Source organism: Mustela erminea, chromosome 3 (genome assembly GCF_009829155.1).
Source record: "Mustela erminea isolate mMusErm1 chromosome 3, mMusErm1.Pri, whole genome shotgun sequence".
Classification (NCBI taxonomy): Eukaryota; Metazoa; Chordata; class Mammalia; order Carnivora; family Mustelidae; genus Mustela; species Mustela erminea.
In genome coordinates this window covers 102,048,404-102,166,511 of record NC_045616.1, presented here as the reverse complement: position 1 = coordinate 102,166,511, position 118,108 = coordinate 102,048,404, and the positions used below count along the sequence as shown (strand labels likewise).

The 118,108-nt window shown below is 49.7% G+C and overlaps 1 long non-coding RNA gene across 1 annotated transcript; it reads left to right on the top strand.

Annotated features, from left to right (window-relative positions):
* The first annotated feature begins 23,463 nt into the window (after positions 1-23,463).
* On the top strand, positions 23,464-107,137 carry LOC116585510. Its single transcript, XR_004283673.1, has 3 exons — positions 23,464-23,741; positions 103,653-103,881; positions 104,675-107,137. It is a non-coding gene; the product is annotated as an uncharacterized LOC116585510 (long non-coding RNA).
* The last annotated feature ends 10,971 nt before the right edge of the window (positions 107,138-118,108 follow it).

Below are 118,108 nucleotides of genomic sequence, written 5' to 3'. Positions count from 1 at the left end.
ATCCCAAAAGCACCTCTGCAGACTACAAGTTCTAATTCCATTTGTTTTCTGCTTTTATTGCTGGGTTTAGGCTACAGTAGGAAGCCTATGGAATTGCTGAGACAGTAATTTAATTTGCAATTAAGTTTAAGAAATGTTAGGTGTCAAACCTGGGGCAGCTGTAGGCTATTTTTAAAGACAGGCCATTTAAGAATAGAGCAAAGGTGGGTCACTTACCACCCAGGCCCTCCTCTGCCCGGCTCAGAAAGATGCCTCCTCAAGGAGGGCAAACGCTGATTGCTCTCCCCTTCCTCAAAGGCAGACAAGGTAGGGAAGCAGTGACCCTTCCCTGACACCCCGTAATCCAATCCCCCCCACCCCCTGCCCCGGCTGATCCCTGTGGGCCTGAAAGGGAGCATCTTCCCAGGCCATCCTGTGTGCTGTCTTTCATTAGAGCTGAGGCCATGATACACTTCAGGAAACAGTAATGGGGCCTAGGAACAAAGATAATTAGCTAATGCATGAAAACATGTAAATAAAGAAACCCAACCACCTCCACGGCTTTCAGGGCTTGTGGAGGTTGAGGTTACGCTGGGTCTTTAGTACCACCAAGAGCCTTGGTGAAGGTCCGACGGACTGGGGCTCCTTCCGCTTGGGTCTTGACTGGGGAGGGACTGCTGGGAAGACGGGCTGGTTGCAGCTTTGGTTGGGAGCAGATGCCCCTGTAGAGTATCTTAGGTTGAGTTTCCCAGGATAAGACTCAGATGGATGACATTTTGGGGGGTCAGGCTCAGGAGCACAGCTGTGAGGGAGCGTGGGGAGCAGGCCTGGCAGGAGAAGTTGGTCTGTGGTGCAACCACGACAAGAGGTCTCGGCTGACCTGCAGGGAGCCCGAAGCTGGGGTGGCCCCAGCAGTGGTCCTGAAGTGGTGTAAGAGGTCTTTGTTTTGTTCCCCTACAGTGGTCTGTCCCCAGTTGCCAGCTGTGCTCCATACCAACCAGAGTGGGACAGCGGAGCTTAAGGCCATGTTGCAGTTCCCAGACAAGGACTCAGCTAAAGCCACCTGCAGTTTGGAAGCCAGGGGAACATGTGGCTGAGTCCAGATGGGTGACCTGGTCAGTGCATCATGGCATAGCCCACAGAGGCAGCAGGAAGCCATTTGAGGATGCTGGGAGTGAAGGATGTAAACTAAAGTGTGGGCAGAGGGCACCTGGGTGGCTCAGTGGGTTAAAGCCTCTGCCTTCGGCTCAGGTCATGATCCGGGGTTCTGGGATCGAGCCCCACATTGGGCTCTCTGCTTGGCAGGGAGCCTGCTTCCTCCTCTTTCTCTGCCTGCCTCTCTGTCTACTTGTGATCTCTGTCTGTCAAATAAATAAAATCTTTAATAAATAAAGAAATAAAGAAATAAAGAAAGAAAGAAAGAAAGAAAGAAAGAAAGTGTGGGCAGAGCCGGAAACAGTGTTGTAGACTTTGAGTACAAATAAGTACTGCTTCAAATGAAAGGGAAGGAAACAAAAAAGATACTCAGTGCATGTCTGCTGAGCGACTGGATGAAAGAATGGAGAAAGTAATGAGATTCTGTATGGGAATCTAATATATAAATGGAATGAATTTGCTCTTGGGCAGGTGTTTAATCTTTCTGTGCCTCAGTTTTCTCATCTGTAAAATGGGAATAGAACAGTGGTACCATCGTCATTGATGTTTTTGTGAGGATTAAATAATATGTTTAAATGCTTAGGAAATGGTCTGGTATACAATAAGAACTATGTAAGTGTTTGCTCTGATGGTGACTGTTGCTCTTGTAGGGGTCATGGTTGTTACTGTCATGCAAAGTGCTCTTCTACCATGACAGCCCCTGGGTCCAGCCATGGAGTCCACTGTTTCCCAAGAGCACCACCGATCTGCAGGAAACTATGGAGGCACACACGTTAAGTTAGGGGCTGGCTCGGGATTTGGCTGGGATAGGGTTTCTTAAAGTGTGGGGACCCTAGTATCTAGGGTTTCTTTAGTGGGGGACACACAAAGCATTAAAGCAAATATCTCTCTTGTTTCCACCTTATCTCAATCCTGATTATCTCAAGGGGAAAATATCAGGCTGGTGCTGAGTATCCCCAATGCCTCTCTAATACTCTGTTCTCTCTTTTTAATGATGAGAGCGCGGGCTACAGACTCGACACCTCCCGATTCTGCTGGGTGGCAAAACCGGGGCTGGATTTCATAGCATTATCTTGTTTTCAGTGTTCTTATTTTTCTAGCGATCAACAATTTATAGGTGAAATTTATTTTTTAATTCCTATTATAGGAGAAAGATTCTTCTTAATGTAAGTTTTAACCGGTATGCCGACATAAAGAAAAACATGAAATTAACGCACGAGGGGGTTATATGGATGACTAGTTTGAGATGTGCCGTGGGTAAGGGGACAGGAAGTATTCAGGAGGCAGGGTGGGCAGGGCTGGCAGGGTCGGCAGGACTGGAACCTGCCTGCATTCCTTGGCATATGGTTTATGCCACAGAGAACGCCCCTGCCCTCTCCTTTCCATGTGGCTGATCCAACACACCTTTCCCAGCCTCCCTTTATGGCCACTTCATTCACAGACTTTTCCCTGATTCCTCCCCAGGTGAGTCACCTCTCTCTGTCTCGGCTCCATTCCCATAATGCATCGGGGGCAATAAGACACTTCAGTTCTGTTAGCTCAATACAGACCAAATTCCAGTTGTCTATGCCCTGCACAACACAGAACAAGCACACGGTAGGCACTCAGATGTTTGCTGGGAGTCTGCACATCCCTGAACTGCGGCCAGATGATAGGTGTGTGCACTGATCTAGGCAAATCGGGCCAGAGAAGGAAACTGCGGCAAAGTGTCGTGGGACCCCCAGCTACAGCGGGCACGGGCTTGTGATTTAAGACTTCGCCATGATCCTATTTCACTCAAGCTACGCCTGGTGGGAGGAGTGTGTGAGGGCTGGGTGGGGAAGGACAGCAGCGGGTGGCTGCCATCCCCATGTCTGTAAGGCATCTATTAGAGCTGATATCTGGAGAAGCCTTGTTTTGTCCCCAGGAGCCATCTACTCCCACCAAAGCCACACACTGTCTTCGTCCCCTCCTTGTGACCCTGTCATGCCCTTCTCCCCATCATAAAGTAATCAGCCCTTTGTGCTCCTTACACGATCAGGAAGATCAGACAATGCTAATCAGGAAGAAAGAGGGACGCTGAACCAAAAGTCATCTTTCAACATGACGATGACCTTCTGTATGTTTCTACCTGGGGGGAGAGGGTTTGGCCTGGTGGAAGGCTCTTCAGGGTGCTCTGACGTACAGACTGGAATTTGATCCCCTGACTCTGTGACCTCGGGCAAGTGACCATCCCTCTGGAAGCTTCAGGCTTCTCATTATCGTCTCTGCCTACACGTTGTAGCAGTGGAGCTGGCACAGTGATGGACAGGTGGCAGGAGCTCCTGTTCCAGCAAGTTCTGGCACCACCGCCTGCTCTGCTCCAAGGTTGCCTTGGGGTGAGGGGTTGGCTTGCCTGCAGAGAGAATGTGAAAGGGAAGGTGCTCCCACCCCCACCCATTGTAATGGACTTTGATGAAAGGTGAGACCCCATTAAAACGGAAAACCCAAGATTTAGTTCTCAGCTTTTAGTAAGCATAGCACCTAAGGACACTTGGTAAGATGTAGATTCCTGGGTCCTGGCTCCAGAGATTCTAGACGGAGCCAGAAAATGCATTTTAAATAACCTTCTCAGGTATCTTGTGCATGTGGTTCCCAGAATCTGGGTGGTAACTAGGTTGCAGGACCGGACAATCTAGTCTAGAGGTCACAAACAGGGCACAACTACTCAAAATTGAGAGTTTTCCATTCATACCGAGATTTCTTGTTCTTTGGGAAAATCAGAAACATGGGCAATACTGGGTCTGCCTTTCTACCTGACAAGGGGCCAAAGCTAAGTTGCTCTTGCTGCCTTCAGACGAGGCTGTGGTCTTTATTTAAAGTGCTGGCCCAGACTCTTATGTCCTTGGAGTTGCAGCTGGTGGTGACTGATGCAGTCCCCTTGCCCAGCATATTGTGAAACTGAAGCCCAGAGCCAAAATGGCTTAAATGCCGAGAATCGGCTTTGGACGCCAAGGTCAGAGGTGACCTTTGAAGAGTTGCTGTGTCCGCTGTGATCAGAGCGGGTAAATGGAGGCAGCGGGTGGAAGAGGAGAAAGTCGTGCAGGGCACTCCCAGGGAGGGGAAGAGCGTGTGGGAAGACCCCCCTGGGCTGAGGGCCCAGCCTGTTGGTGGGGCCAAGAGGGACCTGAAGGAGGAGGCCGTGAGAGGGGCAGATCCGAAGCTGCTGAGCCCTGACAGGTGGCACAGTTTAGGACAGGGAAGGGCTAACCACAGTGGGGTAGACAAGAGGTATGGGGCCAGCATGGACACAGGATGGGTGAAAGGAAAGAAGGAAGGAGGGAGGGTCCTCTGCATTAACCAGTCCTCCTTGCGGCTGCAGAAAGCAAAGCCCGGAGATGGGAGCAGAAGGAGAGAAAGAGAGAATCCTCACGGGGTTACTTGAACTCCCAGATCCAGCTTGTTTCTTGAGTTAGTTATACCCACCCCACCTAGGGCTGCTGGATAAGATGCAGGTTGGCAGTTAAATTTGAGTTTTTGATGCACTGTGTGTGTGTGTGTGTGTTAGCATAAGTATGCCCCGTGCAATATTTGAGAACGACCTGTATAGAAATTTAGTAGTTGTTTATCGAAATTCACATGAAACTGGGCGTCCTCTAATGTTTATTAGCTAAACCTTCAACCCTAACCTCAACTGTCCTTTGGGCTTAAGCCAGCCTGGTTGGATTTCTGAGTCTTGCAACTAAAGGGATCTCAAGGGGAGCAGACGGGTTGAGAAGTGACTCAACTTGCCCGGGGTCACAAGGCCAGTGAGCAGCTGGATTAGAACACAGGTCTGTGACTCAGAAACCTGTGATTATCCTTCTGAGAGTCTGGGGGATGGCAAAGAACAGATGATCTGAAGCTCATGAGACAGAATTGGGTCTGAACAGAGTGTGGATCAGGAAGGGGAGAGAAAAGGGAACTGGGAGTCACAGTTTTGTTGACTGACAGAGATGACATTCATTTTTTATCTTATGTGCAAATTCCCTCTCCAGATAATTGTCAATTGCCTGCCAGGTGCAGGGCACTGTGCTTGTTTTTCTCACACCTGCAGTGAGCTGATGGGATCATGGTTTAGCTTTCCCATTTTGCAGATGGGAGAGTGAGGCTCGGAGAGACCGTAGGTCCAGGAGCCCCAAGGATCTGGGGTTTCCCAGGCCCGCCCTGAGCTCCATGCCCCACCCTGCCAGCCCACACAGAGGCCCGTCTGCCCCAGTGCTTTGCTGCCTGTTGAAACCCAACTCCCCACCATGTCTGAGCAAAGCACTAAAACCGAACTTGCGAGTAAGTGTTTGGTCTGTGTATACGCTTGGCAGGTAGGCCCGTGGTGACACACCTGATGTTTAATTCTGTCACCTTGGGCCCTGCATCTGGCCAGAGCCCTCCTTGCATGTCCTCAGGGTGGTGCCCAGCCACGTCTCCTTTCTGAGTTGTGGGATGGAGGCTGCTGCAGAGGGGGACAGGAGCTCAGGGCCTCAGTGGTGCCGGAAGTTGGATCCAGGCCTCTGGTGCCATGGTGACGGTTACTATAGAGACGCAAGGTCTGCGCTCAGCAGGACGACGGGAATCTGTGCAGTTTTCGTAGACTGAAACCGGCAGAGGGGGGACCTTGGTAGTGGTGAGAGACCCCCCCCCCTCCACCAACAAACACACTCCAGAGTGAGGGCCCAGTCTTGTCTTGGGGCTGCCCCGCCTGTGTCTCCATCTTCCTCTCCTGCCACTTCTGTCTTATCCCCTTTCCTCATGCCATGCAGCCTACGGTTTCCGTGGCTTTGGCTGCTGTTGGCTCCGCCAGGAACTCACGTTCTGGCTTCTTCACTTGGTGAATCCTACTTACCTTCCAGACCTCATCCTGATGCTTTCTTTTGTTCAACAAATATGTATTTGGCGTCTCCTAAGTACAGTACACTGCGGTGGCCACTGGAGACCGAGGCAGACAAGGGCTCTGCTTTCACCAAGCCTCCAGTCTAGCTAGGGAGACCCAGGCGTGAGGGAAGCGTGCAGGTAAATGAAGAATATGTTCAGATGGTGCCGTGGAGAGAGCAAAGGAGGATCACGAGGCAGATGGTCCTGGCTTGTGGGGACTGGAGGCCAGGGAAGATGTCTAAGGAGCACTGCTTGTCCTCGAGCCTTCTGGTTCTCCTCTTCTGCATAGTCTGTCCCTGAATCACAGCACTGAGACAATGTCACTGTCTGTCTCCCACCCTAAAGTACTTTTTCCTTGAAGGCAGGAGCAAAGCCTCATTTGTCCCTGTGTCCCCAGGGTCTGGTACACATCAGGGACTTGAGAAGGCTCACACATTTACTGAGTGTGACCCATGGGTCAGGCACTGTCACAGTCTCATTTCCCCTTTATTTTGATTCCATGACATGAATGTGATTTGACCAAGGGCTCTGCTTTCACCAAGCCTCCAGTCTAGCTAGGGAGACTTCCTCACTTCAGAGCTTCAGGAACCGAGCTCAGGCCGGTGCAGGAATCCCCTTCCAGTCCGCCTGCTCGTACATAGTAGGGCTGAGATCCAAACCCAGCCTGTCCCTGCGTGCTCCTTTTGTGCAACGTGGTAACAACTTTATGGAGATAGAATTCACATGCCATGCGATCTGCCTTTTTTGAAGGGTGCAAGTTAATGGTTTTTAGTTTATTCAGAACTGTGCCAGCATCAAAACGGCTGAGGTTAGAACAGCCCAGAACACAACTGGATTCCTTCAAGCAAGGCCCTCCCCCTCGGCATCGTAGGAGGACCTGAAGTTCAGAAGTTGGCTGCAGCCGTAAATTGAGAGCTGAGGAGTTCTGTGTGGGCTGGCTGCCTTTCTCTTGGCATATCAATAATGAGCTTTTGCTTATTGGCATTTTAAATGTCTATGCTTGGCCTCTCTGAATTAAGACCCCGATTCTCCGCTGGAAATCTCCAAACCACCTACAGACAAATAAGTTGAATTCCAGAAGGCCCTCCCGAGGGCTTTCCTAGCTGAAACACAGGGCGTGTGGTCCATGCAGCTACTCAGAATGTCCGGAATTCACCAGGCCCTGAGCTTGTAAAGCCCGAGGCTTTAGGGAAGCCTGACTTTGTGGCATGTGATGGCCCAGAAGCTTCAGCCAGGGGGAACCGGGACTTCTGAACCCCAGGACCACTCTGCCCTCTCCTTCCTGCAGAGCCCGTAGCGGTCAGTTTAACCTGTATGCGCACTCCATTGAGCCCCCGAATCAGTGGCTGGAGTAGGTGACCAGTTTATCCTTTTCCCAGTGGGATGGGCTCCATTGTCCCACATTTTCCCATCCTTCCATCACCTGCCCTTTAGCTAACCACAAGTGCCTGAATTTCACCTCTGAAGATGGAGTTAATCAAGTATTGAAGGGCAACGGGTATCACCTTTTCCCCCCAGCCGGGTGTGCCAAAGAGGTCCCTTGTCCTTCTGTCATGCACATCAAAGCTCCAGTCACCCAACGTAGCAGAATGTTCAGACACTTCTTGGCCCATCTCTCCCTTTGAACTCAGCTTCTTCATCCGTCTCCGGAGGTCAGGCTGCAGTCCAGGATGGGTGAAGTACACTCTGGAGAACCTCAGCATTTTTCCATCCTCTTTTTCATGGTCGGCTCTCGATTTCTATCCGTACTCCAAGACAGGAACCGAACTGGGCAAGCTGAAGCAGAAAAGTATTTTGTAAAGGTTGCTTGAGAGTCACTGGGAGGGCTGGACACTCAGGCTTGGAGATCACTTGGCTAGGAACAGCTTCCCGCATAGACATGGCCCCGGCAACACACCCACCGGCACCCTGGATCCGAGGGGCTGACGCTGCCTCTGGAAACCTGATTCAGCTCCTGGGTGCAGTCCTTGCTGCCAGGATTCCCTGCAGTCCCTGGTGCTCAGTAGTGGTCATGTTCCTATCCTGAGAGGGCATGTGAGAAGGAAAAGCCAAGTTTATGGGCTGTCGTGCTATCTACAAAAGAGCCTGGAAAGTGAATTTTGACATGTGTAGTGGGAGGTGGGCTCTGCCTACCAGGGAGACTCCTGAGCTGGAGAATTCTTCCCAAAATGAGCAACCCAAACAAATAAGCAGTTACCAGTGGATCCTAGGAAGCAAATTTGCCCATCTCTGTCCTGGACCTGTATACCGTGGGATTTAAAGAGGGACAGCCATCGGCCCCCAAATAAATCTTCCCCCTCCCTCCAAGACATTGGGTGTCCGTTTGCCTGGCATTTCTATAATGAAGATGAGCCACACAATAAAAAAGTCTGCTCCAAGAAGACCATAAATTCCCATGGACCCAAGTGGGAAGAGCTGTTCCCCAAAGGAAATCAGGGTGCTCTTTCCAACAGAAGGGATTCTAGGCAAAAATCCAAACCAAAACAAAACAAAAAAACCCCAAAAAACTCACATTCACTGCAGCTGGGAAATTGCAAAGGATTTTATTTTATCTTATAATTTAAACTTAAACTGAATTATATCTTAATCGATTGAGACCTAAGTTAAGTCCCAAAGTGGAATTTCTGGATCGGAGGTCATGTGTATTTTCAATTTGAACAGACATTACCAGTATTTCCATAAAGCCTTCATAGTAATTCTCATCCCTTCCAGTAATGTATGAGAGTGTCTTTTTCTTGTTCTTCTCAGCCCTTAAGGATTTCTTGTTGCCAAGCTAAGAAAAGTGACGTAGGCTTGCTATATTCTGCTCCAGCGAGAGCATCTGTGTGTCTCTGCACTTTTGTATTTGTTATCTACCTCATTTCCCCACCTGGATGTCCTTTTTCTTCTTCCCAAACTGGTGAGCTCCTACTTGGCTTTCAGAATCCAGCCACAAGGCCCTGTACTTGGGAGGCTTCCCTACTTCTCCAGAGTTAGCTTGCCTTCCTCCCTACCACCTGCTCTCTCTGTGCTCCCTGCCCCTCCCCTGTGCCCCTGCCAGCCCCATCATGGGGCACAAACAGGATTTGGGTGTCTGGAAGCCTTTCCCAGAGGACTGTAAGCTGTTAGAAGGGAAGGAACACGTCACAGTCTCCTCTGGGTCCCCTCTGCCTGAACTGTGCCTGGTGCAGAGCAGTGGCCCAGGAAATGTTTGTTTATTAAATGCCGTTATAACAAAGCTTGTCTGCAAATGTTGGCAGAATGAGGGAAGGGATTTTGTGAGAGGGAACTGGTGCTTGTAGCTGTCTAGGCAGGGTGAGCTGGAAAGAATGTGCAAGGACAGAATCTGTGGGCAGAGCGTGTTGGGGCCAGAGGGACATGGACGGCACCATGTAGGCCTTGATCAGTTTAGAATTCCTACAATTCTGACATTCTCTGTTCTTCCTGGATGCAGCCTTCCAAGGTCACCTCATTATGGCTCCGTGTGAAGGCAGTACCCCAAAGGGGCCATCGATTTGGAACATCTGATCAGCTTTCTGAGTCAGATCCACTAGCTCGTAAAATCCAATAAATGTCAAAGATCTGTCAGGCCCATTAACCTCTGGAGGTCTATTAAAAGACTGCTTTCGCTAAGGAGATTCTGTTTCTGTCACACAGATGCCAGGGCAGCCAATTTGAAAACCCCCTGAATTTTGGAAGTTAGGAAAGGGGAAGATTTAAAATGGGATGACCAGATCTCTATTAGTTTTTGTCCTAAGACCCTGCCATTTCTTTCACACTGGTCCATATGGAGAGCGTCTGCTAATTTGCCCAGCCCTGTGGTAAGTATATGCGTGGGGGCCTGATCCAGAAAACATTCCAGAACTTCTTTACAAGCTTCAAGAGAATGACCCCAATCCCTCCCTACATAATATCCTGTGTGTATCTTTTTTTTTTTTTATCCCTTATACCACGGAAACAATTATTTGCTGCATATGGGCCCCTCCCAATAGACTGTAAGTGCCTCAGGAACAGAGTTTGTAGGGATTCCCTTTGATAGGAGGCGAGGGAAAACCTGAACCCAAATCACTTTAACAAAAAAGGAAATTTGGTTGTCACACCTATCACAAGCCCTTTCCATATGTGGCAGGAGGTCCACTGGCAGATTCTGTGTGATGGCCACCCTGCCTCCGGCAGCCCCAGGCATCCTGCTTCCAACTTAACAGCACTGTGAAAAAGTGCCTTTCTCCCCCAGGGAGAACTTTGCTCCTGGGCTGATTCCCACTAGTCCACTGCGGGTCCACTTGACCATCCCAGGGCTTTCTTCTAGCAAAGCAGTTACCACGTTGTGCTGTTGTTACTACTTTACTTGACTGTTTCCCATTCAGAACTAGGAATTCCTTGGTGGGTGGAACCAACTCCATTTTCCAGTGCCTAGTTTAAGGCCTGGCCCACAGTAAGTATTTACTGAATGTGTGTAGGATGAATGGATGGATGGATGATTGAATGAATGAATGACTGGATGAATGAATGAAACTAACATCATTAAAGGGCTTCAGTGTATTAGGCTTTGTGGAAGTCCATCAGTTGGACATTGTGTTTCCAAAGTGGCTACAAAAATATCCCCTATCTCCCATGCTTTTTTGTGAGGAGGACTTCTGTGTCCACATAAGAGGCAGTCTATTGGCCTTTGTTCAGTCCTTGGGGCTGGCACTGTTAAGAGCACTAGAATGTGAGGGAGGTGACGCTGGCTACCTTCTGGACCTTTAGAGAGCTCTGGCTTCCGTCTTTGCCTCTTGGAACAGCCCTTGCTGCCATTCTGTGAGGAAGCACAGGCAGCTACGTGGAGGGGTGCACGGGGGAGAACCAGAATTCCCACCCAGTGACTCCACAGAGCTAGCTGGTGCTCAGAGCTAACTGCCAGTCACGTGAGCGAGGCCACATTGGAACTTTGAGCCATCCCTGGGCCTCAGCTGGCACCATATTGAGCAAAAGAACCACCCAAGCAACCTAGAGAATCAGGAAACATAGATCATCATCATCATCATCATTATATTTTATCCTTGCATCATTCCCAAGGAAGTTGAGGTTCAGAGGCTCAGAGCCCTTAAATAAATAGTTTTCCTAAAATCACATGTTCCTTAGATGGCAGAGCAGCAGACCTGTGGCCAGGAAGTGCTCAGGGAGACTGATCTAGCCAGCATTTCATGATGGAAATCAGGAATAGGAAGGCAAAGCATTTGGCGAAATCACAGAAATGCATTTCAGAGCCAGGCACTGGTCTGGTTAGACTCTCTTTGAGGGCTTTGGCAGAGTAGCGAGGCGTGAGGACACAAGGTGGGGGCGACAACAGCGGCTACAGTGTGAGGGATGTAGGCTGCTGTGATTTGCAGGAAATAGGTGGTGTGGACTGTGGCGGGCAGAAGGGCGCATGCCCAACACAACGGGACAGCACGCCCATTGCTGCTAGGGGTGTATGTTGGCTCACGACCACCAGATCCTTCAGTCCAGCAAAATCACTAAGGATTCAAATACCTTAGTTTTGTGGAGTCGGGAGGAAGGGGGATGGAGAAGACGTTTGAATGCCAGATCTGACCCACAGAACCCCAAATTCCAACTTTTTTTCAAAAGAACCATCCCAGTTTAAGCTCTGGAAAGGGAAACATACCACTGCCTTTCTTCCAGCAGAAAAAAAGCGATTTCTTTTTCACTGTAAGCTCTATAAAGCATTTCAAGATGTTGCAGGATTTTTTTTTTCATACTGAAGGTAATTCACTGGGGACTCCTGTTCCATCTTCCATCTCCCAACTGGCTTTTGCTTCTTCGAACTGTTGTCATCCTGTGAAATGCTGCCGCTTCCCAGGGTGGGTTTGGGGGGCAGCCAGGTAAGTTTCATACTGCACGGAAGGCAGCTCCTGATTTCATAGGCTTGGCCAGCCACGGGTCCATATCCCACCTGGAGCTTGGCCCCTGACAGGTGCAGGGTCCCGGGCAGTCTGGCAGGAGGTCACACTCTCTGCATATGGGTGGCCCCGTGGCACCACCCTGGGGGGAAAGCATCTCACTGAATGACCTCACTCACTGGATCCAGGACTGAAGGTGAGGCTTCCCCAAGGAGGCTGAGCCAGGCCTGTGGGGGCCACAGAGGCCCTGAGAGAGGCCAGGGAGGCACGCTGCCTTGTCCCTGACCTTGTCTTATGGCCAGCCGCAAGCCCACAGCCTTTTTTTCTCTGTTTTCTTCTGTTCTTTAGTAGAATGGTGAGACCTTCCCTTGCTTTTCTCTCTCATGCTGCCTCATGTTTCACACCCCTGAACTCATTTACCAATTACTGCAGCCACCCCCCCCCCCACTGGACCACACACCCCTCTCATTTTGTAGTGGTGCCTGACCAGGGCTCAAAGAAGCAGGGGACTTGTTCAAGATCATACAGTCGGTGGACATAGTCGACCTGGATATTCTACAGTTATTTATACTTTTATGGTTATTTCTATTTTTCACACAGCAGATTTTAAAAATAATTCCTTTGTTAACAATTGTAAAGTCCCCTTTCTTACCCTGTTTCTCCCATGCCCCATCTTCTCCCCACAGGAGGCTACTCGTACCACTTCTTTGTATGTACTGAAGGTAATAAAGGAGAATATGAAGTTGGATGGGTTGGGATCAGCCAAGTGGCCACTTGACCTCTGATCATTACTTCTTGCTGAGAGTCCAGCGTGTGCTTGTGGGGCAGGGGGGAGGTAGGCAGCAGTGGCAATGTGACATTCATCTCCAGAGTGCTGCAGAGGATCCAGCACTTGCCCTGGTCACCGGAGCCCCCAGAGACCCTGCTGTCTCAGGTGCCTGGGCTTTCTTAGCCTTGAGCTCAGAGCCACTCCAGTCAAGTATACGGGCAGTGATGTAGCCAAGAGGTAAAGGCTCCTCATGGTCCCCGAGTTCAGGCAGACTGGGTGTATGACCCTGGCAAGGGCCTGAGGCTCCTCAAGCCTCACTTTCCCCATCTGTGCTGCAGGAACATAGCTGCTTGGGTTGTGTCTACAAAGAGGCATGTACTTGCACCAAGTTTGGCACAGGATAGGTTTTGCCAATTTACTACCAATCGACCTTTCACTCATCCCACGCTATATACCTCTAGCACCTTGAATAGCTTCTGGTACATCGTGGGCATTCAATAAATATTTGTCACCTAAATGAATGAATGAACCATTGACCCACAGGCCGGGGCTACTGCTGACAAACTAGGTGACTTTAGACCGGTTCCCTTCCCCTCTCCTAGTCTCAGTTTCCCCATCTCTGATGAGATGGGTCCCTTCCTCCAAGTCATAACCCACGCAGCCCACTTCTCATCTAAACCAGCTTTCAGGGCCCTGTGAGCAGCCCAGGAAAGTTGTCCTTCTGTTTCCCTGAATATTAATCTTCAAATTAAATCCATGTTGGAGTACTAAGCGTTGCCATGGTATCACAACTGTTCTTCCTCTCTCTTTTTTGTTTCTCTCTCACTTGCCGTCTCCCCCACACCTCCCTCCCCACCCCAGTAGACAGCCCAAGGGCCTGCAAGGGCCAGCTCTGTAGTCCCCAGAGAAAGATGCTTTCTGAAGTCACAGGAAGGTTGTTGCTTCCTGGCAAGGTATTCATTTGATTTAATCCTTTGGGGAGGCAAATTGTAGCTAGGAGCTGTGGAGTCAAGGCCCCCCAAGGAAGGGGAGGCCCTCTCCAGGCTTTAAGGGGTGATTAGGTCTGAAAGGTGAGAACCTCATGCTACCCATCTGATTTTCCTACCAGTATGGTCCCAGAAACAAGCTAAGGTAGAAATGGGAGAGCTGTCTAGTCAGGCTCGTGGAATAGAAGAACCTGGTTCTTCCAAAGGTTGGAGCACAGCAGGCATTAGGCCACTTGTGGGACAGAAATCAATGTCTAAAATGCGAGACCTCCATTTAGTCATGGTTGCCCACAAAGGCCACTGCCATGACTTTGAGAATGAAAATTCTTTCTTTTCCCCCAGCTTTACTGAGATGTAATCGACATGTGATATTGTTTGAGTTTAAGATGTACAATGTGATGGTTTGATTCGTACATATACTGCAAAACATTGACCATGATAAGATTAGTTAATCCATCCCTCACCTCGCATAATTACCATGCTCTTGTTATGGCGAGAACATGTAAGATTTACTCTCATAACAACTTGCAAGCATACAGTACGGTATTACTAACTGTGGTTACTTAGATGCCCCCAAACTTACTCACCTTCTAACTGGCACTTTGTGTGCTTAGACCAACATCTCCCCATTTCCCTCACCTCCTTGCCCCCGGTAAACATCAGTCTACCCTCTATTCCCTAGGAGTTCACTGTTTTTAGATTTCACGTATAAGCAAGATCATACAGCATTTGTCTTTCTCTGTCTGACTTACTAGGGTTGGAAATTCTTAAAGGCACAGCCATGGTAAGAGGGAAGGGCCAAAGGTTCCATTAAGTAACTAAGATTCTGGCAATGGTTAGTAAATAACAATCAGTAATAATTGTTATATAATTGAGAATTGTAATAAATAATCGTGTGCCTGTGGGGGCCCCATTTCCCTGTTGAGGAAACGGTTGCTCAAAGGGGCAACCTGGCTGTGGTGGTTTGTGCTGTGTTGACATGGTCAGGCTGGAACCGTGTTGTCCAGAATGCCCTTCCCTGCGTGGTTTTGGGTGTGAGCTGACCAAAAGGGGCATGTGTACAAAAATCTGGAGGTGGAGGTGAGCAGTGCCACACACTCTGAGGTGTGCGACCTTGATGGGTGTGGGGGTGGTGAGATGCAGACTTGCCAGTGACACCTGTAGGCCTTTATATTTTTAGGCTCCATGTCCAGCCCTTCTCCTCCAGACCCTTGCAGCAGACCCCTGGAGGCAACAGCTCCCCTTCCTAGTCCCACTCAACTTCCAGATCAACTGGCCAGTGAGCCCTCCCATCCCCCCACTGCCCCATCCAGACCTTCCTTCACCCGCACTATATAAGGCCAAACTCCAATAATGAAGTCCTTGATTCATGCACCCCAGTGGCCTTCTCTCTGCTTGAACCCTAATACCTTGATCAAGGCATAGCTACTGAGAGAGGGAAGGAACTTCAGTTTAAACTCAGCTCTGTCTGGGAAGTCTGTATTCTTCTCCATGACATTCTGTAAGATGTCAAGAACTAGTTAAGGGGACCCAAGGGCCTAGCACTATGGTAGACCATGGGTGACACCAAAGAAAAAGAAGCCAGACTTGCTCTCAGGGAGCTTTTAGAGATAGAAAAGAACAGACATGGTAGGATCTTTCCGGCAGAGAGCATGTCAATCACTGTAGTTTAATTCCATAAGCTTTGGTGTAAGATGGAAGGGCGTGTCCTAACGGGCCTGCAAAGGTGAGGGGCACAGACGCTGGCGCAGTCGCGTGGGGAGTTACCGAGATGTCTGCCTGAAGACGTGCACACTGACTCACATCTGCTATACGTGCTTGGCCAGTGTCCAAGCGTTCTACCAGAACCTTATTCCTCTGGGGAAAGATGTCTTCTCTAGTCTCATCCCATGTGGTCTGGGCTGGGCCGATCCTTCTCCTTGGCTACAGTGAGTGGTTCTGGGTTGAGAACATGGCCCAGGTCAGCCTGTTGAGGGTCCATTGAACGACCTTTGCTGGAACCATGGGAAAGAGGCCCTTGTGACTCATTCCTCACCCAGGTGGCTTGGGTTCCAGAACAACAGAGTCAGAAGTTTCTCTGCCTCAGAGGACGGGGTTGGGCAGCCAAGAGGAGGTTCCCCTGTGCTCTGCAGAGGGAGGGAGCCCAACCCCATCAGGCCAGGAGCTCAGGAACTTTTTCTGATTCCAGGGCTCTCTGTGCTTTTCTCCTGCACTCTGCGTCACAGACATGATTGCCCCATTGGAGGATTATTTGATAACTGTCTGTCCCTCTCAGATGCTGCGGGAGACTATAGGGACCAGGCGCTAAATGAAATGAAGGTCCGTCCATAGGGAGTGATGGACACTCTGAGGGGCTGCAGAGTTCATGCCCATGCAAACAGGGCAGCAGCGCCCACTGGAGGCAGCTGATGCCAAGTAATAATGGAATCTTCTCATTTTTCAAGAAGCAGCCAGAAACCTAGACTTTGATGTAAAATTGCCCGACTTTCAATGTTGGAAGCCATTTTCTTTTAAGATAAAATAAAACACGCCTAGGAACCTGGTTCTGCTAGCACTCTGCCTGTGTGTCCTGCACCAGCTCTAAGTACTTTAAGAACAGGACCAGCACCAGGCCTGGATATGGAAGGGATGCCGGGAGTATTTGCTGAATGAATGAAGGAGTGGACAAATGTTTTTCACAGTATGATTCTGGCTGGGCCATGGTTGTGAGGATCCCTCTTTTCTGACTGCAGTACTAGAACTTGGAGGGATCTCTGGTTGGCCTGGTGGCCTGGAGTCATCATGAGTAAGAGCTCCTGTCCCTTGGCTTTCGGGCAGTGGCAGACATGCTGTGAGCATCGCACAGCTCCGCTTACTCTCCCCTGACTCCCTCCTTCAAGAAGGAGCCCGTCCCCCCATGACTTCCCTAGCTGCCTGGCCAGGATTTCTGGAGTCCAAGGAAGGTGAGGGCCTTCTTCTAGGGCCAGCTGCTAGGGCCTCAATGAGCCCTAGGCAGCTCTAGGCAGCAAAGCATGTTTGAGAGACAGAGGTGCCACCCAGCGCGTGGCAGGCTTTCGGTGTTAGGCGTCGGCACCTCCCGAACAAGTGACCTTCCCTCAGCCTTCTTTCCCCAGCAGCTCAAACCTGCTGGTAGAGAGAGGAGCCCTGTGGTGAGCCCATGGCCAGCTGGCCATTTTCCAAAGCCTGCCTACACTGGGGAAAGAAGCGAGCCACAGCCCCCTGCCCGTCCCCGGGAGACTGCCAGTGCCACCCCTTGCATCCCTCCGTGTGGTGACTGAGACTCTCCCAGGACCCATCCCTCCCACTCACCCACATACCCCACCTCTGCCCCACCTCTGAGCATTGTAGCCTCTCCCCAGGTGTTCTGCAAAGCTTTCATGCAGGCCTGCGACACGCAGGGACTCGGGAGGAATGGTGATAGTACCTACCCTCCTGTAGCTCCAGGTGTCAGATCCAGTAGCCACAGACAGCTGTGCGGCAGTGCCCCCTTCGCTGAGTGTCAGGGAGGGAGAGAACAGTGTGGCGGGAAGCATTAAACAGGGCGTCTGATTTAGTCTGGGGGTGGGCGTCTCTGTCAGGGGACAGTGAGTCCCGAAGAGCAGTTTCCAGCAGGGAGTCCAATTCACAGAAGGAAGGTCATGAGGGCTGCTCCGGGAGAACAGGGTGGTGGGTGGTGGGTGCACCCCCGTGGGCGCGGGGGAACTGTCAGGAGGCTGTGACAGTAGTCCAGGAGGAGATGGGGGGTGCTGGAAGGAGGGTGGCGGTGGCAAAGATGGGGCGGAGAAGTGGGCAGATTCAGGCTATATTTAGGCAGCTTTGGTGACAGTTTGGACGAGTGAGTGGGTAGGTGCCAGAGTGCTGCTTGTATTTGTGGCTCGAGCACCTGGGGGGCTGGCAGTGCCTTGGCTGGGATGGGGAATCCTGGGGGGAGGGGCCCTGCGGAGAGCGGGGGACATCTGAGCTGGCCCAGAGACGTCACTCGCTTTTCCTAAATGTGACCTGCTTACCAAACCGCCATCCTTTTCCACATACAGCTTCCCCTGCCTGGAAAGCTAAGTTTCTTTCTGCTTTCTGGGCCATACACCTGGTCGTGCTCCAAGGTCCAGGTCCAGGTCAGGTCCAGGTCAACGGCCGCCTTCTCTGTGCCGCTCAGCTGCAGCCTTGTGGGAGCTTAGCGCCTCACGTCACCCCAGCCTCAGTCACACACGGGACCTGAAGGGACCTTAACTGGGGAGAAGGGAGGTGGTGAGGTTGAGAGTTGGTCATCTCGGCTCCTGAGAACAGTAGGGTGGGATACGTGTGTGTACGTGTGGGAATATCCAAACAGAGGAGGGAGTGTGTGTGGGTGCATATGGACGGCATGGGAGCGTGGCCAGGAGAGAGACCGTGTGCGCTGCACACGCTGGCCTGAGGGAGGCGGAGGGGAAGGCCAGGCTCGCCTGTCTCTACCATGTCTGAGAAGACTCTGTGCTTGCCATCTTGAGCTCTGGGGCCAGGCCCAACTGGATTCGAGTCTGGGCTTTTCATGTAATGGACTCTGTGGCCTTGGGCAAACACTGCCTCTCTAGGCCTGAGGATACTCGGCTACACTAGGGATCTGACAGCGTCTGCCCCCTGGGCTGGTGTGAGGAATGAACACGCCTGTAAAAACACTCAACCGGGGCCAGGCCTGTGAAAGGCACTTGTACCCCCAGTCCCCAGGGTCGACATCTTGACCCACCACACGGGTCTTATCTCCTCGTTTCTGCACACAGGAGCCTGTACCCTTGCGCTCCTGGTAGCAGCCAACAAAGGGACAACCTCGCATTTATTTGTGTGTCTATGGGGTTCTCTGTGAGCTCCAAGAGATCTGGAGTGGCATCTTGCCTTGTTTGCCATTGTCTCCCTGGAACCCAGTATGAGCTGGAACATATGGGGTGCGACATGCATTGATTAAAGCAATGAACAAATGCAGAATGGTAGTGTCCTCCTTCCTTTTCTCCTCCCCCACTCTTTCTGGTTTGTCTGGACCCCACCCCCACCCCTACTGACAGAGTTGCACACGCTGCCCTTCCTGGGTGGCATGAAGCTGGTAGCCAGAACCAAGAAGGGAAGTAAAATGGCCAGGACAGATCTGACACTGCATGGCGTGGTCAGCCTCTGTCAAAGACCTGGCGCATGTTTATTTAACTGATGGCTGCTGTCACCTTTCACACCCCTGAGGGCACAGGAGAGATTATACTTTCTTTTCTTCTTCTTCTTCTTTTTTAGTCCCCAAAGCTCATTATTATTTTTATTATTTTAAGATTTCAGCCCTTGTTTTAAGCATCCTAAATGAAGGTTGTAATTTATAGTCAGCCTTATGGTGAATTTTCTAATTTGCTAATCGTTGTTACACTTTCACCTGTTACGAGATTTTACCAGAAGGTGTCCTGTTGCTTGGAGAACCCTTCAAATTGTCTATGGATTTGTCCCTTCTTCTGAGTCTCACTGATTAAAACAAGTGCAGGAAAATACCCCACTGCCATCTGAAAGACTGGTACTTGTCCTCCGTTTCTCTCACATTATCTTTAGGAGCTGAGACTAAAGACGTTTATATGGAAAACAAGCAGCAGCAAGCAGTTTGATTCCCCCCCCCCTTTTTTTTTTCCTTCAGGAAATTGCTCTCTTATGCAAGAGAAATGCAAGTTCACCCACAGCAGAGCAGTCATATGATAAGAAATCTGTTTGCGAGAGAGGGAAGCTCATTTCCCCCTTTGAGAAGCCGCATTTGTTTGAGGGAGACAAGGAAAGAGAAAGGAGTTTTGCTGGGGGACAGGGAAGGGATTAAGGCATCATGACAAGCACATGGTTCAGAAATGAGCCCAATTAAAAAAACATGAACCCATCTGACCCTCATATGAAAATCTGGGGCTGTCACTGTCCACTCCTTGATTTGAGAGACCAGCACAATTATTCTGGAGATCATTAAGATTCTGGTGGAATGAATTTTCTGGTCTTGCTTGCGATTTCCATTTTCTCATTACTGACAGAAGCTGCATTTATGGATCTTCCTCTTTTAAACAGGAGCTTCTCAGACTAATTTTTTAAAAAATTGGCCTCCCCGAAAGGTATAATACCAAAGCTTAAATGTGTTCATCTCAGCCGGTTCCATGAGAACTGTACCCCTTCCCCACCCTCCACTACCATCTAGATTTTTTTTTTCCCCTTTGGAGAAGGGACTCACAGCCATGGCAGGCAATTAGATTTCAAAGCTGGAGAACTCTGTTACCCTTTGCCAGGAACTGCTGAAGCAAGCAAGACAGCCCATGGGTTTTGAATGGCTGGCCCGGAAGCAGGCTCTCCTGATGCAGCTCTCCCAGGATGGGCTGGAGGAGCGTGTTTGTCTTTGTTCTGCAAAGGGAAATCTAATTTCATCCCCCGAGCCCTATCTGCGTGGTAATTCCGTAGCTAGGCGACACTGGCGTTCAAAAGGCTGGGAGATTGTCTAGTTTGTGAAATGCGGAGAATTGGCACGGTCCAGGAGCGGGTCAGCTTCCAGGGAGCGGGTCAGCCCCTGGGCTTGATCCTCAGCCTTCCTCTGGGGCTCCACTCCTTGGAGGGCTGCTCTGTATCTGGAGACTGAGGGTACCCCTGGGTCTCCAGCCCAGCCTTCTCTCTTGCGGCTGGCTGAGTCACACGGTTTAGGAATGAGACCCAATTTCCAAAGCTGCTGAGAAAATACCCACACTTGTTCAAGAAGGAGGCTGATGCTGTGGCTGGAACTGGACTGGGAGCTGCCTGGAGACAGACCAGGAATAGGTGGGTCATGTCTGTGAGCCCAGACAGTGCTGCTTCTCTCATGGAGCTTATCTTCTCCATGGGGGAGGAAGGAAAGTACATAACTAAATAACTAGAAAGATACTGGCTAGTGATAAGCGCTGTGATCAAAGTGAAACTAAGCAATAAGAAGGAGCAAGACTGGAGGGCTTCTCTGTGGAGGTGACATTCAAGGTGAGACCTGATGAGAGAAGGAGCCAGCTATCCAGACATCTGGAGGGAACAGCATCCTGGGTAGCAGGAAGAGCAAGTACAAAGCACCTGAGCAGGGAGTGATCTTGGCACATCCGAGAAGCAGTGAGAAAGCTAGTCTGGCCAGAGACTGGTGAGTGACGATGAGTTGGCTGGAGATGAAGTCAGAGAGGTAGGCACAATGATAGGAAGGAGGTTGGGAGGGATGCTGAATATTTTGTGGTAGAGAGATAGACAATCTGATTCGTGTTTTAAGAGCATCACTCTGCCTCTGTATTGAGAATGGGTTGGAGGGGCACAAGGCAGGAAGCAGGGCTGCAGGTCTGAAAGCTACTGTTGGGCTCCCCGTGGGAGAGTGGAATGGGTGTGTCTTCCAGTGACAAAAGGCACCTTCCACAAAACAAATAGTCTACCCTTCTTTAAGAAGATGCTTCTAGGGCTTTTGCTTATTCTGGATGTTGAGAGCCTCAACCCAGCAGAGAGCTGGATGGATGCCATGAGTGTTCTCTGTAGTATGTCTTACTAACTGGGCCTCCAAAACTCACCTGTGTGCACAGGTCTGCTCTCATGAACACCAGCAGCCCTGCAACAACAGGCCGGTGAGAATGGACGTGAACATTCCACATAGTCAAAGCAAGCCCCATTGGAATGCCAAAAAGGCCCCAGGGGGCACCTGTGATGGTATGCATTCTAGAACAGTGAGCAAGGCAACATAATATACTCCACTCTGATTCTCACGGGCCTGATAGCTAGTGGTCTATGGAAATCAGCACACACAGGGATCATGTAACATATGCTGTGTACTTATGCCCTACATATTCCCAGTATTCTGCAGTGGTTATCAGGTACACCATACAAAAAGGAGCAAATCGTGCCCATTTTATTGTGTGTGATGTATACCACTCAGACTTCTTAAATTCTTTGTACCTTAGGGAGTCACTCACATAGCTGTCATCATCTAACGAGAAGAAGAACTGCCCGGGCAAGTTGAGCTCAAACTGTAGAATTATCTGCAAGTAAATGAGGACCGTTTCACATGGCTGGGTCTGGGGTGATTCGTTACAGAGCAATGGATAACTGATACAACTAACAATAGGGAAAAGTATTACCATCCCCAGGTCTGAAGGGATGTACAACTTGGGAGACATGTGCTTTAGGGAAGTGGGGGCAGGGGGAGAAACACCCCAGTCCCTTTCTGTCCTTCCCTCCTGGTTTCTTTTCAGAGCTTCCCCTTGGGCAAATACAACCAGAAACCAGAGGTGGAGAGAGACTGGCTGGTACAGGGCTGAGAATCCCCCCGGGGGTGGGGTTGCAGGGCACAAATGGAAAGCAGCCGGCATCCAGGGATAACTGTTGAGTCCTCACACGTATTCCCAAGGAATGCCCAGCCCCTGTGGTCCTGCGGAGCCCTCCATCGTCAGAAAACCCAAACGTACACAGGGCTGGCTTTTCCAGACATCACTTGATTTCCAGAAGAAGGGAAAACAATTTGAGACCACTCCATTTGTTAGTGTTTTCTCCAAGCTTTATGTGGGTGATTTTCTCCACATTCTGTGCTGCGCTGACCCTGGCTCGAAGCACCCCCCACCCCCACCCCTGCCATTGCCACTGAAGTATGAGGAATGAGACTACAGTGATCTCCAACAGGATCAGGGACGTCTCCCGAGCCATGTTTCCCGCAGGAGAGCCTTTCAGTCCTCCGTCAGGGTTTGAAAGCACCCCGGGTCCCTGTGGCCAGCGCCCCTCCCTGTCCCGGTGCCATCCTTTCTCCGGGATTCTGGTCGCCAAAGGATCACAAAGTCAGCGACCTGCGGAAAAGAAAGGGTCTTGGCGTGGCCGGTGGACACCAAAGTTCTGCCCTGGGGCTCGGAAGGAAACAGGCTTTTCTTCCAGCGGGAGCCCTTGCAGCAGGAAAAATGAAACCACGTTTCCAGCACTGCCCTTTCCCAGTCGGCTTTCGAGGGTGGTGATAATTTAAACTTCGTTCTGGAAATGTGTAAGAGATCATCATGTTCTTGCTGTTTTACCCTGAGATGATGTCAGTGGGTGAGAGAGTTGCCTCGCTTCTGAGAGTAGCCGGGCAAGGCTCTTGGCAGGGCAGGGGTAGAGGAAAAAACCTGCAGGATCCAAGCAGGCAGATGGATTGAGGACCAGGAGAGTTTGCAGAAAAACCTGGAAGACAAATCAAGGCGAGAGCTCAAAAGAGGGCCCGCTGAAGGGAGGCTGCCTGAAGTCGATGGGGCAGAAACACAGCCGGCTCTATCAGGGGTAGAGCTCCCGGGAGGGGCCGGAACCTCATCTCTGCTATTAGCCCCCTGCATTGGAAAAGCAATAGAAGGAATTCGAAAAACAGCTGCTCTCCGGGGAGGCAAGCCTAATAGGCCCATTTCATCTTGGGCCTTATGAGGCTGGGGTCCTGTTTCAGGTAGTGACTCCTTAATGAGGCCCAGCGTGGAGCGGCTGCACAGCTGAGCTATCTGTCACGCAGGGAGAAACAGGGCGCCTCTGTTTCTTTTTCTGCTACAGAATCCAGTCCCATCCATCCTCCTAAGTGACGAGCCGTGGTCAACACCCCGTTTTCCCCATGTACGGCTGGAGGATAATGATGCCGGTTCTCATTGTGCCTCTAGACCTTGGGACCCGAGGGACAAGGCTTTCTTTCCTGCCAGAGATAGGGAAAGGCCGGGCCACTGTTTCGAACAAATACCCTTCCAGTTGAATCGATGTGGAGAGGGATGTGAAAAGGGGGAACGGCAGCCTCGAAGGCCCCGCAACCAGGCCAGTCCCATTCAATCAGGCACCTGACATTTGCCTATTGCCTTCTTATCGGAGATGCTAAGTCACTGGGGCCTTTGTGCTGCAGAATCGGGAAGGAAGGAATGGCCCAGCCCAGCCAATCCTACACTGGGCTCTCGGCCATTAGCATTTCCCTGACATCTGACTGATCTCTTCATTTCACTTCAGTAAACAGGCCACCTCAAGGCCAAGGTGACGGTGACCTCTGGCGCTGCAAGCAGCCTAGGATTGTCCCTGGAGGCCCCGGAAAGCACTCTCTCAGAGGCCAGGCCTCTTACTTCCCACCGCCACCGCTCTGATGAGGGATAGACAGCAGGTGCACCGGGCAGAGAAAGCGAGGTGAGGAAGGGCACCAGGGAGGGTTTGGGGCGAGGCAGAGGGGGCGGTGTCACTGAAGAGGCTGCCTCTGCGTCTCTGCCCTGAAGAGCAATGCAGCTGCCCAGGAAGCAAGGGGAGAGGCCAGCCAGCTATTAATAGGCTGCAGCAAGGGGAGGGCTGTGGGGCGTGGGGAGCAAGCTGCCGCATTTCTGATGTTTAAATCTCCAGCGTGAAGTGGCTTACAGACTCCGATTCTGCAAAGACAATTAAATATAGATTTGCCGGGGTGAGGGTTGAGAAGGGTGTGGGTGGAATGGAAGCCCGCACCACCGTGCAATTGAATCCTGCATATTTCAGTGGATCTGTTCACACGCTCCGCAGACATCCTGGAGCACGTGTGGTATGCCATGCGCCAGGTACACCCCGCTGAGCGCCCCTGGCTCTGGAGAACCCGTGGGGAGGCTTGCAATCACTGCTTCGTGCAGGGGTCAGGCAAACAGCAGACTGGAATGAGGCAGACAGGGTGTAGGCACTGGGGAGCGACTCAGCCCCGTAAACTATTCCTGCGTAGGGATGACTGCCCAGTATTGCTAGGCCTCGTGATTTTTAAAGGAAAGATATGTATTTGGAATTTCGTGTTGTTGTTTTTTTTTTTTTTTCTCCTGGGTTTAAAAAAATACTACGAAGACCAAACACACCACATCTGCAGGCCTGCTGGGCCCAGGCAAGATCTTAAAATAGCAAATGATAAGGGTTGAAACAGAAGGAATCCCAGAAGCGTCGGAGAGCCTGCAGGTGGGGCATTTCACCCAACCAGGGCGGGTTGCAGAAGTGGGGGAGGTCTTCCCAGTGAAGGGGAGCGGAGTCTTGTCTGGTAGTCATGATGGCATAAATCACGGCACAAAGTTTTTGGGAAGCCATTCCAGACAGAGAATATTGTGCTGGGTACGTTGCACCTGCCAGCGAAAGACTATTCCTCAGCCTTCTTTGTGACCAAGGGTGGCCATCTGACTAACGGCGTCTCTGTCCTGACCGTAACGCGTGGGCAGGAGTGGGCCAGCCTGCGCTCCTCCCGCCCTCTTGGCTTTCATCTTGCGGACGGTCATGGCCGTCGAGAGCGCAGGTTGCGGAGCTGGTGATTAAACCTCTTTGGCTTTGGTTTCTGTAAAACTGAGATAATACTATCTACCCCACTGGGAGATAGGTTGAAGGATCACTATCTACGAAGTACTTAGAACAGTGCCTGGCACGTATGTGTGCTGCTAAGGCGAGATGCCATCATTATGGTTCTGCTGGCGAGATGATCGTGCAGTGCTCTGGGGGCGGGGGCAGAGCCATGAGAGAGCAGGGGGCCTGGGCCCCAGCCCCGGCCTTGCACCTGCGCTCAGACGCAGAGAGGAGACAACTGCTCTCTTGTTTCGGCCGCTGTGTTTTGTACCTCAGAAGCAGCAGCCGAGCTTACAGCCTTCAAATATGGCAACTCAGAATGGAGCCCTGAGGATGGAGCCCCACAAAGGGCTCCTTGCTCAGCAGGGAGCCTGCTTCTCCCTCCCTCTGAGACCGCACCCTCCCTGCGTTTAAGCTCTCGCTTTCTCTCTCAAATAAATAAATAAAATCCATTTATTTAATAAATTAACAAAATAAATATAAATAAAGATTTTATTTATTTGTTTGACACAGAGAGAGAGAGTGCACAAACAGGGGGAGCAGCAGGCAGATGGAGAGGGAGAAGCAGGCTCTCTGCTGGGCAGGGAGCTCAATGCGGGGCTTGATCCCAGGACCCTGAAATCATGACCTGAGCCGAAGGCAGACGCTTCACCAACTGAGCTACCCAGGTGCCCCTAAATAAAATCTTTAAAAATAAAATCTGGAGGAATGCTAATACCTAGTCACTTGTGGCTCCTGGGAAGTTGTGAGCCTGGATTTCTCTTGTACCACACTGTCCCATGCCACATCATGGCCTGGAGTTCCCACATCAGTCTCAACAACCAGGTGCCACCGGAAGCTTGGGTGGGCTGAGTTGGCTTCCCTGAAAGAGGGGACCGAGTGCCTGGGCGGAGCAGAGCACATGACCATCATGAACACTTTGATCTCCCTGCTGGACCCCCATATCTCCCTCTCCCCCACCCCAGGAGCCCAGTTTTTCCCGTTTGCCTGTGAAAACCAATTCTGACACAGAACTCTGTGTCACGTTCTGAATGCTCTCTGAATCTTGGCATTTCTCTTAATACAACCCCTGCATGTTTGTTTCCATCTTGGCATCTGTCTTCTGGTAAGAATACACTGCCTTAGTTTCTTGGAAGAAGAAAGAGATATGATTAGTTCTTTTACACTTACGGAATTTGTTCCATCCCAGGACCATTTGCATATCTAATGAGAACACCCGAGAGTGGTATTTCAGGTATGAGGAATATATTTCAGTATTGGAGGAGCCCTCCCAGGTGCACTTATATATAAAGGTCTGCTCTGTTTTTACGCAACTGGGAGAGTGGGAGTGCCAGGTCTGGGAGTTGGGAAAGACCTGGAGCTTTGACTACACCTGTTTTAGTCTCTAGGAGGAAGTGGGAACTGATCTCATATACCAGTTAGGATGCTTTGGATAGAAGGTAACAGAGACCCCTACTCAAAATGGCTTAGGCATTAAGGAAGATCTATGACCCAGGGAAGATAGCTCCAGGGCTGGTTAATTCCATGGTTCTCCATATTAACATCATCCAATTTCCTTCTGTTCCACCGCTCTGGCATCCTAGCCTGTCAGCCCTGCCCCAGGCCTCTTCCCTCATGGTGCCAAGATGGCTGCCACAGCCCAGTCATCACATATCACACTGCATGCAACAGCTTTTGCCAGAGGCCAAAAGAGACTGGCTTTTTTTATGTTTCTCCTTTTAAGAGTGAGCAAACTTCCAGAGTCCTGCAGCATGACTGTGGTCAGAATTGTATCACATGCAATTTTGTATTCATCCTTGTCATGGGGAGTTTTCCCTTGGACAACTGGGATTTAGTGACATCTGCCAAGGGTAAAGGAGGGGAGAGTGGTAGGATAATTTTTGTTGACTCTGGGCTGGAAGATCATGAAGAGCCTTCTAGCTCTAACATTCTCTGGCTCTTATTTTCCCCTTCCTTATAGTTTATGCTGAGATTTTTTTTATAAAAAGCAATCTAGTACAGTTAGGAAATTGGCCTCTGATGGACCTGGGTAGCTGTGTGAGCTTAGGCCTATGCTTCCCCAGACACAATATTGCTTTGCCACTAGGGTTCCTCCATGGATACAGAGCCAGAAAGAAAATCTTGGTCTGTATCCCTTTATAGATTAGTGTGTCCTGCTTTGGGTTTTATAGATCAATATAAATATAGATACGGATACAGATGTAGGGGTATGAGTAGCATACGCGTGTGTATGCATCTACATTTAGCATATATACATACGTACATCCTTATATGGCTAGAAAGCATACCTTGCAAATACGTACCGATTCACTCACTCAGCCATTCATACGTATGAGGTATTTGGATAGGCACACTCAGAGAGAGAGAAAGTGGAATGTGGTTTCCAGGACCTGGGGGAAGGGAAATAGGGAGTTAGTGTTTAATGGGGACAGAGTTTCAGTTTTACCAGACAAAAGAGTTCTAGAGCTGGATGTGGTGATGGTGGCACAAGAGAATGAATATGTTTGATGGCCCTGAACTGTACACTTGGGAACGGGGAAGATGATAAATATTGTGATGTATATTTTACTACCCACAAAAAATTCAAACGTCTGTTTAGGATACATGTGTTCCCTCTTCCTGCCTCACTGCTTGTATGCAGTAGGTGCTCTGTGAATGAATAAACACTGTCACTGATGTAAACTACGTGTCTGGTGATTCTTCCTTCATATGTACCGACTCAGGCTCAGCCTGGACTCAGAATCTGGCCCTCTTGCTGGTACTCGCACATATAAAAACCCATTTGCATAGATTTTACTGATGATTTATGTGATCAGGGTCGGGGGGAGGGCAGAGTCTCATCCCATAACAGTTCACAGCAAAACCTTGAAGATTTTGAGCACTACTTTGTTTCCCCTCTTTGCCCTGTCTTCCTTCTGGCACTCAGAGGACTATTGCTCCCTTCGCGGTATCAGAATCAGTAAATTCTTGGGTCTCCATAAACAAAGTGCCTCCAGGAAACCCACCTTTGCCAGGAGGTTGTTTAGGGACATTTGTTACCAGAGTATTCCCCACTCAGGGGGGTCTCTCCGGTACCTCTATAGAGCAAAACTCCAGGGGGCAGCACTCACAGTGTATTATGGAGCCATGTTCCAGGAAATGGCCTCTGGAATTCTATAATTGCTACACCCGTCACACGCTGTCCCTCCCTCAGACATTTGTCCTGACTCCTCTCTCTTTCCTTGAAGGCAGTTCTAGTGGATTTCATCAGTTTGTTCCAGCCGTGGACATGCATCTTTATTCTTTGTCATGGGTTTTTATACTGAATGGCATCTGATATCCTTCTAGCAGGAGGTGAATCGCTGATAGCTAGATACTTGCTAAGTAGATGAAGCGTGAAAAGCACTTCGTGATAAAGTGGATCTAAATTCTCACGAAGAGTTAGATTTCACCATGGATTTGGTAATGTTCAGAGAGCATCCTGTCTCCAGGTAACTGGGTCCAGCCAGCCAGGACACAGCTTTCCTCAACACCAACCAGGGTGGATTCAGTAATGCCACATGTGGTTTAAAAAAAAAAAGAATTATATATTTATATATATATAATATATACTATTATATATTATATGTAACGTATAAATAATATATCATATATAATAATAAATATAATAATATGTATATTATAATATATAATATATAATAATAAATAATGCGTATGTATCTCCAAAAGTTACAGCATTATCACTAAGTCAAGTCCTGAAACGCTAGCAGATGTTAAAGTCAGGCAAGACTCAGCCTACCTTTAATGGAGCCACAGCGGATCTGACATGATCCAAGTCCAAGTCTGAGGATCCCAGACTACCCCTCTAAACCTCTTTGTGACAGGATAGTCTGTTTTTAAAGCCACAGTATATCAGTGGTTTTCAAAGTGCACTTGTCACACACTCTGCCTTTGTGTCTCAAACCTCTGAGGCCTCTACGCCCATGTTTCACAGCTCAGGGGGATGTCGCAAACCTGGCCACACCCCTGCTCCCGGTAACTTAACCTACATCTGCTCACCTTTCCATATCAGCACTTCCCACTCCCAGAGTAAAGATTGCTTAAAGCCTGTCTGTCTTCTCGCTTCTGTAGGGAGAAAGCCTTAGCTTCTTTCACTACAACCAATTCTGCCAATCTGACGTGAGGATTAGATGGGGTTGGGGGTAAAAGCTTTGCTGCTCAGTGTATGGGCGAGAGGGGTTAGGAATGCAGATTCCCGGGGCCCCAAAGCTACTGAGTCCGGCTCTGTTTCTGGCAAGCTCTCCAGGTGCTTTGTTCACCCATCAGCCTTTTTTTAAAAAATTGAGATAGAATTGACATACAATATAATGTTGGGTAAGTTTAAAATGTACACGCATGTTGATTTGATACATTTATTATATTTATTAACGTATGATTACACCCATAGTGTGTTAGTTAACACCTCCCTCACATCGCCTAGCTTAATTATCATTTCTTTTTTGTAGGAAGGACCCTGAAGATCTAGTTTCTTAGCAACTTTAAAGTATGTAATATAGTAAGCATTGACTCTAGTCATGATATTGTATGTTAGATCTCCAGAACTTACCCATCTGTTCACTGCTCGTTTGTGCCCTTTGACCAGCATCTCCCAGTTTCCCCAACTCCAGTCCCTGGTTACACAATTCTACCATGTTTCTGTGAGTTCCGCTTGTCTAGATTCCACGCATAAGGGATGTCATACAGTATTTGTCTTTCTCTCTAAATGATCTCACTTAGCATTGTGATTACCCTCAAGGTCCATGCATGTCGCAGATGGCAGGATTTTCTTCTTTCTCTTGACGGAGTAGCGTTCCAGTGTGTGTGTGTGTGTGTGTGAGAGAGAGAGACAGATCTCTCATCTTTATCTGTTCATCTGTTGACAAATGCTCAGGTTGTTTCCATATCTTGGTCATTGTGAATAATGCTGCAGGGAACATGGGGGGTGCAGATATCTTTCTGAGACCCTGTTTTTAACCGCCTTTGGATAAATATCCAGAGATCAGATTGCTGGACCACCAAACAGCAATAAGTGGGACTCCATAGAACCAAAAAGCTTCTGCACAACCGAAGAAGTAATCAACAAGATGAAAAGGCAGAATGGGAGAAAATATCTGCAAGCCATCTATCTGATAAGGGGTTAATAGCCAAAATACACGAAGAACTCATACAGCTCAATCACAGACAAAAAACATAGATTAAACACAGGATTGCAAATAAAACGGCCGCACGTCAGCCTTGGAGCAGCCCTGGTGTAAGTCGTGGGCGCAGATCCAGGCACCCTGCATAGGACTCCGTGAAATGTTAGTTAATGATTGTGGGAGGTTGGACCTATTATTTTTATGAAGAAAGAATCTCAATTTCTCTGGTGATGTAAATAGTCTTAAAGGCCCTTTAAAGTCACTGTCTTATCTAAATCAAAGGGAGAAAGAACCCAAGAAATGAACAAATGAGAGACACTCAAGTTCTTTGGAACCTTCCCCCACCAAAAAAAAAAAAAAAAAAGCAGGGAAAGGGGGAAGAAAAAAACAGAAAAATATATTGAGTGTTTCCTCAGCCATCTGTGTGAAGAAATAACAAAACCAGCCTTGAAATACCAGCAGGAGAGAACACTGGAGTGCTTTACTTGACAGAATTATTGGAAATGCCTCTTCCTGGTTCAGGGAAAAAATATTTCAAATATATTTGTCATTCTTTTTCCTAGCATACTTAGAACTCCCGGTAAAGCCAACAACCAGTTTTCTACTCTTTTTGATTCTACTTATCCTGTGGTTAATAATTTCCAGTTTACCCAGCAGGCTATGTAACCTCCCCTTTCCTGGGAAAGAATTTCTGTGCTCTGGCTGGCAGTGAACCTGACTTCTTAGCAGCTCTGCAGCTCGCCCAGCCCTCCCCTCCTGCTCTCCAACAGGGTCCCTCCCGGTGGGTGTCAGGAACAGTGACTTAGTGTTCCGTGCAGGGGAGCAGGGAGAAGAAGGGGCTGTCTCCCAGAACGGTGAGGCTCTTCCTTTATAATCTAGCCCTGAGAAGAATTTTCTCCCTGTTTCCTGGGTAATAGCTGATAAAGGACAGTTTGTCTGCTGCTGTTTATGTATACCTAGGCTGAACAAATCCCTAGACCCTTCTCCCCCAGCCCCCTCCAGAGCAGGCACTTGGAAAACACGGGACAATAATGAAAGCCGAGAGCGGGCACCACAGCATCTCCCCTTCCTCCTCTTGCCTGCTGCAAAAAAGCTATGCCAGCTGCAGCCACCTTCCAGGAGTTGGCTTCTAGAAATGCTTCCTTTGGGGGGCGGGGGTGCACAAGGGGGTTTTTAAGAAAGGGAGCGAGAGTAATCAGAGGGCACATCCCTGCCGCCTGTGGGCACCACCCAGCTGCCTGTCCCCTCCCTGGGTGCAAATCTTGGCCCCACAGCTTTGCTATCTCGGAGCACTGCCGGCATGGGGTTGGTGGGGGCGCTGCAAACAGACTCAGGGACTTTCTGATAATCCTCTCCCCAGTTTATCTGAATGAGCCGAATGGCTGCAAAACAAACCAGCCAACTCCAGGGTGTCCTGCAGAGTGTACCTGCAACTTCCTGTTTACAGGCTCAGTGCGAGAAGCCCCTGGGACCCGATCTGCGTGTGTCAGTTTTCTTTCTGCTTCCTCTGAGATCCCTGACGTGCTAGGGCAAAGGCCTTCCCTTCTGCCGACAGGAAAAATAATACTCTGGGAACAGGAGCTTGAATGTGAAGCCTGTTCAAAAAAAAGAACTTGTAAGTTGGGGTTTGGGCTTAAGGTTGACTTGGCCTCAATTTTTTGGTCCCCCTGGGAGCATCCAGCATCACAGATGGGCTCACGGTCTGAGACCCCATGAGTTAACCCACTGGGGGACTGAAGGGGGTCAGCCCTGAGGAGTGGGGAAGGTAGCTGCAAAGCCATAGACATCTGATCCCCGACACCCCCCACCCCACCCCCATGTGTCCCTTGCTTGTCCTTGTTTTCCTTTCCTGGACTAAAACAAAATAGGCATTCTGGAAGGGCTTCCTACCTTTATTGTGGTGACACCTGGCAAGTGGTCCTCCCAGGAACACCCGAATGACCTGGAATATGTTCTTTCCAGCTGGCCAGGCAGCAGGGGTGGTGGAACCTGAGCTGTAGGGGGTCTCTTGCCTGTTGTGGGGATGTCAGAGGCTACTAGAGGAACAGTGTGCAGGGACCAGCAGCAGCATCTTCCCCCGGGGACCTGTTAGAATGCAGAGTCTGGGGCCCTGCCTGCACCCTCTGATCTAAATCTGCATTTTAACAGCCCCCCCACCCACCATCCCAGAGGCTTCCTGCATGCATTACAACTGGAGAAGGATTGCCCTAGAGGACCCAGCCCTGTGGCTTCGTTATGAGGAGGCCTGTGCTACCTTTGGACAACCCGTGACTTTGAAAAGCTCACCGGCCTTTTGACTCTTGCAACTGATCTTACTTCTCTCTCTGCTGAGAAAAGCAGGTTTAATTTAACTGAAGTGTTGGCTTACTTGCCCTCGTGGGTAGGGCATGCCACATATCAGAGAGCTGATAAGGACACGTGGGAGAGGAGAGCTTTTCAGATGAGTATGACACGTCTGGAGACCAGAAAATTCAGTTGCCAGAGGGGCCAGGCAGGTGACAAAGATGCGTGAAGTGGGCCCGCTGTGCCCATGGGGACTGGAGAGCCTGGGTCCTGCCTGAATGAGCAGCTGCTGCTCAATGCTGGCCATGGAGGGACTCAGGCCAATGGAGCCAGATCATGATATTTTTCAGGAAAAGTCTGAATTTGAATTATTTTGGAAATGCCTGATGCTGAAATATTAGCAGTTAATTAAACATTTTTTTTAAAACAAGAAAGAAAATGTGGGGTAAACCTAACCAACCATGTCATGGAGCATCTTGGTGTCCTGGGTATGTAACCTCAGACTGAACCTCTGCCACCTGGACGGGCTTACAGGCTAGTGGGGCAGATGGAGAATTTTAATATAATACATCAAGGGAATAGATACTCCTGGAGCCCAGGAAAGGGGTACTGAGTTCGACCTAAGTGCTTCTTCAAATTGTCTGTTTTTTATTTAAAAGTGTTTACTGATTGCCTGTTATGAGCCAGGCTTTATCCTGAGACCAGGGATCAAACAGTGAATCAGATAGACACAGTCGTCCTTGCCCTCAAAGAGTATGCTGGACGGAGAGTAAGACAGAGAGGCTAGAAAAAGGGGATGATGTTCCAGGCAGGGAGACTTGCATATGCAAAAGCCCTGAGGTGGAAACAACATGTTGTAGGTGGGGAGCTACAGGTAGATCAGTGCTGGGGGAGCTCAAAATGAGATTGAGGTGAGGCCAGAAAAGAAGGTGCCAGAAGACAGGGGAGTGTACTGTACATACAATTAAGGAGATTGAATTTGGACCCATGGGTTCTGAAGGGTCATAAGTAGGGAAATGATATGGCTGGAATTCAGTTTTCCTAGATTCACATTAATTGTTGAGGGATGGGTTTAATGAGCAGGGAGCTGGGAAAATACTAGAACTCCAAAGAGCAGTGAAGGATACTTGGGCTGTGATCCGAGAGCAAGGTGATGAAGGCCTGAACTGGGGCATCACGCTGGGATAGAGAGGTGGGCGTAGACTTGAGGACTCTTGCAGGAATTAAAGTCAGCAGAACAATGCTAATTTGATGACGACCTTGGAGAAGGAGGAACCTGCATTTCTGGCCTGCGTACTTGGTGGATGCAGATATCCTTGTTAGACTCATAATCTGCCCGAGTTGAAATCCCTATCTTTTCCCCCACCCCTGCACCTTATGCTATGAGTGACCTGGGGGCCAAGTACTTCAACCCTCTGAGCCTCAGGTTTCCCATCTGGGGAAAGGGGGCCACTGTGCTTGGCTTAGTTGCTCTTGGGCTAAAATAAAAGAGATTGTGGAAAGCAGCTTGTTGCCTGACAACAATAGGTGCTCAGGGATGGCATGCTCTAATTTTCCAGGCTACCGTCACCAGCCCACCAGGTTGGCATGAGCTGTGAAATCTGTTATCCACCCCCCAGCAATAGTTCTTAGTTCAGAATACTCTACAGGGGTTAACCAGATACCTGTAATGGGCTGGATGGCGGCCCTTCCCAAATGATAGGCTCACATCCTGATCCCTGGAACCTTTGAATGTGACCTTACTTGGAAAAAGGGTCTTTGCAGATGTACTTCAGTGAAGGATTTTGAGATGAGGAGATTGTCCTGGATTATTTATGTGACCTCTTCATTCAATGACAGCTGTCCCTATAAGGGACACCTAGAGATGACCAAAGAGAACGCAATAACTCTAGGTAGGGGCTGCAGTGGTGCAGACACAAACCAAGGGATGCCACGGCCACCAGAAGCTTGAAGAGGAAACAAGTGTTCTCTCCTGGACCCTTCCAAGAGAGCATGGCCACGCCAACACCTTGATTTCAAAGTGAGAGAATAAAAGCTGTTTTCAGCCGCCCAGTTTGTGGTTATTGGTTACAGCAGCTGCAGGAAATGCACACGGTGCCCTTGCACAGCTTCTCACCTTGAAACCGCATGAAAAGTAGGTAAAGTAGGCAGGTGGCTCGGGCCACCCCCATGTTAAAAGGGTGGGACACTAAGGCTCAGGGTTGTCGGGGGAGAAGGAGATGCTCATAGCCACACAACTAGTGAGCTTCATGAGTTTTGAGCCTGGAATCCAGTTCTCCCGAGTCGTCCTCCAACCACTGGCCCATCTGGGACTTCCTCCCTTCCCCTTCCCCTTCCTCCCCTCCCGTGCCCGTCCTTCCTTCCTTCCTTCCTTCCTTCCTCCCTTCCTTCCTTCCTTCCTTCCTTCCTTCCTTCCTTCTGTGGATTTTGAGCTGCCGCTCACTCTCTAGCCAGGCACATTGACAGGGGTCAAGAAGCAGCTTCTTTCAAAGACCAGGCAAAGAGCCCATGGGGGGCGAGGGCCCTTCTGAGAATGTGGGAGGGAGCAGCTAGCTGTCAAAGGGTGTTTGCCCTGTGTGACTTCATTTGCGGGGAGCCCCACAGAGGGCCTCGCCCAGGTACCCTCCTAGAAACACAGCACTGAAGAACCTAGCCAGTAAAGCATTCCTGTTGGCTGTGAAGGGTGCTACTTTGAATAACTTAACAACATTTGTCAGGCAGATGGACCTAGCAGTCTTCATCTTTCCTAAAACAAGGTGGGGTTTAACTAACACCCAATAAGCAAATAAAAAGAAAGCCATACAGATTCTTGTCCTGAATGTTTGTAGTTGACTTTGCCTTCACCTAATGTGTTGTGAATACAAATGTGTCAGGAGGAAGGACCAGGTACGGCAGCCCCCTCTCATTTTTGGAGGACTTGGTAAATGCTGGGCCCTGTGCTTTTTACCTGTCATCTCAGGGAGTCTCCGTTTCATCCTTGGGAGGATAGAGAATTACTGCCCATTTTTTTTGCAAAATGGAAAGTCCTGCACCTTGCAGGGCTATACTTGCAAGGAACAGAGCTGGGACTTGCCCAGGTGTCTGACCCCGACACTTGGGCTTTGGATGTAAGCCCCTGGTTCTCAACCCTCGCTCCACACTGGAAGGCTCTAGGGAGATTTAAATAGTCCTCTCCACTCCCACACTGGGTTGCCATCCCCCAGTGAGTCTGAAGGTCTTGGTCTGGGGTATGGCCCTGCATTGGAGTTTTCAGACCTCCCCAGGCCCCAGGAGATTTGAATGTGCTGTCGAGGTGGAGAACCCCTGCTTGAACCCCTTTCACACGCTGTGGGACTGCCTCTGACTTTGAAAATCCAAGGAGCCCGACTTCAAGGGCCAACATTCCCTTGCCACCCAACAAGGGCGGCCTGAAGGGACATACACTGCTATCTTTTAAAAACACAACACAACACGGCAGCTGGGATCGACAGAGCATGGACCGTGAGCTAGAACCAGTTACCGCTAATCAGGGTCCCGGCGTGACATAATGTCATCCTCACGACCCTGCCCTTATTTTACAGAGGTGGAGACTGAGGTGGCGCAGGGGGTGGGGTCGTTTGCACAGGGCACAGATTTGGTGGGTGGTGGCCCTCGGATTCAGACTCAGGGTCCCCTGGCCTGTCTAGCACTCGTCACCACTGTGCTCTGTGCTCACAGACACACTCGTCTGCCTACATGGCCTCTCTTTCTGCTCATTAAGATTGTGATGTGGGCCTCAGAGGGGCTGGAGGAGGGGTGAGTAGTGGGTGGGGGTCTCCACAACGGCCTCCAGAGCGGGGCTGAGAAGGGTCAGGAGGTGCCCAGGGCCACCACCACCTGGAGGGCTGGCCGCCTCTCTCACCTCTGTTCTCCCTCTGGGCCCGTCAGGTTTGGCCACATTAGGTGTGGGGAGAGAAGGGGCTGAAGGAGAGAGCACCCCCAAATCCTGTGGCTGCACTGGAGGTTCTTTCTGCCTAGGGACCTTCACCTTCAATGTGAAGGCCGTATGACAGGACAGTAATAATTACAAATGTAAGAAATACAGATTTGGCCTTTGTTGAGAGTTTGGTATGTGTATGTAGCCAGAAGCAGCGAGTAGGAAGAATCAGCGCTCTCCTTCAGTTCTCCTGCCCTGCCAGAGACAATGGTCAAGTCAACCCCATTTTCCTGATCAGGAAACAGGAGGCTCATAACACATCACCTTTGTCAGATCGTCACATCTAGGAAGTAGCCGGATGGTCTTTTTAGCTGCCCCATTCAATGCTATGCTTACTGTGCTGCAGACCAGAGACTGCTTTTTCCTGCCTGTTCAGTTAACCCCCCTTCTGGCTATGCTGCCCAGTGCTGGAGAAATTATGGGTGTTGACTGTGCTACAGGTAGACCAAGGGCTTGCAGAAGCACGCCTGCTGGGGCTCCCACCCGGCATCAGAGCTGACCTCGGAAAGTTGGAAACAACCCAGGCCTTAATCCGCAGATGACTTGCTTGGCTCTGGGGGAACTGAGGCCCATGAGAACAAGAGACTTGCCCAGAGTTATGCAGCCTGTCAGCTGGAACCATGGTCCCTGGGTTTTGCATCTGGTTCTCTGTTCACTACAAGTCTGCTAGGTCCGTGTATTCATTCTTTCTGTGATTTCATGCATTCATTGGTCTGCGTGTGCAAATTCACTGGCCAATATGATTTCATTTGATTCTCGAAACAACCATGTGGGGTCAGTTATAGTAAAACCCCTACTACAGATGATGAGACTGAGTTTAAGAGAGGTGAAGTGAGCTGGCCAGGGCCCCAGCAGGTAATGGTAGAGCTAGGATTTGAAGCCAGGTTTTCTGAGAAAGGGAAGTAGCTAGGGGTGGGGGATGGGTAATCAGGGGCTATGGTAGACCAGAGGCTACCCTCGCCCTATGTGGGCTTTGCCCCTGTTCTAGGGGTCAGGGGTGAAGTCACTGGGCATGGGTTGGAGGTAGGGGTCGGGCTGGGCTGGTGGGCTAAGGGAGGCCATGGAAACATGTGTCTATAAGGTGGGGCCATGGGAAGGATCATAGGATGGTCCTTCCTGAGAGGTGTCTGGCCAGCGGTTTGGAGAGAGCACACTGGGCATCTCTTGAGGGAGGGTGGTCCTGCCTGCTGAGCCACCCCAGGGGCCACGTGGCTGGGTAGTGCCCCTCCCAGGAGGGTGGTCCTGGTCTGCACCATTGGGTAGGAGTAGCTCAGATAGGACAGGTGCAGTAGTCTGTGGTTCATATTGGTCATGTCTACCTATGCTAAAGAGTTGATAAATTCAGGGCTTTGGAGAGTTTTGTAGCTGGAAACAGCTTTCCAGATTACCGAGGCCAGCATTTCCCACAGTACGGGCCCGTCGCTGGGCTGAGTACCTGTGCTGTGTGAGAACAGGGAGGCGGTCTGCACCCCGATGCTAGATAACATCGAATTAACCAGCGAGGATTTTTTTTTCCCTTGACAATTTTCCTTCCATCCTTGTGATTACATGGGGAGAGGCCCCTCGTGCTGGAATAGCTCTGTCACCTCTCAGAACATTCTCTAGCCTCCTCCTGACCCCCTCACCCCAGGCCCAGACCCAGTCCTCGGGAACCAGCAGCATCTACCTAGAGATGCGTAACCTTGTTCCATTTTCATTTTATCTGCACAGCTCTCTCCCCTCAGTGGCAAATGGTATCGACTCTTCGGTGATGGTCATGTCAGAAAGTTTTTGTTTAAATCAGTGAATTTGGGTTTTGACAAAGGGGCCAGTTTTCAAGATAGGTATCAAGTCAGGCATCGTGGCTTTGACAGCCTGTGAGATAGAAAGGAGATGACTAAGGTGAGGAAGGAGCCACAGCCCGGAGGGGCCTTAGCCCAGAGGCGTGCTGCAAGGTGCCTTCAACACCTCTTTCTCTCCTGCCTGGGAGCCAAGATTTGGTGGAGGCAGCTCTCCAGGAGAGTGTCCCTTCATCCCGGCATTCTTGGATGTGGCTGTGCCTTCTGATCTTTTCTCAGACTTGAGAAACCCACCCACTGGCCAGATTGCCCACTGGTCTAGGCGGCAGGTGCCTGCTGCCTGTCTGCGGACTCCCGGAGCCCAGCCGGGTGCCTGTTTCTGACTTCCGGTCTCTGCTTCTGCTCTTGCTCTCCTACATGATCCCACCTCACGCTCCCAAACTCAGCTGTAGTGTCACCTCCAGGACAATCTCCTGGGTCCCTGAGGCCAGGGCGCCCCAGGTCTTTCCTTACAGCACTCATCCCGGGATATTGTCAATCATAGTTACCCACTGACACCCCCAATGTGTTAGACACTCCTTGAAGGCAGGGACAGCATCATCCTTCACTTGGCATCGCCAGAGTCTGGGGCCTGGCGTCTTGAAATCCCATGGTGAAGTTTGTTGCACAATATAATCATCATCATCATCTACTCTTTATTGAACACTGTCAAACATTATGTGATGCACTTTACAGTATTTCATTTAATCCTCAACAACCTTGAGAGATTGGGACATACACTATGCCCATTTTCTGAATGAGGACACTGAACTCAGAGACGTTAAATATCTTGCTCAAGGACACAGAGCAAATGATAGAACTGAACCTTGAGCCAAGCCGACCTCCAGAATCCATATTCTCAGGCAGTGATGGGAAAGTGCAGGTGACAGCCAATGTCTCTCTGTCCCTCTCTCTGTGTCTACACACACACACACACACACACACACACACACAGAGAGTAATGCTGCAGTGTAGGAGAGACTGGTGCACAGGCGCGTGTCCTTTCTGCTCCTCCCTGCTTACTGTTTGCGGAGGCGGCCTCTGTCCCTTCCGGGCTGACGCTGTGGTGGCCTGTGAGCTCAGCCACCCTCGCCACGCAGACATGCCAGGCAGCCCACCAGGGCCCGGCTGCCCACGGGGAGCACATTAGTCAAGTCATCCTTCGGCAGGATTATGCCTTCACCACGGCGATTTCGAGGCCCAGCTGCCAGGCCCGTGTGCAAATTTGTGCTGATTTGATTAGCTTGTTTAGTCATCGCTGCTGATGAGAGCGGGCTACAGCCACCAAATGACATTCTGCTGCCTGCAACTCGGTAATCGCTTTTGGAAGGGATATTATGTTAATATCGCACACGAGAGCCTCTGATCACGCAGAACGACAGGGCGGCCAGGCCCAGGCCATATGGTGCATCGGAGGCCCTCCTTTGTAATCCTGGGTAATTGAAATCCTCGGCTTCATTCAAACGCGGAAAGCTTCCCGTCTGATGGGCAGCAGAGGGCCCTTTAGCAATTTATTCACCAGTCCTTACGGGAACATTATTTGTGGGATGATGGTAGGGATTCATGCCAGTGAAACTTGACCCTTTTTAAAGAACACAGATCTCTAGTACCTGATTGCTTAAGAAGAAAACCAACGGCGGTAGTAGTAACTATGAGGGACCGAGCTCTTCCAGTGTCCCAGACACCAAGATCATTGTGTCTGGTGCCTTGCTGTGAAGTCAAATATCACTCCGAGTTCACAGATGAGGAAGCTGAGGCCCAGAGAGCCACCGGCTTGCCCAAGTCCATGGGCTAGAAGTGGAGGCATGGAAACTCCTCCCACGCCTTACCCCAAGCTCAGCTCTCTGCCGGCAGTCAGAATGGGAGCTGGAAGGGGTTTTGAGACTGTCGGTAACTCCCCTATAGCTACTTAATGCAGTGCTTTGCAAACTCGAGCAAACGTCAGAAGCCCCTGGAGGTCTCATTAAAACGAACAAATTGCCAGGCCCCACCCCAGAGTTATAATTCAGTAGATCTGGGGCAGAACCTGAGAATTTGCATTTCAAGCAATCCCCCGTGATGCTGATGCTGTTGGTGCAGGGACCCCAACTCAGAGAACTGCTGCCCTAGGGAGCACCTACTGTAAACTTTGTACCGCCCAAGCAGGGGAGGCGTTCCCACTGCCATTTTCCTGAAAGGGCAGTAAAGACTTGAAGAGCTGGATTTGCTTCTGGAAGTCTCTTAGCTAGTGTGTGGGATTTGAAGGAGGTGCAGGGAGCTCGCAGAGTTGGGACTCAGCCCCGGACTCTGATTTGCCATCTGAAGATAATGGCCTCAGGGAGGCCGATGTATCGTTTTGCTTTTGCCTCTCCAGAAAGAGCACAGAAAATGGTATCCTGGCTTGCTTCTAACATGACGTCTCCCGCAGGGCTCCAGGAGCCTAGTCACGTTCCCCTACAGGCTTAGCCTGGGCCCCGGTGGGCCCCTGATGGGAGGATGTGTGCACAGGCCAGCCGGTCCTTTCTGCGGGCTGCTTGGGTCTCCTCTTGAAACCAGTCTGTGCTTGCACGGGGGGACCCCAGCTGTGACGGGCAGTCAGAGGGGCCAGCACTGGGGCAGGCGAAGGGCTGGGAGGATCCGGGCAGAGTGTGTGTTCTCCGCTCTGTCGCACTGTCTGTGGTGGTGTGCTCTACAGGGAACCTGGTGATGGTTAATTAGAGGCTCCCCTTTCTTACCTGGCCCAGGCTGGCCAGCCAGAAAATCCCTAATCAATCTCCCCTTCTTCTCCTCCACTCTCTGCCCTCCATATTCCCGCTAAGTGAAGGAAAAGGAAACTGATCACAGAGCATCTCCCCAGGTCAGGCACAGACCCACACACCATTGTATGTTAAGATACAGTGTTCCCATTATTCCCATTTTACAGATGAACACACTGTGTCTTAGAGAGGCTCTCACCAAAAGCTACCCAGCCAGTAAGGAGGACAGAGCAAGGATTTAGAAGTGAGGCATGCCAACCCCAAACCCAGGCCTCTTTCTGCTTCCCTGTCTACCTCCTTCCTCCCGGTCCCTTTCCTTAAAATGCTAGTGAGCATTTGTCAATCTCCTACAGGACAAGTGTTGTTTTCAGTGATTCCCAAGCATATTTGTTGGTTGAAACTTTTTTTGTTGTTTCTTGTTTTTTTTTTCTTCTTCTTCTTTTTTTTTTTTAAGGGCAGAATACCTTGTGAAAATCAGATACTAGGGAGCTGAGGTTTCCTGACTCATCCTCTTGACTCCAAAGCACCTTCCCTCCTGCTCAGACAGCTGGGTGCCTGGGATGTGCTCACCTGGCCTGGAGCTGCTGAGGGAGCCAGGAGGGGTCCTGTCTGCAGTATCTTGTGCTGTATCCCCAAGGCCAGCACAGCGTCAGGCACATGGCTGGTGCTTGATCTATATGCTTGTTTGTTGGTGCGGATATTTATATCTTGTAGCTCAAAGTACTCAGCAGGGCCTCCCTCCACCAGCCAGCCTCACTGGCTGATCTGGAGAAATGAATGCATCTTCTGCCAGGAGCTTGGAGCACAAGGGCATAAGCGGGAAGCAAGACCTCCTTGGAAAGCACCAGGACTCCGGCCTCCGAGGCCTCTCAGAGGCCTCAATTCCCGTTCCGCCCCTCCGTGCTGAGAGACTTTGGGGAAAGTCACCTCTCTTTTCCGGGCTGCAGGTATTCTCCTGCCAAGCCTCCCTCCCAGGCTATCTGCCAGTTCGGCAGGCATGAAGTAAAAGGCTTCTGTGGCCGTGGAACATGCTAGAGAGGTGAGCTCTGGCCAGGCTGCTTTGGAGAGAGCAGGAATTTGGCCTAAAGGAGGGAGAAGTCAGCACTGTCCGAAGTGGCAGCCCCTTACCACATGTGCCTCTTTAATATAATCTGATTAATGAATATTTGTTTTTTTAATGGAAAATAAAATTTGATTTCATATATATGGGGAAATCCACAGAGACACAAAATCCCAAAGATAGGCACCATCGAAGCTAATATAAACGAAATAAAATTAACCATGCAGTTTCTCCGCAGCACCCGAGGCATTTCAAGTGTGTGATAGCCACCTGCGGCCAGTAGCCCCGGGTGGGGCAGCAGAGGTGGGGGACACGGCCACCGTGGGGGAAGGTTGTGCTGCTGCATCTCAAAGTGCCCAGGTGCTTGTTATTTTCCCATCTAATGTGGCGAAGGACACAGCCTTTTGGAAGTCCTCCAGCACCTGCTTTTAGGAGAGGGAAACAGATATTTGAAATCACCCACTGTGTGACTTCATTAGCTCCCACTTTAAAAAAAAAAAAAAAAAAAAAAAAAGCACCAGATAATGTGAAACACAAAGTTAGCTGAGGTTAAGTATGCTCTGAGGCTCCACCTCCTCCCTCCCCCACCCCTGCTGCCCGCTTAGCTCTGCAAAGCGTTTTTTACACCTGGGGACGGCTCCAGGTTCCGACCAGGCTCAGCCCAACCTAGGTAAACAGTGTCCTGCCTTAGTGACATCCAAATGAATGAAGCGTTTACTCTGTGTCCTGGGCTGCCACCTCTGGCTTCTGGACAGCATCAAGATTGCAGGGTCCTGTGTCTCCTGGAGCACAGCCCCACCGGGGTCCCTTTGCCACCATACCACACACACCTTGCAGGCAGAAGGTGAACTGCTGACTTATGATCCAGGAGTGCTACCCGTGTCCAGTAGAGCCCCCAGCACCATCTATTAGCAGTGATGGCTACTGCATTTGTGGGCCCTGTTGGGGTTCGAATTCTACCTCTGTGACTTCTTAGCGGTGTGACATGGACCTGTGACTTACCCTTATTCAACCTCAGTTTCCTCTTCTGGAAAGTGGGAGTCCTATCATAGTGCTAGTGGGTGGTACTGAGTTTGTGTGAGGTGGGGTAGCGATTCTCATCCTTTTCTAGTCTATGTCCTCTTTTGCTAAATACAAAAGTCTCCCTCCCTCTAAGGCTCTGCCTCTCCATGGCCCACTGATAAGGATTTTCTGCACATCCACCAGCCAAGAACACTTTGTTCAGCTTTCCCACATTCTGTCTGAAATAAAAGATTTTCTCCCAAAATATAAATTATGATGCTAGCTCTGTTGTTTTGAACTATACACATTCCCCCTCATCTCCTCTCGCCATGTTGGTTCCGGTACATCCCCTAGAAGATCACGACTCCTTCTCCCCCTTCTACAGCAAGCATAACAGTTGAGCAGAGCCTGACGATCAGCGGCACATTACGGGGAACTCACTAAACAGTGGTTCCCTGCCCACCCCCATCCCCACCCCACCTCTGCAGGGGAAATGTGACCAAGACGAGTAACGGCCAACCAATGTGGTCTGCAGACACCTGAATGGAGATCAGGCTGTCTATGAGAGCCATTTAGAGTTGTCTTCACTTCTTTTAATAGACATTTTCAGAGCAGTTTGAAGTTTGCAGAGAAATAGCATCGAGTTCCCTTGGACCCCCTCTCCCGACTCTCCCAGATTTCCCTATTATGAGCATCTTGCATTAGGGTGGGAGGCTTGTTATAACTGCTGAGCTGATACCAATATGTTATTAACTCAGGCCCCTAGTTACATGGGGGCTCACTCCTGGGGTTGTACATTCTATGCGTTTTACAAATGCATGGCGTCTCTATCCACCAATACAGTGACATACAGGATCACTTCCCTGCACGGAAAATGCCCTGTGCTTCACCCATTCGTTCCTCTCCCCTCCCCCTGAACTCAGTTTTTCCCCCCCACTTTTTCATCAGTGCCCTTGTTGCAGTTTATAATGATAATATTGTAGGATTACTGGATGGGGTCTGCTTCGCCCACTGGGGCTGTAAGATGCTTCCAGAAGCAGCCACCTCACTGGACTTTCTCTACACCGTATTTTAACACCACGAACACTATATGTTGGTAGCTTGTGGAACAAATGAATGGGGAGATGGAGGGGAAGTGAAGTGGAGGGAGCACAGGAGGCCCGAGGACTGCTGGAGCAAGCTGGGGGGAGGGAGGCCGTATCAGGCCAGGAGGGGGAAGCAGCACCCAAATGAACTACCCATCCTAGTCACCTCCACTGAAATGGCAAAGAGAGGCTGTTCGGAGCAAAGCAGCTGTGCCACCCGGGGGTTATTGGGGCGTGAGTGCAGTCCAGCCCTGTCCCAGCAGGATGACAAGGACGATGGGCGCAGGGACCTGATGTCATAGGAGCCCCGCCCTTGAAACAGTCAGACCGGGCTCAATCTATCACTGTCTTCATCGTCGTGACATTTGGAGTCACCTCCAGATTTTTTGGCCCAGTAAATGATTAAGCAGTTAAATAAAGACGGGCTCATTAAGGAAACATGCTTCCCTGCGTATCTGCCCCAGTTACTCCTAAATTTAATCTGTCCATGAGCCAATTTCCAGGACAAACACACACTGTCTTTTTTTTTTTTTTATCTCCCGAGACTTAACCTTGAAGCCATTCGTTGCCTGTGGTTTTTCCTGCGATCCCTTTCCCACTACCCGTCTCCTCATCTCCTCGGAGACCTGATGAAGGGCTCCCTTCCCCACCCCCACCCCCAGGCAGGCCGAGGGGCCAGTGGGTCCCGTGGGGCCGCTTAGAGAGAGGGCAGGGCCCCTGCAGGGCCCGTTCTGCCAGCAGGCAGGGCCAGGTCCGTGAAAGCGCCCTTTCTTCTCTGTCACAAGGCTGCTCCGGCCACAGGGGCTCCGGGGCATAATCGGATTGAGTTTCCTTGGCCGACAGGTTGGCTTTGTTCTGCTGTCCAGATTTGCGTCTGCTTGACTCCCTGAGTTGCTTCTCGAATGCTCTCTGACCTGGTTTCACGAAGGACTCATCAGACATTCGCCAGGGTCCACAGGGGTGGCCGGGGCCCAGGGCGAGATGCGGGTTGGGTGGGCTTTAGGGGAAAGGTACACAGCGAGAAGCCAGGTCATTTTCTGTGTAACATTTTCTTCTGTCAAGTCATGTGTCCCCTGCCCTGCTTTCTGCTTCCCTTCCCTATGCCCTGAGTCCCATTCCCATTAAAAAGTAAGGACATGCCCCTCCTTGGGCTTTCTTTAGTGGCCTAATTGCCCCCCTCCCATGGCTCTGTGACTTCCCTGAGCCGTCTGGGCATTATGTCCACACTCCCTCAGCTGGTCCCAGGACTGTCCATGGGTTAGATGTACGGAAGTTTGTGTTGGTTAAAAATACCAGGTGGAAACCTCTTTTCCCTGAATACCAAATAGGAAGCGATTAAGGGAAGAGTTCTTTGCAGCCTAGTTGGATTCTGGGTAATGACCCTGGCCTTGCTCAAAAAGGAAGAGCTTTGGTGCAGAGAGGGCCCTAGTAGCACCTGAAACTGTCATCACAGGCGGGCTGGCCTGGTCACAATTCCCCACTCGAGGGTACGGGGGTCTGTACGGTCCCCCTCCTGGGAACAGATACAGCCTTAATAGCTATAGACCGGGGCCCCTGTACCACTGCCACCCTCCCCTGGCCACTGGCATTGTTCAGGAGAGGACAGGCTGGCCCAGCCTGAGCTCATCAGCACCCTTCCCCGGGCCTATCACGATCCTTTCCTGCTGGTTATGTTGTTTGTCTTTTCATGATTTGTTTTTTAACAGGAATTGGTGGGTCTGTCAAAAGGTGAAGCGGGAGCCACAGGCAGCCATGTTCCTGCCCCTCTTGAGCTAACAGAAAGAAGACCACACATACAGGGACATCAAGGTGAGGGTAGTGTTTGCCCCCCCCGGGGTCCAGTGGGCCTGAGGTCTGCTTTCTGCCTGGCTTCTGGATTTATTCCCGTCAACCAGGAAGTCCCCCTTCGTGCTTACCTTCATTCAGGTTCTGTTTCTTTTCTTTGCATGCAAGGGAATGCTTTGGGATTCAGGAATGGGCAGGAGGCGGTGCTGTCCCTCTTGCAGGACATGAGCTGGCAGAATGGCCGGGAAGGCAGGAGCCCGCGGCCTGGGTTTGACGTCTGCTTTCTGAATGCACGGCTCTGGGCAAGCTCCTGCCTTCCTGTGCCTCACCTTCTCATCTAGAAAATGGGGCTACAGTAGTTGCTGCCTCGTGCTGTCGGTTGTGAAGACTGAGTCGGGACAGAGGGAAGGTGCTTTGAATGGTGCTGGTGTGTGGCCAGCCTAGCTGGTAGGCTTCCGTCTCCCTCGGACCCAGTTGCTTGCAGACAGAGCCTGCCAAGGCCCGAGCACGGAAGGAAATGAAACAAACCCAGAGCGAGAGACTGACACTCTCTCCTGACCTAGTTAGGAGGCAGTTGGAGGAGTGCTGGACTTGCTGGCGGAAGAGGGCCATCCAGGGACTCTGCTAAGTCCTGGGAGATGGCTGAGGGCCTGGCCTGGGCCTGCCTGCACTGGGCGGCCACACTCAGCTCCAGCATGCTGGTACAGGGAGGCTGGGCCCAGCTTGGGACAGAAAATCGGAAAGCGCACTGGGCCCCACAGCCCAGCAGGTCCACCCCCAGAATTTCCTAGAGAAACCCATGCACGTGTGTTCTGGGAGGCAAGCACAAGAATGCCTAGTGCGGTGTCACTTGTGATGGCTCACGGAGGGCCACCGCCCAGGGGCTCACCAGCAGGAGAAGAGATACAACAGGGAGTGGGGTGGGGTGTGGTGTTTGTATGCATGCGGCGAACATACCATATACTCATGAGAGCGAAATCGTTGCAGCTTCGTGCACCAACATGGTGGGTTAGAGACACAGAACACTGGATTTAAAACCCAAGGTACATTTTTAAGAAAACTTGAAAACAAGCAAATCAAGTATTATGTCATTTAGGGACACATTTATATGTTGTAAACAGAAAAGATAAAGGAAGACAAAGAGACCAAAATGAAATTCAGGGGGTAGTTAGCTCTTGGTGGGGGCCAGGGGATGGGGGTGGGGAGCGGAGGGAGGCTCAGGAAGACTCTGATCACCTCGACAGGTTCCAGTTCTTACATCGTTGAATGCTGGGGTCACAGGTGTTTTATGATTGTGCTTTAGAATCTAATATAAACTGCATACATTCCTTGGTATGAAGTATTTAATAATAAAACGTTTTAAAAAGAACCCTGGGCTTGACTTTGCTGCTTTGAGATGCTTTTCCCCACCGACCTTCACTCTAGGTTTTTTCCTTTTTTTTTTTTCTTTTCTTTTCTTCCTTCTTCTGCTTTGCTTTTTGTTTTAAATGAGCAAGGATAATTTTGCCTCTGGAAAGATAAATTAAACAATTTCAGAGCCCTGGGCTTGGAGTAGCCTCCTCCCAGTCCCACTATGGCCCAGACGCCCGAAGACCTCCCTGCTGCCTCCGTCCTTGTTCCCCCCCACTTGGGCCTCTCCTCAGCCCCAGAGCATCTTTGAAACCATCAAACTTACTGTACTTCCTGAAAGCCTGAGGCCTTCTGGGCCCCTGTTCTCTTCTTCAGCCATGTCAAAGCCTGACTGTAGCCAGACAGAGGGTTCCCTGAACCAAAGACAGGACTCTTGCTGCTGGGCCTTTTTCCAAGCTGTATATGGGAGAGCAAGAGGAGTCTGGGCAGCTTTGTTGAGCCTCAGACCACAGCGGATGGTCTGAGCTACTTCCACACCAGGTCTGGGCTACTTCCCCCGCTGTGAATTCAACCTGGACGGATGGTCTTGGCCCCGCTGATCCTGAAGGGACTGTTTCAGGTACCTCCTCCCCCAGGAACCTTCCCTGATGCCTACCCTCTGTTCTCACAGCCCCGCGGCTGACAGCTTTCAGGGCACCCTGAACTTTCCACATTGCCTTGAAATGTCCTGTATCTGGGTCTCTTCCACTGCTTCAAGCTCCCCAAAGATAGGAACTGGTCTTAGTTTTATGTTTTTGTTCCAGTAGTGACTGCACGGGCTCTGGCTCTGGGTCACTCGAACGTGAGCCCCATGAGGGCAGGGGTTCTGTCTATTTGGTTTAGCTTTGTGTTCCAGAGGCCTTACAATAGTGCCTGGAGCATGTAGACATGCCATAAATGTTTACTGAATGAATGGAAATTGAAGTCTACTGAGGGGAATTCTACCATCTAGTAGCTGTTTGAGCTTAGGTCAGACGCTGAACCTCTCTGAGCCTCCCTTTCTTCCTCTTTAACTGGGGATATTAATAGTACTATCCTCAAAGGGTCACTGTGGGGCTGGGTGGAAAGACACATGTGAAAGTGCCCAGCAAATGTCAGACACACAACCCAAGCTGGTTGCATATGAATCTAAGTCTGACCCCAGAGGCCAGGGTCAAGTGCCCTGTGGGCTTTGAGGTTGGCCATCTGAGTTTGGAGTCTCCTGTCACCCTCCCTGTGTGGTCCACAGGCAAAGGGATCACACATCCGTGCTGCTTCTCCTTGGCTGAGGGCCAGTGACCTCTGGGGCTCACCTCTGACTGCTGGGTCAGCGGATCCATTGTGCTGGGGCTGTAAATGGCTGGGCAGTTCCATCGAGTCCCCAGAGCCCAGCTGGTCCGTGCAGCCACGGTCATGGTCCCCATTCCTTGAATGGCTCTTTCTTGAAACAGAGGCAAACTCAAGCAGCCACAGGCGGCTCCTAACTCAGCCAGCTGTCTGGCCATTCTTTCAGGTCCCTTTGGGTCCTGAAATGCTAGGAAGGAGAAAGCATGGGGGTGGGATCCCGCAGAGCTGGGATCCAACGCTGCCTTCTGCCATTTCTGGCTATGTGACCCTGGGCAAGCAGCTTCCCATCCCCGAGCCTTAGTCTCCCCATCTGTGAAACGGGGAAGCAGAAATAACCTGTGGGACTTTTGTGAGGAGTCGGGACAATGCATAGAAGTTTCCCGGTGCATTGCACTGGCTGAAAAGTTATATAAATATCAAGCATATGACATAATATAAAAACATAAGAGGTGATAGTTATTAGTCAAGAAGGTGACGATGGTGATGGATGCATTTCAGTGGACGACTACCTTCTGTAGAACTGAGTGTCAAGGAGAAGAGGGAAGCTCTAAGCATGTGTGCTGGTTCGTGTGCGAGTGTGTCTGTGTATTTATATATCGACAGACATATATGGTATATAAATATACACTTTGTACTATATAAGAAAAAAATGACATCACAGGAAAAGTACACATTTTATTGAGCATATTTGTATGAAGGAATGAACAAAGAAAAAACATTTAGGATGCCAACTCAGGGGCATCGTGCTGCATAAACACTGGCCAGTGTCTTCCTGTTGCCAATACCCCAAGACAGGGCTCATGCTCATGGCCTCCCAGGTCTGAGGTGCCTGCTCCTCTGTACCCCACTCTCCAGCCTTCTTGCTGCTGCCACCACGCTGGGCTTTTCTAGTCCCTCCCATCAGGAGCCGTGTACCTGTGACAGGCCTTCACAGAATCGCTGATTTCTCCTTCAAGGCTCTTGTCGCAGTTGATACTCTACAGTTATTCATAACGGTCTATTTAGATGCCCAGACCAGCAGACCACACTGTCAGATGAAGGGAGGCAGAAGTGCCGTCGGATTTTGCTTTCCGTTTCAGCCCCAGCACCCGGTTGGCATGTGTGGTACAGTGTAAATGCTTTCCTGGATGGATGGAGGGATGGATGGAGAGGTACCACAGACTTGCTCTTGAGGAACTTACTGTCCATGTGGAGTCACAAGATCTCGACTCTGAAGATGGTCAGCAGTAAGTCAAGACACTTTGTGGTCAAGCGTGTTGCACCCAGGAAGGACCTAGTCCTGGGAGAGGAAAGGCAGGGGAAGGGCCTGTGATCATCTCACTGAAGGACTGCCCTCGTACGTATGAAACAGGAGGTAGCTTCTCAAAGACCCAAGGACAACCTCTTCCAACTGTGAATGGCCTGTGTCTTTGCTGAAACCCAATGCTGTGGTTTTTTTCAGTTCTTCCCGTCGTCTGTGACTCTCATGCCAGGCCCTGTGCCAGGTTCTGAGGACACAGACAAACCAGAGGGTCCTTGTCTGAGAGCCTCAGAGTCTGGGAGACCAATCTATAAACACAGAGCAGCCAGGCAGGCCACAGCAGAGGGCTGTGAGCACAGAGCAGATGAAAAACAACTGAGCCACTTTGGTGGGAAAGGATCAGGGACGAGGCTGATTCCCAAAGGATCAGAAAGGGTTGTCCTGCTGGAGGAAGAAGCAGTGGCAGATTGGAAGGACTCGGTGAAAGTCTGTGCCTTCTTGGCCCAAGTGCTCACTGTTCATGGAGAAGGTGAGAGATGAGGCTGGGAAATTTGGTGAGCCCCATCTGGTTGGCCAAGGCCTTAAGCTTTATTCTGAAGGCGACAGAGAACTCTTGAAGCTGTTTCGGCAGCCAGACAATGTGGTCAAGCAAGAGGCAGGTGGAAAAGGGGCAGAAGTATCTGAAACGGAGGTGGGGAGGCTGGCTGGGAGGACATGGCAAGTTTGAAAGTGGTGAAGGTGGAAATAGAGGATTAAAGGGCCACGCCCCAAATATCTCAGACAGGACATCCTCATTTATTCATCTCTAAAAGTGGAGGGGAGACAAGTAAAGATCCTTTATCCCACCATCTAGAGCAACCCATGGGAATGGGTGGTTAGTGATGATCCTTGAGCTACTCCTAGGAGCTTAGAAAATCCAATCATTATGCCCCCCCCCCCAGTGAGTATGGCACTTAGCAATGCTGTCTGTCCTTGGATCCTCTGGGACCCCAGATGTAGAAAGCAAAGCTGGCCCTACAGAGCAGTGGAGGGGGCAGAGCACTGGGCCGGCCTTCTGCAGGGAGGAGGGGAAGAGAGTCACCTGGTCGGCAGGAGTGACGGTGGCGGGGCGGTTAGAATGGAGAAGGGAAAGAACCCGGAAGAATGAGGACCCTAATGCTTGACATGGTCCAAGAGAAAAAGGGGAGGAAAAGTAGGGAATGCAGGGAAAAGGCCCATCTACAAAGACAAGCAGAATTTTCTATTTCCAAATGGATGTGAGGAAGAAGATTTCAGAAGGAACACAGTTGCCAGGAGAGTTGGAGAGGGATGACTCAGGATTACATAACAACAGGTAACATGGTACTGAGGGGTTGGAGCCTATGTATGGATTTATCTCCTAAAGCATTTTTTTAAAAAGGAGACGCTTTAGGGCCAGAAACATAAACACATGCCTCCAGGGACAGGACAGGTTGTATAAATACCAGATGCACAATAGCTCCAGCCTGGTGGTTGACTGCAGATGACACCAGGGAACACCAGAGACTTTCATGTCCAAGAGACAATAGAGAGGGGTGGGGACTGTGGCAAACCAGAGATGGCAGGACCAGCCGGAATGAGCAGCACCAGCTCAGCTCCAACTGCTTGTTGCCACGTAGGAACACAGGTCCAGAGTAAGCATGGTTTCTGAGATTTCCCCCCAAATTCAGAAATTTGGATTTTTATATGAAACCACCTGATTTGCAAGTTACAGCAACTAGCTTAGATATTTTCAAAACATCATGCTGTCAGCTCTGTACACATTAGTGAAACCCATCCAGTCTGTGGTATACCTGTGTGCACCACCTCCGCTCTGAGCCAACCTTGCAACCAAAAGAAAATGCACAGTATATGCCTCTTCCCGCAAGAGATATGGAGGGAGAACTGGGCTGGGGCTCCAGGTGTGGCATTTATCTCTAATGGGGATCCTTTGATCCCCCCAGGCCTCAGTTTACCTCACCTATATAATGGCAGGAAGATCTCTAAGGGCCCCGTCAGCTGAAATTCTCTTTGCTCAGCTTCCCCAGATTACTACCACCTTCCATCAGCAGAGACCCTACTGTGTGCCAGGCCCTGTGCTTCCTCTTTCTAGATCACATGCAGCTTTTAATGGGCCAGAGGCTGGCCTCCAAACTAGATCTGTCGGCCTCCAAAGGCCATGGGCTGAAGCACTCCATTCTCCTGTTCTCAGTGAAAGCAAATCATTAAATAATTCAGGTCATGCTCAGGGGACAGGGAAACATATTCAGTTGGTTTTAAGGCTGCTACCCGATTTCTAGCAGACCTAAACAGCTATTTTTGGTAGCTTATGTATAGATTTTTGAGGATTCTTTCCAGCCTTTCAAAAGGCAGGGGACTGGAGGGCCTTAAGAGAAGCAAGAGCAATGAACAGTTAATACCAGACGCACTAGGGGGTCTCAGCCTGGCAGCCTAACAGGGACTCGCACAGGCCCGGGCAGGCCCATGGGGCATCAGTTTCCATGAAGGGGTGACTCCTAACGCAGCTCGTGCCTGCTCCTTTATTCGAATGCGGGCACTTGGGACGGAAACCGGCGGGCCTATTTAATGAAAAAGCTCCACCCCCCCCCCCACCCCAATCGCTTTTTCTTCAGTGATTTCAAACGTCACCTCTTTCTCCTCGGTTGTTGGGGTCAGACACGTGGGATTCTCCTTCTCTTCCTTTCCCTCAAGCTCCACATTCAACCCACTGCCCGAATCTGGGGCTCTCCCGAAACGTCTCGTGGATGTGTTAACTTCGCGTGCCTGCGCCTGCGTTCCACAGCCTCCCACAGCTCTCCGCATTCACCCTTGCTCCTTTCCAATCTATTCTTGATACGGTGGCCAGAGGAATTTTTATAAAATGCAGATCTGGCCCAGGCACTCCTCTGCTTAAAAACCTGCTGGTGGCTCCCCAGGGCCCCGCTAATAAAACCCAGGCTTCTCTTCGTGACCTACAAATCCCTCCACTATCTGGCCCCCACACACTATGTTCCAGCCACCCTGGCCTATTTTCAACGCTTCGAATACTTCGAGTTCTTTCTGGCGTTGGAGTCATACAGACCTGGATTTGAGTCCTTATAACCTTGGGCAAGTGGCAGCACCTCTTGGAGTCCTGCTCTGCTTATCAGTGAAATGGGCATAATCGTGTGGCCTATGTCAAGGCTTAAACAATACAGGAGTCCCCTTTTGCTCGAAACCTCTAGGTTTCCCATGGAACAGGGAGGAAAGAGGGATTCATTTAGTCTGCTGACAATTTTCCTTGCATTCTCTGCTGTAACAACAAAATAACTCCAAGTCGTTCATCAATTTTGGCGTCTTTTTAAGTGGGTTGTATGTACAACCGAGCATCAGCTACTTTCACCTTTGTTTCTAATTACAAAGTTGATGCCACGTTACTTAGAACTGTGTTCATTAGTCGCTCAACAGATATGAATATTTCGTGCTTTTAGATACAATCAAGTTATTTTTCAAGAAGTCACTTGTCATGTCCCTTTGCTTTCCCATGTGGCTATCTTTGCTCTTGACTCCCCTGGTCCTCCGGCTCATACCCCGACCCCACCCAAATTCACCCGGAAGCTAGGGGCATCCTGTACTTCTTCCCAGGAGGCCCAGTTCCCAGGTGTGTAGTTGCTCCTGGGCCGTCTCCTTATTCTTAGGAGAGCATACCGCACTGCCTTCGCCTGGCTGCTCAGCGAGGCCAGGTCTGGTCCGGTGAGGCGGCTTCAGGAGCAAAAGCGGAGGAAGGGCAGGGGAAAGTTCAGAGAGGAGGGAGTGACTACTGGAGCAAGAGCATCTTCTCATTCCCCTCTGGGTCCCCCTTTCTGTTCTGATTGCCTTATAGCTAATGTGGTACTAATGATGATGGTTAACAGTCATAGCAACAACAGCAACAAAAATATGAGTCAACATGTAAAGCCGTGAATCTCGGGGCGTCTGGGTGGCTCAGTCGGCTAAGCGTCTGTCTTCGCTCAGGTCACCATCTCGCGTCCTGGGACCTAGCCTTTATCCAGCTCCCAGCCCAGCAGGGAGTCTGCTTCTCCCTCTCTCTCTGCCTCTCCCCCCTCCCCTCCTCCTGCTCTTCTGCTCTCTCTCCTCTCAAATGTAAACATAATTTAAAGCAGTGATTCTCAACATGGGGAGATTCCCCCCCGCCCATTGCCAAGGGACCTTTAGCAATGTCTGGGGACGTTTTTTTGTTATCACAACTTGGATGGAGGTGCTTTGGCATCTAAGGGGTAGAGTCCAGGGATGATAGCTAAATTCCTTACAGTGCACAGGACAGCCACCCCCCCCCCCCCCCGCCAACACAGCAAAGAATTATCTGGTCCCAGATGTCCATAGCATCAAGGTTGAGAAATCCTGGTTTATAGCATACTTACTGTGAGAGCTGGGCTAGAGGTTCTATGTGCATTATCTAATTTAGTCCTTGGGGCTGTTAGTTGAGCTAGATATTATTATCATCACACCCACTTTATAGATGAGAACACTGAGGCTTGGGGGGTGAAGTGACCTGCTTGAGATCCACAGCTGTGGAGTGCTAGAGGGAGCATTTGAACTCTGGTCTGTTTGACTCCACTACCCCAGTGATCTCTGGCTCCCCCTTCTCTTCCCTGTCCCTGTGGCTGAGTGCCAGTGGGTTAAGTGGCTTCATGCTATAGCCCAGACAGGGATCTAATCCTAACCGTGTGCCAAAGCTGTGTGTGCGGTGTGGAGGGAGGGCCTGGAGTGATAGCCGTGCCCCCAGGAACCTCGGGGATAGCGCAGGCGAGGTCTTCCTCTGATGCCCCCAGCCCCTAAGCTCCTGGGGGGGGGGGCGGGGGGCAGAAGGAGAGTGACAAAGGGACCAGGGTGTCTTCCTCGCTGCACGCAGACACCTGGCTCGGGCTCAGCTTCTGAGCTGGGATGAGCTGGGCTGCTGGCAGCAGAAGGGACACGTGAGAGGTGGATTCTGTTACGTCTGAGGTGACATTTCCAAGCCAAAAGCGGGCGGTTCTGTACTATGGCTAGGAATATATATTTCCATCCTCCATGTGTATGTGTGTGTGTATGATCACCTATGCTTGTGCTTATCTGTGTGTATCAGAATGGATCTATGGGTGTGCACGTAAATGTGGAACAGGCTTATACCTTGGTGCATACGTCTCTTTCTTTGTGTATGTGCTGTCTTTCTTTCTCTGTGTGTTTGCCTGTGTTTGGCTATCTAGGCCGACACGTCTGTGTGCACATTTAGCTCTGTGTGGACGCTGTATGAAAACGTGCACGCATATAGGTAGGTGACTGTGGTCGATCATGGTTATTGCATCTATGTGTGTATGAAATGACATGAAGGTGTGTTGCTGTTTTTCCATGTACATTTTTTGGTGGGGTATGTGGGTCTCGATCGACAGCTCTGTGTTGGAGTCAGTGTGTCTGCGTGTCAATATATACTTGTGTCTGTGCATACAAATGGAGGGGACTGTGTTCAGTGATTGTGTGTGTGTGTGTGTGTGTGTGAGAGAGAGAGAGAGAGAGAGAGAGAGAGAGAAACTCCAGGATATTACCAACAGAGACGCAGCTGCAAACACTGCCCCTCATTTGTTCCTTGCAGCCTCCAAGAATCTCGGCACCTTACCTCTCCTTAGTTTAGAAGAGGTCACCAGGGGGAGGAGAGGGGACCCAGGCTTTCCCTCCCCTCCTCCGTTGCCCCAGCTGGCTCCCATGGTGCCAGCTGTCAGGGACAGAGGTCCTTGGGCCTTGCCCCCCTGCCAGCCCGTCACTGAGGCTAAACATTTACCGAGGCCTGAGGCCGTGTTTGCTTAAACTCTAGGGTCACTGCACACATGCAATTTCTGGTTCAAGTGCTTTCCCCTCTGCAGGCTGAGGAGAGCAGGTGCTGGCTGAGCAAGTTACCTGGGGTTGCAGTTTCCCTCCACGAAACAGACTAGCTTAATAAGGTTTGCCCCACCTCGAGAAGAATGTAACCTTGGCAATGCATTCACTACCCTGTTCTTTTAAATTAGTGTGTCCCGAACTCTGGTATTTTTGCCATATCTGTACAATTCCTGTACCTGTTAACTTACTTAGCATTAAAAAAATTGGCCTGCTTTTAAAAATGTAAATACCCATTTAAGCTCTAGTCAAAGCATTTGTAACTAATGTAATCAAGGGTTATCTAGGCTAATTATAAATTTGAATTTAAAAATGTATTTAGTACATACTAAAGTAATAAGCTTTGATTCCTATACTCCCTAACATCACCTTGCTCGCCCCATGTTGGGATGAGAGTGCTTCTGAAGTGCCCTCCGGTCTTTTGCTGTAAAGGCAGCAGGATGTGTGGACGTGTTCGTTTCCATACCACTTGCTTAGGCAGACACTGTTTGCATACAAACCGGCAGGTCTGGTGTACCTGCCATCAGCTACTGGGAGAGAGGTTTCCACATCCACAGTGGAAAATGCTTTGTTTCCTGGGTCAGGACAGCCTGGGGATGCAGTGCGGGCAGCTGACTGCAAAGGAGATTCTAGGGGAGCTCAGTGCCTCCTCCTCCTTCTCAGTCTGGATCCCCCCCTGGGGACCCGGCGGCTCAGTGGTGTCATTGCCTTGGTGATCCTGAGCAGGGTTGCAGGCACAAAATTCCCCTTGCAGGTGGAGAGGAGAGAAGGGGAGGAGGAGGGGGAAAGGGGGACAGATGCCCAGACAGATGGGCCTGGCCGCCAGCTCTGCCTGGCCTAATGAATTTCCTTCTCCGGCCCTCAGGCAGGTCAGTAAATGAGACCAGCAACAGCATCTGGGATGATTCCAGGATGAGGCTAATAAATCAGGCCTAGGATGAATCCTGCTTCCCTGGAGATAGAGAGAGGCGGGCCAGGCAGGGGAACTATGGGAGGGCCTTCGAGCCTGGCAGCAGCCAGCTTTTGGGTGAAGGAGTTGGAAGGAACTCCCTCCTGACAAGTCAGGGGCCTTGGAGGCATTGGCTGTGTAGCACTGTGTCCCCAGAGGTGATCGGTGGGCAGAGTGGGCCCTCCCAGTGGTCTGGCTTATTGACCCCAGGGCCTCCACGCCGCAGTGAGCTCCCCCACTCCATTTATTCCTACAGATTCACTGGTCTCAGGAAAGGCACTGAGTCCTCTTTGGGTAAGTCTTCCTGGACCCGAGGGGCCTCACCCATGTGTCCCTAAAAGTCACCTTCGGCCCACTGAGCATAACCAGGCTGCAGTTTATCTGCCTCTCTTCTGGAAAGCAAGCTTGTACGGGTGGAGACGGCCTACACCTCCTTGTGCCCGGTGCGGTGCCTGAAACCTAGCAGGTGTTCCTCGATGGTAGTTGAAGGAAAGAAAGGAGAGAGGCGCCACAGGTAGCAAGGGCTGTAACTTCTCTAGGGCAGCAAACAGAGCCTGCTGATGGAGGCAGGAGGCCGGATGTCTGTGCCACTCCAGCAACCCGCGACCTTGGGGACACTCGGGTGCACATGGCTGGCCCCACCACTCATAGGGGGTAGGACTTAGGCCACAGATTCACCTCCCTGAGCCTCAAGGCAACCTGTCTGGGTCACGTGAATCCAATCAGGTAAGCCGTTTGGAAATGCTTTGTTAAGTATCGAGTTTTCACAAGTGCCAAGTGTCAGTTGTGAAATCACACAAACCTTGAGCAGAAGGAGACACGAGAATAGATTTCCTTTACCTTCATTTCGCAGCTGAGCAAGCTCAGCCCTGAGAAGGGCCGTGAACTTGCCCTCTCTCAGACCATCTGGTGGAGCATGGCACGGATAGCCCAAGTTCTGGAACTAGACAGCCCGGGCCAGAACCTGCCTTGTGACTTGTGGCTGTGTGCCCGAGTCGACCACTTACATCCCAAGCCCCCACTGCCTGGTGTGTAAGATGAGAGTCCAAATGGTACCCACCTCATGGTGTGGCCCGGGGTATGAAGTGAAGTATTCCAAAGACCACATTTTTACCGAGTGCCTATGATGTGCTGTAGTATTGGAAATTTATTGGTCACCAGAACAGAAAAAAAGAGCTCTGCCTGCAGGAGGCATATTTTCTAGAGTATAGGAATAAACAATGGGTCAGATGTTTTTTAAAACTCAAATCTTGAGTATTTTAGTGATTTGGTGATCACAGTGATTTTTCTCTATATGATACACCCATTTACAGCACCGGCCAGACTGTGTACAAGAACATAACGAAATAATACATAAATACATAATGAAATACATAATGAATAAATACATAACGAAACGTGAGGGGTGCAGAGAGCGTACTTAGGGAAGGAAAGGAAGTTCACTTTCTACATCCAAGGATAAAGAGTTAGAAATACAAAAATAAGAAACACACGCCATTTTGAAATGTAAAATGACTTTCACATAAGCAGGTGCGTGGAAATGTCCACACAGGCTAGGAAGCACATATGCACCCATATCTGTATGCACATATGTTTGTGTGTGTTAAGAGGGTGGGGTTTGCACGGTCAGGCTGGAGAAGGCCTTCCAGAGAAGGTCTTGGAGTAAAGCTTGCTTTGCCCAGAGCTGGCACAGAGGGTATCAGTAAAGGGAGCTGTTAGTGTCACTGAAGAATAGAGCCACCTCTTTGCACCATTATGGGTATAAAGCATGTTTCCATTCCTGCCACATGTTCCTCCCCTCCCCTAGCCTGCCATCCATTACTGACTTCCTCCTGCTCTCTTGACTTTGTACCTTCTGGGGTACAGGTCCTTCCCAGGCAGAGTCCGTTGTCACACAGAAGAGGCACATGTGAGTGTGAGTTGCACATGACAGTGCAGGCATGGCGGACGCCCCTGGGCCCGTGTGCCCGATGTGGGAGATTGTGTGTGGGTATGAGTGGCCATGTGAGCTCTGCATGCAAGGACACAGATGTACTGTGTGATGGCCGGATTTGTGTGTATAAATGTATCTGTGAGAGGGAGAGCAGGCATGATCTGAGTGTGTGTGTGTGTGCACGTGCGCATAGTGTGGCTTCATGCACTGGTGCACACCATCGCCGGCCTCCTGAAGACCAGGGAGCAGACCTAGGTGGGAGGGGCTCTTCTGGGAGTGGATTTCAGATGCAAACAGAAGAGCTTGGGACTCAGCCAGCCACGAGTTCTGGATATTGCCATACCAAGCCCGGCTGGGTGAAATTTAGGCTAGGGAAGGGCTGTAGAGTAAAACCTTTGAGAGGATGTGGGACCAAAGTGAGGGTGGCCCGAGTGTGGACAGCATCTCCATGGAGAGATCCCCAGGAGAAGCCCTTGGCACCGAACAAGGGCATCCACAGAGGAGGCCCCCGTCTCTGCCTCGTGTGTCCTCAGGGACACACGGGAGGTGGTCCCAACCTTCAAATACCTCTCTGTGAATATGTTACCTCTTGATTCTGGATTCGAGCAGCTTGCACATCCTGCACATCCCTCACCAGAGAGGGACGAATGACCTCCTCCTCCAGGTCCCATTCAGAAACTCCTGGAGAAGGTCTCCCATTGCTCTGGATTGGACCAATCAAAACTTGGTCTTGAAGAAGGCGTGGACAGTGACTGGCTCAGTTTGGGCCAATCAACAGAGACTGGGGAGCGGCGTTCTACGAGATTTGGCCTCTCCAGCTCGAGGTCTGTGGCTGGAGTGGGGACAGAGCAGTTCCCAGGCCATGGCTTGGCTCTGGGTGGGTAGGGTGATGGTCATCAATGATGCCCAATCTTCAGCCCAAATACTTGGATTTCCTTCAGAAGGTTATATTCACTGGACCCCTGCTAGGTGTTTCAGTCTCCAGAGGCTCCTGTTAAAACTACTAAACTCACACTGAAGTTGAAATTCACTACCAAGTATCTGAAATCCTATGGGAATAGGATAAGACAAGATGCCGATCTGGGATGGTTTTGTGGTTTGGCTCCAGGGCCTACCGATGCCTGCTTAAAATATAAAGGAAACTAGCTTGGGAAAAACCACAGGCTTTGGAGTCAAGCAGAGCTTGGTTCAACTCTCTGTCCACCCCTCCCAAAAGCTGGTTCTGTGGCCAAGGGCAAGTTGCCTCACCTCTCTGAGCCTCTGTAAAGTCAGGAAATGAAAGCACCAGAGCTATTAGGAGACCTTCAGGGGAGGCCAGGTACGTTGTCATCCACTGCATAGAGGCCCTCATGAAACGGTGCAGTGGGGCATTTTCTGTAAGTCAGCCTGGTTGGTCCTTCTCCTCCAATGACTAGACCACAAATCTTGCGAGCTAACCAGAAAATGAGGTCACTTCTCCTGGGGGAGACAGGTACCTTGTTTTCCTATTTCCCCATTAGGTTTGGGACAGTAAGGAGAAGCCGATCGGGCCCAGGCTCTGAAGTCGGACAGAACTGGGCTTCTCGCCTGATCTGTCATTCTTCCATCAGTAGCATGGGGGAGAATTCGACACAGTAACACATGTACCTGCCCTCCATAGAGTGCCACTGCCCTGTCACCGATTCTTATAAAAACCACTGAACACCTACGACTTGTTGAGTTGTTTGGCAGGTGTTTATGAACGGCCTCCCATGTGCCGAGAATCCTACCAGGTGCTCGCAGTCGTGTACATAACAGACTGGTTCTCATCCTCACATTCTGGCATGTGTGATGGAGACAGACAATAAATCAATACCTATGTAAATATCTGATGTCAGGTAGGGACACGTCCTTTGAGGAAAAACCAAGGGTATGTATGAGGATAGCAAGCAAGGGGCGGGTGTTGTGGATGAGAGGATGTGATCGGAGTTCAGATACTCTGTGCCGGCTGGTGAAATTGCCAGGGGTACGCAGATAGAGACCCAGTGCCTTCCTTCTAGGAACTTGCATCCCCGTGGGGAGACAGACAGAAAGCAGACGGTGGGATTGGACTGCGATGGGATTGTGCAGAGGGATGCTTACTAGAGACTGGCGTGCTTAGTGAATCCTGGCTCTGTCCCCAGAGCCCCTTCTCTCTTGGGAGGGAGCTAACCCTTCTCATGATCCGTGTGGAATTCAGAGATCCACTTAGCAGACTTATGGTCCGCTGAATATTCCAGGCCCCCCGGCCTTTCTCGGGACACCTGTGGGAGCCCGTTCCCCTCCCCTTCTCCCACTCACCTGCCAGCCCTCTCCTCCTCCAGGGCGCCCTGGGCAGAGAGGTAGGAAGCCTTCAGGTTCACTGATTTAGAGCCAGACCCTGTTCTCTTGGGGCTCAGTGACCTTGGGCAGGGCCTTTTACTTAACCGAACCTCCCCTGGGATAAGACAGCACAGGGTGAGAGCATCTCTAAACCTCTTCTCCCCAGGGCCCAGCCAGTGAGAGTCTCCGCGCCCCCATCCTCCTCCATCGCCCCTTTTCCCCCTTCCCCTCTGCCCTTGTTTGGCTCTCTGCCATCGGGCAAACAGGTCTGTGTTCCCCTTCACCATTCCCTGAGATACTGAGGACAGGAGAGGGTGTGGTGTTTTGAGTCAGAAAACAAAGGACGTGCTGGCTTTGTCATTTAGCTGTGTGAGCTGGGGCCCTCCCTTGCCCTCTCTACCCTTAACTTCCTCATCCGCCAGTCACCTCCCAGGCAGGTGGTGCGGTCCGCGACGATAACACAGAGACAGGGCCTGGAACAGCTCAGATGCCTGATGAGTGGCAGGTGCCGTCTTTCGTTTCCAGGCCTCAGTGTTGCATCTGGTAGTGAGGAACATTTCTTCAGCACTCACCATGCAGTAGGCTTTACCCATGTGATCCAACCCTGGGTGGTTTGTATTTTCATGATCTGCCTTGCGTTTGCGGTCACGGAGCCCAGGGTGCTATCTAACTTTGCCCAGAGTCTCCTCAGTTAGGAAGTGGTGGGTTCAAGGTCTGGAGCCCAGCCTCAGGCTTCTGGAAGATCCAGCCATCGATCCCCCGGGGAACTATCATCCTCAGCCTGACCATTGTTGTTCCAGGCATGGCTCCCACACACTCTGAGGAGAAGCTGCATGGAGGGCCCCAAGAAGGGCCTGTCAAACTGCTGTACCCTAGGGCCCCCTTTGAACGCTCTGCAGAAGCGTCTGTCAGTCCTGCCACGTCAGGCTCCTGACAGGTTCTCCGTGAGGCCCTCCCTGTCCTCGAGGATCTCAGGTTCTGGGGGCAAAACCTCCTGGGGTGGCCGAGCAGAGATGAGCAGCTCCCACCCTGAAGAGCTGTGTGCCTTTGGGTAGGTCTCTGAGCCTCAGTTTCCCCATCTGCAAAAATGGGATAATACTACTAGTGCCCCAGAGAGGGTTGTTTGAGGGGTGAGGGGCTACGTGGGAAGTATGGAGAGTAGCACTTGGTCCACAAGGAGTGCCGGCCCGGTGGCTCATAGAGTAGCAAAAGGCCAGTATGCTCTTCTCTGTACACAGGGCAGAATTGCATGTGTGCTCGAAAGCTAGGCCCCTGCCAACAGGCAGGCCCATACTTAGCTGTTACAATCCCATCTGATCTTTTCTGTAACTCTGAAGTCCTGCCCAAGGTCACACAGTGGGGCGTGAAGGAGCCCAGGCTCATCTCGCTGCCCCCATGTCCCCTGAGAAGAAGGGCTTCTCAGGGATGAGCCTTTGCTCCTTAGCTGGCCTTGCATGGTGTTGCTAGCCAAACCTCTTTTCTTTCCCTTGTTGGCTTCTTGTCTCTCACGCCCCAGGCCTGGTCTCCAGGGATCCATTGCAGGATCTCCTCTTCTCATTGGGGAGCTTGTCTACTCACAGGGCTCCCAATGGACCCCTTTTGTTTCAGGTTCCACATTCCTCAGTGCATCTGACCCATTTCCCCCTCGATGCCACACAACTAAGTGCAATTGAGCGGGGTCCCATTAAGAACTCATCATTGTGCACCAGAACCTTCTCATCTTTCCTGTCACCATCCATAACTACCCCCATTCATGTTCCCCAGGGTCCCAGCCTCACAGTTTAGCTGACCAACTTGGCTTCCATCTCTTGAGCTCCCCACCACTGCAGCCAAGTGTGGTGGGTCCCATCTATTACCCCTGTAAGAGTCAGCCCTTCTCCCTCTCCTGCCACCAGCCCAGCTGGGACCTAGTGTGGTGCATCCCATACTCGACTTAGGTCTTATTTAAAGCCACCACCTTCTCCTCTATTCAACATTCCAGTGTCTTAGATATCTGATGACAAGAAAGATCTCCCTCAGGGGCCACATTAACTTTGCCACATTCCTTCTTTAAACACTGCCTTTATTCCTGATTCTTGCAGAAAACAAATTCATTTTTCTCCTATTTATTTGGGTAGAAGCTAATGAAAATGAAAACATATTGTATTAGTTAGGGTTCTCCAGAGAAATAAAAACCAATTTTTTGGTTTTTATTATTTACACACACCAATGGGATGTGTGTGTGCATGTGTGCGTGTGCGTGTGCGTGTGCGTGTATGTGTGTGTGTGTGTGTGCTGAGAGAGAGAGAGCAGGGTGGGAAAGAGGGAGAGAGGGAGGAAGATGAAGAGAAGTTCATTATAAGGAATTGCCTGACAAGGCCAAACTCCGCAGTGTGGGCTGGTAGACTAAAGCAGGAAAACCAGTGGTACAGATGAATTCCAAAGGCGGTCTTCTGTAAAATTCCCTCTTGGTTGGAGGGCAGGCTTCAACTGACTGGATGAGGCTCACCCACATTATAAAGGGCAATCTGTTCTACCCAGAGTTCACTGACTTAAATATTATTCTCATCCAAAAATACCCTCCAAGTTGGCATATAAATTAACCATGACAACTATTATCTGCCCAATGCTCTGCTCTAGGCTAAGGAGACTATCAAGGAAAAAAAAAAAAAAAAAAGATTCCTGACATTGCACAGCTCAAAGTTTAGTGAAGATCTGGATTCTGTTACCACTCTCATCCTGGGCTGCAGGCTCTTTGCTGGCTCCCTGTCACCCACTGTACTTGTGTTTTCTGAGGACAGTGATCCTGTGTTGCTCCCCACACAATCTCCTCTCTCAATCCTGGCGCCTGGACACCAGGCTGTCCTGAAGAGGACAACCCTTTGTATCTTCCCAACACTTAACCCACTGCTCCCCTGCTCCTACCACCTGCTCTAGGAATCCTGCCCTCCTCCAGACCAGGAGGGACCATGTGACCCAGGTTGGGCCCATCAGAGACCTGCCCTGAGAGTTTAGAAATGAATACTATAGTAGGGGGTGGAGAGTCCTTCTCTGTGGTAAAGCTGAAACCTGACAGCTGCCCTGGCTCCTGTCCCATAGATCTGAGGTGGCTAGAGAAGCAACAATGAGAGATGAGAACAGAATGTTCTGGTGATATTTCAGTAGCTAATTCTGTTTCTCCTTGAGACCCAGCCTTATCCCTGGCCTTTCCCATATTTTGGTTATATAAGCCAATAGTACACCTTCACCCACCTGTCTCTGTCTTACTTTCACACAGCAGTTCTCAAATGAGGATGACTTTACTCCCCACCCCTGAAAGGGGACATCTGGGCAATGTCTGGAGAGGTTTTTGATTGTCACATTCATGAAATGTTAATGGCATCTAGTAGGCAGAGACCAGAGATGTTGTAAGCATCCTACAATGGACAGGAGAGTCTCCCACAATAATCATCCTGCTCAAAATGTCAGTGACATCAGGAAACCCTGCTGCAACAGATCTCCCAACCAAGACTGTCCCCACTATTCAAAACTGCTTCCCATGATCACACTCATGGATTGGATTCCAAGCTCTGCAGTGTGTGAGCAGGTGACCTGAGACAAAGCATATCACATAGCCAAGCCTCCATTTCCAAGATTAGAACTGAGACGTCCAGCGTCTTACCCATGGGCCTACTAAGTTCTTGGAATGTGCTCCTTCAAACTGAGACACACCAGATTTCCAGGACCTTGTAAGAAAAAAGAATATAAAATGCTTCATTATAATCAATTTATATATTGATTACATGTTGAAAGGGTAATATTTTATACCTAGTGGTATAGGGTCAATAGAACATAGGATTAAAGTTAATTTCACCTGTTTCTTCTTAATGCTTCTTAATGTGGCTACCAGAAACATTAAAATAATCATGTGGCTGAATATAAAATGGCAAGGAGAGACCAGGACCTTTATGAGACGGATAAGATGACTGACATGGAGCCAGTCTTCCTAACACCAGGTACCTAGTGCTGATGAACCTTCTGGGGATCTTGGAAATCTACTGAAGACCTCCCTTCCATGAAGTCCTCTCTAATCTACGTTCCTGGTGCTTGCATCCCACGGACAACTAGGTCCTATCTTTTGTCTCATCTCCTTAACCTCTCATTTCCAGCTTCGGACCCAGAGCAACAACAGTTAACAGTGCATGTGATTACGATCGGATAGTAATCCCCGGTCTTCATACCCCAACACAGGTAACTCAGGAACATTGCTTTCCCTCGGCCTGAATCTGCGTCGATCCCTTGTCTTTTTGCTGCGTTCTTGGTTACCCCAAAAGGCAGGAAACATAACTGCCCTTCCTTTTCAGCTCCCTACAGTTCCCGGGTGCAATTTTCTGTTCGTGGCTCTCACTTCCCAAACATGTTTTCAGTGGCTCTGCCGTTGTGATAGAAAATTCAGGAGTGATTTGGATGTTGATGCTGCCTGGTTGTCATGGCAATGCCAGCTGCTTGGCCTTCCCAGCAAGGCAAATCGGCCACGGAGCTGGCAAGATGGGATTTGAGCCTCTGACAACAAGACACACGAGGCCCTTCCACCTTCTTCTAACACCAGCCTTCTACCAGACCCTCATCACCACCCCCTGTTTTTCTGGGGGGCCCGAGGGGCCTCCTACAGCTGATCTGGTGGTACAATGAGACAAGCTCCATGGGTGGAAGTGGAGGCCTGTCATTGCTCTGCCAGCCACCCCCAGAATGGGGGGAAGACCTACTCTATGACACGGATGGAGTCATGGGTGAGTTCAGCTCCTGGGCCAGCATTCACGGTACTGACACGGGGCCCCACCCCACTGGCCTCTTTCCCTAGCTGCTGTCACAGGCGATGTCCTGTTTGGAGAAGAGACCCCTTCTGCAGAGAGTGTGATAGCATCTCTTCTGCTTCCTGGATGACGGGAGAAAATCACCTTCCAGTGACTGGGTGGTACTCCTGAAAGAGGGAAAGGTCGGTAGCCAGCGCATCTTCGGGGTCTTTGCGTCTGGCTGTGAGCATGCTTAGTGAAGGGCTACTAATGACCAGTGGGGTAGCACTTTCGGAGGCACCTGGCTCACCCTGCCTGACATTCACCACAACCCCTTGAGGCGGGTATCATCATTATCCCCGTTTTATAGGAGATGGGCTCAGAAAGACCAAGGAAGGCCCTCAGGATGTCACTGCTGGCAGCGCCAGGATTCTCGGTCAGGACACCACCTTCCAGAGCCTTGGCGTTCACACAACCTTGTGGCTCTCTTTCAAACAAATGTGAGGGCTGGCGATTTTTACCCCCAGTGGACAGGAAAGAAAACAGAAGCTGCCTGGAAATCACATGCCCGAGGCCATATGGCTAAGTTGCAAAGCCGGGTGTTTGAAACGCAGTCCGTTGTTTCCAAACTTTGTCCATCCTGCCGGGTCACAAGAATATGCAGAAGAGCCTCTCAGACACGGGGAGGTGCCGTCCGGCCATGAGGGGCCACTTCTCAAGCAGAAAGGTCCCTCGTGACCCTTTGGACAGGCCCAGAACGTGCTGTGAATTGTCCTGCCGGGCTCAAGGCCCGCGGGCCCCATGATGTGAGCAGAGGCGAGCAGCTGCTGCCACGGGGCCCCGGGCTGAGTCAGGAGCAGGTGACGCTGCCGAGAGGGGCTGAGAATGCCGGGCCTGCCTTGGCGGCCACTTCAGTGGGCCACGGGGGCCCAGCACTTGCTCACAGAGTTAGTCAGAGCTCCTTGGCCCCCACAGATGCAGCCAAGTCCTGACTACTGAAATTCCTCCTTCACAGCCCCGAAATGTTCAGGGAAATAGCACGAATCTCTTGCTAAGAAATCACCTGGACCTTCCGAGGAGAGTCACTCGGGACAGATTTTCTGAGGACTATCAGAAGGAGGTGGCCTCAGACAGCCTGGGTTCAGGGTTGGGGGAGGGGGGTGTGGTTTGCTTTCCCAGGGATTTATACCAAAGGAAAGCAAGGAAGGAAACAAAGAGGCAAAATATAAGAGTTCCAGATTTGTCAGCCTTCCACTGTCACCTTGTGCTTTCATATCTGAAATGATGCCTCAGGGCCCTACCTAGTACGTTGCTTAGGGATGTGCCTGTCCCCTAGCCAGCCCGAGGCCAAGCCTCATCTCCATTCTTCACTGTCTCCCTCCTGTTAACACCTCTCAGTGTCCCCCAGCTCCGGAATGGCCCCTCCCCTTCCTTCATTTTGCCCTGGGAAGGAAACAGGCTTTTAGATTCACCCCACCCAAGTTTGTATCCCCATTCTACCATTTTCTGGTGTCTGAACTTCGAGTGGTCTGCTTCACTTCTGGAAGCTTTCATTTTCTCCTCAGTAAAACAGAGTGAATTATACCTGTTTCTCTAGGCAGTTGGGAAGATGACATGAGAGCGTAGAGGTAAAAGTCCCAGCTTAGCACCTGGCCCGTGGCCAGCATTCGGCACAGTTCTCTCAACCATCTTCCCTTCCCTGACTCCAGGGCCAACGCGTGTGGTCTGGAACTAGCTAGACGCTGAGCTGGTGGGCCCACCAGAGCCCTCCTGCAGGCTCCTCTCTACCCCAGGGCCTCTCCTCGTCCCAGCCAGCACACTTCTCATTATGGAGTTGGCCTGTAATTAAGCTGTTGCTCGGCTTTGGAGAACATGCCTGTCAGCACCCCCGGCTCCCTTGCCTCTGTGGGGCTCCTTTGCTTGTTGACAAGACCTCATCGGTGGGCCCAGGGACATCCTTGGAAAGGAGGCCATGGCATTCTTCCTGAGACCCTTCTGAACGCGGGAGCAGTGGACACGAGTCCTGTGTGACATGGGTAGATGTAGAGGGGATCTTGGAGGAGGCGCCTGTCAGGCCAGGACCCAAGGCAAGGACCCAGGCCAGGACAGGGAAGGCAAGGGAAAGCATAGTAGAAAAAAACTCTAAAAGGTCCTCCATCAGGACTCCAGCCTGGAGTCCTGCCAGGCTCTGTCCTTGCAGATGCTGGAAGAAATGAGGGTTCCTTGGGGTTCCTTGGCGTGACTCTCCTTATCCTGACATCTCAGCCTCAGCCAGAGGAGTGCAGGGTGCAAGAGTCAGGCAGACCAGATCTCAACACATATTCTGCCTCTGATCAGTTGTGTGACCTTTGGCAAATGACTTCAGTGTTGCAAGTCTCCAATTTTCCATCCATAAAATGGGGGAAATGATACTTCTGCAGTTCATTGGAACAGATGTAAAAATGTGGACGTACAGCACTTTGAACAATAAATCGTAGCTATTGCTGTATTTTTGAGCTTGGTTTCATCCTGTTTCCTCCCGAAATAGGCCTTGCACGTGGCTGTTCTTGTAGCCACAAGACTAAGGCCCTTCATGAGTTGGCTTAGCAAACTCCTACTGATTTTCCAAGGCCCGACTCAAATGTTACCTCCTCTGTGAAGCCTTCCCTGATTCCAAGCAGTTAGTCACTTTCTCCATTGTACCCCCACAGTGATTTGTTATGCTTTTGATACGATCCCATCACACTGTATGGCAACGGTCATTAACCCCCTCCCCGCTCCATCCCGCCCCAGCTATGCCCTGACTCCTTGGCTAGGCCGTGAGCTCACAGAATAAAGGGTCCCCATTTGTTCTTCCTGGTAGTGACAGAGTGGGGACTTAGTGACTGTTTAGTCAAGTGAATGAATGACTGCAAGGAACAAAGAAATGATGGATGGATGATTACAGAAAAGAGAACGTTAGACATTAACAAAAGAAAAATACAGAGAGGTCAGAGAAAACCTTGACCTTTTAAAGCACATTTGGTTTACTTAAGCCCAGGCTGGAGCTCAGGAATAGAAAGAAGCCCACACTGTCTGACAGAGAGACGAGCAAGGGTGGACTTTAGCCAGAGACATAAGGCCGAATTTGAACGTTCGAGAGCCGTCTGCCCTGGGGACCTGCTGAGCCACACCACGCCAGTCTTAGCCTTTCTCTGCTCTAGCACTGGAGGCTTCATAGGGCCGCCAACCCTGGGGCAGAAGAAGCACATGATCTGAAGAATGTCAGAGGCCCCGCTAAGGACGCCATTCCCCAGGCGAAGGACGGAGTGTGGGGACCGGGTCGCGGCTGCTGTTCTCCGGGGAAAGCCACGCTCCTTGACCAGTTGAGCAGGGATCGGTGACATGTGCCCAGCCCCACCCAGAACGAGGAGGGCCTTGACTCTCGTCACAGCTGTCTGTGAGCTGGACTGTTTCCAAGAGGCCCCTGGGTAGGGAGCTGACACTGGCTGCTGGAGTGAACTCTGAACTCTTCATTACGAACGTGGGCTGTGTGGGCCTGGGCTGGGCCATGCCTCTGGCCTTGTAGGAGCCCCCACATCCTGGTCAGCGTGGCCCGCTGAGCACCAGCCGCACAACTCCATTCTTCCCAGCTCTTCAGGCCTTGCTCTTCCTTGTGTCCCTGATTACGTTGTAAATTCATCTACTCAGAGGCCTTCCCTGCCACCCCATCTAAGGTGCCACCTCCCAGCCGTCTTCAGCCTCTCATTTTACTGTCTACATGGCACGCGTCCCGACCAAATCGTCTCATCCGCTTCTGTTTATTTGTCTGCTCAAGGTATACCCCTTAGGTCTTAGTATAGAGCCTGGCACAGCATGGGGCATAAGGGTTAGGTTAATGAATGAATGAATGAATGGGTGAGTGAAAAAGTGGGCCAAACTCGTTAGGCCTGAATAGTCATAAAGGTTGTAGATCACACACCTCAGGTAAGCTTCCCTCCTCTGGGCTCCACAGGCCCGTGTAGGAACACCCCCCCCAACCTCCCATCCTAGCATTCAGCACACTGGATCATAATTGTATCTGAGTCCCCATTTGGACTGTAAGCCATGCGAGGGCAGAAGCTGGGTATGATTGTCTGTATTCTCGGTGCCCAGTCCAGAGTCTGTTGTAGAGAAGAAGCTCAGTGAAAGTTAGGAGGACAGATAAGTTGATTAATTCTCGAGTCAACACAAAACAAGCCTCAAAAAAGCCAGTTTTTGCAGGATCACTGTGGACTTTATCATCACACCCGAAAGGATGTTGGCTCTCTCTCTTATGAATCTGGTAAAATGCTTCAGCCACTATTACGAGACTCGTAGGCTTCCTTTAGAGAACCCTGAATCCCTCCTGCTACAACTACCAGTTAAAGGTTTTAAGGAACTCAGTGCCAGACCAAGTGCAATATTCAATGTGAATGCTGTCTGCCCTTCTCTGGTCTTAACCCAGACCAAGCCCCAGGCACGTCCTGTGGTTGTTTCCAGCAACCTTTCTGTCCCACCTCCAGGCATATAGGACAACCAGGAATTCAGCCCCAAAGACAAAGGGACATTTAAGCCAAGGCCTGAAGTGTGAATTGGGGTTATTCAGAATATGTATCAAGGTAGGCCATTTAATGTTAACAACCCCAAGTCTTAGTGACTTAGAGTAATACAAGGCTGTTTGTGGCTCGTGTCACAGTCTGCCCAAGGTAGGTGGGACTCTGCTTCATGCAGTCATTCAGAGTCTCCAGGTCCTTCTGCCTGGACTTTCTGCTAGGTCTTTGGAGTCTCCTCTTATCATAGAGGAGCAGGGTTGTGCATGGGAGGTCTTTAATGAGCTGAGTCAGGATATAACAACATCACCTCACTCTCCATTGGCTTGAAGTCAGTCTTTTGGCCACACCTAACTCTAGGGAATGCTGGGAAATGTGGTCCAGCCTTGTGCTCAGGAAGAAGAGGAACACGGATATTGTATTCAAAAAGGGGGAAGGAGGGTACTACAGACAGAGGGACCATTGTATGCAGAGGTCTGGAAGAAAGCTAGCAAAGCACACTGGGCAGCTATCACATAGTTAGTCTGACTGTCACTAATGTAGGAGAAGGAAATGGTGACAAGGAAGTGACTGGTTGGTCATCAGGTTCACTCTGGACCTTAAAGGGGGGCCATGGACAGAAGCTCATGCTCAAGATTATAAATCAGCCTTAGCTTGGGTTGAATGGCTGAAGTTCCTTCCAACTCGATTATTTCCATGAGCATATGATTTCACAGGATTTTTAAAATCATGTTTTAATTTTTTATTTGTTGATAGGTAGCACACTCATATGGTTCAAAATCTTTAAAGTGCAAAAGCGTAAATCATAAACTCTTTCTTCCATGTTGTCTGCTAAGCACCCACGTCTCCCTGAAAGCAGCCAATGTTATCAGTTTCTTGGGTATACTTCCAGCAATGTTTTGTACATATGTAAGTAACATGTATATTTTTCCCACTAAATTATTGCACGCACTATCAAGTACCTTACTTTTGTCAAACAGAGATTTTTCATGAAGCAGGTAAAGAGTATCTTCACCTTTTTTACGACAGCATAGGATTCCATTGTATGGCTATACCACAGAGATAGTTCCCAGCTGATGGACATATAGGTTGCTTTCAATTTATAAATAATCTTGCAATAATTTTGTTTGTATACATCATTTCAAAACTGAGTGAGCCTACTGACAACATAAATTCATATGAATGAAACTGCTAGATCAAAAGGTCACACTATTTTAACAAGACCAGGCATGAGGCTCCAGGCTACCCCACCTGTCCTATCTGAGCTCCTCCCTACTCCTGCCCAATGATGAGACCTGGATGACACTCCTGTGATTCGCTGTGCCCAGACATGTGGCCCTGGCATAGCTCAATAGGTAGGAACCACCCCTTCCTCAGAAGATGGCAGCACCCAGAGTACTCTCCTTGGACTCTTGGCCAGATACCTCTCAGGAAGGGTTATCCTGTGGCCCACCTCAAGGACACCTGTCTTCATGGCCTCTCTTTGCCCATCAGCCCAGTCTCTCTCTTACCCCCACCTCCAGCCCAGTGACTTCAGCCCTGACCCCCAGAACAGAGGCAAACTCCACAGTAGGCCAAGGAAGTTGTGGTAGCCAGACATTGCCCTCTCCAAAGATGTCTATCTCCTAGTTCATGAAACTTGTGATTATGTTGCTTTACGTGACAAACGGGACTTTATGGATGTGATGGAGTTAGGCATCTTGAGGTGAGAAGGTCATCCTACATTCTCCACGTGGGCCCAAGTAACTACAAGAGTCCTTAAAAGGTGGAAGGAGGAGGCAGAAAGTGAGAGAGAGACATCGGTAGATGCTATGCTGCTGGCTTTGGAGATGGAGAAAGGCACCATGAGCCAAGGGATAGAGGTGACTTCCAGAAACTAGAAAAGGTGAGGGAACATACTCCCTGAAGTGTCCAGAAGGAACACAACCTTGATTTTAGCCCAGTGAGATCCAGTTTGAACTTCTGACCTCCAGGACTATAGGATAATACATTTGGGTTGATTTAAGCCAGAATGTCCACGGTTATTTGTTACAGCCGCCATTGGATGCTAACACAGCAGTTCTTGACCTTCCTACGCAGTAGCCCAGTACTGCCTCTCCCTGAGTCTCCAGCCTCCTCCATGCTCTCAGAAGACCAGGCTTTAAGTCCCAAGGGGTGCTCCTGGGCACCCACATCATTTCTTTGAGCCTTGGTTCTGTCCTCTTCAAAATGCAGCTCATTATCTAACTGGCCTCCCTGGCTGGCTGCGAGGGTTCAATGAAATGACGCTTGTGACGTCTCTTAGCAACCGCGCCTGGCACAAAATTGGTGCTTGAGGATATTTTTAGTTGAAGATAATTCTGAATCTTTCACTTGTGCTGCTAGAATCCCCTCCTGCTCAGGTCCTAGCAAGGGCCTTAGCTTTCCCTGAGGGGACAGCCCTTCCTGGCAGTGCTCTAGACCAGCAAGACCCTCAGGGGCCCCACTCTGTCCTTCCCACAAGCCCTGGGGAGCAAAAAAGGGCCTGAGCACTGTGCTCACTGCCAGAAGGAAATTCGGCCTGGGTTTGCCTCCTGTCACCGCCACTTCCCAGCTGTGTGAGGTTGGGGGAGCTACTTCATCACACCGAGGCTCAATTTCCTCATTTGTGGAATTCTCACAATGGGGCCAGGCCCAGGGTGTTGGTGTAATGGTTAGGTGTGCTTGTGTCTGAGAGCGGAGTTGATGTTCAACAGCTTATCTCCCAAACTGAGGCTAGGCTTCCTTTTCAAAGCAGGTTCAGTGGACCCTGGAGCCCAGACAATAGGGGAGGCCTCTTTAAGAAAGAGCGTCCATGTTGGAATTCATAAGCACTTGGACCCATGTTAATATATAAAAGTCAGGTGCTGGGGCGCCTGGGTGGCTCAGTTGTTAAGCGTCTGCCTTTGGCTCAGGTCATGATCCCAGGGTCCCTGCTTCTCCCTTGCCTGCTGCTTGCTGCTCTCCCTGCTTATGCTTTCTCTCTCCCTCTCTGTCAAATAAATAAAATCTTTTAAAAAAGTGAAAGTTAATTGCTTCTTACATACTAAAAATAAACATGGCATTTGAAGTTAAAAAGAAAAAACAAAACAATACCATTTACGCTAGCACCCCTCCAGATGAAATACTTTGGTATAAATCTAACAAAATATGTGTAAGATTTACTTGAGGAAAACTACAATTGAAATCAAAGAATTAAATATACGTCAATGAGTAGGAAGACTTGATATTGTCAGAATGTTAGTTCTATAGATCCAGTGCAACCCCAATCAAAATCCCAGAAAATTGTCTTGTATTGACAAAATGATTTTAAAGCTTATATGAAGAGGCCAAAGATCCAGAATAACCAACATAATATTGAAGGTGAAAAAAAGTTGGAGGATTGACACTACCTGACCTCAAGACTTACTTGAAAGCTAAAAAGAGCTACAGTCATCAAGACAGTGTTGTGTTGGCAGAAGAACAGACAAATAGATCAATGAAACAGAATAGAGAGGCCAGAAATAGACCCCCATAAATAGAGTCAACTGATCTTTGACAAAAAACCAAAGACAATACAGTGGAGAAAAGATAGTTTTCCCAAAAAATGGTGCTAAGAACTGGGCATCCACATGCAAAAAAAAAAAAAAAGAAAGAAAGAAAAATTAGATACAGACTTTATACCTTTCACAAAATTTAACTCAATATGAATCACAGACCTAAATATAAAACTCAAAGCTATAAAACTCATAGAAGACAACAGAGGAGAAAATCGGCATGACTTGGGTATTGTGATGCCTTTTCAGATACAGCCCCCAAAACAGGACCATGCAAGAAATAATTGCTAATCTGGACTTCATGAAAATTAAAAACTTCTGCAAAAGTCATTATCAAGAGAATGAGAAAACCAGTCACAGGGAGAAATATTTGCAAAAGGCATATCTGATAAAAGATGGTTCTTTGAAATATAAAAGAACTATTAAAATTCAACAATAAGGAAGCAAACTGCCCAGTTAAACAGTGGGCCAAAGACTTTGACAGACACACACCAAAGAAAATACACATATTGCAAATAAGCACTTGAAAAGATACTCCAACATCATATGTCATCAGGGAAATGTGAATTAAAACAAAAATGAGGCACTCCTAGGGGGCTCAGTTGGTTAAGTGTCTGTCTCTTCATTTTGGCTCAGTTCATGATCTCAGGGTTGTGAGATTGAGCCCCGAGTCATGGCTCTGCGCTGGGCGTGCAACCTGCTTAAGATTCTCTCTCCCGCCCTGCCTCTCCACCCCTCTAAAACAAAAAACAAAAAAAGAATGAGATGTCACTATGCATCTATTATAATGGCCCAAATCTGGAACACTGACATCACCAAATGCTGACAAGGATGTAGAGAGCAGCAGGAACGCCCATTCAGTGCGGGTGGGAATGCAAGCTCATTCTGCCACTCTGTTCAACAGTTTGATGGTTTCTTATAAAACTAAACATATTCTTACTGTAGGATCCAGCAGTCGAGCTCCTTGATATTTACGCAGAAGAACTGAAAACTGACGTCTACACAAAAACCTACACAAAGATGTTTATTGCAGCTTTATTCAAAACTTTATTCAAAACTTGGAAGCAACCCAGATGTCCTTCAATAGGTGAATGAATTGCATAAAATGTAGCATACACTCAGACAATGGAGTATGTTTCAGCCCGAAAAAGAAATGAGCTATCAAGCCATGCGAAGACATGGAGGGACTTAAATGCATACACCTAAGTAAAGGAAACCAGTCTGAAAAGGCTACATACTAGATGATTCTCTGCTCTTAACTTCTTCTCCTCCATGGTGCGTGTGCCAACCAGCTTCCCGAAAAGTCCCTCGCACCCAGCCTGGGTAACTGTCCAGGGCAGTAACCACCTCGGCCTTTAGCAGTCTCCAACCTCCTTGCTAAGGGAGCAAGACAGATGGCACAAATGCCACATCTCTCTCGGATGAGATCAGCTCCTTAGGATGGAGGGAACAGTTAATCTCCTCCTTGCTCTGACGGGAGGTTTGTCAGATTTAGCAAATAAAAATATGGGACACCAAATTAAATTTGAATTTCAGATAAACAACATATAATTGCTTAGTGTAGGATGGCACATTTTGCATGGGACATTTGCTCGGGAGTCCTGTATTCTCTCTGGCCACCCTCTCTGGCAAGGACTCGGCAAAGTCAGGTTCAGTGCCACAGGAAACGAAATTGATTTTAGCAGTGGAGCTCCCAACTCTTCTTTCTGAGGCAAGGATGTAGCTATCCACACTCAGGGTGTGTTTTTCAGAAGTGTTCTGATCTGAGAAGTCACTAGAGAGTACCTTGTGACCGAAGGGATATGGGGCAGCTGGCCCCCAAGCAGGTTGGTGGCTCCGAGTCAGACCACCCGGTGTATGAATATTAGATCTCAAGTTGTGAGAATCTTACCTCTCCTCTCTGACCCTCTTTTTCCACCTGTAAAATGACAGTTTCGATGTCCTTGGGTGTGTGAGCATGCAATATGAACACATAGGTTGTAAAATGTATGTCTAGAAGTCAGTGGTGACTTGCCCCAAGTTAGGTTTTTATTGTCATCCATTTAGGATAAAAAAGACATTTTCCCAAACTATTGGACCTGCTCTGCTGAAAGTAGCAGCCAGAGGGATCTCAGGTGCATGTATGTGCTGACCAGCTGGGCACCCCTTGTGTGGAACCTTCTGTTCTGCGTTGAACGTGCCTGGCATCTTTGCTCCTGAAGTAGGTGCTGGCAGGTGGCCCGCCGAGCTGTTTTTCCAGGGAGCTCCTCTGGAGCCCCACCCTCGCCTGACTTGCGACAGCTGCAGGTCCAGTGGCCCCAGAGCGTAAGCTGCTGGCGCCCATCTCCGCCCTCCCAGGCTTACCAGCCCTGCCCTCACCCACACCAGGCGCGTCCCTGAGGCTGCGTCCACCTGCCGCTGTGTAGTGACCACAGCTCCTGAGACGCGGATGGCCTGACATGTGGTACGGTATGTCTTTAGGGAGCCCAGCGGCCACCCACTTGGGTCAGCACACCCATTTCTGTGGATGTGGAAATTGAAACGCAGGGAGAGAATGGCTACTTTGTGCTGGCATCGTCTCCCAGTCGAGAGCAGACAGGTGTCGTGTTACTCCAGTCAAGCCTTACTGAAGTATGACAGTATGAAAACTAAGGCTCCTTCCTCACGTTCCAGAGCCCTTCTCTCACTCCACAGCAGGCTTTTCTCAGCCTCGACACTATGGCCATTTGGGACCAGATGGTTCTTTGCTGGGGGAGGAGGGGCTCTCCTGTGCATTGTAGGATGTCAGCCACCACCCTTGGCCTCTGCCCCTAGATGTGGATGCCACCCCCCCCACCTTATTTCCCAGTTGTGGCAATCAGAAATGTCTCCAGGTTTTGTCAGATGTCCCTGGGAAAATCACCTCTGCCAACAACCACCACTCTAATCATTGTTAATAGCTTCTTGTAAACCTTTTCAGACTATTTCTAAGCACATGCGTATGCACAATTTTTTTTTTTAAACAAAGATGGAAGAAAATAGACAACTCTTCTACCACTTGCTTTTTTTTACTTAATATACTGTGGCCATCTTTATGTACACACACAAACTTGCATTTCGCCTTCCAGTAGCTGCGTGCTATTTCTTTGTGGGTCCTGCCCCAATTGATAGGACCAGTTCCCCGACAGTGGGCTTTTGAATTCTTTCCAGTGTTTTGCTGTTGGAAGTGATGCTTCAATCAGTATCCTCTCACATAAATCTTGATCGATCCATGGGATAAACTCCTGAAAGTGGAATTGCTGAGCCAGAGGTAAGAGCATTTGAAATTTGATCTGCCACATTATTATCCAAATATACCCCTCTGCCCCTGATATCTTGATTTAAAGTACCAAATATTGTGTGAGCACTTACAATATTTCATGTGGCATGCTAAGCAATTTACAGGCAGTAGTTTATATACTTCCATATATTTCTATTTGGTAAATGCTGTTACTATTTCCATTTCGCAGATTAAAGAATGATTAGAGATTTAAAATGTTCTCTTAGCCTTGCATACGACAGCACAGGAACCCCAGCCCAGAGCCGTCTCACACTAAAAACCTGTTCTCTTAATTTTCATAACGAGCTTGTGAGATGGACCCAGTTATTCCCATTTTCTAACAAGACTACTGAGACCCAGAGTCATTAAAGTCACAGAATCCAAAGGGCCACAGAATCCAGTCACAAATTTGAGCTTGACTCCAGAATCTGTGCTCTTCCATTGGGGCTCCGGTGCTAACTTTTCCAGGAAGCTCTCTGGGATTACCCTGTATTCTTATCAGCTGAACATCCGACGGTAGCACCTTGGGAGCCCTGGAAATCTGCAGTAGGCACCTTACCCCAAAGTGAGGGGGTGTGTGGGTATGTGCGGCCTCGCTGGCACTGGTGTCAGGCAGACCTACATGAGGATCCCCCCCCTGCCCTCTCCCCACTGCGAGTGAACCTAGGCAAGAGACCTCCCACTTGGGGCCTTACTTATTCATCATGGTGACTCTTGTTATTGCTGTCGTTAACACCTGGGTGGCTCAGCTGTTTAGGCATCTGCCTTTGGCTCAGGTCATGATCCCAGGGTCCTGGGGTTGAGCCCTTCATTGGGCTCCCTGCTCCGTGGCTTCTCCCTCTCCCACTCCTTCTGCTTGTGTTCCCTCTCTCACTGTGTCTCTCTCTGTCAGAAAAATAAACAAAATCTTCAAAGACAGAAGTACTTATGATAACAGCAGTTACCATTTATGGCATACTTTATCTGTAACACATTTTGCAGTGACATTGTCTTTGTTTGGGTCCCCGAGAAGCATACGCTGAGATAAAGAGATGGGGCAAATATTTGTTTGAGAGCGGGCCCCAGGAGGCAGGCTTGCTGAGGGAGTGGGGAAGTGACACAGGGAAGGGAGGGAAACCACCAGATGGTGTATGATGAGCAGGCTCCTGCCGTGGGCAGCCGGGCTCTGGCCCACTGGGGACCTCTGGGAAATCACATGCCTCACAATCTCGAGTGTCACACGGAGGGAACCCACCACTCCTGGCCTTCCCAGGATTGGAAGCTGCCCTTGCTTTATTGGCCACAAGGTGTTCCTGCCGCCTCAGGTGGGCAGGGGACCTGTCTGCAGGGGATCAATGGCACCACGAGCCTGCAGGTGGTTGGCAGGAGCTTTAGAACCAACATTAATTACCACTGACCTTGTGTTTCTTCTTGCTAGCTCTGTAACCCTTCCTGTGGATCTCTGTCTTGTTACCTCATCTAGGCTTTTTATATCCCCGTACTGGGTATGGAGAGAGCCTCCCTAAGTTGAGGCTGACCATTGATTCCTTCAGTCATCAGCAAAGATGTACTGGACACCTACTATATGCTAGGTGTATGTATTGGTTGCTTTTTTTTTTTTTTAATTAATAGACCATTTCTTGAGTAGTTTTAGGTTTACAGAAAAATGAGTGAAAAGTGTCAGAGAGTTCCCATATACCCCCAATTCCTGCCTCCTGCCCTGTCTCCTATTATAGGGAGACGCATAGGCTACAACTGAGGAGCTAACGTTAATATATTATTAGCTAAACTTCATAATTTATCCACGTTTTTTGTGTTGTACAGTTTATGTATTTGAACAAATGTCTAATGACATACATCCACCATTATAGCGTCACACATAGTTCCACCGCCCTAAAAATGCCTCCTTCCACCTGTTCCTCTCCCTCCCCTCCCCCATCTCCTGGCCTAAGTGCTGGCGATCCAGCTGGGACAAACTAAAGCTTCAGTCTTCGTGGACCTGACATTCTAGTGGGAGAGATAGATAGTAAACAGGCAAATAACACATAAGTTCAGGAGATAAGACCGTATTTGGGAGGGAAGTGGGGCCTCTTCTTTAGCCAGCATGGTCAGAAGAGGCCTCTTTGAGGAGAGGACACTGGATCAGGCCCTGCCTGTCTGTGAATGGCCACAGATACTGCTGGGAGCCCTGAGACCAGAGACCTCTGTCCTGAGAGGCAGACCAGAGTGTGAAGCCCAGAAAAACACCCTGACCCCTCCCAGCCAGGAGAAGGGTTATGGCTGAATAATATTCCCCCTAAATTCAAATATGGAAGTCCTAACCCCTAGTACCTCAAGATGGGACGGTATTTAGAGAAAGAGGTAGTTCAGTTAAAATGAGGTCCTATTGGGTGGTCCTAATCCAGTATGACTGACGTCCTTGCAGAGAGAGGAAATAAGCCCACAGACGCGCACAGTGAGGAGATGGCCATCCACACGACAAGGAGAGGCCTCAGAGGAAACCAATCCCGCCAACACCTTGGTCTTGGATTTATAGTCTCCAGAACTGTCAGGAGCTAAGTGTCTGTTGTTCAGGCCACCCAGTCTGTGGTACTTGGTTGTGGTAGCCCTGGCAACTAACGCAGGAGGTGAGAAACCCACCCTTCACTCTCTGGCTCTCTCATCCCACTCAGAACTCAGAGGCGTTAGTGAGGGCAGTCTGCTGTGACCCAGACAACTTGGGTATAAAAGTCTGCATTGCCATGGCCTTATCCTTCTGGGGGTAGAGGACCTGTCCTCTCTGTTCTGATCAATCAGTTGCTGCTGGTTGTGGTGGCCACTTACCAAGGACCCACCAGGCACCAGGCATGCCCAGAACAGCCCTGAGATTAAGAGCACAGAAATCTGACAGGAGTCTGACAGACAGACAAGGACCAAGGCCCCCCTCTTCCTTCCATTTCCTTCCTTCCTTCCAGCTGTGCGACCTTGAGGGGGTGATTTCACCTCCACAGGCTTCAGTTTCCATATGTGTCAAAATAAGGGAAGTGATGGCTTTCGTCTCCTGTGGCTGTTGGGGCCAAATGAGTGAATGGGAAGTGCTCGGCGCGATGCCTGCCACAGAGACGAGGTTGGCCACTCTTCTGTTCCACGTAGCAGTCATCCTTCCGTAAGCCCGGGATGGAGGAAGGATTCTCACTTCATGGCAAGGAAGCTTACCTGAGGGAACCTAATGCTGATCAGCTTGTCCATCCACAACCTTGAAGACAGAGCCAAGCAGGAGCCAAAAATCCTCCCGTGGAACCACCGGTATAGTCGGCCGTGGCACTGATGTCACTGGGGTCAAGGACACTGGCCTTGTACATAAGCCTTAAACATCCTAATCCTACTGCCTCTCCACCACTAGCCCCTCGAGGCAGCAGTGTTGGCCCTGGAAAAGCTCAAGCACAGACTTTCTGTGGCATTTCCAGCTTTTTTTCTACTTCCATTTTTAACTCACCTTGGTCCACTCCTCTGGAAAATTTAGAGATTCAGTGATTTTTCAAGGCTCCCAGCAGCAGAACCGTCCTGGGCTTCTGCCTCAAAATGCCATGTTATCCCATGGTAACAGTCACACTTGACAAAAGCTGGTATATTGATCATGCATTTCCTGTGTTGGGTATTTTTCAAATGTCTCCTCCTTTTACAGCAGACAAAGGGCCTTTTTGGTGGGCAATATTGTTCCTATTTTACGGATGAGAAGACTGAGGTCCAGGGATGTGCCATGACATGTTCAGGGTCTCTGAACTCAGGTCTGTGTGTGTTCAACACCTGTTCGTCCGGCACCCCTCCTTTGCCCTGCAGGTACCTCACAGCTTGAGTTTTAGGAGTTTTATTTTATTTTTAGCCAAACATTGTTTTGTCTGGGCTACAATTCAATTCAGGTTTATGGGGAAAATACCATTCATAACGACACAGGCGAACTTCATGTTTTAGCATCAAGCTTAGTGCCTGGAGCATGATTTTTACCAACCTCACTTTTCCTTTCCTCTTCATTATAGGGAAAGTCCCTGTGCCATGAGCATTTGCTTTAATATCCCACAAAAAGAACCTGGAGGCAGCTGCATTTCTCCAGCTGTCCTTTAAAATGGGGGGAGCGAGGAACAGAGACATTATTGAGGCTGGGGGCTGGAATTTAAGGGCAAGCTGAAATCTTGGAGAGGTTACCTGTGCTGATTTTCTCTCGACATTGAAAAGCCTGTCAGAAAGATGTTAATCGTCAAGCTTCCCAGAGCTCAGAGGAGCTTCCCAGAATGCACTGCAGGAGAGGAGGACAAAGGCAAAATAGACAAGGTGGCCTGGACCCAATTAGCTTTGTTCTGCATGCGGCTTCAAATCGGGGGTTGCGGCAGCCTGGCCTGATGGGAACAGATACACGGGAGAACATTTTGTACGCTAGATTGTGCAGTAAGGAAGAGACCAGAAGGCCTGGATTCAGGCTCAGTTCTGCTGCCGGCTACCTGTGTGACCAGGAGGAAGTTGCTTATCTGGGTCCAAAGTCCCAGTTGCAAAGAAATGGTTGAACACTAGACTCCCTCGTTGTTCCACTGGGGTCCCATGAAGATGACCTTGGCCAACATGACACATCCTTTTGTTTCCTAGGAACACACCCTGAACAGCAGCAGAGAAAATAAATGACAAAAGGCACTCGTGTTTGTGGGCCAAGCATTGTCAAAATATTTTGCATGGCTTGTCTCACTTGTGTCCCCATAGATGCGAGAACTGGGTACTTTTTTGGATTCTCACACTAAAGATGAGGATAGTGTGGCTCAGAGAGGCTAAGGGATTTGCTTACATCTCAGAGGCTGGCAAGATCAAACCAGGCACTTCCTTTTAAGTGAAGTTTCAAGGAGCAACATTAGTCCCCCGCCCTGGGGTCTCCAGCGAGCCAAAGCCTGACCTCCTTCAACTGAGCGTCCCTGGCTTAGGCAGGCACTGCTGGGGTGTAGCTGGATCTGGTTAGAGAGGCCCCAGTTAGGGCTGGTCAGTCGACCAGAAACCTGAGCTGCTCCCAGACCTGTCCCCAAGGTTGCTGGAAGATAGCGTGCGGCTTGGGGATTGGTTTACAGTATTCTAGCTCTTCCCTAGTAGGCGAAGTGGCCTTTACCCTGTGTTAATGACGTCATCTCAGGTCAATGCCAGGGAGAACCACTGGCCATTTGGGGCACTCTGGGGGGGAGGTGGCGGTGTGGAGCAGCACCCCCACTCCTCCTCATCCTCTTCCCTTGGTCCCTTTGGTTGACCCACCACCTGCTTCAGGTTGGCACAGCAGAAATTTCCGGCGGGAGGAAGGCCCAGGAGTGGAGTCAGTTTCATTCCTACGTGTACATTACTTGCAAGCCCAAACCACAGGCTGCCTGAGAATTCCAGGCCACACTCCCAGAAGCTGGTCTGATCGAATATTCATGGACACTGATGAGTTGTCATCATCATGAATCCCACGATCTGCATTTATTGCTTTGGCACTATTTTATGAGAGTTATTTCCCCCCTCTGCTCTGTGCTGTATTTTCAACACCCTCCAAGAAAATCAGCTCAGAGCAACTTAAACATCTGTGGCTTATCAAAATTGTGCTCAGGCTTCAATTTGGGGGAAGGACGATAACTAAAAATTAATTTATGTATCAGGCATTGATAACAGGGTTGGAAACACTAAAATCTTTGTTTGTAGATATGCAGGGTATGGTAGCAAGAATCTTCTAATCAGAGACCTGGCTTTGAGTCCCAAACTGCCCTTTGCAACAACATGATAATAATAGCTTACAAGTAGTCAGGGTTTATCACATGCCAGACAAAGAACTCACAGGACAAATCTATGAGCTAGATGCTATTACTTTCACCTCCATTTTTCAGATAAGGAAACTGAGGCACAGAGAAGTTAAGTAAATTGCCCAAGGTCTCATAATTGCAAAAGGCAATTTGTAAGCTCAGTTCTCCTTAATTATCATCCCCCAAATAAGGGATGATAATTCCCTATTTATCAATACTTAAGAAGATTAGATCCTGTAAGGGAGGAGGAGTGAGTGTTTAGCACATAGAACATTCACTTCCGTTCCTCCCTCCCTCCTCCTTTCTTTGTAATCTTGATCAAAGGCTACAGTTGGGTCAAGTCTAGTGCTGGGTCCTGGAGGGATAGCTCAAACAGGCAGAGTCCTTTACTCTCTGTAGACCTCAAGCCTGCCATTTTACAGGGAGGTGGGCAAAAACAATGATCCTCAAATCATCTCATTCTCCCGGGGTGCCAGGGGAGCTTTATTTATTATTTCCCCTGATATGGCTTCTTCCTCCTCCCTGATTCTGGAGAGAGCAGTGATTCTTATTGGCAGGTGGAATCAGAGCAACTTTGTCATCTATTACCCTTTCCTTGGCATGTTATGTGCTCAAAACACTGATCCAGGCAGAGGCCCAGAGAAGTAGAAATATTTACTCAAGGTCACAAAGGGAGTAAGCAGCTAAGCCAGGATTTGAATAAGGTGTACCTGACCCAAACCCCACAGAAAGGCAGTGCATTCTTTTTTTTTTTTTTTTTTTAAAGATTTTATCTATTTATTTGACAGACAGAGATCATAAGTAGGCAGAGAGGCAGGCAGAGAGAGAAGGGGAAGCAGGCTCCCCGGCGAGCAGAGAGCTCAATGTGAGGCTCTATCCAGGGCCCTGGGATCATGACCTGAGCTGGAGACAGAGGCTTTAACCCACTGAGGCACCCAGGCGCCCAAGGCAGTGCATTCTAAATGTAGGCAACTGTAATGGGTTCTAAGTCCCTACTCTAAGCTTAAATCTCCAGCCTGCCATTAGCGTGCAATGGTCTCTAGCGTTGGACCCAACATTGGGTACAACATTCCCAAAATGGCAGTCTCTCTTTTCAACACCACTCTGGGAAATGTTTGGCACTGTGACTCTCTCCTCCCTCAAGATCCCCTATTCCTTTGACCTTCTTGTTAGAAAGTGTGTTGAGTTCTCTTGCCTTCACTGTGGATGTGCTACCCTTTATCGAAGTCCCCTTTTAAGAGATGCCTGAAGTCAAATGCGCCACTGTAGAGTAGGGCTGAAGTGCAAGGAGGAGCCGCCTTCTCATCTTCCATACTGAGTACTTGCTCTGTCTGCTTTCCTGCTGGGCACACCTAAAACAGCATGATCTTTGAGTCAGCTAGAATCAGGCAAGGATGCACAGGCACCAATGTGCCCTGAACACCTCCTAGATCCAGGATCTGTTCACATGTGGTTGTGCTTTGAACCTTCACCACTCTTCTCCAAGGCAGGTCTTATTAGCTCCACTTTGTAGATGAGGCCACTGAGGCTTAAAGAGGGTCTATACCTAGAAGCACAGAACTAAGGACAATTCCTTGATCTTGTGCCCATGTGATCAAGTTTTGAGCCACAATAGGCAAGACCTGTGACTACCCCTATGAACATCATGTGATTGGATTCAGTCTCTTACACATGCCATTTACAATATTTTGGGGTTCCAAGTGTTTCAGGACCCAGGGCTGTGCTATGACCCCACCTCTGTAAATTCCCCTGAATATGATCATCATGACATTTATGAACGTATGAATAGGACACTGTTGAGTTCAGAGTCCTGATGTCTCCATCGGAGACCTACCCCCTCCAGCCTCTACCATCTCACCGACCAAAATTCTTAGAGTCATGGCCCAAGGTCAGTAAGGAATCCAGCAAACATGCCCTCATCCTCCTCAGACTTGTACAGCTTATCTGAACGCACATTGTGTAAGACCACCATGGTGGGCACTGGTCGTTTCTAACTTGCAGCTCTTCTTCTTTTGTGATTAGCATATTTATTTTCCATTGAGTAATATGGCAGATTGGAACACCACGTCTAATTCTTCATTCCCACGTAACAGGAATGTCCATCATAACCATTACCTCTTGGGTTTGCAATGCTTCTCGGTAGATCAGCTGGAGATTATCTCCTTATGGCGTTGTTGCTGAACTTGGTCAAGACACTTGAATTGACCGCTGGGATGTGGGTGGGCATGAGGTGAGCAGAGGCTCTAAATGTGCTTGTGTGGTTCAGTCTTGTGTCTTCCTGTTATCTGAGATGAGAAAGGCACATCTTCTGGTCCACAGGGGATGAGGAGCACATGGCACAGACCTAACTCGACCTGCAGCCTGGAGCCAAGCCCAGGCAGCCCCAGCAGGAGCACGATTTATCCTCAGAATCATGAGCAAGAAAAAAAAAAAAATGCTTGTTAGTGTAAGCCACTGGGTTTGGTGGTTGTTACACAGAATTAGTGCAGTAATTGCCAGTTTCTACACAGAAGCATCCCCCTTCCACTTGCACTTGTTTGCTGGGCTTGGCACCACTCAAGGAGGAGACTGTGACCCAGCTGCAGTCAGTAGGTGAGTCTGTGCTGGTGCTGCATTTGTCTGTGCTCCATTTGCCAACCCCCCCCCCCCCCACCTACTCTCTGCCCACCTCCTGCGTGCTCCAGGCTCAGGGCCCCTTCCTCATTTGTGGTCCCTCATGGACTGGTAACACTATTATCTTTCCTTGGTCCTCAGGCCAGTCGGCAGCTAGAGACTCTCCCCATGCCAGTACCAGCTGCCTCAGTGCTCCCCAACTCATTTCACATCCCTGTGAACCGACCTTGAATCCCAACACCCCCCCCCCACCCCCGCATGTCCCCTCTACTTCCAGCTGGGATTTGGCCCAATCCAGTGCAATGTTCCTAGATGCTCTTTGGGCAAGTTACTTAAACGTTATTTTTTCCCCCAATTGACAAAATCAGGATTATACTGTTGTGAGAGAGATATCGGATCATGCACTGTCAATGCCTTGCCTTGCACTTAACCCAGGGGGGTTACAATACAGGTTAATTCTCCCGGCGCTGCTTGCTATGAACAGCATCTAATGTAGTTCCAGGCGCACACTGAAGCTTTAATAAATATTTGTAGTTTGAAAATCCCTATGGTAGATTTTCTTCCTTTGACCTTTTGCTTGTTTTCCCTCTTGAAATAGCAGAATAAGGCCCCTAGTGCCATGGTGACCGTCTCTATAGAAATCCATAGCTTGTTCCGAGCACACCTACGGATGCCAGTGGGAGGCTGGCATAGATTTGGACCAATAGAGAGAAGGCATGCTTAGCCTTGTCCTGGTTACAAAGAACATTTTTTTTTTCTTTCAAATGGACCTTCCTGTCCCCGATTCAGCATCACCTATCTCTCCCCTAATGTGGGTTAATTTTTCAGCAGCTCCTAGAAAGAGTATATTTCCAGTCTCTCCTGGGACAGACAGAGGAGTTTGAAGCAGGGTAAAGCAAGTTTCGGCAGAGAATATTTGGAGCCTGCTGAAGAGGCAGTCTGCTCTGATGGCATTTGTGCCGGGAGCCGGGCGAGGGTGTTGGGGGTGGGACTGTGTTTGGTTGGAACAGGTAATCCTTCTGGGCACTGTAATCTGAGGTTAGAAACAGGCTTGTGTTGCAACCAGAAATCCCTGCTGTTCTGGCCTTTTCTTTGTCAGGCTTACTGGACAGCTTGGGAATATACTGGTTTGGGAATGAGGGTCCTTTACTGAAACCAAGGAGGGCCTCTGTCCCTTTAAGAGGGTCCTTAAAGAGGGACAGTCGGAGAATCACAGAGAGATGAAGGCCAGATGGTCAGTAAACAGGATGGCAGTGAGTTAGGGAGACGACCAGCTGGGCCGTCTGCTTTAGTCACCTTGCAGTGGAGAAGACTTTGGTCAGTGGCTGCAGTTGGAGATTTGGTGAGGGTTGGACAGCCTGATCCGCGGCTCTCTGAATGGTCCAACCGGCCCCACCTCCTCAGAGTTCTAGACCCAGGAGGCAGTGGGAAGCCATAGAAGTATGAGCTGTGAGGCCAGATAGGTCTGGGTTCAAAGCCTAGCTCTGTTCCCTGGACAGTTATATTATCTGTCTGGACTTCATTTCCTCATCTGTAAAATGGGATGAAAATCCCATTTCGCAGGTACACTGTGAGGTGAGTACAGATAATATGAGTTGAGTTCAGTGCCTGGAGAAAAGGAGGTACCCAAGGAATCTTGGTCTCCCCCGTCTACTCTGGAGAGCATACTAATAACTTTTTAATAAGAAGGGCATAACAAGAAGCGAAAATCTCTGAGAGTCTGGAGTCTTGGCAATTTGAAAAAGAAATCCCCAAATCCTGCTTATTCAATAGCTTACTGAGAATGTGAGTATATCACTTAGGACTAGTATCCGCTCTCTGTAACAGAAAACCCAGATTATGGTGCCTTAAAAAAGATAAGGTTTTACTTTTCTCTTGTACAAAAGCAGTTCTGATGCAAATAGTCAAGGACTGGCTCCCAGGTCATCCCCTGCAAGGAGCCAAGACTCCTTTTATCTATGTTCTGCTGTCCTTAGAATGTAGTTTCCATCACTGAGGTCATTGTGTGGCCGTAGAATGCTGCTCAGCTTCAACCATTATGCCACATTCCAGGCACAGAAAGGAAAAGGAGAAGTGTAAGAGTGTTTACCTCTTAGATGAGTCAGCACTTAAAAAAAAAAAATGACAAGAAGTTCCACCCGATGACTTTCAGCTTATTGGTCACCCCCTAAAGCAAGGGAGGCTGGGAAATGTACTGGGTGGGTAGACACTCCCAATAGGAGAATGTCATCCCTGCCATATGTAGCCAGTACCGCAGCTTCTTTCCTTTCATGGGGCAGGTCTGCCTGGACCAACATCAGGAGTATTTTTCCTGGGAACAAGAACGCATCTTGGTTTTCTGCCTTCTCTACCATCAGTTCTCACCCAGCAGACCAGCTATTTCTGGAAAGGCCACTCACTGGTTGAGAGTGATATCAGAGGGCTGTGGTAGACAGCTGACTTCACAAGCAGAGATCCTGGCCGCACGTCTTACTGACTGGCTGTCCCTGGGTGGGTTATTTAACTGCACTCCTTCGGGGAACATGGATTCGCATAAGGACCAGTGAGATGCATAAGGCAGGGCCTCCAGCAAGGGCCTGGTGCTGAACGGGTTGTCAGCAAAGGTGACCCTGTCCTGCCCCTTGCAACCTCCCATTGCCCACCCACACGCTGATGTTAGTAAATCAGACATCCAACTGTTAGTAAATCTTACACCCAACTTCAGATGGTACATAGGTCTTATGAGCCAGAAAGGTTCAGAATCAGAAACTCAGCTGGCTGACACGTAGGTCCCAGGTTGAACACTTTTATGGTACAGCCGAAAACCCTAAGAATAACCACCACAATCTAAGTTATTCCGCATTATCTCATACCTCCCTACCTGATTAGCTGCGTTGGTTATCTACAGCTGTGTGACAAATGGCCCCGAAACTCAGTGGCTTAGAAAACAACACAGGTTTACGACGTCACAGTCTCTGTGGGTTGGGAATCTGGGTGTGGCTCGGCTGCATCTTCCGGCTCAGTGTCTCTCAGGAGATTGCCATCATCTGGGTGGCAGTCATCTCGAGGTTCCTCTCAGGGTGACTCGGCTTCCGAGCTCACTCATGCAGCTCTTGGCAGGAATCAGGTCATCACTGGCTGTTGGCTGGAGGCTCCCTCAGTTTCTTGCCACATGAGTTTCTCTGTGGTGTGGCTCACAACATGGCGGCTCGCTTTCTCAGGACCAACCAGTGAGAAAGCCAGAGATGGAGTGCGAGCAAAAAGGAAGTCTTTGATAAGCTGCTCTCAGAAGAGGCATACCATTGCTATTTTAGTCTATTCTAGAAGCAAGTCACTAGGTCCAGCCCAACCTCAAGGGGAAGGAGGGGGCCATTTAGAAGAACCAATCAATGTACTGTTGTAGGAAACTAAGAAATATCCAAGCCCCTATTGCCTAGATGCCATGTGGCCACTTTTGCTCTTTTGGGCCTTCCTGCTTCCCTGGGACTGCCTTGTCCCTTCTGCTCAGAGACCCCATAGACCCCAAAGACTCTGGGACTTTGCTCCTGCCACACACCTGGCCCTGCAAACCAAGCAACCTCCCACAGAGTGTGGGCCCACTCGTCACTCCCTCTCACAGCCCTTTGCACATCACTCCTGGGAACATTCTTCTGTCTGCAGGCGGGAGGGAACACCTTGCTTTGCTTGTGATTGCCTTCCTCCACATGTTTTTGGCTAAGCCATGAGTTCTTTCTACTCTTCTCAGAATCTGGTCTTGGAAGCTCAAAAGGCAAGGAACACTCCTGAGCCAGTGTGATATGGGACACCGGAGGGTGTGGAGGCCCAGAGGAGACACCCCATCTGGGCTGACCATCTGGGAAGGATGGGCCTGGGAGGCCGGAGCTGAGCTGAGAGATGAGTGGAGTTCCACAAGCGAGGAGAGGGCATCCTTCTCCAGCCAAGAGAAGATCCTGTTCAGAGGGGGGAGGTCTGGAGGCCGGCCTCTGAATGGCTGCCCTGCGTCTGTGGGATGGGGAACGCCACAAGTCGTGTCTCCGGAGTAGCTGCAGATAAAGTTGGAGAAATAAGTGGGGGTCCGGTAACGAAAGTTCTTGGATGTCAGGCCCAGGCATTCAGATTTTATCTTCAGGAAATGTAGATCCATGGGAGTATTTTTAAACACTCAGTGATGTGGCCAGCTTTGTACCTCAGAATGTTCTCTCTGAGTCAAAGTGGAGGGCAGGCTGGAGCCAGCATTCGAGTGAGGAGCCCGCTATGGCCGCCTGGGCATGGAAAGACAAGGCTGCAGTGGGAAGACGGAGATGGGGTGCAGGAGGCAGATTCCCTGGCTTGGTATCTGAGGGGCTGTGGAGGCGCAGAGAGTTAAGAGTCAAGGACAACTCCAGGGCCTCTGATGGTTGCTATTTCCTGAGCTGACAGGACAGCAGCCCCAAGAGGGAAAGGTCGGAGAGGAGGCAAGAGTTAGTTTAGTCTGAAGTTCAGGATTCTGTGGAGACGGGACTTTTTGGTCGTCTGGTTTGGAACCTCAGCAGAAGACTTTGGAGCAGAAAAGCCCACATCAGAAGTGCGCGAAAGAGGCAGCCTGAGAACTCTAGTACTTTCTAACAGTTGCTACCGACTGTGGTCAATGAGGCAGTTTCAACAGCAGATGACCATAAAATGCAGACGACCATGGCCCAGATAAAGCCAGACATCAGGACTCATTGAGGAAGAGAGGTCAAGGGGTGCTTTCAGGCGCTCAGCTCTCCCATCAGGGACCCAGATGTCCTTTGCTTTCTGCTCCACCCCACTCTGGACTTTTGGTCTCCAAGTCGATCCCTCTTGCTAGCAGATGCACGCCGCATCCTAGATTTCAGAGTTTCAGAGAACTAGACCAGTGTTCCAGGAAACAGGACATGTTTCCCAGTTCAGCCAGGATGTTGGCATTGGCACTTGAGATGGCATTTCTTTGTCATTTCTGTGTGAGCAAAGTGTGGTGTGTCTCCGCAGCATTTCAGGAGGACTGTAAACTGTTTGGGAGGTGACAGGGACCCAAGGGAAGAGTGTCACCATTGGGGCCAAACAGACCTGAATCCTGGCCTTTCTGTGAATGTTGAGTAGGTCACTTCCCCTCTCTGAATGTCTTTTAGCATCTCTGAAACGGAGACCATCAGGGGCTGTGAGTGTTCAGGGACATAACTCTTATGGAGTGCCTGGCACAGTTCTGGGCATGAAGTAGCCTTCCCTTAACCACCTCAGTGCCCACACTTCCCCACTCACCTTAATCCACATGAGGGTATGACGCCGTTTTAAAGAACACCCCAGGAAAACACCCAGTCCAGCCCCATGAAATGACCTGCTGGTGGCAGAATTTTGTGCAGATGCTGAGTGGGACAGGGGTTTGAGATGACAAGGACAGGGGAAATCTGGGCTGCTTGATATATATATATATATATAGCTTAGATCCACTCTGATCACATGGGGCTATCCCAATGAATAGAGTCCTAACTGGGAAGCAAGAGAGTGATTAAAAAAAAAAAAAAAAAAGTCTTGAAAGCTACCTGTGTCACGTTAGAGTTCAAGCCAGCAGAAACAGAGCCTCCCTCGCCCTCAGATGCCTCTGTTCTCCTGCTCGTTAACTTGGCAAAGCTGTGTGTAAGCTTGGAGCCTGCTTGCAGGGGGAGACCGACTGCCTGGTGTGCCCGATGAGTCACCGCTGCCTGCCCTGGTCCCCTGCCTGCCAGGTGGCCACTATCTTTGGACATTTTTGTTTTCCTTTGTGGAGAGGGATAATTATGGCCTCCATGCCCTCCGACTGTATCCATTCTGCCCGCCCAGACAGAGGTAGAGATCTTTCACAAACCCTTTTTTTTTTTTTTTTAAGGGAAACTGGGGGCGGGGGTGTCGGGAAGATTTGAGCAAGTCTGAGGTGTGGAGAAGGGTGGATGTGCAAATATAAGAACCTTTCGGGATTTGCAAAGTGCTTAATTACGCCATCAAGTACTGCCCAGTGTGGTCGTTGCGTCAAGTGGCTTAATTGGCCTATAGATTGGTTGAGTTGGTTTTTTCTTCTTCCTTTCCTTTCCCTTTCTTTTCTTTTTCCTTTCCTTTCTTTTCTTTTCCTTCTTTCCTTCCTTTCTTAGGAGGCTCCATGCTGGGCTTGAACTCACGACCCTGAGATCAAGACAAAGCTGATAGCAAGGGTCAGGCACTTAACCATCTGAGCCACCCAGGCACCCCTAGGTTGGTTTTTAAAACCCAGGAAATTGTACCAATGCAAGATTGGACGAATTCAGGATGGGGCTGGGTGGTTTACGCGGACACAGAAGAAAAACATCTGGGGGCAGAATGGCTTCAAATGGAAAATGGTCAGGTGATCAGGGAGATAAATGGATGGATGGGTGGATGTTATTGGGAGGGAGCAAGGGGAAATGCAGACATCAGAGCTTTTGGAATTTGTAGGCGGAAAATGCAACCCTGTGGGCTTACGCAAGGTGCTCTCAATGGAGGCTGGAGGCTGAGAAGTCAACCCAGGACGGAAGATAAAATGTGATTCAGTCTTAAAGAGTCACTCCGCACCGAGAGAAGGCGAGGTTGGCTGTAGGAGTCATCAGGTGACTTGTGTCACTGGTGGAAAATATGCATGAAGTCTACAGCAGTGGGGTTCTGAGCGTGCCTTTAGCAGTCATACTCCTTTTTGAATTGCCACCCCAGGAAGTAACCTTGGGGAAATTATTTAACTTCCCTGGATCTCTGTTTCCTCATCTACAAACAGAGAGGATGGGATGAAGGTTCACGGCGAGGAGGGAATGAAGTGACCCAGCTAGGGCATGTAGTTAGTGGTTGTGATGACATTTTCATGTCTTACTTTTCTCAACACACTTGAATTGTGAGGGAGCACTTACTTCGTGCCAGGCCCATGCTAGACACTAAGGATACTGACTTATATTGACTCATTTCCTGAATATTCGCTGAGCGCCTACTATGTGCCTGGCAGACACTGCTGCATCCTAGAGGACAGACTAAGGAGGCCGCAGGCGAGAGACCCCTGCCCTTAAGGTGTCCTCTTGCCTGGAGAGGAAGACGAACATTCACAGGACTAAAATGTGCAGCATGGATGGGTTCTTGCTCAATGCCAGAAGGTTGAGGGGTTCCAGTCCAACGGGCTCATCACCAGGATTGTCAATCCCCCTGTAGATGGGAAAAGGGAAGCCCAGAAATGTGAGACTGGCCCAGGTCCCCACACCTAGTGAGTGGGAGAGCCTCAGCTGGCACCCACCCCAGCCCGAGTCCAACATCCAGGCTTTCTCAACAATACACAGTTGTCAGGGTGTGTTCCAAGCTTTTGGATGAAGACATCCAGCCAGGCAGAGCTGAGAAAATCCACAGACACCGAGGTATTCAATTTTCAGTCTCCAATTTGGGAAAGATGTAATTTCAGGGTACAGAGGAGAGGATTTGAGAAAAGTCAGCACCTCCTGCTGCCGAGGGTTGCTGGATGTATCTTGGTGTGTGTGTGTGTGTGTGTATGTGTGTGTGCGCGCACGCATGTCCGTGAGCAGATGCGTGTATCCGTGCGTATTTCTGTGCATGTATCTCTGTCCCCGTGTGTGTATCCGTATGTCTTTTGCCTGTGGAGGGGAGGCAGGCAGCTGTGCCTGTATGTATGTCTGTGTATTTGTGTGTGTTGCTCTGTGTGTCTATATAGCTCTGTATTTATATTTGTCTCCAGCCGTGTGTGTGTCCGGGCTAGTGACCCTGTGTGTGTGTCTGAGTTGGGGGTGTATGGGTAGATTTGTGTGTATGTATGTGTATGGATTTGTGTGTGTGTCTCTCAACCCGCTTGTGTGTCTTTGGAGACATGTGGGTGTATTTGCACGTGTGAGTGCTTTTTGGTATCCGTCTTCCCGTGTTGATCTGTCTTTGTGTGTCTGTGTGGCTCTATGTGTGTGTGTGTGTCAGTGTTCATGAGTGCATGTGTGCATGCCTCGGTGGGGGGTGCTGTGTGCCGTGTTCCCTTCCCCCACCCCCCCCCCCCCCAGTTGTTTCTGTGGAGCCGATCTAACTTGTCCTTCAGAATTGGGGACACGGCAATGGCAGTGACTTTCCCCTTATCTCGCAGCCTGCCACTCTGTCAGAGGAAATTAGATTTGCTTGGCACAGTCTGCTCCTTATGATGTCATTTTGGCTGTGATCTGCGTGTCCTGCTCTCTTAGGTATTTGTCTTTTGATTGCCTGATGAATACCTGCCAATGCAGAGATTAAGAGAACACGAGTTTTGGGTTTCTTTCTTTCTTTTTTTAAAGAATCATACCAGGGATGGAACATTAGCTGTCTGTTTCTTTGCCGTGGACGTTCTGGAAGTCATGGTAAAAGAGATAGAGCCTTGGCTTTAAAATGGAAAGACCTTGGCTCAAATCTTCAGTGGGACCTTTCAAAAGCTGTGTGACCTTGGAGAGGACACTTTACCTCTCTGAGCCACGGTTCATTTTCTGCTAAATTCAGAAAGTTCTTGGAGGGACAAATATAATAACAGATGAAAACGTTCTCAGAAATCCACAAAGTCCTTCAATGGCAATGATGTCAAGGCAGAGAGACCCCCCAGGAGGACTCGGGCCTCAGACATAAGGAACTCTGGGTTTGGGCCCTGGCTCCCTTCTTTTCCCAGTGTGTGACCTAGAGCAAGTTCCTATACCTCTTGGAGCCTCAGATTGCTTCCCTACTAAATAGGATATTATATATAAGGCACTTCGCGCATGGCTGGCCACCACGAGGGCCCCCAAAATGAGAGCTCTTAATATTTTTAATAATACAACAAGTGTGATAGCAGTATTAGTATTTGTCTACTTTCAAACTTTCAGTGAGTATAATAAGCAGGATACAGCCTTTGGAAGTGCAGGGTGACACGGACAGCGTGATGGAAGTGATTTACTATTATTTATTTTTACTATTTCAAGATGCAGTGTCAGTAGAGTGTTCTTGGCATCACCATATTCTTGGCAAGCGCTCTGCGTTTCATCTAGAGCTGAGAGACCATTCTGGTTTCACAAAAGGCTAAGAACAAGACAGCCTCCAGCCCAGAGCTAACTGCTAGGGGCTGACTTCCCCAGGAAGTCATCTCTTCTACATGATCTCCTCACTCCAGCCTCAATCCCCCTTGCCTTGAAAGATGCCTTTCCCTCTCCTGGAATGTTCCTCACCGCCACTCTAACCCCAGATCACCTGGGCTGGGCTCCAGGTGCCTCTGCCCAGGCTAAGTCCCTGCCCTGTGCCCCCAGTCCACTGTGCATTCACTCCACCATGCATGACGTCCAGGGTGCTTGAAAGTTCTTCTCTGCACCTGACTCCCCCCCATCCAGTGCCCTCTAGTAGGCAGGGACGGGGACTGCAGAGCCCTAAGTGACTGCAAAGCAAGCACATGGACATTAGCTGTCTCCTCCCCCTCCTCCCTCAGATGCAATACCTTCAGACAGCAGTGTGTTCGTTTCATCTGGACCCTCTTCTGACAACCATTTTGTCCAATAACAGAGATCTAGAAAGATGTGTCTGTTGATTTTGTTTGGGTTTTGCTTTTGAAACAGATGGGCTTATCTCCTCTGGACTGCTGTCTCCAATCACGGTGCCACACAGGCCAGAGGACAAAAGATGCCCAAGTGTTTGCCCCATCTCAGCCTGTGTTTTGGGGCGGATGTGTGGGTTTGCTGCAGTGACCATGGACGTCCACGTGAGCCCGCAGCATCAGTTTTGGAGGGTGGCTGGAGGCCCAGCATCTGGAATTGGACTGCCTGATTCCAAGCCCCGGAGGTACTGAGCCTCTTTGTACCTCAGTCTCCTCATCTGTAAAATGAGGTTACATCATAATACACGGCTGCCACACCAGGGTTTTGTCAGCATTAAAAAAGATCGCTCAGGTAAAGCCCTTAACCCAGTGCCTGGTGGAGAGTGAGTGTTCGGAGAAGGTGGGCTAGTGTTCCTACTGTATTATACTTGTACCCAATGGAAACAAAAGACCAGGACCTCCGCTGTGTCTGGAACAGAGACTGAGCATTTGGAGTCAAACTTCTGCCTCCATTCTGCAGAGCTGGGCAACCAGGACAAGATGTTGGAACTACTCTGCAATTTCAGATGAGTCTTTTTATGGTCAGGTGGGCATCATTTGAGGAGAGACATTCATCTATCTGCCTGATGAGGTGTGAGCCTTTCAGTGTGAGCCTTTCTCTCACTTAGCAGCCACCTGACTCTCCTAGTTGGCAATCAACTTGGCACATGGGCCACCTCATGGTGGAGAGCAGGGGTCAACAAATGACATCCCTCAAGCCGAATCTGGCCCACAACCTGTTTTTGTAAATAAAGTTTTATTGGAACACAGCCATGCCCGTTCATTTACATCTTGTCAATGGCTGCTTTTGAACTCTAATGGCAGAATTGAGTAATTATAATAGAGACTGTAAGGTTTGCAAAGTCTAAAATGTTTTCTCTCTGGACCTTTGCAGGGAAAATTTGGCAACACCTGGTAGTCCATTGAAACAGGATTTAAAAAATAATCTGGTGGAGCTAAATCAGTAACCTGAGCATCATCCCATCTCCTCACTCTCCCTCAGCCCTGACATCAGGTTGCTCACCGAGACCAGATTATCTGCTTCATTATATCTCATATGTTTCCCCCTCATCTCTTTCTCAAAGTCCACTGCTTTAGTTTAGCTCTGTCTCCACCCCTCTTGACTATCACACACCAGGGCCACCACTAGCCTCTAAGATGTCTGGGTGAATTAGAAGACATAAAGATGTCTTCTCTGGGTAGCTACAGCTCCACGACACACACAGGGAACATCAGGGAAAAAAGCCACATGACCTTATGGATTATACCCATTCAGTTACAGCTCTTACACCTTCTGGTTATACCTATTGATTGTACATTCTCCTCACTTCCCTATCCAGGTAGTCCTTCACCCTAGAGCCGGAGTGAGCTTTCTAACAGGATGTGTCCCTCTCCTGCTCAACCCCTCCATAGCTCCCCTCATCCTCATGACAGAGCCCATGCGCATAATAGTCATGGTCTGGTCTTTGCCAGTCCCCCAGGCCCACGCCTCAGCACCTACTCAGCCTACCTCGCAGCAGAGCACTGTCATACAACTTGGAGTACCCCTGACCTAGACCTCCATGCTGTTCATACTTTGGGGACTGGCACAGTCTTGTCCTTCATCAAATACTTTATTCCTTCTTCTATTCATTGGAAAACTTCCTAGTCTTCTGTCAGGTCCACCACAAGCCTCTCAAACGTCTTCACACACTACAGTTCACGGCGTATGCATGGGTCGGGAAATCAAGGGTGGTGGAGCTTGACCAGTTTGAAAGAGGCACTAGTCTAGAAAACACAGGAGTGCACTGCCCTCAGTCAGGTGCTGTCATAGCGTAGGATGAGTAACAGAGGCTCTGGTGCCACACTGCCTGGGGTCAAGTCTGGCTCTCCATTTTATTAGCAATGACCTTAGGCAAGTGATTTAATCGCTGTGCCTCAGTTTCTTCACCTGAAAAATCATGATAATGATAGAACTTTCTTCACGGCTTGTCATGAAGATTCAATGAATATATTAAGATATGTGTATAAATTGTATACATAGCTTAGAAAGCTACCAGCAACATGGCAAGTGCTGTAAACATTTTTGAGGTAGTGCATGTGTGTGTGGGAGCACGTGTGTATACGCACGTGTGTGTGGCTGTGGTTTTGATGAGCACTCGCTGAAAGCTGCTTCTCAGGCTCACATCGATTCTGATCCTTATTAAGACTATTATTTGACTGTATTATGATTTTAAAAGATTATTTTGCTTTCCTCTCTCCTTTACTAGACAGGGAGCTCCTGGAGGGCAGCAAGTATGTCTTATTATCTGTATTCCAAGCGCCCAGCACTGGCCTTAGTTGATTTTTTTTTTTTCCAATAAATGAGAAAACGAGACCTAGGTCCTGAAGCTGAACCACCACGGGGCCCCCTTCCTACAGTTACAGGGGCCAGAACCCTCCTGCCCCTCACCCACCCCACCCCACCCCACCCGCCTTTCACCCCTACCTTCTCCTGTGAGAAACATGCCAAACTTGTGAGGGATTGGGGCGACTTTCTCAGGCTGACGAGAGGAGGATCTGTGACCACATCTCACTGTCAGCGGGAGGGAGGAGGGCATAAGGGACCCTGGAGCAGAAATGGAGCTTCCAAACCTATTCTGAGGAAAATGGAAACTCCAGCTGACCTAAGAGATTTCTATAATGAGAGAAAACCAATTTAAATGCAAATAGCCCAAAGCCTAGTTGGGGAAAGGCGTTGGCTGCACTAAAGGCCTGGTAAAACAAACACAGCCCTCATCACTGAGGCCAGCTCACCGTTGGATGCAAGGGCTGCTTTATCCCTTTAGGATTAAAGTCTAAAGGAGGGACAAAAAGTCGCATGCATTGCTGGCGGCAGTCCCTGGGCTTCGTCGTGGTGCCGACTGAGACATGGGCCTCCCTGGAGGAGCCTGTCGCTGGCCACGACCATTTACAGGGGTCCTCAGTAGGTGTCAGTTGCTCTGCAAGGTGCAGAGCGCAAAAGATGTCCCATAAATACCCAGGGCACGCCCTCTGAGGGGCTCACAACCTCAGGGAACCATTAGAACCTGAAGTCTCTTCTGGCTCCACAATAGGTACTTATATTTTATTGAGCATTTCCTTTGTACCAATGCCCAGGCTAAATATTGTCCGTGATAGTCATCCATCAGATTCTCACAGTGACCACTTATGATTATTCCCATTTGACAGACAAGGTAACTGAGTTTCCAGGAGGTATGAAACTGGCTCCTGTTTGTTGCAGAACCAGCTCGAATGGCTCCAGGGCTCTGACTCATATTCGCCCTGAGATGCTGAGAGGGGCCATGGGTGCAGAGCAGAGGAGCCCAAAGGCAGGATGCCGTGGAACAGGGTTTGCCGCTGGCTGTGGCCTGGAGCCATTAAAGAACCCTGTTCAAGGAATCCCAGTGTGGATTGTTCTGCCACTCACTGTGTGACATTGGGGGTTACTTTCCCTCTCTGGGCCTCGTTTGCCTATATAAAATGAAGGGGGTGGCCTAAAATTATTTCAGGCTATAAAATTATATTATTCTAGGACTCCCGCTGCCCTCAAGAATAGCCATTGCCTGGTCGATAAAACACACCCTCTGTCCTCCTTGATGCCTCACCCCTTGGCCTCTACCCTGGCTGGCCCATAGCTGTTGCAACCGAGCACTTTAATTTCCTCCTTTGGTTTCATAATTCAAGGACAGCACCATCTGCCACATTAAATCCGCGTTCCCTGCTAGCCTCCTTCTCAAAACAAGAGATGGATAAAGGCTTCATCCGGTTTATTTTACGGATGGATCGAGAGGTTGGCAAAACCAAACGGGGATAGCGTTGGCCTTGCAAATGGTATTAATCCCCTAATCTTCTGGTAGGACCCCAGAGCCCATTCTGTCATCTTCACTCCTACCCCAGCCAAATCATGGTGGTGATGGTGATGGTAGATGACATTGATCGAGGCTCTTCTGAGTCAGACACTTCCTTAAGGTTTTTTGGATTCATTCATTTCACATGATTACATCTCTGCAAGGAAGGGGCTAATAATAACAGCCCCACTTTACAGATGCAGAAATGGAGGCCCAGAAGGCTTAAGAAGTTTGCTGATGACCCTGCAGCTGCAAACAGCAGAGGCTGAATTGAACTGGTTGGGGAAACAGTCACAATGGAGATGGCCAGCCTGAGAGGAGCCAGGCTTCCCAGCTGGGCTTTCTGACCTCTGATATTCGAGGTGTCGAGGGCACTCTCCTTTATGAAACATTCATTCGAAATACTTTTCCTGAGCAGCCCATAGTGTGCCACTCTGCTCTCCCTGCTGAGCGGCCAACAGAGAACAAAGCCCACCGGGGTCCTCTCTCAGAGGGCTGAATGTCTAGTACAAGCACAACAGATGCGATCGTTGTAGGTGGTGGTAAAATGCTGCAAAGAAAATACAAGGAGGGGCATGAGAGGGAGAAATGGGTGATGGTCAGGGCAGGTCTCCTGGAGCCCAGGCCTCTGAGCAGAGATGGGGTCATTCAGCAGTGGCATGGGGTCATTCAGCAGTGGCATGGGGTCATTCAGCAGTGGCATGGGGTTTCTCGGCCTCAGCACCGCAGAGATTGTGGGCCTGGTCGTTGTTAAGGGGCCTGTTCTGGGCACAATCGGCTGCTGGGCAGCATCTCTGGCCTCCACCCACGAGATGCCAGTAGTAGCCCCTCTCTACTGTGACCCTGCCAAATGTCCCTGAATGGTGAAATCACCCGAGTTGCGAATCCCTGAGTCATGAGATCAGCAAGGCAAGCGCCGTGGGTGGAAGGGAAAGCAAGGCGGGCTGAGCCTTTGAGAAACAGGAAGAAGATCGGTTTGGCTGGAGGGCAGGGGGCCAGGATAGGGGTGGCAGGGCTGTCACAGCTCTTGAAAACTCTCTAAAAACCACTCAGCACACTTACACACTTACAGAGTTTCTTGTCTGTGCCAGGCATTGTACCAGCTGTGTCCAAAGTTATGGTGCATGGCCCAAGGTGATCACAACTGGGGCGGGGCAGCTGGATGAGACACTTGAGTCCGGGAAGGCAGCTGTCAGCATGGGGCTGTCCATGGTAACACAGGATATTCCGGTCGGAAGGCAAGCAGATAGGGTCTCTGAGGGTAGTGACTGCAGTGCCGGAGGTCTGAGCGCCCTCTTGAAGAGGAGATACAGACAAGGGAAGCCTTCACCTTCCAAGCATTCCAGCCCTTCTGTCTTCCATCAGCAATATCCTGCCCCACCCCCGAACCCCCCGCCAGCCGCACAGCACACAATTTTCGTGGAATTTCTAATCACTGTGGCCCCCTGGTCTAGCCAAGGGCTTGGCATGAGACCCAAGCTTGGCTATCAGATTCTTTCTTCCTGGAATTAGAATACTGGGCAGAGAAGCCCAAAGGCAGAGAATGGCTAGAGTCCATTTTTCTAATGAAAACGGAACAAGGAAAGTTCTTTTGTTCTGTCATTATTTTCTGCTCTCTCAACAACCTGTTTTTCTCTCTCTCTTCCAAAGCCTCATTTCTGTTTTTCCTTCTAACACCCTTTCAATATATATCCATTTAGTTCACCACAGTGGATTTCCGATGCTTGAAATCCCAATTAAAATACAAATCGTGCAATGTGGACAGGGAAAAGAGAGTGTCAATTTCTGATTCACGGCACTCACCACTTTATATTAAATAAGCTGTATGTCCCTCTATCTCCTAGCAACCAGGAGCTTCTCCAGGGTGGGGAGAAGGCTTTTCCTCGCAGCACTCAGCTCAGAGCTGGCTTCTGGCTTTACACTCACCCTGGTTTGTAACTACCCATTTCTTTGTGGGATCATTTGCTTAATGCCGTCCTCCCCCACCATGCCGAAGGCCCACGAAGATGGAGTATAGGGAACCTACCCAGTAAGGTGACCAACCTTCCCGGTTTGCCTTTGTCCCCCGGGATGTTTCCTGGGACAGGGACTGCCTGTGCTAAAACCAGGAAAATGCCCAGCAAATCAAGACAGCGGCCACCCTACCAGGGCTTGGCATAGAAGAAGCCTTCGAGCACCATTTGTCCCTGACATTCAAGACATATATATTGAAATGAACTGTAGAGCAGCCCAGCCAAAGGCATACTCTTTCATTCTGCATTTCTTCACACCGACTGTGCCCGGTAACCAGCTTGTCAGAAGCGGGGGATTCAGGAAAGGGTGTCCCAGCAGCCAGGACTGGAAATGTAAGTTGGAACTAGACTGAAGAGGGGGCCTCGAATGCTGCTGGACTGAGAAATCTGGATGCCGTGCAGGTGTAGCAGATCCTGGCTGGTGGAGAAGCAGGAAGGACATACGAAAACAGCATAATTTAGGAATGATGCCTCAGCGGCTGTCCACCAGCCACTGTTAAAGGAAGCATCTGCAGGCGCTGCCTAGCAGGGGGACGGAGCCTGAAGTCCACGTGAGTTGTTTGCTCGTTTTCTTCCTAGGGTCTAGGCTAGGCACAGAGCGGTTTTGGCTACCTCCTTTTTCAACTCAAGCACAGCCATCTGCTCAACTCAACAAACAGAAAATCCACCCCCAGGAAACGTGAATTTATTTGCGGATGTGCGATGAATCCCACAGCTTTGCTCCTTGCAGAGATCCAGCAACCCAAACCATGCCACGAAGCTGTCCTCCCGGGAGACGTCACCCCTGTCCAACCAGTAGGTGAGAGGACATCCATGCACAGCCAGGAGCCCTTTTCGGAAGAGGCTTCCCAGACTTTGAGGACCTGGTGATCCTCTGAGAAGAACATTTCTCTGATTCACCTCCCTCGATTCAGAGAGAAGGACTGTTCCTAAAACGACCTAGTAAGTGAGAAGCCGAGGGTGGGCGGCTCCCTCCTTAGCTTTTCTCAATAAAGAACTGAATCATGTAAAAGGGGGCCCCTTGCTCCTCCTGGCAGACAGGAGAAAGTTCTAGAAGGTGAACACACAACGAAATAAAAACATTAAATCAAGAGGTTTGAGCATTTTTCCTCTTTGAATTCTCTTTCTGTCCTTATCACACCAAGAAGGCAATCTCACTCTGGTACTAACAGGTCTTTAGCACCTCTCTGAAACTTTAACACCTCTCCAGATCGCCCTTTTAAATGGAAATCAAACAGCCCTCTAGCCTAGAGTCTTCAATGGGCACCCCTGTTCCCCCAGAGTTCAGTAATATTGCTTTATTTTCCAGGGTATTTCTTTTTATGGATAGCTTCTTTTTCTGGCAGGTGGTATTGGCCTTCCATTTATGGTAATGAGTACATTTCCCTTTTGAACAAATGTATTTAAGTTTTAAATGTGAGACAAGTTAAAGAAAAATAATGAGGGAGAGACGAGGCCAAGTGGCATGCAGCGAACCGCTCCAGGATCGGTGGTCCTCGCGCCAGGTCGTCCTCGCATGATTGCCGCTTGCACACTGGGGTGGGGAGCGGAGGGGAGGCGCGGTGACTCTAGGGGCGCCCGCCGGAGCAAACGGCAAGCTTAAGATTTAAAAGGTGGCTCCTTCACGGAATTAGAAACAGACCCTGGAAGCTCTTCACGAGCCTTTGAACAGACAGAAACCTGAGATGAGAGAGAGTGGGTCTGTTTAACTCGGCAGAGGACCATCCTCGTGGGTAAGGGGTCTCCTCCTTCAAGGGCGAGATGGGCAGGGAATTTGTGTATTTTTCCTACAGAGAACTTCTGAAGGGGTGGTAACAGGCAGGAACAGTGGTGGAGAGGCAGAAGCAGCCGCCGCGTGCGGGCACCCCGCGCTAAGCTCTTCATATGTTCCCGGTCGCCTGTCGGCCCATTCGCCAGCCCTCGCGCAGGTATAATCATCCCTACTTTACCGATGAGAAAACAGGAACTCTGCAAGGTCACAGTGAGCACGAGGTAGGCGGAGATTCGAGTCCAGGGCGTCTGACTCTGCGCATGCCCCTGTTAATGTTTCCTGGAGGTGGGCGGCCCTAAACTTCATCTCCATTTTACAGAGGAGGACTCAGGTCTAAGATCACACAGCTACCGAATTGTCAAGTCAGGTAACCCACCTCCCAAGAGTGGCGTTTTCCCGAAAGCAAGTTATTTTGTTAATTCAACAAATGCTTATGGAGCCTCTGTCCTGTGGGGAAGGCCCCTCTTCCAGCACACATGTGCTCTCTGGGGGCTGTGGGTCCATCCCTGCTCTCCCCCAGGGCGGGGAGTCATCCTATGCACCTCTCCCTGGGACCTCTGGATTTCTGGTTAAATCTAAGCCAGACCAGCCCGCACACCCTGCTCTGTGGCAAAATCGGGAAGCCTGGGCAAGGCTTCCAGAACCTTCAATCTGGCCTCAGTTGTACCTCTTTGCCCCTCCCAGCCTCAGCTCCCTCACCTGCCAAGCAGAGCTAATTCCAATGACCTGACTCCACTCACAGGATTATTGGGAAAGTCCAACAAGGGTGTGTAGGTGAAAGACTTTTCACCTTGAAGCTCCACATTAGTGTCACCGTTGGTTTACGTGTCTCCCTTGCAAGTTACCTTAAAATAGAAATACACTGGTTTTTTTTCTAATTACCAAAGTTTGGAAACACAGAAACAAATACAAATCATTCATGACCCTCCCCTACCCATTGGTGATCTCTATTAACCCATTGGTGTATTTCCTTCTGGTTCCTAAATATGAAATAAATGTAAGTATAATCACTGCCTGACTTAAAATCCCGTAGTTTCCACCTGCCATTGAAGTAAAATCCAGACTCCGTATAAACACCCAACCTGGGCTTTCATCCCTGTGTCGTGTGGCCTGCGCCTGCGTCCCTCCCACCTCACCTCTTTCCATTTGCACACTGTGTCTCTGCCTTTATTTATTTCTCTCTCAAACTGCAGTTGCGTCACCCCTCAAGGCCTTTGTCCCTTTGCCTGAAATGCTCTTTCCTGGATCCTCATGAATGGATGTTTTGCAACATGCAGGTCAAGATCGGAATGTCACGGCCATGGGTCATTCTCTCCTCGTCACTCCGTCACTCCGTCTAAACCAGCCCATCCTACGTCCTTTCCATGGCATCGCCCTACTGCTGGTAACCATCTTGTTGGTTTTCTGACTTCGCCCCACATGGTACGCTGACCTCGTTCCCTTCTGTATCACTGTGCCCAGAATATTGCCCGGCACACAGCACTTTAACTATTCAATAAGTGAATGGATTAGATTAATGCACTTCCAAGCTGGGATCATCCTAGATCAATATTGTGCAACTTGATTTTTTTTACTTAATATGATGTGACCACAATGACTTTAATGGCAGTGCGGTACGCCATTATATGGACACATCACCATTTTTAACCAAGCCCCTGTTATTGATTAGTTGGGGCATTTCTCATTGGTGTGTTTGTAAGTAATATTACAGCAACCATCCTTGTACATACACAGCGAGGCTTCACACACCTCCCTGTCGTTTCCCTAGGATTAATTCCTGCTGGTGAAACCCTGGGATCCAAGGGTATGGATTTTAACCCTCTTGATATGGATTGCCAGACTAACTTGAGGAAAAGTCTGACTGTCTCCAAATTTGTTTTAATGACCCATAGTTGCGCTAGTCTTGGTAAAATCCTCTGAAGGCAAAGGGAATGTCCTTATCTCCACATCCAGGAGTGAGCTAAGGTTGAGGCCATTGGACAAGACAGGTCATACCCACTTAATCAGCAAAAACCTCTTTCCTTCCCAACAATAGCTACACTTTGAGCCCTACTGACCAGGCCCAACCTGTGATGTGTAGCGATCCTTTCAGGTGGTAAGGCACCAAGGCTAGAAGTCACTGTAGCCAGGCCGAGGCACTTCTCATTCTGGAAATTAATGACAGCCTGGCCCAGACACACCTTGTGACCTGGATGTTTCTTCTTTTGCTCTCCAGAACACACCTGGGATGGGCCAGCTGGCTTCTTGCTTGAACCTTGCCTCTACCTGGCCGACTCCTCCGTGCCTTTGCTCACCTGCCTGCTCCGTGCCCTGCTCCATCTCCTGTCCCAAGGCCGAGCGCTGCTCCCCACCAGGAAGGCCCTCAGTAGCCCAGAACTGCTACAACTCTGACCACGCACCTGTCCTGTGGCATTGAATCAGGGATTTTCTCCCTCCAGGAACTCGTTCACAGTCTGAGTCAGAACCTTTGGGAGAATCGGGCCTGGGATGGAACCTGGTCTCTGGTACTTGCTCGCTTTGTGTCTTTGGACAACCTCTTTAATCCTTTCAGACCTCAGTTTCCCCATCCACAAAACTGAGATTATTATAGTACTGACCCGAAAGTGTTGTTCTGGGAATTCGTATAAAGCCATTCGTTTCGTGCCTGGCACAGAACAGACGCTGCACACAACAACAGAAAATAGTGTTTATCTTCATTTTGTTCCTCTGTACCTCTGCACAGGCTGAGCCGGTAATAGGCACAACGATAAAGGAAATATTTGTGGAATGGAATGAACGGACGTCATGTGAGCCTTCCCTGTGTGTGGACCGAGCTTCGCTCACCCGCACTCGGGGAAACCAGAACCAGTCACCTCAGGATCTCGGGGCCGGAGGAGAAAAGAGTCTCTACCAGGAGCTGAATTGTCCCTCAGACGTCGGTCCAGAGCTCTTGGAGAGTGAAGATAGGTTCTCTGATTTAATCCCCACACCCACCTGACAGGAAGATCTTTTTATGTCTCTCTGATAATAACACCATTTGTTGACGACCTAGTGTGTGGCAGGCCTTTGCAAGACACTTTTTAAAAAATGTGATTTCATTTAAATCCTCACTCTATCTCAGGGAGATAAGAGTTATTATTACCAAAGAGGAAACAGGGTCAGAAAGTTTAAGTAAACTGCCCAAAGGCAAATGGGTAGTCAGAGAAAAGGAGAGGCCGGGATTTGAAACAACAACAAAACCCAGAAACTTCCGTTATATCACCTGATTTACTGACATTTTCACAGACCGTTCAGACCTCTGCATTCAGTAGGTGCTTAATAGGAACTGAATTGCAGATGCATGGTGATCTTGGGCCTTCTAAAAGGCGCTTCAGAGGGAGCAGTTTCTATTTCCGGCACCCACCTCAATCTCCACCTCGAGGGGGGTTGCTCCCCACCCCCTGCGCGGCTGTCATGATGTTCTTGTTTTTCTCCAGGCCCCGTGACTCAGCTTGCCGCTCCAGATGGCTTCCTGCCTTTCCAGTCTTGTTGGCTGGGGTCCCGGGGCCCGGGTACAGTACACTAAAACCGAAAACATGTTGCAACCAAGAGTGGAAACCCTCCCTCCTCTGATCGCTAATGGGAAGACCGGGGTCTTCTGCTAATCATGGTGGTGGCTCCCTCCACGGCCTCCCCTCTAGCCCTGAGATCCTCCTCCTCTGCCCCAGCATATCCTTGATGCCTTAGAGATGCCACACAGGGGGGAAGCAGGGACCAGCGAAGGGGAAGTTCCCAGTTCTGACATGCTCTTGGTCTGTTGACCTTAAAAAATTTACTTGCTGAGCCTCAGTGGCCAAATGGAGGGTTATGCCCACCTCTGAGGGTAATAGCTAGGATTTCCAGATAAGGTGCAGAATGTCCCATGCTGTGGACTGTGTTCCACCCAAATTCACGTGTTCAGTCCTAACGCCCAGTGTGATGGCAGTAGAAGGTGGAGGCATAGGGAGGTCTTAGGTCATGGTGACTCCACCATGGAAGGACCCAGAGAAAAGGCAGCCATCTGTGAACCAGAAAGAGGGCTCTCACCAGACACCGAATCTGCTGGCGCCTAGATCTGGGACTTCCCAGCCTCCAGAATTATGAGAATTAAAATTTGTTTTTAAGCTAGGCTATGGGAATTTGTTACAGCAGCCCAAATGCACCAAACTGAACTAAATTTACCATCCAGTTAAAATTTGAATTTCAGATAGATGATTTTCTCATAATATAATTATGTCCCAAATATTGCATTCAAATTTAACTGGATGTCCTGTAACTTTACTTGCTACATGTACAACTTTATGTAGAGTATATAGAGAGATAAATGTGAAGATGCTTTATCACCTACCAAGAGCTATACACCAAATCTCTTTCCAGACACATAGGCATATCCACCCACGGACCACCAGCTTGGCTCGGAGCAGAGAACGGATAGACTTATGATCAGCTGATGGAAATGTGCATCCTCTCATGTGGAGCCCATGATTGGATACCTGGGCCTTGTTTGTCTTGTTTTTCAATTGGCTGATCTTTGGACATTCACCTTCGGGGCTTCAATGCTCCCATTTTTAATACTCCCAAATGCTAGAATGAAAAACGTGGAAGCAACAGGTACCAAGAACTTTGCATAGGCAATAGTGTTGATTGACTGACCATGTTTGAACCAAATCTCCTTTTTTTTTTTTTTAATTTAAAGATTTTATTTATTTATTTGACAGACAGAGATCACAAGTAGACAGAGAGGCAGACAGAGAGAGAGGGGGAAGCAGGTTCCCCGCTGAGCAGAGAGCCCCATGTGGTACTAGATCCCAGGACCTTGAGATCATGACCTGAGCTGAAGGCAGAGGTTTAACCCACTGAGCTACCCAGTCACCCCACTAGATCTCCTTTTGACTGCATAGTTGAAGAAGAAAACAGCATGACTTGTAAGTAAATTACTTAATGAAGGATGTATTTGGCTCCAAGTTGTTTTCAGAACCCTGCTTAACATTGAAAAACAAAAGGAAACAACTGGTTTATATAGACTACTTGTTTATTGGGGATTTTGGGTACCTTCTCCTGTCAGAGTTCCCTGGAGGGAGAGATTTTGTCTGTTTTGTTCCCCAGTACCATTTAGTGCCTCGCCCAGGAAAGCTAGAATATTTGATGCCCTGAAACCATTTTAGCTGCCTACTTTAAAGACAAACAAATACAATCCATAATTTATTGGAAAGGGACTTTTCTGAAGCCAGTCAACCTCCCTTCCTTGTTAAGGAGATGACAGTCATGGCCCCAAGTTGTTTGGAATAGAGTTACCACCTCTCCATAGAATTTCCCCCAGTCAGTGACCAACTCAAGTGCCCAGTGCCTAGGGTCCAAGGGCTAGGTTATTTGGTCCACATTCCCAAAGTCCGCAAAGTTCTGCTGTCATGTTTTTGTTTTTTAATGGGCTGATCACTGGCCACCAAGACACTAATGAATGCCCGGTACCCAGTGAAAGAAGGGCAGGCTGACTTTCGGAACCTCTTAGCATCCAGAAAACTCTACAAAACGATCTTGAGATTTGCCTCTTAAATAGCAACTCTCCAGTGGGAGAGGCCAACATTGTTGGTGACTTGGGACTGGCCCACCAGTCCCAGCAGCATTTGGGTCCGCTCACCTCAGTGAGACCCTTCATTCAGCTCTACATTAACTGTCTCCCCTTCTGCACCCCCTTCCATAGGTGTCACAGCTGCTCTCTCTTTTCCATCCCTATCACCCACCCTAATCCAGGCTTCTCCTTTTCTCCCAGAACTAGAGCTTCCAGACTTTTGTCCCCAAGTCCATCTTCCTACTGTCCCAGAGTGATCCCTTTATAAGCCCAGTACCAGCTGCAATCAGCTTGTCCTGCATCTCCCATTCAATGAAATTTTGGAAGCCTGATACTCATCCTAAAATCTTTCCAAATTTCTTTGTGGTAGGTGGGAAGAGGCAAGGGTTATTTTCTTCATGGACATTTCTTGCTCTGAATACCTGTTTGTACTGGAAGGAGTCTAGTATAGGAATCGAAGACTCTGCACGCACACCAACAGCCACACCCACCCACTGGGGGTGTACAATCCTGTATCACATCAACCCAGATCTGGCTTTGGTCCTTTTCTTTATTTTACACCCCAGAAAACTCATACCAGTCATCTTTGTGAGCATCAGACTTCCCCAAATTTTTTTTGGACGAAGTAATTTCCATGTCAGTGAGGCATCAACTTAAGTTACTTTATTTATGCACCTTTAAATAAATATGAAATGCATACATTCCTTCCCATTAAAAAAAAAAAAAGTTAAAGCATCAGAGATAATGCTAAGGATTTAGAACAGGAAGATGGACGAATGGACAAACGTGTTTCTTGACATCACCACCAATTTGCCATCCAGCCCTGAACTGCTTACCTCTTGGACTTCCTGTTGCAAGATATAAATAGATTCCTATATGTTAGGCTACTGTGAGTCAGGTTTTCTGCTGCACGCAGCTGAACACAATTTTATACACAGACACACTCCCCATCTGCCCTGAGCCTTCCCTTTCTCATCGCTTTCTGACCCCTTACTCAATTAAATTTTTCTACCTAGTACTTCATCACTAGCTGAAAAGATATTCTTTCTTAACGGCTCACAAGTTTGCTCTCTGGTTTCCCAGGAAAATGTAGGCTTTACACGGGGAAGGAGTTGGTCTTGCTCTCATGATGTCCCCTAGGGTCTAATGCAATACTTGGCACATAGTAGGTGGTTGATATTTGTCAATAAAGGAGTGAGTGCAAATTTGATTATGTCCTTCCCCATTCAGAGGATAAAAGCCAAACTACTCAGATGGGCAGTCAGGGTCATTTCTGCCCTGTGCTCTGCCTGCCCTATCCATCTTATCCCAAACCAGTTTGTACTGCTGTCTGTATGTGCACCTTCCACTGAGCCTTTGCACAAGCTCCTCTCTCATGTACACACACACACACACACACACACACACATACACACATTATTGAGCACCTACTGTATGCCAGACACTCTTTTTGGAACAGGAGAAAACTCAGTGAACCAGACAGACAGAGTACCCGCGACTATGGAGCTCAGCAGAAAGGATAGACATTGGCTAAGTAACTACAGTGTAGTCAGTCTCAATAAGAGGGAATAATGGAGTTAAGAGAGTTCCACAATCTCTAGCTGGCAAACTCCTAGTAATTTTTTAAGGCCCAGCTCCAGTGTCACTTTCTCTAGAAAGCCTTCTCCATGTCCCTGGGCTAGGGAGGTTGCTCTGGTGCTCCCACAGACTCTTGCTAGACAAATCGAGCCACAGAACTTGGCTTCCTCTACAGTCTTTGCCATCTTCCTATAAGCCTGCTTCTGAGCTTGCTTGTGAACTTGTGGAACCAGGAGCCCTGCCTCATTGATCTCTCTATCCCCAAGGTCTAGTGCAGGGCTCAGCATGCAAATTTTTATTAAGTTTAGCAATTGACCTGTCCCTTCCTTGGCCTGCCTCTTTCCTTCTCCCCGGTCCTTTTTCCTGTGCTCAAGTTCCAGGCTGCCTTGGTCTCCCCATTCCACACTTAGGATCCCAGGAATATCTTCATCTTGCTGTGATTTAACCCTTCCCCTCCCAAGCAAGCTGCGGAATGGGGAGGTACCAGCTTCCTCTTGGGCTGTCCAAGCAAAGCTTAGACAAAAGGCCAGGAAAAGCCATTCAAACACAAGGGATTAATTTTCTGATTTCCTTCTCCTTTATTCCTCAGGCAAACCACCTCTTCTCCCCCTCCCCTTTCTTACCTTGCATTGTCCCCCACTATACTTTCTTCCCAGAACCTGGCAGATTTCTCTGGCCTCTGCGCCTCTGCACCTGCTGTTCCACTCTGCCAGAAATGCTGTTGCCCTACCAACCTTCCTGACAAAAGCTGCCACACCCTTTGAAGCCCAGCTTGTGTCATCTCTTCAGTGTGGCTTTTCCCCGTGCCCCCTCCTCCATCCCCAAGCAAAACATATTGTTCTAATGGCGCTCCTTGGCTGTGGCCTCATCCTACAACATTTTGTTGGTTTGTCCACGGTCCACTTGCTCTCAGACAGTGAGCTTTTCACCTTCTGGATCAGTGGCTGGTCTGTGCCTAATCGCTGTCCTTCCAGTGCTCAGCCCAGGGCTTGGAACACTTCAAGATCAAGTAAGTAACTGTTGCCTTGCATGGCCGAGGTCTTGGGCAGCAGGTGAGAAGAGGGGGCTACCTCTTCTGGGCAACGACACCTTGATTTGTCTCTGGGGATCCTCTTACCCCTTCCCATCCATCCAGTTTGGGTGGAACTGACCAAGACCCAAGGCCAAGCCTATGATGTGGCAACCGACTCAGCACATATCCTGACCTCAGTGGCTATACAGGGATGGGCATGTGAGCCACGCCCAGCCAGTGAGAGCATGGCAGCAAAATTAAAGATGGTGACAGAAATTGGGGGAAAGGAAAATGAAAGCAAAAGAAAAATGGACGGACCAAAAGTAGAGTTAGTGTCCCTAAAAGGGGTCCGTGAAGTCCAAGATATTTGACAGAGTCTGTCTATCCCCACAACTCTGTGCTTCCAAACACAAAAGTGTTCCCACTTAAGCAGCTGCTGCAGAGAAACAAGACCCACCTAGAACTAAATGAAGCAGGATGAAGCTGTGGTTGGAGTCAGATCACTGGAGTTCGAATCTTAGCTCTGCTGCCCACTAGCTCTGTACAAGCCCCTTACCTCTCTGACCCTCTGTCTCTATCAGTAAGATGCAGATATTGATTTGTGGGGTCGCTGTAATAAACAGGAAATGCATGCAAGTAGCAGCAGGTAACCAGCTGTTGCTACTCTCCTATCATTAGTTGATGGTCTGGTACCATCCGAGGGTAGAGATGTCAAGGCCAATGATGAGACTTGAACGAGGGCATGGAGACAGAGAACAGAGAGGAAGATGGATGGAATAAATATTATCCAGATGGTGTTAGTCAGGAATCTTTCATTTGCAAGTAACAAAAACCCAACTTCAAAATCTGCTTGAGCTGAGAGGGAAGTATTTGTCCATGTCACTGTCAAGTGAGAGGTACATCTTGAGTTTCACAAATGGCTGGAAGGCTGGGTGGCCTCCTTGTATATCTTCTTGGTTCTGGGCTGGCCGCCTTCTCAGGCAACCACAATGCCCATAGAGGCGCCAGTTCCTCCAGGCTGAGAGACTCAGCCAGCTGGCCATCCTTAGAGAAAAACAGAGGGTCTCTTCCCCAACATTCCTGATGGAAGTCTTGGAACTGAGTCTCATTTGCTATGCTTCCTTATGTTCCCATCCTGGAGCCAATCATAGGCGTGAAGGAATGTTCTGACCTGGGCCATGTGACCATCCTTGATGTCTGGGGGAGAAGGAAAGGGTCCAACTTCACCTGGGCTGACGGTGGGAAAGAGGATCTTTAAGGAAAATTAGGGTGCTGTCACCCAGACCCAGAAGGGGATGCTGGGGAACACACTAACAGCTGTGCCCTACAGAAGGGCATTAGCAGGACCCAAGGAAGGATTGGATGTGGAAGGCCAGCTCTCCAGGCGGTTTTGAGCTCATGGCCTCTGACTTTGGTCCCCAGCGAGCCTCAAGAGTATGACTCAGCAGTGAAACTGCTACACTCAGGGTTTTGCAACCAACCTTTCCCCTCCTCCCCAGCCCTGCACTGGTGTGTCCCTGGGGTGGTTCTGGAAATGCCCCTGCCCCGGGCCGCCTCTGGTCTCTGGTCTCTGGGAGAGGGAGTGTCTCCCTTGTCCTCAGCCCAGCTCTGCCATTTCACTCTTGCTCCTCGCCCCAGGGCAAAGTCTGGAGATTGCTAAGGAAAAGGTCAAATGCCATCTTGTGCTAGGTTGGGCATCCAATAGCCAGTGTGTTTTGGCTGCCCTACCCCCAACCAAGGAAAGGGAAGACCAGAACTGTACCCTGGCCGCAGACCCCAGACACAAGAATGGTCAAGTGCTTCTCAACTCCCAGCGGTGATAAAATGGGGATAATAAGAGCTGTCCCCAGAAGTCGGGAAAGTAACTAGCAAATAAGGTCATGCTGAAGGCACACCCTGTGAAAGAGGGGGCTCCCACCCTCAGGTGACCTTTCCTGAGCACCTACCACATTTCAGGCCCAAAGTGCACGCTGGAACAGAGAGCAGAATAAAATCCAACCATAGCCCCGAGTACAGAAAATACAGTCTGTGGAAGCTGGGGGCAGCTGGGAGGCCTGGACGACAGGGACCTAGCCGGCTCCTGATGAGCAAAGAGCTGGCTGGGCCAGGAAAGGAGGGAAAGGGCATCCTGGGGGAAGAAGCTTGTGCAAAAGTGAAAGGTTGCCTCAGAAGCTGAAGGGGAGCCCAGGACACAGAAAGAAATCATGAGAAGAGATGAGCCCGCAGTGGCCGATGGGACCGAAGTTTAGAGCAAAGTTTAGACCAAAGAAGTTCTACATGAGGGAGTGTCCAGGTCTCTGATAGAGACCTTAAGTTCAGATCATTTCATTAGAAATAATTAAACAGAAGCTCTGGCAGAGTGAAGGTCCCTCTTCAGTAGGAGATCAACTTAGTGAAGATTTGGGGCCCCTGAGAGAGATGCAGAGAAGCCTGACTTTCTGAGAAACGTCATCCTGGCCTGTATTTGATGGCACACCCTGATGCTAGTTTTTATTTCCTGTGTTGTCACCCCCACCGCCCCTATAGCTCCTTTCTGAGAAGTCATGGCACAGTGGATGCTTGGACTGTAACAGTAGCCAGGCAGAGAGGCACATGGCCCCTGCCAACTCCAGCTGCTCGGGGAAATCAGCCAGACCAATGCCTAGCCAGAACACCTATAGGTGCAAAGGGGGCCTTCCAGGAGGGCCAGAAATGTTTCTTCCTGTCCTTTTCTTTTGTCATTTCAAAATTAACTTGCCTTTCAGTTGGGAAAGGTGAGAGCCCTTTGGTCATCTGTTCCTGGCTGTGTGAGCTTGGCTAAAGGCTTGTGAGCCTGCGTTTTCTCAGCTGAAAAGGTGATGTGAGGGAGGCCCTCCATCCAGCACATGAAGCACCTGTGGGCGGAGGAGGACATCCATGCTGACTCCCTTCTCCCAAGTCCCTCCTCCCAGAAGCCTCGGCTCTTCTTACCCCCATAGACAGTGTTGAAGGCAGCACAGGGCAGCAGGGTCTGCACTGGACCACAGACTCACCCCAGATGGGGTTGCAAACCATAGTCAAAAGATTCTAAAAGTTATAAATCAAGGTAATATACCATTAAATAAAATGTGTTTTATTGCCTGATAGGACCAAGCTTCCTAATGACCTAGAATTAGGCGCAACCTTGGAGTTTCACATGAGCACCTGACAGCTGTTGCCTTTATTCTGTTTTTCTACCCTGCAAGGGGCCTTGGGCAGATAGCCCGCATATTACCCCCACCCCCAGCAAATAGCACCCACTGGCCCCATGGTCTACCCTAGTGAAAAGAGAGTAGGGGAGAGGCTGATGAAAGCCTACAAGTGGACTCCGAACATTTAACAAGAAATCCCGGGGTCCTGGGAATCTGGAGCACCATCTGGAAGGGAGCTGCATGGATTCCACAGGGCACAGCCCTTGTCCTGCCGAATTCCTCACTGGGGCTGGGGGGAGGGCTGGAGCTCCACCTGCCCTGGTCGGAGGTTGCAGGACAGGGAGCCAGGAATCAAAATTATGTTCTTGGTTCTGCTTCTTTCAAATGAGATCTTACGTCAGTCCTGGTACCTCTTTGCATCTCAGTCTCTCCAACGGTAAAATAACCGAGCCAATCTATCTCGTCTTTGAGTTTCCTTCTGGCTCTGATCCAGGGTCCTACCACTGACCCTGCTCTCCTTCAGCCCAGAGGGTGCTAGACACTGGCTTCTCCAGGCCTTCTTGCCTAGGGCAGACCTTTTTGCCTGGGGCAGCCCCTCCAGGTCCACAATTATCCTTGGAATTGAACTCTCAACTTCCCTAAACAGCAGGCCTGGAACTAAGAAGCCAACAAACTAACAAAAACCTTTAATTGATTTCATCTGAGACCTGGGATCCTAAAAGTAGTCAAATCTTGACCAGGTTTGCAAATACAGCTTCTAGGTCAGCTAGGCGGGCTGGCTCTTCTTTATAGCCCTTGACAGCCGGTTCAGTCCTCCCTAGCCACTCTGTAATCAGGATCTTTAAAGAAAGTAAGTGAATTAGGCAAATGGCGAGGACAGAAGGTTCCTTTGAGTTGTGGAGCTTGGGGACAGCCCTGGTGAGACCAGATAAGGCTAGAGGAGTGAGGGGAGGAGGGGTAGGGAGGAGAGGGCAAGGGGGGAGGGGCACAGGAGGAGGAAGGGAATTCATGATTAGCATTTACTGAGTTTTACCACCGGCCTGGCAAGTGACCTGTGCCAAAACTTCTACATACATTTTTTCAATAATTTAAGGATTTCACAGACCAGTAAAATCCCCTCCTTTCCCATGCCCAATTTTGGGAGCTGAAAACGAGTGAGTTTCTTGCTTTTTGTGTTGTTGTTGTTGTTTGGCCAAGGAAGGGCATTAAAAAACAAATATCCATTCCATTGTTTATCCATTTGACAGATATTTATTGAGAGCTTGCTGTGTGCCAGGCATTTTTTTAGGCCCTGAGGTAGAGCTGTGAACCAGACAGACAAAGATCCCTGCTGTCCTGGGCAAAGTCAGACAATGGACCCGAACAGGAAATAAGTAACAGGTCTGCCTGTGGTGCGTGCTAGGAGGGAGAAACAGGTCAGGGAAGGGGGGAAGGATGGGGCCCAGAGAGGTGGATTGTATTTTAAAACAGGATGCTCAGGGAAGGGGTCCTTGAGAAAGATCCACCTGATGAGGGGGTGAGACTCAGGTCGGTGGGTGAATTAAGGATTCTAGGCAGAGGCGGCTGTATGTAGAAACGCCTGTTTCCGTTTCACTTGCCAAATAAAAATGGAGTGAGGATTAAAATCTCAGAATGAAGGCCAATGTTTCTTCCAGGAGTGTGACTGGTAACCCATTCTGCTGGTGTATATGCGTTGCTTCCATATCTAGCTAGCTAGCTATCGTGATATAGGTACACATGTACAAAGTACACGTGTTCTTTGTCAAGATTTTTCTTATTATGCCATAAAAGGGTAAGAACATGTCTCAAGTCAGTATTTGTCTACAGATTAACCCGTGGCCATGGATGGTTACTGCATTTTATAGGGGAGGCCTCCCACCCTCCAAGAGGGAGCGGCCTTGCGTAGGGTCACAACCACTGGTACCCATCAGGTCAGTATTTGAACCCAGGTCCAGGTCCTCTGCTGTTAACCATAAGCTGCCCTGGGCTGCTTTGTGGCCACACCTCTGCCGGACCCCAGCCCCAGGGCTCCCCAGGTGCTGAGTCAAAGAACAGCTTAGCCATCTGGTTAAACCTGATTTCCCCTCCTTCTTTGTCTTCCTGGGAGGCTGGGGCCCAGTGAGAGCAGGCAGGACTGAGGATGGGCGGGTGGGGCCACAGACTTTGCTCCTCTCTGGAGATCAGTGGGCAGCTCCCTGGCACCGGGCCTGCTGGGGCCTCTGTGCTGGCATTTGCCCCATCAGGAAGCCTAGTTCAGCGGGCTGGGTCTGGCCTAGGAGACAGCATTGCTTCAAACCAGTCCATACCCACGAGCATGCCCCAGGCAGCTGCCCTGGGCCTGGCTCTGTCCTGGGAACTCTGTGGGTCACTGTGCTGAGATGAATTCTGTCAGCCACCGTGAAGGGCAGGCAAGAGGGCTGTCCTCTGTTCGTTCAGTCACTCCTACCTCCCTCCCACCAGAATTTGCTGAACACCGAATCTTTTCAAAGAATGTGGTCTGAGCCTCTGAGATGTGCCAGGGCTGGGAGCTGGTGTTCTTATTTAAAGAGGTATTAAATTAGCATAGAATGTAGGGAGAGGTGCTTTGGGGTAGGTGGCGGGATTTATTTAGACTAGAGGAGAACTAGAGAAGTTTTGAAAGGAAGTGAGATCTGGGCTGGGCCCTGCAAAGCCAGGGGCCTTGGAAAGTATAGGGCTGGGAAAGGGCATTCAGGCAGTGGGACAGCCTGCACGAAGGCTGGGCAAGTCCAGTAAAAGAGGGTGAGTATGTGATCCAAGAGCTTTGGAGCAGAGTTCCCCTGCAGGATAGTGGAAAGAGAGGTGGTTAGGTTAGTCAGAGAGGAGGCTGAGAAACAAAATTCGGCAACTAGTGTCTGAGTGACCCCAGACCAGTCATCTACATCTCTGACTCTCAGTTTCCCATCCTGTAAATCGGCTTTAAGGAGCCTCGTCCCACCTGTCTCATAGGGAAGTCCAAAGGTGGGAGGAACCAGAGATTTGGCTATGTAGAGAGGGTTCACTTACTTCCTTACATTTAGGGGCACTCCTTTATGCTCCCATGGCCCCGTTAAGCCTCTCTCATGGTGGGCCCATAGCATCTGGGTTTCAGTGGTTTCCACGGGGTTCACCTTCAGCCACAGCCCTCCAGGCCCGCAAGGTGCCCCTGGAAGTCAGGGGTGTGATCTGCTCATTTGCATCCCGGGGGCTCCCCTTGCCCATGGCCTTTGCATGAGGTAGGTGGTCTGAGCATAAGCTGTGGGATCGGCCTCATCCCAGTCTGACTCCCCAGTCAGGTGCAGATCACCCGTGTGGCCCCCAGCAAATCAATTCATCTCTGAGCCTCAGTTTCCCTGTTGGTGAAATGGGAATGCTAACAGGGTTGTTGTGAGACTTCAGAAACACAATGAGCAGGGGGACCTTCCAGCTTGTCCTACTCCAATGCGTCCTCCGTGATGGGCTGCAGTCACTGGCACCAGCTGGGGGCCCCTCACCACCAGTCCCAGGAATCAGGGACCAGCAAGGCCTCTTCTGCTGGTCCAGCTCACAGGATTCTGAGGGCAGGGAGCCCACTGACAGTCACACTCATCGTTCCTTGTTTGCTCACTCACTCATGCCTTCAACAAATGTTTACTGAGCACCACCAAACACTCGGCACAACACTGAGTGCTTTGTTGAGGTGAAATGCTTCAGACCAAGTTTGTAAGCCTTGAGAGAGAATATATAAGAGAATTAAAATTAGCAGGTAGTCTAGAACCCTGTGCCTCCTCGATGGGGCAGGCTGTGGTCTATCAACTTCAGAGAAAGGAAAAGACCCAGAAATTAGGAGGTAGAGGTGGGATAGGGATATGTGTTAGGGAAGACTTCCTGGAGGCAGTGGCCTGCAGCAGGGTCTGTGGAACTCAGACAGGCAGGGAGGGGAACATTCCAGGTAAAGGGAGCTGCTCCCTGAGCCAAGGTGCAGAGGAAGGAATATGTTTGGCAATCAGACCTGCTTCGCTGGATGGAATGGGTGGCATCTGGTTGTACAGTTGGCTGGGCTTGGGCAGCAGAAGGCTAGGAGGCTGAGCATTTCCTGCAGCCTGGGATTCCAGGCTGTTGACAGGGCAAAGCTGTGGCTCCATGAACTCACAGGCTTGGAGGAAGAACCTGACAGGTGATGCAGTAGGAGGGTCAGCGATGGCTCCCCTCCATGCCTGCCAGCCTGTCTGCCCCATTGGACAGAACCCAGGGCAGGGAGAGAATTGTGTTCTGCAGTAGGCTCTGCCTCCAGGTCCCTATGTGACTTCCGGTCAATGTGTCTCTTGAAGCCTTGGTTTCCAAAGGTTGGAGTGACCGGTCCAGATC